Genomic DNA, 119,180 nt, shown 5'->3' on the forward strand with positions numbered 1-119,180 from the left:
TCGTGTTTACAAGGATCTGGTAGAGTTGGGTCAAAGGAAGACAGGTACCACTGGGCCCATAATTAGACCTCTCCGCCTCGGGTTTATTGCATATGGGTTAAAGGTCAACAAGCCTCATAAATACGTGTGGTTGTTTGGTATGGGTTTTGAGCGAGAGTTTTCGGGATAATAAGTAGAGAGTAACTTATTAGAAACTGTGCACAGGGTGAGGGGGAAAGGTACACGTTAATGTTCGACTTTGATGACAAACTCAATTAAGCAAAGTATACAAAAGATAAAAGACACAATCACATACTCCATAATACATTACCTGACCGGTTAACAGGGACCCAAGAATAGGTCATCACTAACCGGTTCACCACCTGAGTCAGTTCCATCGTTTTTCGTTAGAGCCTTTGTAGCCACCTCAGTATCTTTCAAGATAGTAGGCTTCTTGGATGCAAATTTGTCAATCAATAATGGTTTTCGTTCTTTCCTTTCACCACCTAAGTCAGTTCTATTATTTTTCGTCAGTCTTTGCAGCCTCTCCAATATCTTTCAAGATATCGAGAACTGTATGCACATGAATTATTTGATGAAATGTGTGAGTAGAACTTTGTTGTTCAAAGCTAGTGAATTTCACTAGTTTTTTTTTTTTGAAAACATACTGAATTTCAATAGTTGCTCATGGTTATATCTGAAAGAGCTTATTCTTGTTGGGCTGTATCCTAGAAATGCAAATATTCTGGAGAAGAGAAAAAAGACAAAGGGTGAATTACATCCTTGGTCCCCGTAGTTTTGAAAACATTTCCACTTGATCACAGTTTCAATTTCATTTATTTGAAATAAAGTGTAGTCATTCTCGCGTCAATGTTCGAACAGAAGGAAAAAAAAAAATTAACAATAAGGGGACATAGACTCATGAGTCGCACAAAATTACACTATTGGAGAAACCTATTGTTTTCCTTCTTAGGCTTCAATTGTCGAGTAGGAACAACACGATGAATGGTTATAAATGATGGCGTCAAATGACCTCATGAGCTTACATGTAACAAGGACAAAAAGATATATTAAGGGATGAATTTTGTTTGGTCATGACTCTTACTTTGTATATATTGGCGTCTATTGTCGGAGACGCTTGCTACACATCTAGAAAAAATCTAAGGGACGCGGTAGGGATATGACGAAGACATATTTGCGCTCAACGTGTATATGGCATTCAAATTGGTGAAAAAGCTCGTAATCACGTGTAAGCTTGTTCTACCTTGCCAAGTCAAAGAGTGGGGGCCTTAACATTGCTTTCAGGCTTACGTCATCGTGGGCCCATAAGCCGCGAAAAATCCAATTGAAGAGGCCCACGTAATCAATTGAAGAAGGCGAGAGCCCTAAAAATTCCTCGGCAAGTGGGCCCATGCTTCAACGCTGGCCCAAATAATTACTACTTACAAACAAAAGGACTTCGATGACACGAGAGGGTAGGGCTGTAAACGAGTCGAGTCGAGCCGAGTTTTAGAGTGTTCGAGTTCGGCTTGCCAAAAATTTGATTGGCTCGAGCTCGTGACGAGCTGCAGGACTCGAGCTCGAGCTCGGCTCGAAAAGTATTTACAGAGCTCGAGCTCGGCTCGCTCGGCTCGTTTATGAAACAAATATATATATATATATATATATAATATAGTTGGGCTCGCGAGCCAATTCGAGCCGAGTTTCGACGAGCTCGAGCTTGGCTCATTTATGAAACGAGCCCAACATTTTAGCTCGAGCTCGTTCGTTTGTGTCTCGAACCGAGCCGAGCAGAGCCGTTGTCGAGCCGAGCTTCGAGTGGCTCGCGAGCGGCTCGGATCGTTTGCACCCCTACAAGAGGGTGAGAGAATTAAAGAGAGTAAAGTACTTCAATAATTAATCTTATCAAGCCACCTCATTCTTCTAGCTAGCTTATTTTTGTATCAATAAGTTTTTTGTTTTCGAAATGGAATTATTGCAACAATTGTTGTATGGGAGTAAGGGACCCTTTTTATCCAACCACTTATCTTTTTCGATTTTCAATTAATGTGTTATTAGCCTACGATTAGATATATTTGTATATAGATGTGTATATGCATATGTATGGAGAGAGAGAGAGAGAGAGAGAGAGAGAGAGAGAGAGAGAGAGAGAGAGAGAGAGAGAGTTTCTATGAAAATTATAAAAAAAATCAATTATTGCAAATTTGCAATTATAATTTGGGGGATACATATCATTTTATCCATATGGGTGTTGTTTGGTTGGTGTAACCTCTATGAACATGTTAACCCAGTAAATGACAAGACAGAGAAGGTGTCTTTGGTTGTTTTTTCTCCCTTTCCATCTGGTACTTTGAGCACTCAAAACTGATTGAAGGTTGGCTCGGGTGTTAGACACTGATGTAATTTTTTTATTTTTGGGTTCGACAGTCAACAGTATTCGGACCAATTTACGCATAACTCAACTAATTTCCTCTCTGATTCGTCAAAGACATGCATGCCCTTCGAGACCAATGTTTATCTTCGAACATATATAATCTCCGGCCCGGTCATTTTCTACACCAACTAATTTGATGCTGTAACTATAGAAATTTTTAAAAGCATAGACAATGATAAAAGATGAAAGATACGTATTAGTAGATTTCTTGGGGTTAAACGCTTAGTAGAACTTTGACTTCAAATACCGTGCCTGGCGATTGATAGTGGCTGCGGCGGTATTAATACATCCACAAGCTAGGACCACAACTTCTTGCAAAAGATAACTGTATGTAGTTTAGATTTTTACTTTCACAATGTTTTTTTTTTCTTTTGGTCATGCAGGGTGCTCGCGGGCCAATTTGCGCACACTTTGAATTAGTTCCTACATCCTCTCCCATACCCGATACAAACAAAGGGTGATCGAGATGACGGCAAGAGTTGCTAACAAGAAAAATGGAACATACTCTACTCTTACCATGGCACATCTGTTTATATACGAAGGAGTACTATAAAATACGACCAATAGACAAATTCGGGATAATATAAATTAAGCGTAAACATATATAAGACTAATTCAACCCTATTAGCTTCATACAAATGTAAACAAATAACGTACACGTCAGCAACATGCCAGCATGCAATGTGAGTAAGAGATAGACATAAATCTGTTACAATCTTCTTTTGTATTAGAATTAATTATGTAGGGTACGAATTAAATATTAATTGCATGTTTAGCAGTGATCGATAAATTGATAGTAATACATATTGATGCTTGCATGCTTCTTCCAAAATCAAAAATATTGTAATCTTGTTTCTTCTTCTTTTTTAATGGATTGGCCAAGTTCCATAATTATATACCGGGAGTTTTAAAACTACATAAGTCCTTTGAAAATGGCTAATAGAAGTAGGCTACATGGTAATCTTAGGGTTAATGATGTCTTTCTTGGTCAGATCACGCAGCTAGGTAATATTTGTTTTTTAGTGAAGGTATAAAATTGCATCAGTAAATTTACTGAAATATTTTTAGGATCTCTAGCCAACCCGATCGAATCGAAAGAAGAAAATATAATATATATCCCGATGTTGTTGCAAAATATTTGAAAAGATACATTAGATATATATATATATATTTCCATAGGCAAATCAAGATACAATTTGAGGTTCTCTTTTCCTCCTTTACAAATAATGCTTTGGATTTCCTCTCCTCCTTTATTGACGTCCAATTTTTTTTTCCTTAATTTCCTTTAGAAATGATCTTTGATTAAGCCACAGATTACAACGCTGTTACCATATTTGTCTTGTTTATATATATAATCATAGAGCTTGAATTTAGCAGAGGGGCGAGAGGCAACCACGAGATAACTAAGCTCAATAATTCAAACTCTATAAATCCAACCCAACTACAAGTTCCCATTAGGAGGACAAATAATTCCAACAGAAGAATACCCACAAGCAGGTGAAAAGATTTGAACTTTTGACTTCTTAATGAGATGCAGAAGTCCTGGGCCTGGCCAACTGAATTAACCCCGGTTGTTTAATTGAGAGGATTAGAGAAGTGCCGAATGCCGATGTAAAAATTTTTCTCAGAGTTTTTCGAAGTTTTTAGGAGTACTATAAAAAATAAAAAAAAAAGGGCGAAGGAACAATTACCCTTTTATTGTTAGCGTGGGGTGGGGTCACCCCATTGGACATACTCATTTTCCTTGTTAAAGAGGTTGTTCAACAAATCAAGGTCCAATTATTAATCTTGTCCCTAATTTATCCATCATTTGCCCAACTGCCCCTAACTAAAACTGAGGTATTTTAAGCCAATCACCTAATCACATTATTGACCCTCTCTCTCTCTCTCTCTCTCTCTCTCTCTCTCCATATATTGACATACACTCCAAAAACAAAACACAACAAAAGAAATGGAAAATTTTCATTCTCTCTCCAAAGGTCTCGTACCGCTCCTCTCTCTCCTCCTATCCCATCTTGTCTACGTTGCAACAGGAGCGTTTAACGTGACCACAATCCCGTTCAACAAAGGCTTCAGTCCTCTTTGGGGTGACGGCAACGTCGTCCGATCATCCGACGATCAAAGTGTTAGCCTTGTCCTCAACCAATACACAGGCCAGCACTTATCTTTCTTCTGATGCATGTAAACGCATATGAGACTACACAAACTGAGAATACATGCATTTTTTTTTTTTTCATGTATACGTATGCGATTGAGTTTCATGGTTGTACCGTTTTGTTTCAATATCTACAGGTTCTGGGTTCAAGTCTTCTGACCTATATAACCATGGCTTCTTCAGTGCTAGAATCAAGTTGCCATCGGAATACACCGCCGGCATAGTCGTCGCCTTCTACGTACGTACCCCCTCCCTCTCTTTCTCTCTCTCTCAAAAATGGTTGTTATCTCGATCATGGCCTATACTGGCTTTTCCATCTCTTCTCTTTGTTTGCAACCAGGGAAAAAAAATGGAAAAAAAATATTACGCGAAAAGTTATTATAAGGAAATTTTTTTTTGGGTGTTTTCCGGTAAGTATAAGGAAAGTTGACCTTTCTGAATAGGTATAGTTCATTTTTGGTTACTTTATTCTCTCTTTAAGAGGGGATGTTTAAAAAAAAATATTTTACCGTACTGTTATTATTTCTTTCTCGGGTCCAAATCCCTATGTACAGCGTCAAATTTCAAAGGAAATAATGTTTAGGAAAATGATATTGGCACTCCAAAAATTGATGCAGGCACTCCAAAATCAGTGTAACTCTAAGCCATTTTTCTTTGTTTTTTAGAATGCATGCATCAACTTTTGGAGTGCCAATATCATTTTCCAATGTTTATGGCTCCATTCTTGTAAAATTTTGTCTAAAACCCTTTTCGTTTTTTTTAAAAATTTTCGCAACTTTTTGTTGAGCTTTTTGTCGTAATTTTTAGAGTTAATCATTCGTCTCAATGAGAGAAAAAAAAAAATATAGACCGATGTTGAATAAGTTCATAAGACGAATTTTTAGACAAAAAATACAGCTATTTATTACTTTTTCTTCTTTAGTGAACTTTTTTTTTTGCATTAATTTGGTCATAATTTTTCTATGTTTAGACTCCTCTTGTTGAGATTGATAACTAATTCAAAAAATAAGATCAAATCTAATAAAAATTCAGAGAAGACGAACAAAACGCACAAAAGGACAAAAAAGTTTTGGAAAATAGGGCCTTAGTATTTGTTTCCAAAAACCTTGTTAAAGAAAGAGAAACTTCAACAAATATGTATGGACACATGGTAATTTATCTCTTGAAACTAGTATCCGTTTTGAATTATGTGTTGAAAATGCAAAGCCGGCTCTGACTTTTGGGGGCTTAAAGCGAAAATTAAAAATAGGATCTCATTTGTTGGACTATAATAAGGGATAAAGAAGTAGGAGGGCCCTTACAATTCAGATTTTTTTGAGGTCTAAAGCGACCGCAATACTTGTTTTACCTTAGGACCAGCTCTGTGAAAATGATAAGTCTGGGTCTATCAAAAATATGAGTTGACCAGATAAGTCTGGGTCTATCAAAAATAAATATGAGTTGACCAGATAAGACCAGGAGTGAGCATGGAATAATTTTTAGTATCGGCTTTTTTTTTTAATCGGTGAAATTCAGTATTGTTCAGATAATTTTGTTGATATCTTAGAAGAGGAGATGAATTCCTAACTTCCTCTCTCTCAAAACTTCGCTTGCATCCCGATGTCGTTGGGTCAAAGGCCTCTAGCGAGCATGGCATAAGTTGGAGATTAGCGGGCTAGACGTTCAATTTGCTTGAGAGGAGGTGGCCTAAGAATAAGATCCCGTATCTATATATATAATAAAACAACTTAGTATTTGAATCCTAATTTTTCTCTCTATCGCAACCCTATATATGGTAATCAAATTATGTATTTCATAGAGCCCCAGAACGAAAGGTTGCTTGGTATAGTACTCCTACCGTCCCGATTTATTAATTTCTGTCTTTTCATTGTTTGGGACTTCTTAAAAAGTTGTCTACAATTTGCAATTTATAATATGTAATATGGATCAAGTTTGATAGATATCAGTTTATTCTAATACACAATCCTTTAAATCATATAAAACATCGTATATTGCAAGGTACTGATAATTTTTTAAAGGACACATATGTTGAAATTTGACAAATAAATTAGGACGAAGAGAATATATTGCTTGAAAACACCTTCAGAAGTCGAACGAATGGACCAAATTACTCCAGCGCTTGGTCCGAGCAAGGCATCAAAAAATTAATCTTTCTGTTACTGAATCGAATTAGGACTCATTTATTTATTTGTCTACGTGGATTTGCAGACGACGAATGGAGACGTATTCAAGAAAACGCACGATGAATTGGACTTCGAATTTCTGGGAAATATCAGAGGAAAACGGTGGAGATTTCAGACTAACGTTTATGGAAATGGAAGCACAAGCAGAGGGAGAGAAGAGAGATACTACCTGTGGTTTGACCCCTCCAAAGAGTTCCACCGTTACAGCATCCTATGGACCAATAAAAACATCATGTACGTGAGTAATTTCAAACCCCGGCCACCTACTCCCTAGAAAAAAAAATTCAGCTGATTTTGTTGATTTCCAAATTTGACCAGTTGAATGAATTAATGGAACGTTCATTAATGATTATGGACTTTTACTTAAATATATACATGCTTACGAAAGTGTATATGTATACGTTCGTACACAACCCTAGTATATAAGCATGCAATAAAAGCCCATTTCTTGTGGTTTGTCCGAGTTGTGGACTTTTATGCATTCTGTCACATGGGGATCTTTGCTTTCCGATCGATGTTAGGCATTTTTTTTTTTTGGAAAATGATATTGGCACATCAAAAATTAATAGAGGTACTCCAAAAAATAAATGAGAGTGGCTTTGAAATTACACTGATTTTGGAGTGCTTGCATCAATTTTTAGAGTGTCAATATCATTTTCCTTTTTTTTCCTTCTGAATTAATAAATCTTCTCTCTTTTGTCCATATATATATATATATATTATGCATTAAAAGCAGACCCATGAATACTATAAAGGAGGGACATAGCATAAGATTATTTTGATTGAAAATAGGCTAAGATAAAGTTATTTAAATTTTGGAGAGGACCCTCGTTTCTTTTTTCAAAAGTTTGTATTTGCCATTCTTCGTCCACAAAAGTTTTGGATACGACATGTTTTCCTATTTCTTTGTTTCTTTTGAAAAGGTTTGTATTTGCCCTTCTTAATTAATTTGTCCCCCTAAAATTAACTTTTAGGACCTTATAGTTTTTTCCTTTATACCATTTGTCCTTTGTAGCTTCTATATAGATGAGGTTCCGATTCGTGAAATACAAAGTGATGCCATGGCCGGAGACTTCCCTTCTAAACCAATGTCATTGTATGCCACCATATGGGATGCTTCGAATTGGGCTACTTCTGGTGGCAAGTACAAGGTTAACTACAAGTACGCTCCGTTCGTGGCTGAATTCACCAACCTTGCCCTCCATGGATGCGCTGTTGATCCCATTCAAGAGGTTTTGGCCTCCGCTTGTTCTCAGAAAGACGATCAATTAGAAAACAACAATTACGCTAGTGTCACGCCTAAACAACGGGTGGCCATGAAGAAATTTAGAAAGAATTACATGTACTACTCGTACTGTTATGATACGATAAGGTATTCTACCCCACTACCGGAATGTGTGATTGATCCGGTAGAGAGGCGTCAGTTCAAGGATACGGGAAGGTTAAATTTCAATGAGAGGCGCCACCACCACTCCAAGAGAAGAAGCCAGGTTCCAAGCATGAGGAATTATGGAGACCAAGATGAGGATTGATGCGTATGTGCCGCATTTGGTAGAATTTCATTATTATAGTGCTTGAGATGATTTTTTTAGCTGGATTGTTGTTTTTTTACTGGAGATTAAAGGTGTGACTACCATTCGAATTCAAAGTGACCAATACTCGTAGTGTAAATAATATTCAATAAAATTGGTTTGGCTTCTTGAAGATTTAAGATATACACAGTATCAATGTGTCCACTACAATGCATTTCGTCACCAATTTAGTTTTGGCTATATGATTTTTTTGATCGAGAGTTTTGGCCGGTAAATCAAGGGATTTGCGTCTTTTTTGTTGAACTATTACAAAAAAGGTTACATGTAAAATGACATTTTTTTTGTTCATACCTTCATCGGGTTACAATTACATCAAGTTATTTATGGTATCTTGAGAGTCTCATAGAGATCCTGTGATTTTCGTTTGTTTTGCTACTTGCTATGTACCTATCTACTCTCGCATCAAGTGTGTGGAATGTTTGTGTTTTAATTTTGTAGGTGAAATGTGTACTGACACGTTGCTTTTAGATATCATCACTCAAAAGAAGAGAGTCAAGACAGGAAAATGGATATGTTGTTCAAAACTTGCTCTACTTTGTCAGCTGAATAAGAGTATTCACAATGGGTTTAGTATAATTGCATGTTAAAATAATTGTTAAAATGTGTATTAAGATAAAAATGGGCCTCATAAATGTTAATGTTTCCTCTAGAATATGCAAAAAACTAGAAGAAAAAAATACCCGTGCAATCCACGTGCTATGCCCGTGCAGTGCATGTGCTATGCATAGAACGAATTTGTGTATGTGCACCTAATATAAATTCATGAAGTGTGTATAGTCTTATCTAATCATCAAAACATTCTTACAAATTGGATTGCAAAAAATTCTTGAATTTTTGGGATTAGCGAAAGACAGTGTCAAAGAAGTATATTAATATGTTTGATTTTTTTTTTTTTTTTGATAAGCAAAACTATTCAGATGAATACATTGTTTTACAAACATGTTAAAGTCAAGAAATGAAAAAGGTAACTCAGATATATAGGTCATAACAAGGGTTATCATTCAGAACTAATTCAACAAAGAAGGAACACAAAGCCGCAATTTATTGAGCAGAAAACACAAAACCCCAATTTAGTGAACAAAAGGAGAGTTCCAAAACAACAGAGACAGCGTCATTGTGACCCTTAACTTGGAATTTTAAAGATATCAGATCATATTAGGGGGAAATAGAAATTTCACCAAGTACATGCTGTATTCATATCTTGGCACCTAATCTGTTCTTGACTATACACGAAATTAATGACTTCAACGGTGGAACTTTACACATTTTCACTATCGGTAGTGACATGGGAAATAATCACAATGGTATGCAGTTTCAATATGGTACAAATGAACATGATAATATTCCAGATTTCTTGGATTCAGCCCTGGCCGATAATTCTTATAAAAAATAAAATAATCAGAAGTTTGGACTGTTTTCAATACGTTTTGTTGAATTTTTCTTTAGTAGGCAAAAAATGGAGAGTTTAAAGAAATGTATGATGAAGATTAGGTTTTGGGTAATGGTCCTGTTTGGTTTTTGAGAAAAGTTGTGGGAAAATGGTGGAAATGTCATTGAGGTTGGTAACTGTGGAGTGTGGAGTCGTGGGTTTCCTGATTAAGTGATTATTGGTTTAGATCCACTGTCCCTGGTAGTTATTTGAAGATCTAGATGTGACCAAATAGGTCATGAGGCAGAATATTTTGGTTTAGTAATGTTATGATGATATATATATGATTGCTGGGAAAAATTTGAAAAACAGAAAGGAATATTTAGAGATTACTTAGGGTTGTATTTCCCCGGGTTCCGGTAGCAGCTTTGAGGTGTCTACTATTGGCAGCTGATTAGTTGATAGAACCGTATGGCAGTTTAGGCCAGTGGCCGGGATGGGGCTTTTGGGTACAAAGATCTTTATTAGGGTTTTTTGGGTCATTGGCCAACGTTTAGGTCTCAGGTATTCTTAGAGATAGTAATTTTAATTTTCAAATTGCCCTTGTCTTTTTAATCTTTGTATTTGCACGGAAATTAATGAAATTATCTTTTGCCGATAAAAAAAGTTTTCTAAGCAACCAAACAAATAGATCTATCTATGGTATCTACCAAAGGAACAAAAGGGAATTGTCATATCTCGTCTCCATATCCCTGTCTACATTTGTGTTCAATTCACCAAAGTATTTCTTCTAATTTTTTTTTAATTCTCTTCCCATGGCCCTTAACCAAATTCCCCATGGCCTAAACTTGGGAGGAATTCGCATCTCTCGAGCCCATCAATCGAACCCACCACATATTGGAGCGGATTCCAAACACATACACCTCCCTCACAACCTAGCGCATCGACACCCCGACATAAGTCGTTTGGCTATTTGTCCGCCGCTTCACAATCCCTAGAGGTACAAGCCCTTCATCAAGAGTTGTACCATGACATCTGGAAACGGAGGCGTTGGCAGCTGATTTTTTATTTGGATGTCATATACATATACAAAGGCTTCATTGTAGCGTCATATACATACAAAAAAAACATCTCATATTTGTTCCGTCCTTAGACCTTAGTGATGCTTTTGGTTGTTATTTCTAGTTTTTAGATTTTATCCTGTTGAGACACACTATTAATTTAAAAAAAAAATTTTGAAAGCAAAAATCCAACAAAAATTTAAGAAAATGAAAAAAAAAAACAAACGAAAACAAGAATTTAGGCCCAATTGGAAAACCATAACAGAGATGTACTGTACTAGTAATACTTAAAAAGCATCATAAACAAAAAACAGAAATCCTAGCCGTACCGACCAATTTCAAACCGAAACCGTACCGACGGCCGCTCCGGGCTGTCTCCGGCCACCGGACGGCCGATCCGAGCCGTTCAAAAATTCTAAAAAAAAAAACCGAGTGGCCCGACGTGGGAATAAACGGCATCCGATGTGTGTAGGGTGGTTAGATCGAGTATCCTATTTTTCGTGTATACTCGTTTATATATGTATACGCGAAAAATAGGGTACTCGATCTAACCACCCTACATACATCGGATGCCGTTTATTCTCGCGTAAGGCCCCTCGGTTTTTTTTTTTAGAATTGTTGAACGGGTCGGATCGGTTGTCCGGTGGCCGGAGACAGCCCGGAGCGGCCGTCGGTACGGTTTCGGTTTGAAATTGGTCGGTACGGCTAGCACTTCAACAAAAAAATGGGGGAAAAAAAAACCCCTGCAAACTAAACTGAAAAAAGCTTCAACACCAGCTCACTTCATCAAGATACCCCACTGGTTTGGTAACTGGAAACTCCTCTCTCTCTCTCTCTCTCTCCCCTCCCCCAAACCATGACAGAATTCCTCGACCTCGAGACCCAAGACGGCGTTCGGATGCCCTGGAACGTCATCCCGGGCACGAAACACGACTCCTCCAACGCCATCATCCCCGTCTCCGCCCTCTACACCCCTCTCAAGCCCCTCCCTTCCACTACCCCAACCCTCCCCTACGCTCCCCTCCGCTGCCGCAACTGCCGCTCCGTCCTCAACCCCTTCTCCATCGTCGACTTCGCATCCAAGATCTGGATCTGCCCCTTCTGCCTCGCCCGCAACCACTTCCCCCCCCACTACCACTCCATCTCCGACGACAACCTCCCCGCCGAGCTCTACCCCCAGTGCACCACGATCGAGTACGAGTCATCGCCCGCGGAGAGGTCGTCGGTGCCGCCCGTGTTTCTGTTTGTGGTGGATACGTGCGTGATCGAGGAGGAGGTGGGGTTTCTGAAGTCGTCGGTCTCGCAGGCTGTCGGGCTGTTGCCGGAGAATTCGATGGTCGGGTTGATCACGTTCGGGACTTATGTTTGCGTGCATGAATTAGGGTTTGGGCAGGTACCGCCCTACCCACGTTTCACAATTATTTTTAATAGAATTATAGTGGTGTTTTTGTTTTAAAAAGAACTTTGAATTGTGTAATTTCGCCGAATATTGTTTTTGCACAATACAAGACTCGCCCAAACGGGAAAGGGGCGCCTAGGTGAGGACTGGGCGCTGACTAGTCGGCTGCTTGATCAGGTGAGGACTGGGCGCCGACTAGTCGGCTGCTTGATCGGACCACCGCCTAGCGCCTGGATGTGGACTAGGCTCCGACTAGTTGGTATCTAGGCGTCAGATCGCTGCCTAGCGCCTAGGTAGAACACTAAGAATCAGTAAAAAAGTAATGTTGTTATATTATGATCTTTGTTATGCTATTTTGATTATCTAGGCATTGCATCACCTCCAAGCGCCTAGGCAAGTTGGCCGCTCTTAGAGCACTAAGAATTTTTAAAAAAGTAATTCTTTACTACGATCTTTCGTTATGCTATTTTCATTTTGCTTTTCAAATGGACAGGGATGCAATTATAACTATAGATGACATTTATGAGTGATTGTGGTCAGGTGCCTAAGGTGTATGTGTTTAAGGGGTCCAAGGAGGTGACGAAGGATCAGATTATGGAGCAGATGGGTTTTTTTGTGAAGAGGGCGAGGCCTGCGACCGGGGTGGTTGCGGGGGTGAAGGATGGGCTGTCGCAGGAGAGCATTTCGCGGTTCTTGTTGCCTGCGTCAGAGTGTGAGTTTGCGATGAACTCGGTACAGTTCCCTCTTTCCTGATTTCATTGCATATGCATTGTTTTTTTTGGTTTATTGGTGATGTGAAATTTTGTCTAGAGCACAAACAAAACACGAAGAACTATTATGAGCTGAAAATAAGCTACATAAGTAGAAACAATAGAAACAAAACTTTATTTTCTGCTTGACCAGAAAAAAAAAAAAAAAATAGAAACAAAACTTGGATTGAGCTGCCAAGAGTTGCATAGAGCAATATTAAGAGGGGAGCGGTTAAACTTTACGAGTGGGAGCCCTTTAGTCTAATGTCAAACTTGTTTTCTGGATATGCATATGGATTATGGTAACTGTAGTAATTGCAACCACAAGCATGGCATTTAGGTACTGTTTGGTCGGCTATAAAATGACAGGATGTATAGTGCAAGGAGAATCATCATTCTATGCCATTTGGAAAAGAAAATGATCATTCATCTGTTCCAAAATCCTTTGGAATGACCTTCCAATTCCAGCTTCATTCCAGTAAACCAAACAATGCCCTGGAATTTTTCTGGGATTTGGTATAGTTTCAATTTTATTTGATGCAATTTATTGAAAAAGTTGGTGACAGTAATATCGATATGTGACAATCATGTGGCTTTTAGTGTTAGTTTTCACGTGCATTGCTATTATTGGTCAATGGTATGATCATAGTGATGGGATTTGTACAGTTTTGCATTTCATTGCATCAGAATTTGAAAGAATAGGACGTAAAACTGCAAACGTGGTTCTATTATGTTTCTTTTGCTTTGATTGGCATCACTCAAGGTGTTCTTTTATCTTCTTTGTTCTTTTTCTCTTTTCCAATTCATTAGATATTGGAAGAGCTTCAGAAAGATCCTTGGCCTGTCCCAACAGATCAAAGGGCAACAAGGTGTACTGGCACGGCATTGAGTGTCGCTGCACATTTGTTGGGAGCATGTGTTCCAGGTTCTGGGGCTAGAATCATGGCTTTTACAGGTGGGCCCACAACAGAAGGGCCGGGTGCAGTAAGTATTTCTCCAATCTTGGGTTCTTTTCTCCGTTAAGTGAAGCACATAAACCAGCTGCTCAGTTAACATATTTCTCTTTACTGTTTTTTGATACCACTGGGAAAAAATTTTTTGATACCACTGAAGCAAGAAAAATATCGCACTTAATCACATAATTGAAGAGATTTATTCACACCTAGATTGGATTTAATTATTCTCCTGAGTCCTGACTTACTATTGATATGCCAATGGTGGGTTTATTAGTTCCAGCAGCACTTGTTATGTTTTTGACAACATTTACCCCCTGGTCCCCCTCATTGCTGGCTGGACAATGCTACTCATACAACAATCTAAACACAACAACTCATACAATCTCTCACATACATGTGGGCTCCATGCACACTACTGTGTGTGGAGCCCACATGTATGTGGAGCCCACATGTATGTGAGAAGTTGTGTTTGGTGTTGTGTTTGGATTGTTGTGTGAATAGCATTTTTGTTGCTGGAAACTTGACCTCGAGTTTCACTGGCACATGCTTCTTTGGGTAATTCACATCTTTTTTCTAGGGTTTCGAGGCCTTAGGCTTTGTTTTAGGCTTCCAATGTGGATATGATTGTCCACTCAATAGAACAGCATCCCCTTGGAAGGCGGTGGGTTCATTGTCCATTTGCCAAGGAGCTTTGGAATGCGATTCTTATTTTGTGGCGCATGTCGTGGATTTTTTATGGGACGGTGGTGGAGAATGGTATGGAGCTAGAGTGGGTAGAAGAAGACGGAAGCTATGGATTACGATCCCACTGTGCTTGATGTGGTCAATTAGAGGGAGTAGAAGTGTAGATATTTTGACGGGGAGGATAGGCCATTGTTCAAAATTAAGAGTTTTTTGATTTCTACTTGTTTAGTTGGGAGTTTAGGGAGTGCAACCCTACTTTGAGTCAATTCTTTGACCTGTTAGATATTTTTGGAGTAAGGGGGGGGGGGTTGTATAGGTCCTTTTATAGTTTGACCTTTTCTTTTTATTTCTTGCTTTTTTTTGTACTAACAAATGATGAAATTATGGAATACCACCCTCAGGGGTCCATGGCCACACTATGAGTCGAGCTAGAACCTCTCTTCCCAATTAACGGCCTTGAAGGATTTTTTTCAAATTTTTCCCATGTCCTCTTGGCTGATTATGCCTTTTGATGTTATAGGAAAATAAAGCCTGAGAGAGGATAACAACATTATTGCATGCATGATGGATCTAGATGCTATGATCACATTATTTCTTTTTATGTTTTTTTTTTGGTTGAATATTACACGGCTTATGGAAAGTCATTATGTAATGCTGAATGATTTGTTTGGCATCCAAAACTTTCAGATTATAGGGAAAAATTTGTCTGAACCTGTACGATCTCACAAGGACCTTGATAAAGATTCTGCTCCCTATTATCATAAAGCGGTAAAGTTCTACGAGGGACTTGCGAAACAGCTTGTACATCAAGGGCATGTACTTGATCTCTTTGCTTGTGCTCTTGATCAGGTATATATTCCTTCCTAATCTTTCCCTCGATTTTCAGCTCAGTAACTTGATTGTGTACTTTCACTTGTGCGCGATTTCCATTCCATTTCTTTGGTTTACTTGAGTAAGTTTTGCTTGGCAGAGATAGTAATAGTTTTTGTTATGTGCTTTTAAGTTTGTCATTCTAGTGTGCAATGTTGATTATCTAAACTACTTGTATTTAAGATCTCATGCAGATATAGTGAGGACTGTATGTCTTGTGTTATTCTCTATCACAAAATATGCATTTATTGAATGTAGAAAACACTGCACAACAGGTTTTTTGACGAGCATGAGTAAATTAAAGATTACTTAACATATACAGGGGAGTATCTTTCCTGCAAAAGACATGTAATTCGTCTCTCCCCATTAGGCGTGAGGGATCATCAAACAGAAAGGAAATTTTGATGATGGCATTGCAAGCTTTGTTAACCTGAAAGAGAAGGTGCGCAACACCCAAACCAAGAGAGCTCTAACATTCAATAATCCCTTTCCACATGACAATGAATGAGATCACTCACAACATCTTCTTTGCAGATGCAAAACCAGTTCCTGGTTGTCAAAAACACATCAGCGTATAAACTCATGCCTCTCTGAATAGGATGATCTGATTTATTTGAAATGGGGATTTTACAATGTGACTCAACCAAACAAAGACTGCTACTTTGAAGGTCCCTTTATTACCAGTGTTGGCTCTTCAAGACATAGAAGTATCAAACTAACCAATCACAGCATTGTATAACGACTTGGAAGCGCCTTAACCTCATCAATCTTCTCCCATAACAACATGTCCTCGATTATTTGTGGGCCTCCTCTATACAAATGATCGTCTCTCTGGTTGTTGCAACGATAAGCCAATGTGAAAGCATATGCAAACCTCTCTTTTCCATTCCAATGATGAAGCCAAAATGTCACTCTCGTCCCATCCAGAAACATCCTGCTAGAGTATTGCTCAAACTAATCTCAGTGCTTTATTCCCACAATTAATGTCTCCTCTACTCCACTCCTTCCATTTGCATATTTGCATCCATACTTCAGGACATCATCTCTCTCCACCACCTATCCCTCTTACCAGTGAACCTTTTTCAGCACTTCCCTAAGAAGACCTGATCGAAAATATCGCACCCAAGACGCGAAAACATTCTTTTATTATTGTGGGCCTATTTTCTTTTGAAAGGAATTGCCTCTTCGACCTCGCCAGTATCCTTAATATTATCTCCACTGTTAGATCCCAAACTGAAGCAAACCAAAGGCATGTCCATGTAAATGGCAGTTGATGCTGGAGATCCCCCTTTGTTCCAAAGGATAGATGCCAGTAGCTCAAAGTCACTTCTCCTATCAGAATAAACTCTGACTTCCCCAAGACCCAGGTTATGTTTAAGATCTGAGATCGGTTAGAAACATGAGAATTCATATCACATTACCAATCTGTGCTGCATTCACCTCGTTAAACATAATCTTGGTGCCGACGAACAAGACATTAGATGTTGCTATCCAAATGACCTACCTCAAAACCCTCCATATAACCTCCCTTGATTGCTCTATACACCATACAACACATGCTAAAATCTTACAGGAAAACTAGAGAACTCACAAAGGTGGATGCTTTAGAGTCTTTTGATTTTGTTAAATGAAACATCTTTTGACTGAAAGGTTTCTTAAGAGAGAACGCTGAAGCCTTGTTCAGGTTGGACCACAAACTAAAAAAGAATTGAAGATTGATGGTTTAGTTGATAAAGAAAATCTATAATTTGGCAAACTTAACCAAAAGTGATCATCCTTAGCTATTGAGGGTGTAGAGATTTCTTTATTTCTCCCCTATCCAGTGAACCTGATACTAAGGCCTGGCCTTAAAGTGAACTTAGTCAAGCCAAAGGTTGACTAAGGCGTGACCAATCAATCCCCACCCACCCACACACACACAAAGTCACTGAAGAACGGGCAAGTAAATGGCCTATCGATTGCATGAATCATTTGCGGACTTCGATTTCTTTTGATGGTGGAAACATGATTCGGGTTTAGGCATCATTAATTTAAGCATGTTCTCAGACATTTGCACTACAGTGTACTAACACAACTCTTTCTCAACTTGGTAGCCTGGATTCAAATTTATTCCTTGGTTTTTGGGTAATGTGGTCCATTTTGATAGGGTGCGTGTTATCGTTTTTTTTTTTTTTTTGTTGTGTGCGCCTATGTTTGATGATTGGGCTTGTGCTGGTCCTTAATCCGACTAACAATGTCTCTTCTTGTTACAATATCTTGTTATGTATTCGTCTGACCTTTATTTTTGGTAGGTTCTCATGATTTTGAGCTTGCTCTTATAAAACTGAGGAATGAACAGGTGTTTCTTTTCCATGACTTTATGCTACTTGCTAGGTTGGGGTTGCCGAACTTAAAGTAGCGGTTGAAAGAACTGGGGGGCTTGTTGTGCTTGCAGAAAGTTTTGGCCATTCAGTTTTCAAGGATTCTTTTAAACGTGTTTTCCAATCTGGTGACTACGATCTTGGTCTCTCATCAAAGTAAGGTTTGGTTGAAGACTTCCTGTCTTTCAACTATGTCTTGTAAGATAATTTAGCAGTCATGTTTATCATCAATGACCTCTCAACATTATGTGAAACTTCACCTTTCGGTTTGGTGATTCCAAAAGTTCTCGTTTGTCGTTCGAGTTAACACTTTGCATCAACTCTACTTTGAAAGTTTGTTGACTTTTTTGGAAATTTAAACTCGGACTGTAAGCACCAGACAGGATCATATGCATTGTCAAGTGTCAACCATGGAGAAAGAGTGGCGCAGATGTTTTATTCCTTTTTCGTTCTTTCTCATTTTTCTTTCCTTATCAAGCATATATAGTGATGGTTAATACCAGTTTTATTCAAATGCACTTAAGTTTGTACTCAGTGCTCTCTCGAACTTGATTTGTTTCTGTTGATTTGCTTGCATGTCATGGAGCAAATCTGAGTTGTTTGCACGTTCCTTAAACCAGTTGGTTATTGGTGTAATCCGAGCTAGAGATTACATGAAAATGATTTTTACTTATAAACTTTTTGCAGTGGTATATTTGAGGTTAATTGCTCAAAGGATATCAGAGTTCAGGGTATTATTGGTCCTTGTGCATCTCTTGAAAAGGTATAGCCAAGCCTAGGTTATTACATGGTTTTTTTCTGGCTTTAGTTAGGATTCTTACTGGTTGGAGTGTGCCGTGTGGTTTTGTGCAGAAAGGCCCTTTGTCCTCTGAAACTGTTATTGGTCAGGGAAATACCACTGCATGGAAAATGTGTGGCCTGGACAAAGCCACATCCTTATGCCTTGTATTCGAAATGGTGAAGAAGGACAGCCCAGAAGCCATTGATCAATCAGCCAACAGTCAATTCTACTTCCAATTTTTGACTTAGTACGAGACTGGAACTAATGGTTTATTGAGAAATAAGTCGTCAACCTCTTATTTAACTTATGCTTATCCATAGTATGGAAGTTTTTTACTGATTTTTTTTCTCTCCAGTTATCAGCATAGTAGCGGACAAATGAGACTTCGTACGACTACGCTTTCCAGGAGATGGGTTGCTGGACCTGGAAGCATACAGGCAAGGAATTTTGTTAATTTTTATTTCTGTTCTGACGTTATTGTTTCTGAGAAAGGTAGGAAGCTTTGTTTTATCTTCCTTCATTAGATTATATGCTGGCTTATTCATTCGCTCAGTGCTTGTGAATCGCAACTATTTGCTTTCTGCATAGAAACCATGAAAGGTAGCGTCTTTAGATGGACTAGCTCCATGCTTCTTTGTTTTGGTATAAGCCTAAAGGAGGAATACAGTCATGGTCGGCCAGTGATCACAATCAGACAATCACCCAAGGCCATGTTCCTTCTACAACCATCATATTTTGTTCATTCGTATTCTTTCTTCAACTATTCTTTTTAGTTTATTAACTGTATTGGCATGAGAAACTGAGTCCTGTGAGTTGATGGGACTTCAAAGCATAAACCTATTATCCACATGTATTAACAAATGCGTTAAGCAGAAATACATTCAAGATACAAATATATCCATTACTTATAAGTTATACCAACATGGTGGATGTTATCTTTGAGTAGACGAAATCTAAGAAATTCATAGAGTTGACAACAGTGAACTTCACACTGCCTTCAATTAGGACTATAAGCTCTACATCCATCTTTTGGGATCTGAAGTAGTTTTATCTAGAAACGTAAGCATAACAAAACCAAAAGTCACTATTGCTACTAGTATTCACTTTCCCTAAAAGAGTCAACAAAAGAGGATAAAGAAAAAGGTGCAGTACGTGGAGACGAGTACTATGCCAGTGTGCCTTGCAAACACAAAAATTGGTTCCCCAATCCTTCCAAAGTGGTTTTGTTTTCTCTTCACAAAATCATATGTAACAAAGCAGGGTTATAAATGATGTTTTTAACATAATGTTTTAAAGTCCCTTGTTCCTTTGTCATTGCTATTCCTTGTTGGCATATAATGTGCTATAATACTATGGTAGAATACTATTTCTCTATTGTGGGCTTCAAGAAGTTGTTTCTTTAGTTTATTGTCAATTATAATTGTAATAATGTTGAATTTGTTTGATACATCATAGGACTTAATTTCTGGATTTGACCAAGAAGCTGCTGCTGCAGTGATGGCACGCCTAGTTTCTTTCAAAATGGAAACGGAGGTATTGGCCTTCAATTTCCCCACCATTTCTATTATTACTATACGTGTTTGCCTTTTGTTCTTCTTTTTACCTTTCTTTTAGTTCAATGGATATAGCTTAATGCCGCACTCCGTTCTTTACTCTACAAAACAGATGGACATTTGTCACATGCTTCCCTGTTAAATACTTTCTATTCCCTTTGTGGAAGTTGGAATCTCTCTTTTCTTTCTTTTCTTTTTTGTGGTTGCTAAGGTAGTCACTTATGGAGGTCCTTTTCTTCTCAATTTTGGGGCATCGCTTGTTGTTTTAGTAAAAAGCTTGGGATTCCTTGCGTCGGAATCAATGATTAGACTCTGCATCTAAGCAATGCAAAGGGTGGATCTGTAACTAATCTTACCCCTTCCAGCATCCTTTGCTTTGTGATTAATAATTGGTACTCCAAAAGCATACCGGCAGTCCTTAACAAAGAAAATGGCAAGGATGCCAGTCTTCGGCTGGGGACTTCTAATGCAATGAAAATCATCACAAGCATCAGCTCACTCAAAACCATATGCCAACTACTGTATCTCTGCGTTTCTGTGCACACTGGGGAAAGTTACCTTCATTGTAGTGTTCCTGCAACATGATTGATGATTGGATTTACAGCATGTTTATTTGGTGTTCTCGTGTGGGGCTATCCTCTAACATGTTATATTTCCTTTTTCACGACTCCTCTGCCTATTCTTAATCAAAAAATGAAATTGCTATGCAGGCTGAATTTGACCCTATTAGATGGCTGGATAAGTCCTTAATACATCTATGTTCTCGGTTTGGAGAGTACCAAAAGGAAAGCCCTTCTTCTTTCAGCTTATCTCCACGGTTCTCAATATTTCCTCAGTTTATTTTCCATTTACGACGTTCTCAGTTTGTTCAGGTATATGATCTTTTATTTGTTAATGCTACAGTTTTTGCATCTTTTATATTTTGCTTGTACAACTATACCTGATCCACTGTAAAATTTTCTTCTTTTCTCATCTGTGGCATGTTCTTTGTTTGGTTCAGGTTTTTAACAACAGCCCGGATGAGACAGCATATTTTAGAATGATCCTTAACCGGGAAAATGTTGCCAACTCTGTTGTGATGATTCAACCTTCATTGATTTCCTACTCTTTCCATTCCACTCCAGAACCAGCTCTCCTTGATGTGGCTGCCATTTCTGCTGATAGGATACTACTTTTGGATTCTTATTTTACCGTCGTCGTATTTCATGGATCTACTATTGCTCAGTGGCGGAAGGCTGGATATCACAATCAGCCTGAACACGTGGTAATCTATACCGGAATGTTGACTCAATGAATCAAGTTAATTTTAGATAATCAGCTTTACAAGGCAGACCTATGTTACAAGGACTCGGGTGCGGGTGCAAGTCCAAGCGTCGGACCTTCCTAAACTTAAATCTTAGGATACGTGGATATGTGTCCCCAACTTGGGTATGGGTACGGGTACGGGGACACGTCTTGAACTCATGTTTGTATTATATATTGCATAATTTTCTCAGATTATGTACTATGTACTGTAAACTATGTTTACAAATGTATTTAAACAAGAAAGGGTTACGAAAATTATGTTTTTGCTATTTCCCTATTTCTTGAATACTCGAAATATCGCTTTTCTATCTAATTTGATATTCCTTTTCTATAAGTATCTTAACGATTAGAGGATCCGAGTGTCCAAAAGGATACGGGTGTCGGACACATCTGCACGGGTACTTGAGCCAAAATGAAAGATCCATGTAACAAAGAGGTGGACATGTTTATAGCAACGGCTACCTCATGACTTTTATATATATATATATATATATATACAGTCAGGATCAAGTCAGGAGGTGTGGACCGGAGCTCCGGTCCGCACCTCCCCATTTCTCACATTTCCTGATTGAATTTCGATGATCCGAGCCGCTCAATGTGATCAGAACGTGATTTTAAGGGTACTTGCGTGAAATCAGCAAAAAAAATGACCGGGAAGGGCTTGATCTGAGTAGTTTTTTTTTGAACGGTTCAAAAAAAAACTGCTCAGACCAAGCCCTTCCCGGTTATTTTTTTTGCTGATTTCTCGCGAGTACCCTTAAAATCACGTTCTGAACACATTGAGCGGTTCGGATCATCGAAATTCAATCGGAAAATGGGAGGTGCGGACCGTAAGGGTGTGGACTTGATCCGGACTGTGTCTGTGTGTGTGTGTGTGTATATATATATATATATATATATATATATATATATATATATATATATATTTGCATTTAATTATCAATTGTCCTCTCTAATTCATCTTTCGCCTCTTTCATCTGTTTTCATGTCATGAGTTATGTTGTTCTGTAATTAAGGCTTTTTTGGGTCACTGGTTGCTTTATATATATATATTTGCATTTAATTATCAATTGTCCTCTCTAATTCATCTTTCGCCTCTTTCATCTGTTTTCATGTCATGAGTTGTGTTGTTCTGTAAGTAAGGCTATTTTGGGTCACTGGTTGCTTTCTTGTTCACATCCCTTTCAAGAATGGTACAAGGGGACCCCCGTTTAGTACTTTTGCTAAGTTGTAGAAGAAAGTTTACTGTACACTTGGATCCTTGGACATGCTGAATTTACTTGGTCTATTTCTGCTTCGTTTCTTTTCCATTCATTATGACTAGCTTGCTTATGGAAGCTCGACAATCCTTGCAGGTGTTTGCCCAGTTGCTACAAGCGCCTCACGACGATGCAAATGCAATACTTAAAGAGAGATTCCCGGTGCCCCGTATGGTTATTTGTGATCAACATGGTTCCCAGGTCAGTAATCTTATAGTATGTGAATAAAAGTGTTGAGCAACAACTGATATTCTACTGTGGGTAGCAATACTTGGTGGTTACTTTCTTCAGTTATTAAATCATGGCCTGATCTATAACATATTCGTATCCTTGATTTCAGCCTTTCCCCGCGAGAGCTTCGAATCTCTCTGGGGACGACATTTCTTTGTTATCAAAATAAAAGGGAGCCGATTGGAAACCAAGGAGCCTGGTCAGCTGTGTCTGGCCCAGAATTTTTTCTTATTTATTTGGTTCAGCCCTGCTGTAGAAAATAAAGGAAAGAAAGTTTTTTCTGTCAAACAAATCTAAAGCTCATTTTTAGGCCTATTAGTTTCTTTGGTTCTCAAGCCAAGCCCCCAACCCTTTACTATTAGTTTATAGAAATAGGCTGTTAACTATATGATCTTCCAAGCAAAAACCCTAAAAATACATGTCACCGTTATTGAGCATCAGTCCTTGTTTTGTTCTTTCATGGGTTAATATGACATGGCTAGATTTACCTGTGATGTTAATTATAAATAACAGTGAGGACGCCTAACTTTGATTTATGTTTTGTTTCATGCGCTTTTGCAGGCCCGTTTTCTGCTGGCGAAATTGAATCCTTCTGCTACATACAACTCCGATGTGCCTGCTCCTGAAAGGGAAATCCTTTTCACAGATGATGTTAGCTTTGAGACGTTTCTGGATCATCTGCAGCGGTTAGCAGTTCAATAAAATTCTTTACCGATCACATTAAAGGTTTAGCGGTTAGATATAATAGTTCTCCAATTTTGTAGAATCTGTAATTTGAATTGATTGTACAGTAATGCATTTCGGCCTTCGAGTTAAAACTTGTTAATTTGTAATGTTTTCCTTGCGGTTTGATTCGTTTGAATAATACGGAGTCATGGGTTCTTTCAATTTGAATTTCTTTTGCATCTTTCTATATATGTTTGATCCCTATGCAAACCCTTTTTCTGCGGGCAACTCTCCTTTCCATTTCGACAGAAAAATGAGCCTTTGAGTAATCTGCAATCATTTTACGGATCCCGGGATGCGTAACTGAGAGTAAAAAGGATACATACTGGACCAAGCCTTGTGTTCAGCTATTTCGGAAACCCAAGATGATGAACTACTTGAACGAACTTGAATGAATCTCAACCGATCCTATTTGAATCCTCTCTTTTCCCCTTTCTCTTTTTGTCTTTGCTGTTTGGACATCATCCTCTGCGTTCTCCATTCCAGAACCAAGCAATGTATCACATCACGCCATTGCAGGGTCTTGATTAACAACTTGAGCGTCAAGGTCAACTACTTACTACTCTTTCCTAAGTGCTTTGAATTCTTCTGAAAAGAAGGGGAACGGACGCCATCAGCAACCGGAGAACGACGGCTGGAAATTAGAGAAGAGCTGCAGTTCTCCATGTCGGCTCTCAGCCAAACGCCGATGGGTTCAACTCCATTGTCCGGCTAAGGTGGTGTTTCACTTTCGCCAAAAAGAACTTTATGGAAAAAGAAGGTAATTTCAAACTCAAATATAATGAAAATGAAAAATATTTTTTCAATTTTTTTTGCACCGTTTAAAAGATCTTTTTTTTGATTGGCAAAAGATGAATTTTTATTAAAAAATAAAAAAAGGGGAAGGGAATCCAACAAAGAGTTGGATGAACATCACAAGGTCAAAGCCCAAAACACCTGAGGGTCGACAGGATCCTTAGCAAGGAGAAACAATAAAGCCCAATCCATACCCAAAATAAACAAGGAAAGCCCAAACACCTAAACCCGGCCCAAGCCAGGGCCGGCCCACCCAAACCAGTCCCCAAACCCTAACCACTCCAGCCATCACTGCCGTACAAAACACCGGAGACCAGCCTCGCCGTTTAAAAAATCTTAATGAGATCTATCAAACAAGATTCATATTGGTAGAAAAATTATTTGGGTAAACACATGATTTTTGAGCTTAAAATTGCCTTTTTTTTCAAAAAGTTACTTTTCTTAAAAAGCGGAACACCTCCTAAACCCCTTTTCTAGGGTGTAGATGAAGCTCGCACTCTGTGTAACAAAATTTATGTTTTGATTTTGTGTTTCATTATTCGAGTAAAGATAACAGTGCCAGACAATGCTATATACTGAAAGATTAAAAATCCAATTTATTTTTTGGCGTGTTATCCTCCTTGTTGACTTCTTCTTGTGACCCCGTTGTTTGAGATGGAAAACTTTCAAATGGGAACGATAAAGAAGTATGAGTTCCGAGAGAAAATCAAAATAGTGAATGCAGATAATTAAGCTATTGGCATGAACCACATAACACTACAAGAGCGTACAGAATGTAGTGCCACGAAATTGTGTTAGGGCCATGACAATTACACTCAAGATCGATAACAAAATTTCGAGCAAAATCATATATGCGATCAATTAAGGGAATTAAGAAAATAAAAAAAGAAACACAAAGAATGAGGGAATTAACATTTGCAGTAACTTTGAGCGTGCGCACCCTCTAGGTTGTTGAAAATAGTAAATATGCATGAGCCATATTCAACCCGTCCAAGGACAGAGTCTCATCCCAAATCTTAGCACTTGAGATCCCCTGTCTGACTCTCTCTGTCCGAGCTCCCTGTCCCACTCTTCTCGGCAGTTGATCTTGCAAATTAATGGCTGAGATGGGCCGAACATGTTTTGCTCCAAAACGATATTGTTTTGTAAAAAAAAGTGCTCGACCCATCTCAGCCGTTGATTTACAAGATCAACGGTCGAGAAGGGTGGGACAGAGAGCTCGGACAGGAAGAATCAGACAGGGGATCCGGTCTCAAATCTTAGGGCAGGGAAGATAATTATTGGGACATAAGAAAGTAACTAGAAATTGCACTAAAAGACGAGATTTTGGCTCTACCTATAATTGACAGGGAGAAGATAACTAGGAGATAGTAGTATGAAGTTTTTTTTTTTTTGGTTAAACGGAAATCGATTAAACTATGAAAGCAAATACAAGGTTTGGGGATATGTAACACCCCTTTTGCGCTAAAAGATCTGCACACTTATTTTCTTTCTTTATGACATGCCGCAACGGTGGGTCACCCTACTGGTGCAAAAGGGATCTGCAATCAAGAATTAAATTGAAGTGATAATGCATGCTCGTAGTGTAAAGTTTGTAGCTAGTACTTACACTGCGAGGAAGTCCTCCAAGTACGAGCCACATACCGATCACATGTGACAAAGACAGAGGACGGGCCACCAAGTCAAAATCACCACCACCACCACCACCACCATGCTCTTGTTTCTTCTTGTCCTTGGACATCTCCAATGTGGAGCAATAAACATCAACTTTACCCTCGATGCTGTCACCGTACCAGAGCTTAGCCAACTTCCCACTTCCTAGTGAGACTAAACGCGTGGTCGGAAGCCACAAGTCTGAATCTGGGGGAGGCCGTTGGGGTATCCATTGCCAAACCCAATCTTTTCTTCTAAACCCCCATGATAAGCTCACCCTCTTTGGCTCCTCTGCGGCGGCAGCGTCATGATCCTGAGGCCTAGAGACGTTGATCCCAAACATGAACCCCGGCATATCTTGGTCTAGATAGTACAGAATCTCGTCTAGAAATGTAGATTCCCAGTGTAGCCAGTTTCGGAATGCAGGCGTCAGCTTCGACGTCATAACAATAGAGATGGGGCACTTCCCAAGATGTCACAACAATCCGTTTGCCACCATCGATAACTGCATGCCCATCTATTTCACCAGGCACATCTGTCAGAGTCCTGTAACTCTAGCCAACCCTCGTCCATGCGGCGGGTATCTAGCACCTCAGGCTGAGGAGATTGTTTATGACCACCTCCCATGACGTAGATCTTGCCGTTGAGGGGGAAAGCATAAGGCTTCCATTTCGGTACATTCATGGAATGGTCTAATTTCTTCCATCCAGCTGCTCCTCCGAGGGTGGTAGTGGTGTCGATATAAAACACATCGCAATGAGGTGAGCTCAGGGTGGCACTTTATATAACCAAAGGAGGAATCACATTCACGCGTAGTTTGTTTGGAATCCCTACCGCCGAGGACGTACAGGGTGCCGCCTGCGAAGACGCAGCCAGAATATCTCCGGAGGTTCTTGTTTGAACACTGGATTGGAAACTTTCTTCCGGTGAGCACCGGAGGAGAAGTCGTCGTCGACGCGGTCGGTCTTGGTCTTGATTACGCACCAGTAGGACTCACGACCGCCTTCATGACCATCCTTCCTGCAAACGCGCAAGTATATGGATACATCATCATCTTCATCGCCTGAAACGGTGACTGGTGTCGTCCTGCTGCTGCTGCCACTTGAGGTCGTCATCTCAGAGAGATTTTCCGATAGAGATATAGATTTCCCGGTAGAGACATATACATAGCTGATAAGTATAATTTATTAATGCTTTGATCGAGAAATAGCAGGAGGAGGAGTAGTAGAAATTGTTCTAGGGTTTCCGGGTTTTGGGGGTAGGGTCGAGGGATCGGGGCTTTCAAAGTTGGAGACGGCGCAGTGATCTCTTGTGGGGTATGGAAAATTTTTCAGCGCTGGGGGTGGATACCACTGGATGTCCACCCAGCGCATCCGAGCAATTTATTGCATTATTTTGATGACGGCTCGGACTAAGAGAAAGAAAAAGGATGAGCTCGAACGTGAATTGGGCCAAAAGACGATGGCTGCCAGACCGGCTGTGATGCCGGACCATCGGCAGTAATGGAAGGCGATGGCGGTCTGATGAACGCCACATAATTCATCGGTGTCAGCGCCGGAATCTGGTCCGATTCAAGCTGGTCATCGCCACCATCGGACGGACCCCGGTGGCGGCGGCTGGAGAGCAAGGTCACCGCTAAGGCCATGAGCCCTACCCTGACGACGAAAGATAGGACGATTACCGCGATCAACATTAATTGCAAGCGCCATGGAGGAGCAGTGAATAAGTATTTACGAAGGTTAAATTTCACCGTTCGTCTCGATAATAAACGGTCTGGATTTTAAAAGAACTCAGTGAAGAGTTTTTTTTTTTTAATTCGGACCGTTCAAAATACTTTTGGACCGGTAGATTTTCATATTCTATTATTCTGTCCCAACAATGCCACATTCACTGGTTACTTCGAATCATGGTTGATCCAAAAGGGGGTATTCGGATTATGATGAAAACCTGTACAATCATTTTGACGATTTATGCAAAACAAAATTTCCAGGAAAAAAATACGAGTGCAAGTATGGTCGTAATTCAAAAGCTCGTTCAGGATGTGATTTTTTTGGATTCTGCATTATTTAGTTTCAATTTTCAAAATGCATTTTTTTTCAAGCACTCGAGATGCGAAACCTCGGGATGCAAAATACACTACTTGGGTGGCCAAACACACCCCAAAGGCTCGGTGACATGTCCTTGAGAATTCACCACCAAGTCGCGTGCCTTCATTTTTCACCATCGATGTATTGTAGAAGCTTGAACTTTGTTAGAGAAGGATGTGAATTAGCGCGTTAAGCTGTACAGTGCACACTCATATCTTACAGGCTCGAATAATGATGTGAATTGGCGCGTTAAGCTGCACAGTGCACACCTATATCTTACAGGCTCGGGCTTGTACTACACTACTACTTATAAATGGAACTTTTTTTTTTTTTGAAAATTAATGGAACTTATGTAGTTATGTGTACTACTTTTCATGTTCATCCCATTTATTTAACTTAACATCGTGCACTTCTCTCTCTCTCTCTCTCTCTCTCTCTCTCTCTCTCTCTCTATGATAAATATTATCCACAGGCCACAATTTCCCTTTCGTTGCATTTTTTTCCTTGTAATACCCAGTGCTTTTCCCACATTTGTGATGTAGAAAAAGTTTAGATGGAATATAATGAACCACCCATTAATACCAAATAAATGTGGCTTAAGCCTCTTTTTTTTTGTTGCTTTTGTTTTTGTTTTTTTTTGTTTTATTGCGTGTGTGTGCGTGGTGCTAATGGCTTAAGCATTTTATACTGTGTCATTAATTATCTAAACAAGTTATTGGGCGAGTTCAAGATGGACAGGTACATTCTAGTTTAACTAACTATTGTTCCCAGTATTTAGAATGAAGTAAATCAACCCCACTTCCCTATGCATTTTTCTGTACAATTAAGAGTAGTTAACGAGGAGTATTTAGAATGAAGAGCTAATATCCAATTTGACTCAATCAATGGTCTAAAATCCATTCAAAGATGTAAATGTAGAACAATACCGCTTAAAACATTCGATCGAATTGCAAATTAGCTTATGCAATTAATTCAGAGGGGTTTGGCCAAGCGAGAATGAAAAAAAGACTAAAAGACTGTTGTCCCTCAAGAGGTTGGAAGTTTAAATCCTGTCGGACCGCTTTAGTCTGTTTTTAGAACGGTCGCAGGGAGTGACATTGTGTAACTAAATTCATGGAGGCACTCCAGGCCCAACATATCCGACGGATGCCACATATTCCAAACTTTGGGTCCACTGGAGGTTTGTCCTGTCGTTAATTTCAAGGCTGTAGAATTAATGGAGGAGCGAAGAAACTGGCCTGAACATTTGGTTATAAAAATAAAATTCAGCATATGAAATTAGCATTATCAAGATATTACTCACTGGCATCACAACATTGAATCTTCAAAATATGGAAATTAAGTTGCTACACAAATCCATAGTTTTCCTTCCACCAAGTTTATTACTACTTCTTCTTCCCACATTAAGTACCTACTAGTAATATATTTCTGACTGAGAGTCAAAAGAGAGAGAGGTTAATCTCTTTGGCCCTAGCTAGTAGCTATGGGTTGGTGGAATTGCTGCATACTGTCTGTTCACAACATCAATGAGCTTGTTGGCTATTGCACTTGCATACACAGAAGACCCTTCACCTATCTGCAATACAATCAACAAAAACCACCCCATATTAGATACTGAAAAAAAAAAAAATTCCGTATTTTGCGAAGCATAAAATTTGATAGACAACAGATCTGCTAGGAAAAAGCTTGCTATGTAAATCATTTTTTGGATTGTATATACACTCAGAAATCCCTCTCCAAAAACCCTAGCCATATTCACGAGTGAAATACTATTGGATTGCCATAGCACAAAATGGCATTTTTATATGGCAGCTAGCTAAAAAATGGCTTTGACAATGAAAACTTGGCTACACTCACAACCAGTACTAGAGTTCTCTAACCCCCAAAAGTTCTGTAAACTATTACATATTGGCCAATATGATATGTAACTGTTTATATTTAAAACCTTATGCATAACGAAGCAATTTTCGTGTAAGCATGGGCAGAGGGAGGTGAGGTCAAGTGGGGTCAATTGACCTCACTCACTTTTTGAAATATGGAGTAATCGTTATTTTAGGTAGAATCTGTGTAAGAAATTCAACCCACTAAAATTAAGCTCTTGCACAAAACAGCCCATCAAAGACGTAAATTGCCCCTAAAACTTCCACCAAAGTCATGAAATGACCCTATTGCGTTGAAAATAGTTTTGCTTAGCGTGATTCACCACAATTTAATTCAGCATTTTTTGTCCAACAATATGATACATGGGGAGTTTTTTTTGTTTCGGAAACTCTGAAGAACCGATGTTGTGCGCTTTGAACGAAGATTCATTGGATGAATGATAAGTAGCTTGGGTGTGTTAAAAATTCATGAGTCTGATGCCTTTTAATTTGTGGATGAAATTCATGAGTACATCATTTTGGTTCATATATTTACTACCTAAAAATGTATCTTCTCTTTTTGTTTTTTTTTGGAACGGCAAAAAATATATCTTCTAGTTCATCATATGTTTGACTCTAGTTTAAATTTTGATCCATCGATAAACAATCTTGTAATAAGCACTAATAGAAAATGAAAAAAAGGACAACCGACCTTGCTGTTGAACAGAAAACTGTAGTAGTCACCTGCAAGTCCACCGGCGACATGCTGGATATCAAGCTGAAGCTCGTCGAGCACCTTCGACACGATCAGGAGGCAGTTGATTCTCTTCCTCTGAGCAAGTTTAATGGTAACTTCATCGTCGACGATTCGAACGTCAACCTCGGTGTCCTGGGATTTCCTCTGGAGCCATGAGCTTCTTAGCGTTGATGATCCGTTGCTGTAGGAATGGTCAGGATCAGGCTTGATTTTGTTGCAGCTGTCTTCTAGTACTTCTCCTGCAGTGGTAGTACTAGTTCCATCATCAGTTTTGTGCCTTTTGATCCTCTCCCTACCACATTGCTTCTTTTCCACCAGGATTTTCAGCTCATTCACTGTTCTGAGTAGCTCTTTGATGTAATCAATTGCATCCCCCACTATAGTTGCTCTATCAGGCTTGATTGTATATCCCCCCAAACAGGAAAAAAGGATTGGTGAACATTTCAAACAAGGATAATAAACTAAACACATGTTAACAAAGTTACATACAAGATACTATAATTTCGAAATGAAAAGCCCAGCTTCACATACCGATCTTGTATAAACCAAACCAAATCAAACCGAGACTTGTGTCTCAATTAATCGGGATCGGCAAACAAATAAAATGATATGGCCTTTTCTATAGTTTTTTCGATTTATATTGAAAAAGTTACTTTTGTTACTCAGAATTTCAAAAACTCCACTTCCATCATGCTGGTTGTGATTTGTATGGAAAATTAAATTGTGTTTTGAAATGAGAGCCTCAAAAGTGGATATTTTGGTTTGAAATGAGATGACCACACTAGGCTACTTGATGTTGTTCAAGTAAACCTGTGCCAAAAAGATCACCCCAAAAAATGTAAGCATTATATCAGGCTGCACTCACAAACAAGAGGATGTAAAATGAGAGATAGAGAGAGAGTACCTTGGTTGGGTTAGGAATCAAACTCCTCAAAGCAGTGAACTTACTATTCAAGTGCTCTCTTCTATCCCTCTCCGTAGCAAAGTGTTTTGTATTTTTCTTTCCATTCCCCACTTTAGCCATACCATTCATATCCCAATCCGTTTGGAACTCCAAGACCCCATTATCAAAATTCCTCCCCACCTCCCCTCCTCCACTCCCCTCTCTCTCCTCCACCCCACCAAACAAAGAACCACTCCTTGATCCTGGCAAGTTATACCCATGAGGTAGGGACTGAAACAAGTCCCTAAAATAGGGCGGCTGCGGTGGAAGATTCAAGTGAAATAGAGGGTCATAAGCGACATTCGACGCCGATCCGCTGCCGCCGTCGGTAGACGGAAAATGGTCTCCAAGAAACCCTAGAGAAAATGAGGAGTTGGGTAGGACAGAGGAAGGTGAGACCTTTGGTAAGCGAAGGAGATTGAGAAGGTGATGGGAATTTTGCATTTCATTGACATGATTCATCAGATGCTCCTCTTGGAAATCATGGGTATTCATGTTAGTATTATTGATATCCCAACTGGAGTTATGATCATAATTAGGGATTAAAACCTGGTTTGAGTCATGACCCACCACTTCTTGCATCAAATGGGAAGTATCCATCAGATTACTGTGATGATTGTTGGCGTAACAGTTTTCCGTATCCAGACCCAGTTGCTGTTGAAGCTCCATTTCCATGGCTGCGGCCGCGGCGGATCCTTCTTGGTAAGAGAGTTCTTCCATGGAGAAACTAGTGGTGGTGGTGGTGATATTGGGGAGAGTTTGGGAAAACCCATTTTCTGGCAGTCCTTTCTGCATAGTGTTGGGATCAAAACAAACACTGTCTTGATACATTTTTAGGGATCCAAATCGGCAGGCCTTTTGATGTTTGTTTGTCTCCTATATTTCAGGGTCTTCTGTCTGCAACATGCATTAAAGAGACAACAGAAATGACAAGAAAGACAATTTCAGTACAAGTTACATGGACCAAATAGGGACAAAATATGCCAAAGCAGAATTCAGACCCAGACAAAAAAGATGGGTTTTGAAAAAAAGTTACAAACCCTAACCTGTGAATGAAAATTATGCCTGGACTTTGTGTCAAAAAGATGAAACCTGTTCAAGCCCAGAAGTTCTTGCTTTATGTAAAGAAAATCCCAGAAGAAATTATCAGAGAAGATGCAGCTGCAAGGCCTTGTAAAAAATTAAGAATTCCAAGATGAGAGAGAGAGAGAGAGAGAGAGAGAGAGAGAGAGAGAGAGAGGTGTGAATGGGCAAAGGGTTGTGCATATATAAAAGGGTAGGTTGAGGGGGGTGACTGAAAGTGAAGGGTACTGCTACTGTATTATCTGATTTTTTTTTTTTGCCGGGTAGGGATGTCTGTTACTGAGATTCCCATAAGTGGGCCCCAATCATGATCTCCGTATACTGATACATGTTGCAGCTTTGTTTGAACGGATCCCAATCATTCTCCTCCCCATCATTTTTTGTTTCTACCCAAACAATGCCTTCAGCCCGAACAGCCTATAGCTCCGTGTTACAGCATCAGGACCCATCTCTATTTCTTCAAAGTGAATAAATGTGATATATATATTAAGAAAAAAAATTGTAATTTATTTCATATTTTGTTTATCTTTCGTATTTTTAGAGAAAACCGTGGAGGAATTTATTATTATTTTTTAGAGATTTAGTCTCAAAAAGAAAAATGTTGTCTCCATACTAAATAAAAAAGAGGATAAATTATAAAAATCTCTTCTTAATATGTCTCATTCATTCTCTATTTTGAAAAAATAAAGTTATGCTTGTAGAACAAAAATAACATCTGCACATATAATCTAAATCACATATTGTAATTCACTAGCGTGAGTGGGTGTAGGAGCACGGACGTAAAACTGTTTTTGATATACATCTCAACCTACTAAAATTCATGAGAGAGAAGATTAAGAGCGTGAGCGCAATGCAAAAATTAGAAACAAGAATGTAGAGCATTTTAAAAGATTATGTAACTAATTAGCGTATGGCTTAACCTTGTGCACAAATGATGGACATAAGGCTCTGTGAGCCGAGCCTTATTTCAAGATTCCAAACAAATGATCGATCTTGGTCTGATCCGTTTCTTAGTTCTAAACTATTTATTCTGGCAACCTTAACAAAAATTAGCTCAGTAAGTGTAAAAATAGTGCCCTAGCCATGGTATTAGACGGATAGGAAGGCAAGAATATTATCTAATGCAGTTAGCCAAAATTAGGAGAAGTTGGAACTCTCGACATAAATCAAGTTATTAGTAACACGCGATGTACCTTTTGAGCTAGACCTCATGTCCGTGTAGATTAGACAACTTTTGGTTGTAAAACAACGCATGTAGTGAAAGATTTAATCACCTCAAGTAACTATGCATTTTTTTTTTGGCAACGTAGGGTGTCTCGGGCCAGTTTGTGCACCTAGGACTAATTCATACAGTTCCTCCTATAGCCGTTTCACACGCTTACGCTTGAAGGTGAGATGGCCTCGAAAGTTATTGGCAAAAAAGTTTAAACCTGAGATCTTAGGATGAAGCAAACACAGAAATACTCCCATAAATTAAGTTATGAGTTTAATTTGGTAGGTTCGCAATTTTGACGCAAAATTGGACTACAGCTGCCATAAAGGTTGTATAGACATCCGAGCACTTTTCAGCACTGTGACATATGGTTGGACATCCAGTTGTTTTTAAACACGTGTCATTTGAATACTACAGTACTAACAGGAATTGTCTGTTCGTTTTGTGTCACCTTTTGCTCTTACTTTTTTCACTTGGTTTTGCCAACTTCATGCAAATTAACTGGAAATGTGAAATGGAGATTCACATATAAGGATGCATTTTACTTTACCACCGAGGATTGGAAATAACTTTGAATTAATGCATGTGTGGCCGGTTCCACAATTAAATGTGTGGACCGACGCTTATTTGAGAGAGGAGTGGTCGGGTAGCATTACTGATCTATTATAAATACATTGATGAAATGCTAGTCGCGTGAGCAATTGTGCTTGAAATAGTTAGTAACCAGTAATTGAATTGAATTTCTCGCGGAACAAATGTCAAAGTTAAACTCAGAACTCAAGTCAAATTATGTGTTTGGGTAAACTAGTGCCTAAAAGCATCTCCAATGGACGCTTTAAGGCACTCATTGATATGAGTGATTAAAATTTCAGCAAGTGTATGTAAATAAAAAACCAACTTCATTGGAATGGACAAAAGAATTCATAAACCTATCACTCCATAAGTTTAAAGTACCATCAATATAGCCATCCACAAATGTTTACATTTATTTTTTCCGTTGCAATTATTATTGTTGAAAAAGATGGGTTCAATTCAAACCCTGGAGCCTTACTACTCATTGTTTGCTTTCCTTTAAATGAACTCTTAGAATCTTTCACAACCATAAAAACCATTGGTCCACAGGTTAATCTCTTCCGAAATTAAGAAATTGAAGTAGAGCATTTTCCAATGCTGAAAGTTAGTGTCCCGGTCTAACTCACACAATGCGTGTAAGTGGACACTAGCAAAAGCATCAGAACGGGCGGGAAAATATCTTTCAAAGACATTCCAAACGATTAGATTTGCAAGAACAAAGATTAAGAGCACAAACACTTAACGAAAACTAAGAGCGAGAGTGAAGGGTCTTTCAGAAGAATTATGTGACTATAATGTCATGGTAACTAAACTGCGTAGTTGGAAGCTTGTATCTACATACACTGAACCCGGACCTTACCATGGGCCCTTTCGTTCCATTTCTAAAAAGGAGAGAGCGTAAAAATCATTTCCTTAATTAATAAAAATGTAGTATGAAATAAATTAAAGAAAAAGTCCAGTAATTAGTATAAAAGGTTAATAGAACTTTCGAACTCTTACGATGATAGAAAAGAAAAGAAAAAAAAAGAACTCTGGAAAACTTTTACGAGTCTATCGTAGGGCCCACGCCATCGAGTGGCACGGCCAGAATTCATTGGAACTTTTCACACAAACTTGTTGGCCAGCTGCGACCGCAAAAAGTTTGTTTGTTGAATGCTTCGTTCTGTTGTTTAACCCTTGCAACCCACAAAATTACAGAATACAGAGTGTTGTGGGGTCCACTACAAACGAGACGAGCCGAAGGAGCTAAAAACTTGAGTTTGAGCTCTACTCGTTGTACGTAAATGAGCCGAAATTCATTCACTTAACAAGCCTATATAAATAAGCCGAGTGTTAGACTCAGCTCATTTACTAAACAAGTCAAACCGAGCTAAGTTTCGAATTGCTCGCGAGCAGCTTGGCTCGTTTCCAAGTATTGCCAGAGTCGGTCCTGATTTTTCAGAAGTTTAAAGCGAAAATTAAAAATGAAGCCCTAATATTGTTGGACTATTATAAGAAGTGAAAACGAAGGAAGAGCCCCTAGCTAAAATTAAAAAAAAAAAAAAAAGAAGAAGAAGAGAGAAAATGAACCGAGTTTTGGATTGTTCGAGCTCGGCTCGTTTGCCAAGCGAACAAAAAATTCAAGCTTGAGCTCTACTCGTTTAAATGAGCCGAACTTAATTCATTCACTTAACAAGTCTATATAAACGAGCCGAGTGTTGGGCTCGGCTCATTTACTGAACAAGTCAATCCGAGCTGAGTCTCGAATTGCTCACGAGCAGCTTGGCTCGTTTTCAGGTATTGCCAGACCCGGCCCTGATTTTTCAGGAGCTTAAAGCAAAAATTAAAAATGAAGCCCTTTTGTTGGACTATTATAAGGGGTAAAAACATAGGAAAAGCACCTAGCTAAAATTCAAGAAAAATTTAAGGTCTAAAACGGCGACAACACAAGTTTTAGCTCAAAGCCGGTTCTAGGCATTGCAGCCTATTCCCATGCAAACCGGCCTCCCAAAACTAAGCTGTTCAGCCTTCAATTAGCAGATGGGAATAAAAAATGAAATTGCAAAAATGAAACTGCATATCTTGTTTTTTAATATTATTAATGATTCCATCTTTATAGGCTAAAAAATATGAGAAAAAGAAGCGGGTGGGATTCAGATAGAAAATGCGGTCATGCAAAGTTGATGTTCGGAATTTTCGAGGGCTAGCTTCCGGTAAAAGGAATATATGCTAACGATCTCATGTAATTAGGTGGAGTACTGGTTTATTTTTAGAATAAAATAGTATTGATTTTTCTGAATAGGGCTTCTTTTTTCTTTCTTTTTTTTCCGCTCTCGTAAACTATGCTCCGCTTGTTTACTTTGTCTTTGAATTACAAAAACTACCTATTTCGTCCCTCAACTTCCTAATTGGAACCAATTCGGTCTAATTGTTAACGGAATAGACAAACAGAGCATAGTTTAAGGACGAAGTAGACATACAGAGCTTAGTTTAAGGACAAAGTAGACAAATAAAACATAATTTAAGGATGAAATATTAGACCAAATTGGGAAATCAGTTAACTTTTCCGTCCAAAAAAAAAAGAAGAAATCCGTTAACGTTAGACCAAATTGCTTCCGATCATAAAGTTGAGGGATGAAATACTTGATTTTTGTAGTTTAAAAATAAAGTAGACAAATAGAGCATAATTTAGGAATAATAAAAACATAGTAGTAAAAAACTCTTTCATAAGGATATCCAAAAGAAGTCTTGGACTAGGCGTTGGCACGTTTTTTTAAAAATAAGGGCGTGGTTGGTTATGGTTACTTTTATTTGCTTATTTTGTGGAAGGATAACCAAACAGACCATAAATCTCTCTCTGGCTCATGCTCTTTTTACTGTTAATCTATTCATGAGTAACTCCTTTTGTGGAGGTTGGGAAATGCAAGACATGTTTCTCAACAATCATTAGGTACCCTTGCTTGAGATGAGATCTGCAATTCAATTACTGCCGGGAAGCATGTTGGCTCACCACCTAACATCATTTCATTTCTTGATATATATACACAAGACTGATTGATTAGCTACTTTAATTAAGACAAAACATGTACGTACATGTTCTTCATTGTTTTCAATAACTTTGCATTTTAGTCCAGATGGGACGATTAATCCGAGGGACTCATCTTCCCGTCCATTCTACTTGGGGGAGGCCCAATTAAAGTAGGGAAAAAGTCCGGTACCGAAAACCAACCATCATATATGCTGATAAGAAGTTATACTAATAGTAAGTGAAAAAGATAAATGAAAAATTATGAGTTAGATTTAATACGATATTGCGTGCAAGAAAACAAAAATCTGATTGCAAATCACCGCAACATCAAATAAAAGTTACTTTAACAGGAGGAATGAAGTGACGATACGTGAAAAATCCAAAGATTTTACCATTGGAAATATACAGATACATGGACACAAAGCAACATGGGTATTTATGGAGATGACTAGATAAGTGATTCCTGCCAAGACAACCTGTTTTCTTTATCTCAATTGTTTGCAAGATTCAAAATCTTGTCTAACTTCCATTAACAAGAACCGGAGTTTCCCATAAATCCGTTACACTTTCATCACAAGTCACGGAATTAATGAAAAGTAAAAGAAAAGCTAGCTATTTCAAAATGCTGAGGAAAAATAGGAACTCGGTGTAGAAATTGGAATTGAGAAAGTGAGAGGACCATTAAAATGGTTAGCAGTATCAATGCAATGCACTAAACGGCATTCCCATCAGTTGAGTTGAGATTCTGGTGATCAAGGAGCACCTGACTTCCATGTTTTACGGTTAGGTTGAACGAAAGGACACTCCTGTTGATTAGTTGAGCCGACAATATTTCAGAGTAGGCTTGGATAACAAGGCAAGAAATCCATGTTTTATGGAACAATCTCTCTCCCATACCCTCTATTAGTGATGCAGTTTGTTTGAAACTGACCGTGGAGCTAATACCTTGACGTGTTAATCAACCTCACAGATGTTTGTTGATCAAACTAATCTCTTCCTAATCTATTTGGTATCCGTTCGATCACCCTCTTATCTCTTAGATCTTGTTGATGTTTCTCTTGATGAAGTTCCCCAGAATTATAGGAATAACTAAATATCCGGAGGCATAGGAGTTACATGCTAGTACGTTTTTCTGTTTGGATAGGTATTGTGAATTTTAGGAAAAAGTAGTTGGTAATGCCCTAAAATCAGTGTTGTAGGCATAAAACTCGACAGCTTATAGGAGGCAAGGTAGTTGTGTGCTTCTTTCTTCTTCTTCTCTTGTCTTTGTTTAAGAAGAAAACTCTGGACGGGACAGGAAAAGAGGCAGCTATCTATATGGGATTGAATGGAAAACGCTTACGTAGAGCATACTGTCCTTAACATCCGTGGGGAAGCGTCTACTGCGAATTATTAGACTTTTACAATTAAAACCTACGGTTAATATGCTTGTACAGAAAGACAGAAGAACTACTTCTCAAAGGTTGGGAACATCGGAACCTGAGTTAATTAAATAGTCGAGGCAGGCAGTGAAGTTTGAACATTAGAATCTATAATCTACTCTAATACCATGCAGTGTTCTAAAACAAGGTATTCCTCACCGAGTACTCACTCCAAGGTGTCTGGCCAAGGAGACTAATCCCTACTCGGTGGGCATTACTCGCCGACTAACGCCGAGTACTAGCTCCAAGGTGCCTGGCCGAGTTACAACCGAGTAGCGAGTTTTAGAACACTGATTCCATGTCGAATTGTTGACGACAACTAATTTAATAACCTAAGCTGCTAGAGAAATGGCAACTTTAGTGTTTATAAACCCAAAATGAAAACCTATTGCAAACATTTACTTGGATGGGAGAAGAAATTGGTACACTCTACAACACGGTTTACTAACATCCGTGAGTAGTTCTCCACTATCTTCTGTACGCTTAGGGCATGTTTGCTTTCCCAGATAATTTTCAGAAGGATTGAAATGCAGATAAAACGGAGGACCCCTAACACTTCACAAGATATGAAGATACCAACTACTAGATGCTATAACTGCCCATATATATGTAAGCTTTTCAAACCAGACAAACCAGCTGACATGCCAATATGTCTTTCATCTTCATATTCAGCCTTCAAAACAATCACAACCATCATCTTCTTTTTCAGACATTCCTATACATGCTAATTGCTTATCCCTTCAATGTTCAACAAGAAATCAATGAAACCAGCTGACATGCCAATATGTCTTGCTTATACCCAGAGAAAAGCCTTTCTCAGTTTTATCAGTTCTATACCCCTAACAGACTGCCCTGAAAAAAACCATGTGCGCAAGCCCAGATTCTATCATTTTTCAACATAAGTGGCTGAAAATTGACCATATTCTCCAATCTTCAAATCAGGAAGTCACATCCGTATTATGCACCGGTCTGACATTCTCCAACATCCTAAACATATCATTCAGCCAACATTTCTCCAATTCAAACAAAATTCTTCTAGACTCCCATTTCTAGAATGCAGGATTCTCACCACCTGAAAGATAAGAACTCTACCACTGACATGGTAGTGTGATAGCATTCCCAATGCTTTTGTTTTGGAGAGGAATCAGGCGCACATATGTTCTACTAAGAAGCATGGATACCCCTCCATTCAACTAAGAAGTAAGAATAGACACTGGACATGGACACAACATGGACAACCACCGGCATGGCAGGGACACATCAATAACTGTAGATATCTTTACGCGTGACCAAAAGAATAAAACAACTTGAATAACAGAAGGCTTTTCCACTTAAGTTGGGTAAAATTCGACTTTTGGCCATGATTCCCAAATTCTTGCTAATCATGAATCAACAAGAATAACTTGCTAAAATAGGCCATTGATGATTGAGGTTTTCAAAACATCTTATTTACTTGAGTATCAGGCAAACATAAATATGTGTCAATCTGTGACAAACAGAGAATTAAAGTTTCTCATAAATATGAAGGTGAGGAAATGGGTAAAACATGATGTATATGGAACGAAAAGTTTCAAATACCGAAAGACAACCTTATAGAGATGATGCATTCTGAAGTAGCATAACAAACATATTACGCTAGTATTGAAAGGTTGTCGAAACTTGACAACATAGATTATCAATAGAGGTATCCTAAATTTTTTAGATTCATTGTTTTACATAGCTCTACAGAAAGAGTAGCCTCAGCTCATTTTACACAATGATCCAGATACATTAACTGATCAGAATTTTGTCAAAGTTAAGTCAACATTATTCATCCCTCCCTGCACTTGTGAACCACAAACTAATTTACAAAGCATCACCATGATCATCCCTCCATGCACACAGTTGCACAAAGAGAGACTACGAGATGATGAGGAACTTAACTCATTGGATGTATTTGGGGATTTCGCCTTTTCTTAATAGAGAGAGGGAGTAATCAGCAGCATCAAAGAGATCTTGGATGTTATGAAGGGATCGCTCCTCAGAAGCCACCATGAAGATGGCACGAACCTCTGCTTTTTTCGCCAGGCGTGCTGCCAAGTTTAGCGGCAAATCAGGGGAGTTAAGACTCCGCAATAGTTGGCGATAAAGAGAAAGAACCTGCCCTCTATTCCTTGCCAAATCCTCTGCTGTTGCCCATATCAAACCTTTTGCCATTTTGGTGCTGAGTCAGAAGGAAATTTATGCACTTTAGGACTTCATTTTACACCAACATAGCATTTTCAATTCTCAAAAAGAATTTCATATTACAAACAAATCCCTCTAAGAACCATCAAATCCCATTGCCATAAGATCATAGTTGGAGGTGGAAAACTGAAGGCAATTTACTCATCACTGACTTCATTCGGCAACTTATGGCCCAATTTAATTAGTCAATCAACAAACATTGTTCAAGTTCCCAGCTAATTGTAAGAGCAAGTACACCAATGATAGGTAAAATAACTAGTGAATAATATAACTTTTATACTTTACATAGTCCCTTTTTCTTGTACTAACGCAGCAGCGTAGCTATCCATTTTGTCTATCACATAAAAATATTGCTTTTTAAATGCATGCAACATTTGAAAAGTCAAGGGAGAGACAGAATAACGTGGGGAGAGATGAGTGATAAGATGGGTCCAGGGATTAAAAGTATTTGTTTACTCTTTGACTTGTGAACAGAGGTTCGCCACAAGTACCGAAGGAGGGAAGCGAAATGTATAATAGATACCCAAGTACCTAATCTGCTGCAAAAGATTTTCTACGATTTGCTTAGTTACTTTACCGAAATTCTCATTTTACCTATGCTGATGTTGTTGCTCTAAGACAACATACTTTGGCTCCAAGCATAGGAGACGAAAATGGGGAAAACAAGACATAAAACCCACTTGACCAGAGGCCAGGTCTTATATAGGAAGCCTGAGGACCTAACTAGTTAGGCTTTTAGAAGCAGTATTCTTGCCCTTCAATGCCAAACACCAAAAAAATATGACTCGGTAGCCCAAAACAGAACTGGCAAAGCAATATAAGTTATATAGCAATATAAAATTTATAAATTCAGTTGGGCCCACATAAGAAGTTAGAAACAAGGACGTTTGGGCTTTTCCCTCACCCTTTTCAAATTATCTTTTTTTCTATTGGTTTTTCTGTTGAAGGCAAATATTTAGACCTAGGTCTCTGGTACAACTACCCAAAACATTATAGTAGCCAAGGCAGCAGTCATCTGCCAGAGGCCCCTCTTCATTAGTGGTTTCTATTAATATCTTTTTTGCTTCTTAGTTATCCTAAGCACATATTCTTCCACCAGAGGTAATGAAATTTGATTCCAGAATGCAAACCAGATACATATCCATAAGTTCATTATGCTACTAATTACAAATATCCAATACTCTGACAAAGCCAACCTCAGCAGTTCTAAATATTGGGAAGTGAATCATAAAAAAAAAGAAAGAAACCCAGTTGATATAGAAACTTTGGCTGGGAAAGAACAATGACCCATATATTCGGCAAGTTTTCCTTCACTATTCAATCTGAAGGAAACTTCACCCATAAGCTAGGCAATAATTTTTCTTTTCAGTGATAAGTATCAACTAATAAACACACTCCTCCACGGAGCTCAATTTGAACTGGCAATGGAGCACACATTTCAAAAACTACTCTTTCGACTGCACTCAATCTTATGAAAAAGCGAAAGGTTACACCTAGAGGTTCTCTATTCTAATTTCTAGGCCAATCCTTTTTTTATCCAATAACTCATCTATCCACAAAGTTGATCCATGAGTCCAACGAGAGAAAATAGTGAGGAGTCTATGGGCATGAGATAAGGATTGGAAGAGATGGGTTTAAGGGTGAGGATTGATGGAACAAGTGGTGTTGATGAAGTAATAGGTGAAACTATGAATATTGGGATTAGTTGTGCTGCGCTTGGTTAGAGTGGGACAAAGATGATGACGATTATTTTTCCGTTGGATGAAGAAGGAGATAATCCGCCGGAAAATCATAACTACACTATATTTGAGGATCCATGGCACAAAAGACACTCCTAAGGAAAAAGCAAGTGTTCTACCCTATTTTTGTTTACCTCTCTCTTTCTCTCTCTTCCACCACAATGATTTTTTTACCCACAAAAATTATGTAAATAATCCACTTAAACAAATTTTATCTGGATTCGGTGACTTTTTTACAATCGACAAACTCAATATTTTAGAATAGTTAGATTAACACCTTGGAAGAGGAGTTGAACTCCTGACCTCCATTCTCCTATTAATGTTTGAATGCGTGGTTAAAACATTACCGTAGAAAATATTGGAGACGAAATTCTAGGCATGTCACAGAAGTATGTTTTTTCCATTTATCATCTACTTAAAGGCGGAGCTTTTGCATCCTAAATAGTCTGTTGACAATCCAAGTAAATATACCTCATCTAAAGCAAATACAAGAGGGATAAGGAGTTCATTTCAACATGAGCTAGTTACAATATCAACAAAATCTAATTTTTCAGTATTTCCTGTTTGTTAACCTAGATAGCATCACTCTTACAAATTTGATGCATCGTATAAAATCAGAGAGATACGAATCATTGGAAAATTAGAAAAGATAACTCAAAATAAGAGAAAATTGGTCCGAAACCCTAACCTTATGCGGTTTCCCAGTCGTTGAGCACCGGGGGGTGCAAACGTTATGGCGGTTGCCAACGGCTGAGCAGAGAGAGAGAGAGAGAGAGAGAGAGAGAGGAGAAAAGAGGGGGGTTCTAATGATTTTTGAAGATGGGCTTTGAAAAGTTCTTTTAGGTTTGATTTGGCCCAAAAATGGAAAACGGGCTCACAGATCGGCCCAACCAAAGCATGTCTGTTGACAATTTTTTTTAGGTTTGGTTCGGGCCCAAAAATGCAATGCGGGCTCACAGGTCGGCCCAAAAAGATAATGTCTGTCACATAATCCTTCAAAATGACTTTTTGCTCGCTCTTGATCCTCTTTCCTCACTTTGCGCTCGAGCTCTCAATTCTCGCACTCACAGATTTTAGTTGTTTGGCAAGTTTTTGAAGGAGACTTTCACGTTTGCACACCCATAACACCCTGTGCATTATGTGCACAACTTAGTGTCTCCCCATGGCCACTTCGCAAAGTTGATCTATAAGTCCGAGGAGAGAATACGGGAGGATCCCATGGTTTTTTAGAAGGGAAAAAAAGAAACCTTCGTAGAAGACAAATGTTTTTGCAAAATTCCTAAAAAAGAAAAGACGTTTCTATAAATCATGGAGAAATTTACTAAAAATGCATTTAACATGATTCAGTGACTTTACGATTTATGTGGAATATCGTTTCCCTCTTTTTCGCCGCGTAGACGTGAGCGAACAATCAATGACGTGTGCGGTATAAGCGCGGGTGTGCCAAGACTTATCGTGTCCAACGATTATAGGATTGAGTGATGTAATATGACTTCTAACGAGAGCGGCCGTCTGTGATCCAAAGGGCGAGATCACAAAGTGATTCCTGATTTGCCACAATGAAGTTGACTTTAATATTTCTTAACCGTGTGAAAAAGAAGAGAATTAAAAGTAAAAAAGAAATAAACTTTATTATATCGAAATAATAAAATTGGGGTAGATAAAAGGTAAATGGATTGGAAAGATAAGTACTTCGCTTAGAAAGTAAATTGATAGTTGGAGCACTGGGCTTTTGATTGATGCAGATTGCAGGCCCGGAAAACTCCTTTCAACGTGGTATTTATAGACGAGATTCCACTCCGCAAAGCCATGGAAATCAAGTGCTTCCTCCAAAATTGGCGAAGTGTCCCATGCACGTTGCGCGCACACCCACGGCAGTTTGTGTCGGTTAATCGAGATCATGGGTAGCAGTTGTTGGAAAACCAATCGGATGTGATCTAAGAATTACTATAAAAATGCGCTCACGATTTTTATTTTGGGCCACCAAACATGCCCAAGCCATCGACTGTCGTATACTCTTGGGCCACTAAACATGTCCAAGTCATCGATTGTCTTATGTTTTCTCGTTTACAATAGTTAGATGATTAATTTGATTTTGTTTTGTAATGAACTCCGTTCTGTAAGTGTCGCTGAGCTAATATAATCGTCTCAATTTTTGAAAAAAAAAAAACATGCCCAAGCCAATCTCTAGAATTTCCATGTGTGCACATCTCCGAATAAATCAACCTCAAAGGAAAATTACTTGGTGTGTCTCGCTCCATTTCGATTTTGATTAATCAGTTCTTGGTCCAAATTATAAAATTAATGTGACCCATTAATTTTTAGCCCGAAAACTCATAAATAGCGGCCCAATTTAATTAATATCTAATTAAATGGTTCTCCATCTCAAGATTTGATGTAAAAAATGGGTGTATACAAGAAAGAAAAAAAAAACTTGGGCAATGACCAATTCCCAAAATTAACTTGATGACACATGAAACACATAAGACTTGTTTTATTTTTTCAAATTCATGGATTCGGAGTTGGGTTTGAACACTATGATTCGACTACTTTTTTTTTTTCACGGCGATATATATCAGCGGGGGTTAGTGGGGGTGTTAGAGTTAGCACGGTGAGACCAGAAGCTATCCATAGCCCTGGTCCCCTAAAGGACCTGCTCTCTGTGGGGCACGAACCCAAGACCTTCCACAAAGGGGAGGCAATGACTGACCAACTGCACTAAGCAGTGGTTGTCGACTACTTTTTTTTTTTTTTGATCCGCGACTACTTAATTGGTTACATTTCATAAAATATTAACTAAACACCACAAATTACTATTAGCGCTTCAACGGTGAAGTGCAAAAATCAATTCTTCGCTCCAATTGCAAAAATCACTGTTTTCTTTTTCGTGATCTTCTTTTTGGAGGGAACTTCGCAGATTAAGTATTGAGTGGATGATTTAAAAAGATTGAGCATCTTTCATTATCCAATAAGGCATAGGAAGACTTTTGACCAGACACTTTTCTATCTACTAAATAAAGAAAAAGCCCAAGACCAAAAGTGTTATAAATCCATCATGCATCCGTTACTAACACTTGGGAATAACATATTTTGAAGAGCGGAATGTGATATTATCGTGGTAAATACAATTTAGAAAAAATATATCACTTCAATTCCGGCAATATTGAAAAGAAGCTTTATAATTATTTCACGTGTTTTTATTCGAAATTACTCCTTCCGTCCCGATTTATTTGTCCAATCTCGGATTTCTAACTTACTCCCTCCATCCGGATTTAATAGTCATTTTTTGGAGTTCGTGTCATTTTTCAATCGATTATATCTTGTAATTTATAATATTTTATGTAATTTAGAAAATATTATCTTATAGAACTAATTGAGATCTATCAAACAAAATTCATATTGGATATAAAATTCATTACCAATTTAAATATATAACTCAGGACGGAGGGAGTATTAAGGAAACTAAATCTAATCCATTGATCTGAAAATTTACATAATCTCATCCATTGATTTTGAAATTGAATAGTCGATTTGGAACATGTATAAGTCAAAAAGGAGACAAATAAATTGAGACGAAAAAAATATAGTTTAAGGAGCTTATAATAAATTATAACAGAGGAATGTGAGGAGCGCTACATTTTCATTCCTTTTCTACTCCATAATTTTCAAAGATAATGCTTTTATAGTTTACTCTTGTTTTTTATAACTCCTGTGCCCGGGTCAATTTACGTATACCATAGTTAATTTTGGTGGACGAATCACACCATCTACTAAATGCAGTTTTAATCTAACAAAAACATGCCTTGTGTGTTGTCATACAGAATCATAGAGGACTCTTGATCGATATAGTAGCTAGGATGTGAATGTTTGCCGTTCTAATTTTTCTCGGTGAAGAAAATATGGGGGAAATTATTTGCTGGAGCTAGACTGTAAAATGACCTCCGCCGCAACTGCCATACCTTTCTCTCCCCCACATTATAGAAATCCTATGGAAACCGAACGAGAGGAGCCCGATTTTGCACCGACCGCCGTGCATATATACCCCTCAAAATCTGACAGAGGACTGCAACAATTCTCAAGAACTGTCGCCATCAAGCTTGCCATCATCCTCTATTCTGTTCCACAAACAGGTATGCCAAAGAAAGATTATTCCTCATTGCACTGGTACAGCGTTTCCCACACACACTGTGTGCAGTGTGTGGGGGGCCTTGTGTTTTATGAGAAGGTGCATACTGTGTATTTAGGAGTGATTATAGCATGTCTCTTTTCCTTGCAAAAATTTTACAACCACATTCAAATACACAATCTCACAAAACACAAGAGTCCCACGCACACTGTGTTTTGGGTGTGCCCCAATACACCATCTCACAAAACACAAGAATCTCACACATACTGTGTTTTGAGTGTGTAATTTTGGGTGTGGTTGTAGCATATCTCATTTCCTTGTTCTCTGTATACATAACTGCATTGTTATTGGGTGCAAATGTGGCTTCTTTTCTTAGGCGTCTTTTTTCCCCATTAATTCAAATTTATCAGCAATGAGATGTAGGGTATTAATCAAAAACTGATAGGAGTATGTAATTGAGCACAATTTTGTATAGCCCGTCTTTATTAGTACTTGAGTTGTACTACTATAGAAAGTGGATATATTCTGATCATAGCATAAGGACTTCAAAATTGCAGCAAACCTTCTGAGTACAGTTTCGAGCACAATTTTGGGAACTGATGTTTCATCTCTTACGGCATCTTAGATTCCTCACTTGTCATTTATTCCCTCACTAGAACCAGGGGCACACGGGATGTGTGCGCAAGTTCAATTTTGCATATTTTGTCAAAACTCAAACTAACACTAGGCGGAAAGCTATTGTGTGCATATTTCATCGAACATTAAACAAACAATAAGCGGAAAGCTAGATTGCATGCAAAATTGGACTTGCACGCGCATCACATGTGCCCCAGACCTCTAGTGATTATTAACCTACTAGAATTAGATCAGCTGATTGCCCTTGTTCACTTTCGTATAAGCGAGGTCATGGGGTCAATATATCTCTTTCAAAAGTAGAGATTGATTGTTTCTTCCTCTGAACGAAGGTTATTTGGGCGCAGGTTTTCGATAAATAACTTGGGACAACACTGATAGCAAAAAAAAAAAAAAACTATATGAAACATTATCCTGACTAAAACCCAAAATATGTGAGAAATGAAATTAAGAGAACACATGCAATAATTCAAAAAGAAAAAGGAAATCATTCTTTTACAAAGCTTAGGAATATAAGGACCGACTCCGGCCTTGACCTTGGTCTTTATTTTGTTGGAGCAGTATTCTTTAGCTAATCATACATGCATGGAAGGTGACATCATTGTGGGCCTCATATTGATGACCTCAATGACGTCATTTTCATAGGTATAACCAGCATCACAAAATATAAGTATATACTAACAATGGGTCTAAAAGAAGAGAATTCACTGGGCTCCGTACAATCTCATGCCATCCAAAAATGTTTTAGACGATTCGGATTAAAAACAATCTATTATCGTCTAAAATACTTTTAAACGGCCGAGATTGAGCGCCGTAAAACTTATTCACGGCTTCTCCGTAAATAAGTTTTTTCTCCTGAAAGAATTCTTTACTTGATGCTCCGTGCAGTGGCTTTGGAATGGTTCTCAGAGTATTGCCAGAGATATGAAACCCAATTTGTGTTCTGCTAGACAAAGAATTGGCTATAAATGCTGTTAGAAAAAAATAACCATAGTGCGGAAGCGGGTGATTCGGGTTACCTTACGAACTTTAACCGAATCGAACTTTAGTGTGGATGAATTACGAACTCTCGATTACGTACCAAATCAGCTACAAATTCCTGCGATGGAGTGATACTACGAGGATCGAGTATCACCCTCTATTTCACAGTGCAAAAGCTCGGATTGCTCTTTAATGGCAGAGAGAACTATCGAAGAGAGAGAGAGAGTTTCTCAAAACTCTACTCTATTTTTGTATACCCCTAGTGTATATTATTTTCTATATTCTTGTGTATGTTCTTTATAAACATCCTGCAGGGAAATAAATAGAGAGAAAGCATCCTAGATGCTTTAGAAGTCTTCTAATCCTAATTAAGAGATTAGAATTACTTCAACTTCTCCTATCTTATCTCCAAGATGAAATAGAACTCTCTATTATATGGGTTACCGGATCATGCCCACATGGACGACCCGATTTGGTCTCAGACCGGCCCCAAATTCCAGCATCTCTCACTCGTCCATGCATGGGCATGACAAGTTGTATCAATCTCTCTTCCATCTACCGAACTAAGAAGCAAACTCATACGCGCTAATAAACTGTGCGATCGCTGGGGCACCTGCAAGTGGGAGCTCTACACTAGAAACTCTTTAAGAGCTAGCATTGAGACATCAACCCATAAGAGTGTCTTATGTACCCTGAATCCATTTAGTTACACCGGACCAAACATCTTTAATCCTTCCAAAAAGCATGCTTGACCCCCCAACATCATGCACTCTATATTCACACCCGATCCGCGTCCCAATAAAGCGACCTGAGTTGTCGACAGTGAATATATTGCAAGGGTATACTACTAAATGATCTTCTTTTCGCCCTCATGTCATTTCATTTTAACCTTACTGCTTTCCCAGACATGCTCCATGGGACCCTGACATTTCGTAGTCTTAAATAGTCAAGCTAGAGTAGCAACACAAAGCCTTTACTACATGACATAGTCAAAAATCAAAGAGCACATTTAATATATATGCAGTCACCTTATCTAAATGACTGCTTAGACTCACACAGTGAGGAAACAAGGATTCATTCACTCACCTCTAAAATAAATGATCGCCAAGCACATGTAGTATGAATACATGCTACAGTAGAGTTACTTTTTCAAAAAAAAAAAAAGCGACGTCATACTCCCAAACACCGTACAGACTTTAGTCTAGTCGCTACCTAGCGCCCAACCCGAGTTCTCAGATAGCTTGCCGTCATGGCGCTATACGAGTCCTCACATCTGGTTAACAAAGACAAGTTAATCTCAAGATAGGGGAAACTATACAAAATTAGTCTCTTGCTAATAGACCTCATCTTGGTTCCAACCAAGGCAACATATGGTGGGTATATCTGATTCTTCTTATCAGACTATATCACAGGTCCAACCTGTATATCTTACTACCCATCCGTCTCATCTTCGCTCACTATCTCAAATGCCGAAGGCGATTGCTCGTGTGAGTGAGTCAATCTTACCTACTGACATCAATCTTTAAATTCTATATGTGTTATTTAATAAACAATTGACCAAATTGCAACAAATGCATTAAAAAAAAAGGCTAGAATTTGAAAGAGCATTTATAGTGTTTTTACAGACTTCAAAACGAACAAATTTATTAACCATATGTACTGTCCAAATTAATCAAAAATTCTAGCAATCTAACCAGGATAGCACTACAGATAATGTGGAGACGCAGATGTTTGTCCTTCCAACAATACGTACATTATTGAGGGTCAAATGAACTACAGTCATGCAAAATCATCACATTGGGTAAGGTATCAATCTTTTTATTTTAAGTTGCAAGTTGCAACCTCTTTCAGGTCATCTCGGCGGCAAAGGGTCAAAAATCTATAAATTTACTCTCTTAAAGTTGATTCGGTCATTGCTGTTGCTCGGAAAAGGTTGCAGGACACGGTTTTGGGTGGGACAAAATCAAGATTTTATTCTAACAGTGATGAAATGTATACTAAGAAATAAAATAGATGCATTATAATATTAATAGTCATCGACTCTACCAAAAAATTAAAATAACATAATAGAAAATATAGTAAATGATATTTGTCATTTGCACAAAGAGTATGAAAAAAAGACTAACTTTAATTTTTAGATTAAGTTATTTTAGGGTTAAAGCGTGGTGGATATTTTTCCCTTAAAATTACACCTCATCCTTTATATTATTACATTCTGACCCATTGAATTTAGTTTTGAATTACTTTTTTGGATCTCTTTTTTAAAAAAAATAATAGAAGAGTTAGGACTAGTATATAACAAAAAAAAAAAAAAAAAAACCTTGCGATAAGGGACTATATATAAATTGGAGATAATTTTTTTATACATACAATAATTACAATTACAATTTAAAAAATCCTTATAGTGGTGGCCGGCGGTACTGCAGCCCTTTCCATCCTCACTCATTTCTGAAGGACAATGTACCTCGTGTGCTTTCCCAAGGTTTTATGGTGGATTCATGAAATGCGAGGGCATTACTTTAAAGCAGACTATGGTAACCACCTCCCTTTTGTTGCAGGTGTCATGATTGACTCTCACACATTCTATTGTAAATTTGAATCATCCATCTCGATAATTTATGATTAAAATTTGTCGAAACATTCTTATCGGTTAAAATTAACTTTTATTGATAAAAATTAACAAATATATCTCAACTATAGATTGCCAAAATGTACGGTTCGAATCTGTCCTACAAAACGCACTATGAGAAATTAAGAGCCCTTTCCGCAACGCAAAAAAAAAAGTCCTTATTTTTTAAGAAGGCAATTTCAAGTTCAAAGATTATGGGTTTATTGAAATCTAAAAATATGTAATATGAATCTTGTTTGAAAGATCTCATCTAGATCTTTTATACAATACAAAAAAAATTGAAAATTTATTTTTTATTTACATTATTTTTAAATTTAAAAATATAAAATAAACTGCTTATTTTTTTAAAATTTTTTTGAAACGGAGCCTAAGTGCCCTACAACATCCCCATTCCACCCCAACTTCCTTTGGATTCCTGAACTTTGACAGGCTTTATTTGGGGCCACATTCGACCCATTTGAGAGATGCCATTATTGACTTCTTTCTTCTCTAGACCAATGCTATCTGTATCCAATTAATAAGTTTAGAAACATTCTTGCCGATCATTTTTTTTTTTCACATATTCTACAATTAAATGTATAGAACCGACATATATTTATGAGAAAAAAGTAATGAAAGAGTGGTTGGTAGAAGTGTACGTGAGAACCCACCACCACCTTATCATTGCTACTCTGCTTTTATTTCTTGTTTGGAAATCTGCTAGTGTATATTAAAGAGACTAATAAGAGAAAAAGATCATAGCAAGGTTATCAATCCAGTACCGTACCGTACCGGCCAGTATCAGTATTGTCTAAATTCAATATTCTACACCTCTAATTTCATTCTGACTCAAATACCGACCAATACCAGACGGTACTGTACTGGGCTACTTTGTTTTTCAAGTACCCGATAATATCGGTCGGTACCAGTCAATGATAGACTACTCTTTATTTTTTAGTTTAATAAATGTGTATATTATACTATAAATTCTTTTATGTTGAAAAGTAACACTAATAGCGGCAAAACCAAAATGATACCTAGTATCTCACAGGTATTGATACGTTGAAAAACCAATTTGATTGCTAACACTAATAGAGTTTTTTTTTTCTCTTCAAAATCATCAATTTGACTACAAAGACAGTACTAATTAATACTCCATATGGCTAGCTCTCCAACCAAACTAGCTTGTAATGTTATTAAAATCAAAACTTGTCAATCATTTTATTAGCTAGAAATATGTTGCTCTCTATATACACACGTTGTCCTTTATTCCGTACCACTCCACATTCCACAACTACTGTATAAATATTCGACTCCAGATGGAGACTTGGTTGTGCTCTCTCTCTCTCTCTCTCTCTCTCTCTCTCTCTCTCTATATATATATATATATATACAGTCAGGTTCCGGTGAGGGATCCCTTATTTTTTTAAAATGCGGGACTTTCCTTCCCGATTGAATTTCGATGATCCGAGCCGCTCAAAGTGATTAGAACGTGATTTTAAGGGTCCCCGCGAGAAATCAGCAAAAAAAATGACCGGGAAGGGCTTCATCCGAGCAGTTTTCATTGAACGGTTCAAAAAAAACTGCTCGGATGAAGCCCTTTCCGGTCATTTTTTTTGCTGATTTCTCGCGGGGACCCTTAAAATCACGTTCTGCACACATTGAACGGTTCGGATTTTCAAAATTTGATCGGGAAATGAAAGTCCCGCATTTTAAAAAAGTGAGGGATCCCTCACTTGATAATTTGTGATATACAGTTATATATATATATATATATATATATATATATATATATATATATATATATATATACATATATATATATATATATCTCGTGGTACTGCTTAACTTTTGATTTGAGCTTCACATTCAATCAGTTTTCTAGTAGTTCAACCAACCTCAGACTTCCTCTAAACAAAAAAGAAAACCACCCTCACACGGTTTAATAGTCCTGTTGTATTTCGATCGGTATGCACTCTCTCTCTCTCTCTCTCTCTCTCTCTCTCTCTCTCTCTCTCTCTCTCTCTCTCCATTCTGCTGCACTTGTCCAGAATTGAATTTTATTACTCCAACTTGGTCATATTGTGAGAAGTGAATTTTTATTATTCTAACTTGGTCATATGGTTAGTTCTATGCGCCGAGGAATTTTTTAAAATAATTATACAATAATCTCTGATGGAGTGAGAGGACTATCAAACAATTAAACTAAAAAAACGTCTCTTAATTTATCTTGAAATTTTGTACACAAACACAGTACTCCAGTACTACTCTATGCCGCACTGAGTGGGGTGGAGGTGGAACTCGTTTGGGATTTCTTTGTCCTATCTCACTCGTCCCACACGCCCTTACACACTTCCGATCAAGTTTAAACCAACACCGTACAACTATTTCACCCATCTTTTGTACACCTCCATAATTCTTTTTCTTGTATAATTTGGTGATTTAAATCAATGTTCAATTATTTTATTGAATTCACTTACATGAGTTTATGGCTATTTTCATTCAATTTAATCTCATTATTGGTATTGATTTTGTTAGATAGGGTGGTAAGTTACAAATGTTTGTAACTCCTATACCCTCATCTTTTATATATATATATATATATATATATATCTTCTTCTTTTTTTTGGATCGGTATAGTTTATATATATCAAGTTGAGACTTAAATCTTATTCTTACTACTACTATATATTCAGAAAGTATAGAGTCACCGCATCCCATGCGGTAGGGTGTGGCATGCGGTAGGCGTAGCGTGATTGGCTATATATTTCTATGTATAACACATAGTAACACATATGGATGATGGTGTATATATATATATACACACACACACAAGCATATTTCTATCCTTTGATTCAGAGTAAGAGTTTGTCGAGTAAACCTATTTCAACATTTGAGCATGCAGACAAATCTTGGTTTGTGAGAAAGCTGTAGTTTCAATCATTGTAACTTTGGAGTGGAGTATCATTTAACCTGGTACAACAGGTGACGCTTCTTCTTTACGAAAAGTAAAATTTCCATTTAAATAATTATCTCAAGATATCGTTGTTATTATAGTTGTCTCCTATTATTTGAGTTTACGAAAATTCTAACACGTACTTTCAACAATCTTATCTATTTTTTTCCACTTTTTTCTATTCCAAGGAAAAGATTCAAATTCAACAATCTCTTAACCAAAATCAAGGAACTGTTCATACGTTGTTGAATAGAAATAAGGAATGCCAATCTTTTAGGGAAGAAATCATTTGAATTATTTCCATATAATACAAAGAAAAATTTTTCACAAACCACTGCAGGGCAAAATTTTACAGTTAAGAGTTTAGAAATTACTATGCTTCTGCATTATTACAAGTGCTGGGAATATTCTTTGATTGTCTAAGGTCATTGTCGATTGGCTAAGGTCATTGTCGAATTAGGATTTGGATTTAGAAATTAATATATATGCTTTCCCACAGCTGAAGCAAATGTTAAGTTGAAGAATAATTACATTGACTGCTTTGTATTTCAATTCCATGTAAGCTTGATCAACAGAAAAGATAAAAGGGACTGACGATTCCCATACCATGGATTTTTACACATTTCCATTTATATATGTAAAGAAAATTTCCGTTGATATTTTAGAATTATCCGAAATAGATGGATTTACACAATACATGACTGAGGCACATATATCCCACTTTCTAGTTTCTGATGAGATTCAAGCCCTTTGCAGTTGATAATAGAACTCTATATGGCTTGTCCCTTCTAGAATGCAATAGTCCGATTTTAATTCATGTTGGCTCAAATTAACCACTCTACACAAGTAGAGTAGAACCCAAAGCTCCACCCCTTGCGGATATAATACAAACATGGAGCTATAGAGGAAAACCTTCATCGATCAGTGCCTCACGCCTAAGTGCCAGCGTCTAAGTGTGTGTGCAAATCTAGAACCACAAACACTTTTTTTTTTTTTATCAGTAACACATACACAAACACACGCACACTCACAATTTGTCACAAGAGAGATTGTTAGAGGTGGGGATCGATTATTGTTTAGACCCAGATGAATCTGCCACAAGGAAGCGGAAGAATTTGCTGCCCCGAATTAGCGATTCCACCCCCAGACTCTTCCGACGATTGTTACCAAGTTATCTATGGCCCTCACGGTACGTACATTCCCCTAGAGGAGACATAATAGTGACACCCTCCTCCCTATCTATATAATATCCTCCCTTCCACTATATGCATCCAAAATTTTATCCCGCAAAAAAAAAAGCCGTTACAGTAAACAAGTTGGAAGTCCTCCCTGAGCTAACTAATTAAACGAACTCGAATAAGCTCTAATCGAGTCAAAATTCACTTGGGCTATTTGCCCCTTGTTAGACGCAGTTAGAGATACCCAAAGGTTATGTATCTAATATGAGAACCGTATCATTATCAGTGTTCTAAAAGTCCATCACTGGACGCTAGTTGGATGGGACAGGGACGTGCTTGGCGCCTAGAGGCCGACCAGTCTGCTCATAGACCGATTTTTATCGAGGCGTTGGATCCATACCTAGCGCCTAGGCGGCCCACCTAGAACGATTTTTAGAACAGAGATCCTTACAGAAATTGTATTTTTGCCGTTCTGTTTTTTTGGAAGTCATCTTGGCGGGTGCTATGTTCTAAAGTCCACTTTGCAGCATAGAACAGAGATCCTTACAGAAATTCTTCCCTCGTTGCAGCATAGAAGAGAGAATCATGCCGTGCTACAGGATCTGCAAGCATACGAAAGATTACAACAATATGAGAGCACTGAGGAAATGGTGGGAAGATTGGGATCTGAGGATTCTAATTCTCTACATCCTCATTGCTCAGTTATACCTTCTTTTTTTTGGACGGAACCGCAGAAAGAAAATGTCACCATTGACGATGATTGTGAACGTTTCGTTACTCTACTTATTTGCGGATTTGCTGGCAACAATTGCTCTAGGAAAGCTCTCTAAGATCAAAGTTGACGATAACGATGGTATGTATGCGCTTAGGGTGTTGTGGGCACCTCTGATCTTGTTCTATCTCGGGGGTCCGGAAACCGTTACCGTCGTACGCCTGGAGGAAAATCAGTTGTGGGTGAAACACCTAGTAGGACTCCTTATGCAAGGCCTAAGAACAGCTTATGCCCTGCTAATAACCTGGTCTGGGCATGTGCTCTCTCTTCTGGCCGTGTTGATGTTTATTCCCGGGATTATCAAGTATGGAGAAAGAGTGTGGGTAGTCAGGTCAAGATCCAAGGACTACAGGGGTTTGGTTCATTCAAGTTTACCCACAATCGACCAAAACAGTGCTTTGGGACCGAATGCAAAGCTAGTGCTCCTAGCCGATTCCTGGTTACGGACCTTAATGCCTCATAAACCAGGTTACAAGTGTAACGCGAGCATAGTGAGAATTATGGTAACGAGTTTCCGTGACTCGGTTAGAACGGGTAGCGTCGATGCTTTCAAACTGATAGAAATTGAGTTGGGTTTGATGTATGACATACTCTTCAGTAAGGTAGGCACGATTTTTACTGTACGGGGAAGCATACTTAGATTTCTTAGCTTCTCTTTCCTTGTTTCTGTGCTTGTGGTATACTTAAAGTGTGAGAAGCCTCAAGGGCATTTGGAAGTGGATCATATTATTACCATCATTCTGTTAGCTGGAGCCATTTTTCTAGAGATAGCTGGTATTGTTGTGCAACTTGTTTCGGATTGGGCCTTGGTTTGGGCGTGTAAGAATCGGGCTACTTCGGTTCTCTTTCTTCACGAATTTCTAATCTCTAAAAGCCAGAGTTGGTTCTTAACCTCCCACCAAAAAAGAAGCCAGAGGTGGTCGGGGGTTATCGGGCAATTCAGCTTCCGGGTCTTCTGCACAAAATATAAGCCTACCGTGTGCAATAATTTGATGTGGAGACTTTTTGGCAGGGAAAGAATGTTGAATAGATTCAGCTCACAGGAGAGTCCAGTTCCACATTTGAAAGATCTAATCATCGGTCAACTTCTTGACAAATCAGAGAATGCTGCAGTTGCTGGTACTTTGCAGACTTCAAGAGAGAGAGTTGCGGATATTGATACTTCCCAGACTTCAACTCCAGAAATTGCAAATGTTGACAATTTGCAGACTTCAACTGATCAGGAAATTGTTGAAGGTTATCCTGTGCTGCAGACTGAAAATGTTGACAATTTGCAGACTTCGATTGAGGAAATTGTTGAAGGTGATATTGTGCTGCAGACTGCAAATGAAAATGTTGCAAATGTTGACAATTTGCAGACTTCAACTGAGGAAATTGTTGAAGGTGATACTGTGCTGCAGACTGCAAATGAAAATGTTGCAAATGTTGATAGGTTGCCGACTTTAGGTGTGAGGTCAGGTGAGTGGACCCTTGTAAGGTACAATCTTGTGCAGCAGTTCAAGTGGACTATGGAACAAGAGTTTGGTCAAAGTATTGTCATTTGGCATGTTGCTACCGAAGTTTGCTACGAGCTGGATCATCCTAAAATCGGTAAGGATAAGGAGAAACTGCAAGCGGTCAAAATACTTTCCGACTACATGATGTATTTGCTTGTTGCATGTCCTTCAAGATTCCCCTTCTGCAACGAATATGACAAGATTATGAAGGATTATGCAGATATGCAGGAACTCTTTGATGGAGGAGCATTCGGATCGTCCAGACCGGAAGGGGTTGGGAATGAGGGCAACACCACCAATATCCGCCCACTCGTGAACAAGGCACGAAGACTTGTGCTAGATATGAAGGGGAATCCGAAGAGGTGGGATATCATGGGCAGCATGTGGGTGGAGATGTTGTGCTATGCTGCCATGAAATGCCCATGGAACAACCATATTCAAGGGCTTCGAAATGGGGGAGAGTTTCTCACACACGTCTGGCTTCTGCTTATGCACTTTGGCGTAACGAGAAAGCTAGTGGGAAGTGACTCTAGCTTGAACACTGAAGAGGACGGCGGCATAAGAAACACCCGTGAGAACATAGAAGAAAAAGACAACGATGATGGGGAAAAAGATACTTCCAATGATCTTTCGTGTGAGGGTTGCTTCTTCTGGTCATGAAGAATATAAGCAGAATGCGGTCGAGGGTTGCACCGTTGGTTTGATTTGATATTCCAGAGATGAAACTCTTTCTACTTGTAACATTTCTAGTTATGGATTGCTTCTGAAGTGTGTTTGTTTGTTTGTTTTTAGAAAACACTTCCTGATCTGCTGCTGCAAAATTTCAGGACCGGTTGGCATTATTATGTCTGAATATGTGTGTGTGTGTAATATTAATGCTGTGCAATTGCTCAACTAGTGCAATGATGTTTCAGTACTCTTTTATCACTACGGAGTACCACAAACCATATAAGGGTCGTATGGATGATTGAATGAAGAGAATTGTACGTAAGGTGAAATCCACACACTTACCGGCCAGTTATATTATTTATGTTGTAAGACTAGAAGAGAGAAATTCTATTATTTGTGTTATAAGAGGCCATTACATCATTATTTAGGAAAAACAACATAGAAACCCCTAAGTAAACCCTATTACATGAAAGGATAATACTACCCTTGCAACTAAACATTAATAACACCATAACACCACTATTCTAACACTCCCCTCAAATACATGATGTGTTCATGGAGAACATCGTGAGTTTGCCAAAATGAAAATGAAATGCTTGGACTATATCTTCGACTAAAGCAATCCAAAAAGCAAAGCCAAAAAATCCACGCGGTAATGCAACTTCGATCCCATCCAAAATGAAGAATCACTAGTACTTCGGTACCCGAACAAATGCAGTGGAACAACGAACAAAATTGCAAATGGAGAAATATGGGAGAAGTTCCAACACTACTCTCCGTCACATGTGAACCCCAAATTGCACGGGAGAGATAAACAAAGGATCACAACAAGACAAAGTGCATGTAGTTTTAATTTTTCTCGGCGAAGAAAATATGTAAATAGAACAGGGTACATCATAGAGGATAAGGCCAACAACGGCATCAGTACCCAAAAAAATTATAGATATGTGTTGCAACTGAATTTCTGTGTTAATGAAATGATTATTAATCTATTGGAATTAGATCAGTTGATCACCCTTATTCACTTTCATAGGAGAGATCGTGGGGTCAATCTCTTTCGAAAGTAGAGGTTGATAGTTTCTTCCGATCTAAACAGAAGTTATTTGGGTGCAGGTAAGACGTACGATAAATAACTTGGGACAGTATTGATAGCAAAAAGCTACTATATGAAACATTATCCTGCAAAATGCCATTTTGCAGGCTACTCATCCTGCATCCAAGATGCCAGGGGTGAATGAGAAAGGAGGAGAACGACCCCGTTTGGTCCTCGTCTTTCATTTGTACTGTGCATTATTTTTGTCCTTGCGATATGGATAGTTAAAAGTCCCCTACTGAATGGAAGGAATAATAAAAGAAGCAGATATTTTCAATTGCTAAAAGATCACTTTTTTCCTCTGAGGTAAAAATGGAGGATGAAGGGGTGACCGACTGTAACAACTTTTTATAGGTGTACATCTTAAGAACTTCAAACCTGTGATGAGTGCCGTGAAGGAACTATGACCCATAGATGTCTACCGCCTCACCAACGGCTGGATGCATGTCTAGATAATCACATGCAGCTGGGCTTTACAGAAGGCAAGGTTTGAGGGTTGTCGTACTCGAATTTTGGAATTCTTGACCACCCAAGTCTCTTGGGAGTAAGCAATTTATCGCTATATATATGCTATGACACCTAGTGGAGCTAAAAGCATCACTTGACAGTCACCTTTTGAGCTTCTGGCATCCACCCTCGTATCTTTCTAACTTTCCTGTCAGAAAAAAGTTTTAAAAATTAACCTCTTAAAACTAGTTTACTATAATGATGAATCATGAATTAACTTTGGAGTTAAAGAAAATTGGTTACAAATATTTGTAATTCCTATCCATTTTATTTTCTATTTAATTTCATAATAACTTTTTCTTTATTCACCAAAAAAAGCTTTTTTTTTCTTTTTTTTTTTTGCGATTAGAAAAAAAAATTGTTTCATAACAAGATTAACAAAATGTATTATAACAACTTAACTTCTCATTTTTTCTAATCGCTTAAAAAAGAATTACATGCTGCAAACTTTTACTCATGACTGCAAACTATTACTCATAGCCACAAACTTTGTCATTTGGCACGTTGCTACCGAGTTCTGCTACGGATTGGATCGTGGTAAGGATTACATGAAACTGAAAGCGGTCAAAATGCTTTCCGATTACCTGATGTATTTGCTTGTTGTATGTCCTTCTAGAATCCCCTTCTGCTACGAATATGACGAGATTATGCAGGATTATGCTCCTATGAATTGAAGGAACTTTCCAATGGAGGAGGAGTGGTATCGTCTAGACAGAAAGAGGTTGAGGATGACAGCAACACCACCGATATCACACTGGTGAACAAGGCACAAAGACTTGTGCAATATATGATGGCGAATCGATCCGAAGAGGTTAAAGAGTGATCACAAGAAGTAGGGGAACAACGTACAGAAGGCAAACGAGTGATCACAAGAATAACAAACGAGGTCTATTGTGATATAGCCTATGAACACAACTAGAACTAGTTAAAGCTCAATAGAAGTTTCACCTCCAAACTGCAAGGTTGTCCCTGACATTTAGAGGGCCCGAGACGAACTTTAAGGTTGGGGCTCCTTACGTACTTTTACAAGCAAACAAAATAAACAATAAATCAATTTAAAAATAAGAGAAAAATGTATAATTTGGTAGATTGAAATTTCGAAAGTATTGATCATTACAAGAATGCGAAAGTATCACTTAAATATTAATTTTCTTGTATTTTTCCAACAAAAGTAGTGATCCAATAAAATTTGGGGCCCCTAGTTTTAATAAAATTTGGGGGCCCGAGGTGCTTGCCTTCCCTAAGGGATCGCGGATGACCTTAGCCTGCCTCCAAATATAAATGAACTGTTCAAGGTTATGGACTAAATGACCGTCACTAGTTCTGGACACAGAGAAAACATATCTTCGTTGAGAAAAATTGTTTATGTCCTTATTTTGGTTGGCATCTTGCCTTCCAGTTTTGGGTGGCCCTTGGTCCGTTTAATCTTTATATTATTTTTTCAAAAATTAATAATTTTTTTTTTTGTTGAGATTGAAAAAATTTGTTGATATCTTGTATCAGTTACAAGCCCATAATTTTTACAATAAGGGCACATCCATTTATGTTCTATGATTGACTTAATAATTATGACGTGTTCACTACAAGAAATTTGAACTACACCAGCGCTTTTTCTACCGGCGCTTGCAAAAAGCGCGCTACAACTGGAGGTCTATAGCAGCGCTTTTTCTAACCGCTGCTAGAATGGGGATTTCCCAGCGCCCAAAGCAAAAGCGCTGGAATAGGCCAACCATTTTTCAACGCCCATGCAAAAGCGCTAGAATAGGCCCCCCATTTACCGACGCTCATAAAAAGCGCTGGAATAGGCCCCCATTTCCTAGCGGCCTAGGAAAAGCGCTGTAATAGATCAAAAAAAAAAACCACTAATGGAATAATTTCTAATTATATTATATGTTATACATTTGCTAATAATCTTCAGTATGATTATTTAGCGCATCTCAATAAAACAACTATTTTAACAGTCGAGGTCGTTGATTTTGTTGTGCATATTGGTTAAATCATTATCGTAAAAATTTGACCTGATCAGGTTTAGAAAGCTCCTTGATTGGGAAACAATTTATTTTTTAGATGATAGTTATCGTCCGATCAAATATGTAGCAATACTCGATCAACTTCATTCTTGTTTCTATTGATGAACTCCGTAATATGTAAAAGATGGACAGTTTAGATCAAAAAATAAAGACTCTGGTGGGGGTTGAATCTTGTGATCTCATACTTTAATGCCTCGAGATGCATCAAATGTTGTCCGATCAGGCGATCATCGATATCCGATGATCTCTGATTTCAGTGACAACGATGGTATCAGTGAGATGTGAAATCCTAATGGTTCAGATCGACCATTGTAAAAATTGAGTTGGTAATGACCTTTTAATTCTATATGTTCAATGTAATTGTTAACAAACTAAGTCTTGTGCCATACTTGAACATACGGTAGTCATTCGACCGCGATACAATTACAACGATCTAGACCGTTGATTTTGTTTTTCTTGTTGATTATATCATTCTCGTAAAAAAAATATCTAGAACAGGTTTAGAAAACTTCTTTATCGAGACACAATTTCATTTACAAAATGGATTTTTTTTTTGTTCAATCAAGTATATAGTGATACTCGATTAACTTCATTCTTGATAGAAATGATGAACTCCATAATATGTAAAAAAAATGTGAAAGATAGACGGTTCAGATAAAAAAATAAAGATTCTAGTGGGGGTTGGGATGCATCTAAATTTTGCCTCAGTCGAAATAAGTAATATTCCCATTAGATGCATTCTTCGGGGTTGTGGTGATGGTGCTTGGTGTGATGATAATGCTTGGAGAAGATCCTGTAAAATATAAATATAAAACTATGAAAATAAAGCTTTTGACATGTTACTGGAACAAGAATAAAGAATAAAATATAAAAAAAAATCTCATGGGAGCAGTGTTTCACCTTTTATGATAATCTATCAAATATTTTACAAAAAATAGATCTTAAACATATGTTATATATTAAACATTCTCACATATGAAATGAAAATGATACTTGGTTCAGTGGTTGACGTAGGTGTGCGTGAGTGCTTTGATGAGCCGAAGGTTAAGAGATCGAAACACGGCATTGGTAGAAAATGGCACCCTTGTGGGTTGATTTTTTGTAAAGAAAGTTTACACTAGCGCTTGCAACCAAAGCGCTGGTAAAAACTATGCTATACCAGCGATTGCAAACGCTGGGAAAAAAAGCGCTGGTACATATCAATCTATACCAGCGCCCATAAAAAGCGTTGGTGTAGACCTATAGTAGCGCGTCTACTATAGCGCATTGCCTAAGCGTTGGTATAGACCAAGCAGGTCTATAGCATCATTTCCGTGAACCTTTACCAACACTTTTGAGCGCTGATGTATCCCGACTTTTTTGTAGTGGTTGAACGAGAGCACGATGACCATCGTAGCTTCCACTAGATCTCAAATCAAATTGGTCTACAGAAATATATGTACACTAACAATAAATTTTGGCTGCTAATTTTGCCACTTCCTTTTTTGTTAACGCCAAAATACACTTGTAAGGGAGTGACGTTAACAAAAAAGAGAGTGACAAAATCATTTCCCTAAATTTATTGTATTTACATACACTTTCACGGTTCCAGTTGAATCATCCTCTCTGTAGTGAGCCTAGTATGGGAAGACCCGATGGGCAGACCCGATGGGCCTAGCTCCATGGGTAACCTATCCTATTGTGGCTCAGCCGGGCCGGACGATAGTGTAATGCTCGGCCCAATCATCTCCCGATGCCCATATGGTGAGCCTAGTATGGGGAGCCAGAGACTGGTCCGGATGATCCTTGACCGGCCCAGATGGAAGACACTATGATCAGTTGGAGTCCACATGACATCTCGGTGTCATGTTCCGGACACGTGTGTGCGGTCACATGCACACCAAGAGTCATCCATGAAATCTACCAAAAACCATTACAGGTGACGTCAAGGGACTCGTGCTAGGCACGAGCTTACTTCTTCTTTTTTATCAGCAAAGAAAGGTTTCCATATCATGAAAGTATATATATGTAAGCCGAAAGATAAACCTTAAGGGAGGTAGGCCATTTCTAGATCTGAGATCTAAATATACTTTATCTCTTCTCTTCTTCTCTCCCAGTTTCTAAATTAGGCATCGGAGTGCCCTCCGGCTAACTATGCTGAAAGGCACTAACTGGCCGTTCCTGACTTTGGAGCTAGGCAAGTCCTAGAGCATGCACTAAGAGCAGGAGGAGATCTGAAGGAGGTCAAATCCAACCCGTTTAGCACAAACGAATGACCATCCACATTCTGACATCTTGCAGTCTTGGACAACAACCCATGCCTGACTTTTGATTTTTATAATTAATGAAATTTTCAAGAAAAAATCAATCCATGCATGACATATTGGAATTTGTCAACAAGTGATTTTGAAGCACCCTGAAATAGTAGTAGCATAGTACGGTAACATTTGTTAATTATCAACATTAGGCTTTCAATACTTCAGGAAAGTTAGAGAATGGAGACATGCCATTTCTTTTCTATATGTAGGCAGAGATTTTACATACTAGCTTGAAGTCTGTTGACCTTCAAGGCAAATATAGCTCATGTAAAGAAAATGCAAGAGAGGGATCGATATAGAGTTCAACATGAGCTACAAAATCAACAAAATCTCATTTTTAAGTATGTCCTATTTGCATGTTAGCTTGTATAGCACCACTCTTACAAATTTGATGTATGTAAGCAGATCAACTTGATATATACTTATGTAATTGCATTGCTTGGAAGGAAGTTGAACCAAATGACCATTTGATCGGGAAATGTGAAGTCCGTACTTAAGTACAATATGGAATCTCCGACCAAAATTTTTTATTTTTTATTTCCACGCGCGCCTTAAAGATCAAAGCTTGGTATGTGTGTATATAAGGCATTCTGAAGTAGCAAAACAAATACATTTCGCTAGACAGGCCTGACCCTGACCCTCAGATTTCTAGGACCCAAGGCGAGCATAAAATTTGGGGCCCTATATATTTATTTTCCACGAATTGAGAAAAATAAAGTTAACTTCAAAATAAAAAACCAGCCTACCGACTACAAATCATGAAACATGTTGCACAATTTTGGAAACTTTGTTAAAGTAGAGAGTAGTATATTCTACCATCAGCCCACAAGGCTGACTATAGTAAAATCTTCCACATGCTATTATCTTGCCAACCCTTTACGTCTTTCTATGCACTGTCAACTAACTCTAAGTTGATTGGATGTTTTCAACGGCAAATGACCAAATTAACCCGGAGCTCTTTTGGTTTTCCCTACATGTAGTCGTGCACCCACTGGAAAGCGAATTAAGGCTTCAAATCCCGTGTTATAACTCAGACCTCGTTTTGCTAAGATTTTTATTTTTTAAGTACTTACTTTTTGTTTTGCGAGATATATTATTTTCTTATAATACATCACTTTTATTTAGTAAGGGCGGATGAGGCTCTCTTCATCCCCCCTCCCCCATTATTTAGACCACGAAATAACATTATTCATCATCCAAATCAAGTACTATTATTTTATTCTCCTTTTTAGGAGTTTACACTAGTGATTATCTTGTGTAGCATAATTTTTTCGTTATGTCTTTATTATTATTATTATTTGCATTTGTTAGTTTTACAGCTAATTTTTATGTGATATAAGTTCGTCTCAACGAGAGAAATCGGAAAAGTAAAAAATTATGACTTTTACACAAGTGGAATTATCAACTCAAAAAGTCAGTTTTTGGATTATTATTTTTTGGATATTTTCCAAAATACTTGTGTAAAAGTCATAGTTTTTTATTTTTTTGGTTCCTCTCGTCACAACAAACTCATATCAAATAAAAGTTTAGCGTAAAACTAAAAAATGCAAAAAAAAATTGAAAAGTTGTGGTGCATAACTTAATTACTAACGTGAACGGGGTAGCCAAAACAATTACGGAGTATTTTTTTAGCTACCTTTCATAAAAATCGCACAAATGTAGGTGCATTATTTATAAATAATATCTTATACTATCTTATTCTCCATCCATAAATAATACCCAAAATTCGTCCCCTATCCAATCGGACCCTATTAACGTTGACTCTCTAGCTCTCTTTCTAATTTCTCCCTAACTAAAACAAAATAAAATACCATTCCACATCTCCCAATTAAGAAACTGAGCTTCATGTTTTCCATTGCGATCTAAAAATGTGGTTGTTTTAGATTATTTTTGTTCACATTTAAATTTTTTAAAGTTTTGATCATAAGATTTTACATTTATGATCCTCTCGTCGACATCTACAATTTTTAAAATTGGTATTTGGTGTGCCATGCTCTTTCATGCTCTTCTAGAACCGTGTCATGCCCGTCTAAGACTATGTCATGTCCATCTAAAATCGTGCTCATACCACATTTAAACGTGACGTACCTGTCTATAACCGTACCCGTGCCCGCCCATCCCGGCCCATTTGACATATCTATGCAAAACTAACAAATGCAAAAAATAATAATAATGACAAAAAATCACCCAAAAAGCCAGGGATTTTTTGTTAGAGAAACTAATCACATGGATGTTTTGTGTGGCCGACACGGTGATGTGGCACGACAAATTTGTCAGGACAACAAATACCCAAGAGTCACCAGGTAAAGTAGACGGTACAAAAGTCTTCATGAGGTAAAAGTTGAAACGAAAATACTACTCACACAACGTACGGAACACAACCAAGAACACAACATGCTGACGTCATCATGAAATCAGTGTGAAAACGTCGTCATTTTGCCAAGAAGAAGAAGATAAAATGAAAAGAACAGCACGAGAAACAGGTCATCTCCACTTTCATGATTAAAATACAGAGAAGAGATAGAGGGAGAGAGGGGCCTCCCACCCGCCACCACTGGCGAATCACAGAGAACTCTGAAGAGTTTTGGTAGCAAACTCAACTCCGACGGTGGATTTGGACTCCAAGCAAAACTCATTACGGGTAAACCTCGAGAGAATGTTGGATTTCCCAACCCCTATCCCCGATCAGCACTATCTTGAACAGAAAATCGTAGTCATGATCTACCTTATGCGTCATCGTTTTAACTCCCTCTCTCTCTAATCCTTTGTTCCTGCCATAAAACCCACAAATTCAGATCCAAACCACACAGATCTTACTCAAATCAAAACAAACCCACAAAAATCACACACACTCACACATACCTTTCGTACAGATGAGGAAGGCAAAAGGGATATTGGTGTAAATCTGGAGATGAATCGGTGGGAAATGGAGGGACCTGGGTGATTTTAGTCTTGACTGATGGGAAAGAGAAAAAATTGGAGGAAACAAGGAAAAAGGTTGGGTCTTTTTTTCTGAGAAACGGCTCGCGGTGGGTTTCATAGTGAAACGACGTCGTTTCCGATGACATCGTGATGACATCAGCACGTTGTGTTTTTGGTTGTGTCGTGTACATTGTGTGAGTAGCATTTTCAATTATCGGCTTAGATTTATCAACAACAAAAAAAAAAAAAAAGTATTGATTGAAAGATGGAAAACAACAGAGGTTAGCTAAATATAGTAAAAACAAAAAGATGAGGAGAAAAGGTCCAGGAAGTGACATGACAAGTGCATCCAAGTTAGACATTTTTTCATCTCACTTTCTAATTCTTGTTTGATTGAATCGAGTTTTTGAAAAGAAAACATAATAAATACAGAAATTAATACTTATGACGGAAGGAAAAAATAATTGTTTAGTCCCTGTTCTCTTGAACTTAATTTAAATATATGCGTTTTGTCTTTATTTAAACTTTTTTCGCAAAAAATAAAATTTTAGCACTTTTATCTAAATATTTTTGCACTAAAAATTAATATTTTAGCACTTTTATCTAAAATTTTGATATTTTTGCGCTAAAAAATGGTTATTTCTCAAAATACTTGGGTAAAAATAAAAAAAAATTGCTTTCCCAATTCCTCTCGTAGAGACGATTCAATAGACCACAAAAATTTTATGCAAAACTAATAAATATGAAAAAAAATTCAAATGAGGACAATTTTCAGATTTAAATTAAGTTCAAAAGAACAATGATACCTATACTTGCTTTAGCTGTATATAACATTAAATGGTTTCACATATCTTGGGGTCCACTATTGGGCCAAAAATTGGAGACTTTAGGCGGTGGCTTGGTGAGCCTATACCAGGGACGAGCCTGTCACTAGTATTGAAATTAAGGTCGTCGAAACTTAGACAAAGTAGATTTGTAGTAATAAAGATTTCATAAATTCCTTTTCGATGCATTGCTTCACATAGCTCTACTAAAAACAATAGACTCAGCTAGCTAATTCTACACAATGATCCACAAATACAAAACGAACAAAATTTTGTCCAAAAGTTATATGTCAACATTTAGGCCTTGTTCGTTTAGCATATTTACTTTGTTTTAACTTTGTTTTCCAATCATTACCCTATATTTTTCTTCAATCATTACCCTATTTCTTCAATTATTAATTTTATTTCTCTCTCTATCTCTCTCCACTCATTACCCCTCCACTCATTACCCCTCTCTTCAATCATTATCCTATTTCTCTCTCCACCCACTACCAAAACAAAAATACCCAAATGTGCTAAACGAACAAGACCTTAATTGTTCGTCCCTCCGTGCACTTGTGAACAACAAACTAAATTACAAAGCATCACCATGATGATCATGCACACAGTTGCACAAAGAGAGAGACTACGAGACGATGAGGAACGATGTATGACGATGAGGAACGATGTATATTTGGGAGCATCCATTAAGCAGATCAATAACCTTGAGAGCATCGATCCGATTCGATATTATTTGAAGGGAGCATCCAGACCCTAGCCATGTAACAAGCTACCCGAATAGCTCAAGCTTTTGCGGTTGAAGCCACTTCCAAGCAATGCGCGACCCTATTTCCTTAAGTTCCCCCTCATGTGCAGCCTCATTTGAGGTCTATCACGTGTAGGTCACTTTTAGGTCTTATTATCGTGCAGTCTTCTTGCTGGTCTATCATCACGGGATGTGGATTGTGAATTTTTAAAATATAGGGTGGAAAGGACTCCGCTCTGATACCATGTGAAATTTTTATATCCAACTCAAAATCAATCGACAAGGAATGGAGAGGTCTCAAATATTATCAAGTGATCTGTCATTCCACTCTCAAGCAATATGAGACTTTATTTCTTTTTTAACACTTTCTCTATACCATTTTCTTGGGAGAAAAATGCAAAGATCTAACATGGTTCCATCTAGGGGTGGCAAATGGGCGGGTTTGGGCCAAGTTGTAAGAGGGTTGAGTCTTTAATGGGTCATTGACTCATTTAGACCCATTAACTATGAGGCTAATTACCTATACTCAACCTGACCCATTTATTAAAAAGCAAACCTGACTTGCCCGTTAGCCCAATTAAATACTATATACTAAAATTTAAAATGAATAAAATACCAATGTACACTAAAATTACCATACTATCCCTCTACTAGTAAAATGACCAAATTACCCCTGTACACTTAATTACATATTATCATCACTTTTATTTGTTCTGTACTTCCTTAGCAAAACTATAATAATTTCTTTGCAGAAGGGTAAATACATAGACTAAAGCTTAATAACAAAGAATGTACTATTGAACCAAGCACCAGATGCCTAAAGGAAGGATTGACAGACAGTAACGTCATACTCAAAGTTGTTAATTTTGTACCGTACCTACCAGAAAACAGAACACTAAGTTAGGTGTTCCGTTCCGGCTAAAATACCGCTCTGTTTCGGGTGTTTCGGCCGTTTTTCGAATTCCGTCTGCTATAGAAAACACATAGGTTCAAAGGTTCTATGCAGTCACTCCATGACCTCCGGTGGATTTCTGTACACTCCGGCAACAAATTTTGTGCAGTACACGAGACAGAAAATCAGAGAATTGAAGCACTATGCATTGCAAATATGAACATGCCAAGGATTTTGGGGGGACATCAAAATTAGTCCCTTCTCTCTTTTGTTTTCTGCATTTAGGTAAAATAGTATATCCAATTATTTTATTGTTAGTTCAGTTTTACAAAAAGTCTTGCTAATTAGTCTTTAACTGTATTTTTATTACTTGCAATCACTTCACCAATTAAAGGTTAGGGTTTATGAATTCTAAACAAAACACAGATGAGAGAGAGAGAGAGGGGGGGGTTGCATGTGTTGTAACAACCGGTCGTCTTCTTTTCATTATTAAAGAGAGTATCAAATAAAAAATAATACTACGTAATAATTGAGTGGAGGATGATATCACATTCCACATGTATGGCGGCATGAGGGGAATGCTAACCACACTTTTGGTCTTGGTCTTTTGTTTCAGGCTCTTTTGCTTTTGCTCGATAGACGGACGACTATAACCACACTTTTTGGTCTTGGTCCTTTTTTTGCAATAAATAAATGCATAAAATCTACTGCCACCAGGAAAGATCTTCATTTATTTATTTTTATCTCCGGAACATTAATTATCGAGATGGATAAGGAGATGTCGAGTAGTGAATGTTGAGCAGTAAAACAGACGGGTGAGCATCGTACCGCTGAAAAAAGTGTGCTCAAAAGTCTTTCTATGTCATCTTTTGATAATGAAAAGAACAAATAATTTAGTATAAATTAAAACCACAACTTAGTATAAACAAGTAACAAATAATTTAAAACTAGTAATTAGTACAAAGTCCAAACAAATAACTCCTCCGGTAATGAAAAGAACTTGTCCAAATTAACGACGTGTTTTCATTTGAGATTATAGTTTATTATTATGGAGTTGAAAAAAATATAAAAACAAAAGAATGTGAGGAGAGCTATTTCTTGCTTTTTACGATATGTTGTTGATTAATAGGTTCTAAAATATGCATCTTAACAAACTCTTGCTTCGGCCTTCCGTCTTCTCATTCCAAATCACAGAGCTAGGAGTTCAACTAATTAATTAATATGATGGTAGCTAGCTAGATTGTGAGAGGTTGTTTTTTTTTTTTTGATGAAATTGTGAGAGGTTGTTAATGTTGCCCAAAAACATTGTATGTAGTGTTTGGCTTCAGGTGAGGCAGTGCGCACCTTCGGGTTTCGATCCTCTGCCAGAGATTCTATGCAGGTTTCGAGGCTATAAGGTCATGTCTAGTGGTAAGTTGTCACACTTGATTGCCTCTCTATTAATTTCCGTTGTCCGTAGCAGAATTAAAAATAAAAAAAATAAACAAGAAAGTGTTTATGTATAACTAAATTGATCACTAAGTTATAAGCACTAAAAAGTACTACTATCATAGTAGAGCTAATTCTCAAAAAGTGCTATATAATTCTTTTTGCAAAAAGAAACCATATTTTTCTAACTCCTGAAATTTTTTTGGCCTATTAAGCAAAAGCAGAAGTTAGGGAAAATGACGGTCAATGACGTGTTTTGATAATTAATACTCGTCAATGACATTTTCAGCATCAACAAATGTTCTTAGTTTGTCCTTGGCGGGTATTAATTATCAAAACACGTCATGGACTGTCATTTTCTCCGGAAGTTATGCCAATCAAATTGGCATATACAGCTTGACCCCAGATTTTAGTCTCTTGAGGTTAAGGTCAAGGGTTTAAGTTGATGGAGCAACGTTATACTCTAGTAATTTAACTAATTACAATACACGTATTCACATCTTATTGTCTCCACGTGAAAAGGTTGGAGTAATATAAATTGTGATACTGACCCACGAAGAATATGAAAGCTGTATCCTGATCAAAAGCGAAAAGATGTGTGAAAGGAAAGGAATCTCTTAACAATCATATTGTTTTGAATAACAACTAAAGCTATGAAACAAAAGGACTGACTTTGGCCTTCATCTGCTATTCCTCAATTTTATTAATAATTCATGCGTTCGAGTTAATTTATACTGCGCGAGCGAACTATTCCTTGCCAAATTATGGAAGGTGACATTATGGCCGGGCTCAAATTATAGAAAAATTATACAATGTCCGAGGGGCATTGTCACGTGGTGCCCCAATCATCCTCTCCGACCACCACGCATTTGTGCGGTTCCTTTTACAAAGTGTGTGGACCCTGCACAAATGTGCGATATAGTAGAAATTATTGGGAACCACTTGATAATGGCAGCCCCAAGGGCACTGAGTAATTATGACCTCAGGTTCTCAATGATACTTACGTGGATTATGCGCAAATATCATTTCAACATAGGGTCTCTCATGATTCATGATCGATCCATGCACAAGTGTTGGTATGATTCTCGATAATTCATGCCAAATATATTTAAAACTGTTTGTGTACTACACAACAAATAATTTGTTACAGATGAATTACAAAAGGCTAGAATAGAAAGAGCGTTCAGTGTTTTTTCAAACATCAAACTTAAATTTATTTATTTTTTAAAAACTTAAATTTATTAACCACATAGGTCTCTAGCCCTATAGATGAAGTTTGGGTGCACTTACAAAATTTTGGGGACAATTATTTAAAATTCATCGCACATGCATGTAACAACAATGTACGGAATAACTCCAAGTCGTTGGTCTGATTGGTTAAGGCTTAAGACTTTTTTCCATGTATAGGAAGTGGTAATCTTTATTAAAAAGAGAGAGACCATTTCAGGAGCACATGAAGAGCTACAATTAAGCAAGGCTTACGACTTAGAATTTGCACCCTCTTTACATCTCATATTTGAAACTTAAAAGTAGGTGCTATTAACTCATGCCATATAGGGTTTTTGTCTTGACTTTAATTCAGACCCCCACTGGCAAGCAATGGGATTGGTTATTCAGAAGTTAGTTGATGTGCGCATAAGCTGGCCTCCAAACTCTCTGAATTTTCAAATAAAATTACGATCGATGTGGAAAAACACAGCTCCAAATTTAGAGATGGATAATGGTAGGCAAGAATCGATAGAGAAACAGCTTAAAAACGTACAACTTTAATACTCCAGAAACTGTCATCAGGGCGGACTTTAAGACCACCCAATGAAAAAACATTCATTAAAACAGGAAAACATGAGTGCAAATAAAAGTTCTTCTCATTTGTTTATAGAATTGATAGAGAAAGATGAGTGGGAAAAAAATAATACTCTCTCCATCTCAAAATCTTTGAATTTTTTCGATATTCGTGTCATTTTTTAAACTCTTATATCTCTCAATTTATGTTATATTTTTCATAATTTTAAAAACTTTGTATTATAGATTTAATCGAGAACTATCAAACAAGATCCATATTGTATATTTTTGGAGTTCGTATTGAAAGATATAATAATTTAAAGAACGACACCAATATCGAAAAAGTCTAAAGATTTTGAAACGGAAGGAATAATGATAAAGTAGAGAAAAGAAGACACAGAATATTATAAAGTTAGGGATCCCTCCCTCCCCTTTTTGGTAAAGACGATATGACTCTCATGTTTTGGAGGGCAATCATATCCAAGTTTTTATATATGGATATGCATGAGTGTGAGTGGACGACTCCTATTCCCCATTTGGTCCTTGTCTATTATTAGTACTTTTATTATTGTCTATCATTTTCGGATGACATGTATATCTGGTAAAATAGTTGCCTACGTAAATTGTCAAAAAAAAAAAAAACTCAATTGCTTGAATTGTCTCGGTGGATCGAATCTAAGAGCAATTCAATACACACAACTTAAAATGTTGATATTTTGCAATCTTCCTCCAATTAGAAACAGTTTATTTTTTTCCCGTGTTTTATTACTAAATCTCCAAATTTGAATTGCATTGTAAGTTCTATCGGTAGAGATCGAGGAAAAAACAAGACTATTGTAAAAACTGCAAATAGATGCTAAAGTATAATGCACATAACCCATGATATAACCAAGTTTTCTCATCTTTGGGATTATGCATTAGAGGGTTTTAGTAATAAGTGCATGGTAGCTATATTTTGCATCAGACATCTTATTTTGCTAGTGCAACAGAACTGTTCTAATGTTAGAATTAAATAAAATATTGAGGATGAGGCAATATACAAAATGCATGAGCCCGATGACGGAGAAATTATTGGGTGCCGCCGTGCTGGATGGTTCCACGTCACTGAGCCGACGTGATGCTAGAGCAACACATTTGGACCGTCTAAAAGTATATTAGACGGCTTAGATTGAAATATTCTATCTCCTCTCATTTTAACACTCTCTCTCCTCTTTCTCTCTCATTTTTCTCTCTCCAAATTTGAATTGTCCAAAAATCAAAATAAACAGCCCAAATAATTCCGAGCGGATACCATGTGGTATCCGCCCGGCACTTAAAATCTTCCCCGACGAAGGGGGACCCTAGAGTGAGTTGAAAACGCTACTGGGTGCACTGCGGGGGAAACGGACCGTGTTAATTGGTGCCTTTTTGGAAAAGTCTCTTTGGACAGTTGGACCATTTCTCAACAGCCAATCAAATCCTAACTTTCTCTTGTGCGGTTGGCGGGGGGTAATTCGGGAAACGGGTGTGGGGTCCGGGGGTCGGCGTGTCAGGGGTGGGAAAGCAATCTGCCTTTCTCTTCTCGCTCTGTTGCCATCTAGTCAATCAAATTTTATTTTCTCTTTTTAAAAATTAAGGCGGCTAATTTTGTCATTTTTTTTAATATCATTCTTCTGTAAGTGAATTTTTGGTGCAAAAATATATTTACAGGGAAGTCACGTTAACAGAAAAGAAAGTGGCAAAATTATTTTTCAAAATCAAACATAATTATTACGAAATAATAAAAATATACCAAGTGCAAAAATACATTTGCAGGGAAGTAACGTTGACAGAAAAGAAAGTGGCAAAATTATTTTTCAAAATCAAACATAATTATTACGAAATAATAAAAACTACCAAGATACGGAGTATATGTTAGTTTGCGCCATACATTTGACGTACACCAAATAGTAAAAAAACGGTGTATTTTCCCATGCATAGTTTCTGAAATTAAATTCTTTCTGCCTTGGGTGGAAAACCAACGATTTCCACCACATATTGTGGGTTTCATTGTGCGTTCGTTGTTAAGATCTGAATCATTCATCTTGTTAAACCCGCAGAGTAGTATATCCATGCAAAAAATTAGCTTGTCTGAAAATTGATGGGTGTATCAAAAATTAAATTTTGGTTTATAAAATAGCCGATCATGTACAATTTAACTTTAAAGATTCATACCGTTCATTTTATAAATAAATATTTAACTTTTGATATACCTATTGATGTCCGATGAAACTAATTTTTTGAATGGATATATTACTTTGCAAGTTCTACAAGATGAACGGTTCAGATTAATGTAATAAATCCACAATGAGGCCCACAAATTGCGGTGGTGGAAAATCCAACCAAAGGCTCTGTTCAGTTGTCGGGAAAGTTATATGAAAAATTGGATCCCGGGAAAAGTGAAGTGAGGTGAAGAAAAATAAAAATATTTTCTTATGTGTATTCTGTTGACAAAATTTTTTGTAGGAAAACAAATAATTCATTCCTTTTGGCAAGATCTATCTTACAACTTCTCTACTAACTGAACACACAGAAAATTACGTAAAAATTAATTTTTTCTATCATTTCACATCCTTTCCGTGCTACTGAACGAGGCATAAGATGGAAAAAAATTAATCTCATAATTTTATTGAAAATGTATTATTAAAGTGACCAAAAAGAGAGACATTGTAGTACCCCAGTAACCCCACGTTATCTTCTCGTACGTTTGCAAAGAAATAGCCTGGGGTTATCCGACGACCAAAGTTGACTGACTCAATAGCTAAAAGAGTAACAAAAAGATAACGAATGACATTCATGAAGTACCTAACTACTAGTAGAAATTTGGTCTCGGTAGTGATGACCTGTACCTTTGGTCCCTTCATTAATCTTTCAAAAAAAAAAAAAATTCATAATCCCTATTCGAATATTAATAAACTCCTTTTTCCGAGGGAAAAAAATATTTTTTTTAGGAAGCGTAAAAACTTCATTAATAAAACAGATTACAATTTACCGTGTACATTGAATATGGACAAGTAAATTGAAAACAATATGTCAAGACATTAAACTCAAGACCTTAATAGCTTTCTGTGTTTTTGTTTTAAATTGTTATTGAAACGTTACTTGATCGTCATCAAGAGCAACAGTAGAAGTTCATGTATGTATTAAATATTTGCATGGTTTTTGATTTTTTTTAAAGTCATCAATCTCACTGCTATTTTATTTCAGAAAACTTATGAGATAATTAAGGTATTTTTTTAACATATTATTTAAATAAACAAACTCATTTGTAACTATGGCCTTGTTCGTTTGGGGAACCAAAACCCCTGGATACTCTATTCAATAAATTTTCTCTATCTATCTCTTTTTATTCATTATTCTTATGAACCTTCCTCAAAACCCAAAACAAACAAGGTCTATATGTTTTTTATACTTGTCGGATTTGTCACACATAAATCCGTTCAATCTTTTTATTAGAAATTTTTTTTTTTATTCCTCTAAAAGACTGGCTCCGTTCCGGAACAAAAAAAAAAATTCTTATTTTTTAATAAGACAATTTCAAGCTCAAAAATTATGGGCTTACTGAAATATAAAAATAGGCAATATGAATCTTGTTTGAAAGATCTCGATGAGATCTTTTATACGATGCAAAAAAAATTGAAAATTTATTTTTTATTTATTTTATTTTTAAATTTAAAAATATAAAATAAACTGTTTATTTTTTTAAGAAAGTTTCTCGAACGGAGCCTAAACACGTGCCCTTCTTCCATACACTTCACAATCCTCGACTATAAATAACATACTCCCCTAGTCCCCTATAGCTAGACACTTCGTTGCTCTCTCTCTCTCTCTCTCTCTCTCTCTCTCTCTCTCTCTCTCTCTCTCTCTCTCTCCTGCATTACAGTTTACAAGCTCTCTCTCTCTCTCTCTCTCTCTCTCTCTCTCCTGCATTACAGTTTACAAGCTCTCTCTCTCTCTCTCTCTCTCTCTCTCTCTCTCTCTCCTGCATTACAGTTTACAAGCTAGTGAATTTCGAAGTCCCACAGATTTCTAGTTTCGAGAAGTTCAATTCAACCACGTACCCGCGGACGGTCTAACAGTTTGTATTCCGGTGTATGTACTCTCTCTCTCTCTCTCTCTCATATGCTACCGCTTTGGAAGTGAATTTAGTACTCCAACTTGCTGATATTTTTGTTCTGTGTTACCTTTAGATCGTAGTTAAGGAAGTTTTTTTGATGTTTTCCAAACAAAGCCCCGGTGTCCAAGTGATTTCACTATTGATTGATGAAAAAATCTTACAAGTTTTTCCTCTCAAGAGTTATATCGCAGTTTTTCTCTCATTTTTTCGAAGTCTTTTGGGCGTTGTCTTTACCCTAAAAACGATTTAGGAACGTAATTATAAGCGAATAAACAGACCTTAGGTCATGAGCCGGCCCACCCATCGACACAGCCAGCCTGGCCTTGAGCCGAATACCGGCCGCCACTAACCCAAAGCCGGTCTGGCTCTAGCCTATATCAGGCTTCACTCCTAGCAGTTTCGGGTGAATACTTTTGCTTGTTGTAGGGCCTTCTTAGGAATAAAAATTGTAATTGGCTTTTTGTATGATGAAATTTTCTCTCTCTTAGGAGTAGTTCATAACTTCATATTATTATGGTGGAACTTAAATACTAAAAAAGTATTTATGGTATTAACAAATATATTTAAAAAGCCCAGGAAAAATAAAAAATACTCCTAAGTGTTTCTTCTTCTTCTTCTTCCTTTTTTTTTTTTTTTTTTTATGTGTACCAGTTTTAGCCACTCGATAGTGAAGTCAAGATTAAAGAGAAAATGAAGAAATGACTAACATAGTATGAGATATTTTTATAGAAACAAAAAAAGGAGAGCAATTATTTAAACCAAAATAGTGACACATAAAAGGCCTATAAGCTTTTTTTAGGGACCCCATGAAAAACAAAAAGTATAATATGACATGTTTAATGATTATTAGATGTCTACATCATAAATTTGAAGGATAATGCTATGGTGTTTTTTTTTATTGTGTCTCCGTTATGTCTCTTGTTATGTTATGTTTTTTGTGGTTTTTGATTATGTCATGTGTGGTTTCATGTTACATAACACACGGACTCAAGCATGGCATAACATGAAATGACACATAACATAGCAAAAAACCACAAGAAGCATAACCAAAATCATAACAGGCATAACCGAAAATAACAAAAGGGATAACAGAGACACCGCAAAGATAGACACCCTAACATTTGCCTACATATACATATGGAAAAAGCCAGCCTGGAAACTCATCTTAAACGAATTTAAGACTTGGAAACCAAATGACAAAAATAACCCCTGCCTTTACCAAATTTTTTTGTCCACTGGGTCAACTTGGACCCACAAATTAAAAAAAAAACGGTATTTTTTTTTGTATTTAGTCAAAAAATATTCACTACTGTATTTAAGATAACTCATTTCTCTTACCTAAATGTACTAACAGCAATTTTGGCATTAATAATTCACTTAGCTTATTTATTTATTTTTATTCAAATACTTTTGGCATTTATTAGTTTTGCATCAAATTTGTTAGGTGTTTTCGGTTGTGAATAAATTGTTGAGAAATGTCATGTTATTATCGGTAGTGAAAAAGTTTATGCTGGATTTGTGAATGAAAAAGTTGTTGAGTTAGTAAAAACTTTTTTGCTAGTGAAAACTAGTTGGTAAAATGCGTTAAAATTTTAGTGTTTTTTATTGGTGGAAATGAAATGGTAAAAAATGCGTTAAGTTTTTAATGTTTTGTTGTTAATGAAAACGGGGCTTGATTCGTCTCCTCGAGAAAAATTAGAAAAATAAAAATTTTGATCGGAAGTGATAATTTCTTTAATAAAGACAAAAAAAGAAAAGAGATCCAAACACAATTTTTTTGACATCATATTTTTTACTTCTTGATTCTTAACGTCGAAACAAATCAATATAGCGTGAATTCACCATTATCAATTAGAGAAATTAAATTTTCTTAGAAGACTACGAATAGGATTTACAAGTGCAAATGCATTAAACTGAAGGAGAAATTTGCTTTTCAAAAAAAAAAGAGGAGAATTTTGAATTTTGAAGGGATGAAAGTGGGTTATTCACACGTGCCATACAAAATTTGGTCGTTGTACAATTTTTGTTATTAGGTTAGGTTTCCACGTCTTAAATTCGTTTCAGAGCTAGAGGAGTACCCCAACCACCCACCTGACATAGAAGCCAAAGTCTGTCAGTATCAACTCATAATTGCTATATGTACGCATAATTCTTGTAAACTTTCATTAATTTGTTTGTTTTGTTTGTTTTTTAAAATTTTTGTTAGATTTGAATGATATTTTTTAGATTAATCATCCGTTTCGACGAAAGAAATTTAAAAAACTACATACAAAATTATGATCGAAAGCAAAAAAGTTCATTAAAGACGAAAAAAGTACTCATATCAAACAGTTGTCTTATTTGTCTAAAGTGTCATCTTATTTGAATTTTTTTAACATCGATTCATACTTTTATACTTTAACAAGATGAACCTCCCAAAATTAGGGTGAAAAAATAAATAAAAAATTACAAAAAATAAAAAATAAAAAATACAGAAATAAGTTTCAAACTTATAAGTTTAAAAAAACACAGCCTACGTTAAAAAAGCTAGAGGTTCAAAGTATGTACTACTATAATATCAATGCAGTTTTCCGACTGTATATACACATTTTAGATATATTAATTCACTTCTTGCATGTGGATCTGTTGTTTGCTTGCAAGTTTTGTTGAAGTTTTTGTTTACTACGTATTTTTTTGTTGGTTTTCATTCCCTGCGTGGAACATTTTTTAACTCTTTGTGGGTGTTTTTATGGTGGGTTTTCTATGTCGTCTTGATGACTTTTCGTGGTCGGAGACAAGTTTGTCTGTGTGAGGACCTGAATGTTCGTTTGTGAGTTTAGGCCTTGTTTGTGGTTGCTTTTCTCCCTCCTTGAAGGTGGCTACCCATCTTTGATGTATGATTTTCATATCAATGAAAGTATTTCTAAGCTTTGACAAAAAAAAAAAAAAAAAATTACTAGTTCACTTTTTGCATATTATTGTTGTTCATTTGGCTGAGGTTATCATTTTTCTGGTTATAATTGTAGGCGTTCTGCTAATTACTTTTTGAACTTAGTCCTCGTTCAAATTATTTTCACGTTTGTTAATTAATTTTGCCCCATTTTTTTTGATTTTTTGGATTCGTCTCGTCAAGACTAATCGGAAAAGTAAAAAATTATGACTTTTACCCAAATATTTTAAAAATATACAAGATGAAGCTCAAAAAGCCTAAAAGGCCGGTTTTATCTTGAATATTTTTGAAAGTATTTGGATAAAAATCATAATTTTTATTTTTTCAATTCGTCTTAACCGAAAAAGGTTAAAATTATTCAATTGTTTGGAAGCATCGTCACCTAGTGTTCTAGACAACTCCACAACCACACGTTCCTATGTGGTTTATGACAAGTCTATTAACTCGATCCACATAAATATTATGTGATTTTTAAATGATCCGAAACACCGTGTGAGAAGTCTCAGACTACTCAATAATCACCCCGGGAAAAGGTTGTTGGGTGCGGTGGGTGCCATGGTCCTACTTTAATCTGGGGAAGACTACTTTAGGTAAATTGCGCAAATGAAAAACACACAAGCCAAAAATTGTCCCTTCCAATCACCCAACCAAACAACAAACACCATCAATGAGACCGATGTCAAGATTTCCTAGGGGGACCATTGATACTCCAACACAATATATACTATATAGTATGTTAATGACTTAGGATAAACTTAGGGCTGCAAATGAGTCGAATTTTAGAATATTTAAGTTCATTTTTTACGTTCCTTTGTGAGCTCGAGCTCGATAAAAAATTTGACGACGGATCCGAGCCAAGCTTGTTTAAGTTTGAGTCGAACTTAGGGACAAATGCCAAGTATTTATGCTCTTATACAGATCTAGAGTTGCGAATAAAGTTTTTGTTATGTTCATAAATAAGTCAATTCATATATAACAATATAAGTATATAAGTTTATAGTACTTGTACGTTATCTTTTTGTTGCTGTTAAAAAAAAAAAGGTTTATAGTACCTGTAAAAGTTTATAATTGTGCCATAAGTTATTAGATTCCAATATGTACATACATAAGTTTATACGTATCCAAGTTAATTGAGCCGAATACAGTCAGATTTAGGTTCGAATCATTTATTAAACGAGTCTAAAATTGAGACTTAGGTTTGGTTCGTCCAGTAGACGAACTGAACTCGAACAAGTTCTTACCGAGTCAAGTCTCGAACGATTCACGACGACTCGGTTTATTTGTAGTCCTAGAAAAAAGTTAAGGATTTGTGTGAAGGGGATGTTGATTGTTCTTATTTGAGTTTCCTTTGAAACCCACAACAAAACTTTAGAAACAGGACAATGAGTAATCCTTAGAAACTTTGCCCAGACCAAAAATAAAGCCTGTCACAAGAGAGCCCTTAGGGAATTATCCATGGTCCTAGATTAATCTGCCACAAGGAAATCTCTGGGGCCGTTTGTTAGTGGTCAAAGGAAGAGCAATTATTTATGGCTCTAGATTAGTGTTTTTGCCACAGCCTTGTCCGATGTTTAAGGGGGTTATCTATGGCTCTAGGGGAGCATAAGAGTCGAGCCGAATTTTGCAGCCTTCGAGCTCAACTCGTTTGTGAACGCGCCAATCCTATACTAACAAGCCAAGTTAAACAAATTGGGAGTCCTACCTGAGCTAACTAATTAAACGAACTCGAACAAGCTTTGATAGTCACAATACACTTGGGCTCATGCTACTCGAAAGTCATTGGCCCTTGTTAGACATAGTTAGAAAGTGCTCCAAGTAAGTATTCTCACAGAAATTCGTTGTTGGAATTCTCTACCTGCATGATAAGGGTTTGCAGTCTTCTTATTCTCTTGTATAGCATTGCTATATCTAAAATGAGGTGAGAAACATATTCACGGAGGAGCCGTGAATAAGTTTTTCACGGCTCTGCACAATCTCGTCCGTCCATTGGCGCAATCAATGATTGAGATTGCTTTCAATTTTGACCGGTGACAATAAATTCTGACCGGTCAAAATTGGTTTTCAATCCAGACCGTCCAAAAACATTTTGAGCACGCGTGATCGGGCCTATGTAAACTCAATTTACGAAAGCTCCGTAAAGAAGTTATTCTGCTGAAATTGAAATGAGAGCCATACAAACTAAACTGACCTTGTCCTGTATACGTTTTATGCAAACGCTCTTGGCTTGAACAAGGTTAACCCCTATCGCAGTTGCGGACCAGGACCGATCGACCTATATATATATCCTGTCAAGATCAAGAACATGCTCGTCACTTTGTCCGTGATGTGGTTACTACGTACTTACTAGTGCTAGGCAACTCAGTTCGGTTTCAAGTCGATCGATACTGCGCTAGCGCTGCTGCTTAAATTTTTACTTTAGTTTTCGCGTTTTTCTTCCCTCATTGCAGGCAGAATATATAGAAGAGAAGAGAGAACCATGCCGTGCTACAGGGTCTGCCAGCACCGTTCCCCTCCGGGAGATTACAACAATATGGCGAATATGAGGGCATTTTGGGAGACATGGGATATGAGGATTCTAATTCTCTACATCCTCTTCACCCAGTTGTACCTCCATGTTTGCGGACGGATCCGCGGAAAGAGCGCGTCCGCGTTCATAATCGTCAACATTTGGTTACTCTACCTGTTTTCTGATTTGTTTGCAATAATTGCTCTTGGAAAGCTCTCCAAGCTCAAGATCAACAACGACGCCATTCAGTACCTCAAACAGTTACCAAAGAGTTTGAACAAGACTTATCAGTTGCCATCGATCTATTCTAACGTCACACTGGGCAAAGACGCGCTTCAGGTGATGTGGGCACCTCTCATCTTGTTCTATCTCGGAGGTCCGGATACCATTACCGTCTTACGCTTTGAGGAAAATAAGTTGTGGACGAAACACCTTTTAGGACTCGTAATGCAAGGCCTAAGGACTGCTTATGCCCTGGTAGCAACCTTGTTCTTCCCGGGGTCGCTCGCTAGTCTGGCACTGTTGCTATGTATTCCTGGAATTATCAAGTACGGAGAGAGAGTGTGGGTAGTCATGTTAAACTCCAACGACGATTACACGGGTTTGGTTCAGTTAGATCCCGACAAAATCGACCAATATTCCAGGGCTTCGGGATCCAAGGCAAAGCTAGCGCTCCTAGCCCATTCCTGGTTGCATACTTTGAGGCCACATGCTGAAGATTACGAATGTAATGCGGACAAAGTGCAGGCTTTGGTAACACAATTCCGTGAAAAAATTACAACGGGTGAGGAAGCTTTCAGATTGATTGCGATTGAGTTGGGTTTGATATATGAGATGCTCTTCAGCAAGGTAGGCACGATTCTCACCTTATGGGGAAGCATTCTTAGATTCCTTAGCTTCTCTTTCCTAATTTCTCTGCTCGTGGTGTTCTTAATGCGTCGTGACGAGTTTCCCGAACATTTCAAAGGTGATGATGTGATTACCGTCGTTCTGTTAGCTGGAGCTATTTTTCTAGACCTAGCTGGTATTGTTGTGCAACTTTCTTCGAATTGGGCCTTGGTTTGGGCGTGTTATAATATTGATCAAATTAAATGGGGGGCTACTCCGATTCTCTTTCTTCACAAAAAACTAATCTCGGACCGCCCGTGGTGGTCTGGGGGCATCGGGCAACTCAGTCTCCGGAAGTTCTGCAAAAAGTATAAGTCTACCTGGTGCGATGAGACGTGGGGGAATCTTTTTGGCAAGGAAAAAATGTTGAAGAGATACAGATCACGGAAGGAGCCAGTAGTCCGAGAGGATTTGAAAGATCTAATCTTCGATCGCCTTTGCGAGATGTCAGAGAAACGTGCAGGTCCAGGTGTGAGAAGTGCTGATCAGTGGACCCTCTTAAGGGATGATTTTGCGCAGCAGTTCAAGTACTGGAGAAATGAACTAGAATTTAGTCGAAGTATTGTCGTCTGGCACGTTGCTACTGAGGTTTGCTACTTGTCGGATCATGATAAAGACAACAAGAAAGCGCGGTTGGTCAAAATGCTTTCCGATTACATGATGTACTTGCTCGTTGCATATCCTTCTAGATTTCCCTTCTGCAACATATGCGGCGAGATTATGCAGAATCGGGAACCTATGAAGAAACTTTTCGATTCGTGTAAAAGGGGTAAGGATAAAGGCAACACCACCGATACCACACTTGTGAACAGGGAAGCGGTTGAGAATAAAGGCAACCCCACACTTGTGAACAGGGAAGCGGTTGAGAATAAAGGCAACCCCACACTTGTGAACAGGGAAACGGTTGAGCATAAAGACAACCGCACACTTGTGGACGAGGCAGAAAGGCTTGTGCAAGGTATGAAGGAGAATCATGAGAACAGCTGGGATATCATGGGCAGGGTGTGGGTGGAGATGATGCGCTATGCAGCAAGGGAAATCCCAGTGAAGAAGCACATTGAAGAGCTTCGACGTGGGGGAGAGTTTTCCACCCATGTTTGGCTTCTGCTTATGCACTTAGGCGATTCGGAGAAGCTGGAAAAAAGTCATTCTAGCCTGGCGGATGAAGATGAAGATCACAAGGATGGGCGGAAAGATGACGACAATTGGGATCTTACAAGGTTTTGGTGGTAACCCTGCAGCAAAATATCGTCGGCTTGAAAAATTTCTACGTATGGATTGCTTTTAAAGTGTGTTTGTTCGTTTGTTTTTAGGAAACACTTCCTGCCATTCTGCTGTAAAATTTCAGGACAGGTTGGTACTATTATGTGTGACTGTGAATGCCTGTGTGTGATATTCGTGTTGTGTAATTGGGAGATTGGATGAAGAGACTGATATCCCACCCCACACTTAAGAATTTAGTTTCCTGTGAGTGTTCTGAACACCAAAAAATCTAGCAGAAAAATTCTTTTCTTACATTTAAACAGGATATGCGGTAAAGTGTTTCCTACTGAGAAAAGCTGAAGTTGTAGATTCTACATTTTTCTTGGTAATTGAACACAAAGAACGTTGTAGGAAAGTTGATTTTTCTCATTCTTGCAACCAAACAGGGGCCTAGTGTTTTGAAGATGATCCTCAACTATAATTTCCAATCTTTTCCCACCCAGAACTAAGAACACAAAGTAAAGGGAACAACGCAAGGCAAAAGAGCGAACACAACAACAGCAAAAAGAGGACTATTAATTGTGATGTCACCTGTGAAAACAACTAATTAAAGATCAGTAAGAAATTTCACCATCCAAAAATAAATGAACAGTTGAGGTTAAGACAAACACCAAGGGCTAAGTTATGGCTACCACTAGATCTTGACACCGATAACATATTCTTTTCTGCGAGAAGAAACCTCATGAGTATTAAATATTAGATTCGGTTCACGTCTTTCTCATAAGCAGAAACAGCCTCTAATGAGGCTTAAATTTGCCCATACAAATGGGTTCCCCTTCAGCATCAGTTGAAGTCCCAAAAGAAATGTGTTCAATCCTGAAGCCAAGAAAAAATTAAGAGAGAGAGAGAGAGAGAGAGATGCTACTTCCATTATTTGTTATATAGTTGCAGGAAACATTGGTGACAGTGTTGACCCCGACATTTGGGTTGTCCAAGCCCTACTTCAAGTTTGGTTGCCCACTTAATTTTAAGTCATAAAAAAATAAAACAAAAATCAAAAGTAATCTTTTCTTTCTATTCACTTCGCAAGGGAAAAGAGGTCTCTCGAGCCTTATTTATCTATCTTGAGCCCTCTGTCAAGAACTAAGAGTGGAAAGAGCATAAGCAGCAATGCATAGGATAATCCAACGTTCCGGTTGCGTTTTGCGCTAGCACGCATTATATTGTGCTTTTAGCTTGAATTACATCAAAAATTCAAAGTATAAATTTTTTTTTTCTTGCATTATATATATAGGTTAGAAATCGAACCCACTAGTGATTTTGCCATTGAATATTTTCGTTGCTTGACTTTCTATATATTAAAAGATCCAGAATTTATTTTTGAAACCTTACTCGGTTCTTGTCATTACAGTGCTTTATGATTAGTACGATCCGATTTAAAAAAAAGAAGAAGAAAGAAACATCTTCTTATCGCACTACTAGAAAATTGACCTATATTGACATGCAAAAATTGTTACAAACTATATTAGTGACAGAAAATTATAGCAATTGATTTCCAAATATTGATAATCACACTCTAATATTTGAACACTAAAAGATAAATATTAGAGTGGTTATCAAAAAATGGAGTGCCAAAATCAATTACCAAAATTATTATCACAAAAATATCATTACAAAAGTGTAGCTAAAGAAATTTAGTGACAAACATAAAGGTCCCGTTTGATAAACGGATTGGAAGTTGGGATTAGATTGCTAAGATGATGGTATTAGTAATTCTTTGTTTAGTTTTCAAAATTGGTCCGGATTGGTAGTCCCATGAGATGAACAATCCGGCCTATAGGAGGTATTAGCAATACCCCGTGGGACTTGGTATTCGTAGTCCAATCTCAACCCCTTCTCATTATCATTACCAATTTCTTCTATCAATCCAATCCCATCATCTAATTCCATCTCAAACAAACAAGATATTAATAATTCCATCACCTAATCTCATCTCAAACGAACATACTCATTATCAATCTATTCTCATTAACAATCCCTTCTCATTATCAATCTCAATCCTAATCCCATCTCCTTACGAATCCCATCCATCTATCACTTTTATCAAACAGGGTCAAAGTTGTTACTCTAGTCTTAGGCTCTGTGAAAACTTTATATCCATCTCAAAGCCAATTGGCAATGAGTGGAGAGGTCCCAGATGTTATTAAGTGATCACTCATTCTACTCCCAAGCAATGTGGGATTCTATTTCCTTAACATCCCCCCTCACGTGCAGCCGCATTTGAGGTCTGTCACGTGTGGCCACTTTTGAGTCCTATCATCGTGCAGCATTTTTGCTGGTTTGTCATCGTGGGGTGTGAATTGTTAATTTTTAAAATATGGAGTGGAACGGGCCCCGATCTGATACCATGTGAAAATTTTATATTCATCTTAAAGCCAATTAGCAATAAGTGGAAAGGTCGCAGATGTTATTAAGTGATCACTCATTCCACTCCCAAGCAATGTGGGATTCTATTTCCTTAACATCTCCCCTCACGTGCAGCCGCATTTGAGGTCTGTCACGTGTGGCCACTTTTGGGTCTTATCATCGTGGCTGCACGTGAGGTCTGTCACGTGTGGCCACTTTTGGGTCTTATCATCGTGCAACATTTTTGCTGATCTGTTATCGTGGGGTGTGGATTGTTAATTTTTAAAATGTGGGGTGGAACGGGCCCTGATTTGATACCATGTGGAAACTTTATATCCATCTCAAAGCCAATTGGCAATGAGTGGAGAGGTCTCAGATATTATTAAGTGATCACCCATTCCACTCCCAAGCAATGTGGGATTCTATTTCCTTAACAGGCTCGGTGTGGACTCGTAGAAAGAAGTTACTCCCTCCCGTCCCTTTTTAAGTATCCTGCTTCGTAACTCCAACTTATTAAAAAGACATCATCATTACACCTTTCACAATAATTTTTTTCTCCACTTTCCCTACTTACCCATCATCATTACACTTTTACTCACTAACTTTTCAAAATAAAATCTACTTTTAGGGACAAAATAGACAATATGTCAACTTTTACCCCCAAAACTTTATAAAATAGACATTTATTAAGGGACAGCCCAAAATAGAATACTAGACACAAAAAAGGGACTGAGGGAGTAAAAAAAAAAAAGAGAAAATTTTAAAATTTTCCTTCCCTTGTTTGGTTCTTAAAAAAAAGTTGAGAAAATTTCCAATCTTTATTTAACTTTCTTCCAAGTTTTCTCTAATTTCCTTCTCAATTATTTATATTCTTTCTCTAGGTTCCAAATAGAGTTAATATTGTGGTGGAAAAGGGAGGGGAATCAGCACACCTACACTAGCATATGAGAAGGCTTGTTTAAAATGGCCTTCTAGAGTACGTACCTTGATAAAGCTGGAGGAAATGAACCTCCATTGTCCATTCGATTCTCAAGGCAAGTGACTCAACAAATGACTCCAGTCGATCAGTTTTTTGAGTCAGAGATTGCACCTCTTCACTCAACTCGGCAACCCGCTTCTCAGTTGCGTTTGCCCTCTTTGAAGTTTCCTCTAGTTGTCTGAAGGTAGCTAGCCTTTCTTACTTGGGTCGATGAGTTGGGCTTGAACGCATGCCCAAGACCAGGCACATATCCAATTACTGGACCAAGAACATCGTCACAAATTTCATCCTCTGTTGGTGGTGTATCTCCCTCTTCCACAGGTTGTGCCTTCCGTTCAAGCATTTCCTTCTAGGAAAGATCAAATTGATGTTGGTTGTCATTTTATACAAGAATAAATCGCAAGAAATGACTTGGTAAAGTGAGACTTAAGGTGTTTTTTCTCAGCACCTTCTGAAGTCCAAACTTCTTTCTTGCTGTGAGTAATCTTAAAAAAGGCAATCCTACCGACCTCTTTATCTCGCTACACATCACAAAAAAGTATCACATTAAACCAAACATTATCAAAATGCATTGACCAAAGCAGAATAGTATTACCAGCTCTTCTCGACGTTGTAAAAAAGACTTCGATCCTGAGCAATGGAGAACTGTCACTGAAGGGCGGTTTTTTATACCGGCTGTGCTTTTATTCTGTATACAGAATCAAGAGTAAAAAGTAAATGCGAATAAGGGACTATTAAAGATGAAGTATCTGAATAAAAAAAGGATAAAGAGCTGAATTTTTTCGAAAACTTCTATTCTTCTCACTTCCATAATAGTTCCCACTATTATCCAAAGAACATCTTACTATGAATTTAGTAGAATGCATATGATCAAGGGAAATGATTTTGCTCCACCATTTTTTGATAATGTCACTCCCTGCAAGTGTATTTTTGCAGCAAAAAATACACTTGCAGGATGTGGCATTATCAAGAAAGGGTGTGGCAAAATCACTACTCATGATCAATTATGAGATTCCAATCATTGGGATCTATGCCAGCTCTGGGGTGTGCGCGTGCTTCATCTATCGGGTCATATGCTCTGACGTAATTATAAAGCCGATGTCGGTAATTAGAGTACATCCCACAAAGCATGTAGTCTGTGACCTCCTTGACATGTTCATTGTTGAAATCTAAATCAAACTCATCCTAATTACAAAAACAAAGAAAATACAAATTCAGTGGCAGATGTAAACTCATTAACTAATGTTAGTCTTGAAAACCAGGCATGATAACTAAACCGTTCAATCAACTTAGATAAAATAAAGACAAGCTGCTAACATGAAAGATAGAACAATTAGTGACGGAAGGACACTCCTGATGGCTTTCCATGTCGCCGCAAAATTTGTATCTTTTCAAAGAACAGGTATATTGTACGATATCATTCCTAGAACAATAAGTGGTATAATTTCTTCCCAAATTTTACGATGTCGTCCTAGAACAGGTATATTGTACGATGTCATTCCTAGAACAATAAGATTACGGGTTTGAAAGCTTTAGGTGGTATCAACTTATTTTAACTTTTAAGCCAGTTCATCAGGGATATTGATCCAAATTAATCGGGCCTACGCTAGTGAAATGTTAAATTGATGTCCAAAGATTCGTCGAGATGCAAACCAACCAGCCGCAATATTATGAGTTATAAAAACCATATTGCTCTTTAAAATTAAGTAATTCCATGCACCTTGCTCTTTACTTTAACTCCACTTTCCCACTTGCAGCTTTCATTAAACAAGGAAATATAGGGTCATGTCCATTGCCAAACAAGTTCAGTAGATACCATGCATAAAAGTGGATACAAACTTAAAGCCTATGTCTAAACTTACTCCCAAAGAAACGAATAGAGAAAAAGGAGAAAAAATTACACGGATAGTACTCCCCCCTGAGCGGACTAAAAGGTACTCCTATAATACTGATCTGAGTTGCTTCGAACTAGTGCTAGCTATCTAAGCTAAGAACATACTCTGTCTACTACAACAAGGAGATAGAAAACAGGGACACCAAAAAGAGAGAACTAACTAGCTAGAACTTGGGTGCTGGGAGCCAGGAAGTTCAAGGAGTCCTGGGCTTCTTTGGGCTGCCCCCATGATGGTGCAATGGGTCCGGACCAGCTGGAACCCCCCTCAATTCCCAGGTGTCTGATCCTCCACCTTACCCATAGGTCATTTTTAGAACATGTGTATTTCACTTTCAAATGCAGCAACATAGCAACACGAGCTATGTGTCAAACTCAAAGGGTCTTTTAGTACTTAGACTAACAATTCAACAACTAAGAATATGGTAAGAAATTATGACATTTGAAAAAAAAAGAAAAAGACTACTTACAGCAAGGCGTGCGAACATTGGAGCTTTTTAGATGTCCGTGATTTCATTCCAGTATGGCTCGCTCAACGGAGCAAATAGGCGACATACAATGCCTACCTCAGTCTTGAACAAAGTAGCATCTTTTGAACTGTAATGCCTCGTGATAGGCCCCTTTTTCTTTTTGACCTACCAGAAGTTGGAATGGAACAAAAAAGACCTTCCTAATTATTACAAATATCTTAATAAAAACTCTAACAAGAAATAAGGTATATTGAACAAACACATTCATCTATAAACAATTAGGAGTAGTGGGTACACTAGCATGCTGATCATTGGTAGCTGCCACGGCCATTACTTGACCATGATCGGCTAAAGTTTGTCCTGGTAGAGTTGAGGTCGCTCCATTGGAGCTGCCACCCTCTTCTTGATTTCCTCAAAACTTGAGTAGTAGAAGTGCCTCTCTTTTTTCCTAGACCCATAATTTTTGCCTGAAATCTAGAAACAAATGAATTAAAAAGATTGCAACTATAATACAACATGTGCATTCCCAAAACAATTAAAAAGACTGCAACAATAAGACTAATCATGTGCAAATATCACCTTTTTAGCTTGCGATCTAGAAAACTCATCATCGTCACTGTAGACACTGAGGTTTTCTTCACCTTCGGGTGGTAGAAACTCCTCATCACCAGCATCATGGCTCACCTTGTTCTTCCCCACTTTCGTGGTTTTACCATTAGCTCTCTATTTTGGACCAGATAATGACATTGCCTTTGCCTTCATCACAGTAATATCTATCCCAGCAGCCTCTAATTCTCTTAAGTTTTGTTTAATCCTTTCTTGCCTTTCCTTTTCATTTCCTGTCATCTCTTTGTTCAAATACCCCATCTGGATAAACATTTTCCTAAAAAAAAAAAATTAACCCGGCATTATTTATTCACAGCGACGGCATTGAGAGAATAAAATAAAAAGAAATAACCCCAATATGCAGCCATAAACATATAAGCAAAAGCAAAACTCCATAAGTAAATTCCTTCGTCCTTTTCCCTTATCCAACAAGTTGCACTATTTAGGACCATTTATTAACATAGTAAAAGCTAATTTACTAAAAACCAAACAACAAATGGTTGCTCTAATGAAAGAAGGGGAATGGATTTTGTTATTTAGATTAGTTAGATGGCTTGAAAGCTAATGCAAAAAGATTTTAAATTAGATGCCTCAGAAATTATAATTTGTTATGCGAGCCAAGTTTTTGTCCCTTGTTCCTTTTCTTTTTGGTTCTTTCACTTATTAATCACCGCATGTGATTAAGTCTATAGTTCACGACTAAAATTTTGAGCCTCTCCACGTGATCAAACGAAAGGAACAAATTAGATTAAAAACCTTGCAAGCCCCACACCCTATCCCTGCCTTCATATGATTTTATAATAGCAAGTCATCACCCAAAAGGAACAAATTAGATTAAACTAATCCCTGATATGGGAAATCTATGTAGAAAACATAGAATGAGTTTCCTCATTCTCCATTGTTTATTTTTAAGTTCACCTGAATGAGAGAGAGAGAGAGAGAGAGAGAGAGAGAGAGAGAGAGAGAGAGAGAGCTCACCTTAATCGGAAAGTTCCTAGTATCAAAAAACCCTAAAAGAGAACAACAAGACAAAGTTATATTTCCTTAGCTTTGTTTTAGCAAAACAGAGTTAGGGTTTCCTCATTCTCCATTGTCTATTTTTAAGTTTCCATGGAAAATATTTTGAATTTCTCAGCTTTGTTTCAGTAAAACAAAACGGCTTGAGATGAAGGGGATCCATGGAGGAGAAGAGAGAGAAGTAGAAAACCATACCGAGAGAGAGAGAGAGAGAGAGAGAGAGAGAGAGAGAGAGTTGCAGTGATGGAGGAGGAGTAGTGTGAGAGAGATGCAGGGGGAACGGTAATGTAAGAGGGGGGGGATAAGCTTTGGGATGAACGCCACACCCAAATTTTCCCGGCCCGCCAAAATTTTCCCCCTTTACAAATGGAAACGGCGCCGTTTCTATTTATTTTCATCCCTTTTTTTAAAAAAAAATTCACCCCTTTTTTCCGATGTCGTCCTTTAGTATGCCTACCAAAACATTTGCATAAGGATAGATGCTCTACACTCGAATACTGCAACGCGTATTTTGATACATCCCGCTCTTTACTCAATTATCTGAATCATTCATCTTGTAAAACTCGTCAAATTGAATGTTCTTGCAAAAGTTCAAATTGATCTAACACCTGCGACTACCTCATCAAAACACTTTTTTACATTAAAAATAGGTGAGTCTAATCATTTTTTGCATGACTAAACTATTCCGATGAGATGATTATGGGTTTTTCGATAAACTTTATGCTAGTTATGAATGATCTACTCTATTAAATTTAAAAAATAGATAGTTTCGATTGCAAAAAAAAAATACCTCAAGCAGTGTTCAAGTAGTGCATTATTAGACTTTAATTCCTCCAGACACATTAAATGTCTTTCATGGTCGCCAATATTCGATAATTACTTACTTTGGTGACAAATGATGGAATCAATAAGATGTGAAATCCTAATGGTTCCGATCAATCTTTATAATAGTATACTCGTTAATGACCTTTGAAATCTATACGTTCGACTTACTTAGTAGCTAACTTACTCTTATGCTGTAGTGGAATGTATGGTAACCACACAACCAGAACACAATCACGATGATTGATACTGTTGATTTCGTTGTGCTTGTTGATCAAATCATTCATGTAGTCACCGAAGAACAACAAGACGACACCGTTTTATTTTTGTTTATCTTGCTTGACCAGTTTTTTTGGTCGACAAAAGTATCACATTTTGGGACTACCAACAAAGACATAAATTACATGACCAAGTATTTTCTGCTCGCAAAAGGCCACGTACAAACCTGATCGCTGAAAGAGTTTTCCCGTGGCGGGAAAGTTTGGCGCCAACTCCAGCCGCGCGCCTAGAGGGTGGGGGGAACTTCATGTTTTTTGATTTTGTGACCAAAGTAGTTTTTGGTCACAAAATGTACATATCTAGAGACAAGTTTTTGCTGGTTGCAAATAAGTTGGTCCGAAAATCCCAAATTTGTTGTAGTGAATTAAGAAATCAGATTTCTAAAACTACACAACTACATTCGAAAAAATTGTAAGTTCGATCTGTAGGAGATCAAACTGGGTTAATTGAGTTCGAACTTCGATTCGGAGAGAGAGAGAGAACCATTGGTTTTGTTTGCTTTTAGTCCAACTCCCAGCCATTTAATCCCCGTTTGGCAGGAATGAAAAGCTTTTTTGTTTTGCTGTCTAAACCATTGGTTTTGTTTATGAGTAGCATGTTAACATTTTCTATTAGCAACTGAACTACCATTTGAAATTTAGGCCCTGTTTGTTAACCTCTTTTTTTTTTTTGGTGAATAGTTTGTTGACCTTTTTTTTTTGGTAAATAGTTTGTTAACCTCTTTTTTTTTTAATTTTGGGGTAAATACTAAATAGTTTGTTAACCTCTTTCAGCCTTGGGATTAATGGACTAACAATCCCTAGGGCCTTCTAATCCCTTGTTTGGTAGCCCAAAACTATTCCGGACTAAGAAAACCATGGGATGAGCAAGACCCCTAGCTAAATGGGTGAATTGGTAATTCTCCAATGCACTTGATATTCATAATCCAATCATAGGTCTGATGAAGTACAAAGACGAAACTACCGATGGTTAAACAAGTTAATGGTCATTTGTGCTTTGGTCATTTATATTGGCTAATTCGGTTTTTTAGTTGGGGGTTTCTGTGTTCATTTTGAAATAACTAGTTCCTCCATCATGTTTTATTCTCCACTAATCTACTTTTACCATTTTAATCCTCGCGAAAAATTATATATATGTACGGTTATTATTTGATAGATTTCAATTAGTTTTACGGCATAAAATTGTCAAAATCATAAAAAATTTACAAAATGAAAAATCTAAATAATTTTCGGAGACACGAATGTTGAGTTAAATTAAAACTTATATGTATTGTATTATTGGGTTTTGTTTAAATTTGGAGTTCTGGGTTTTTGCTGCGTTAGTTTCGAAGTAAATTATTTAACATCAAAAAATATGTTTTTGGTTGATCGTTAAAAAACTACTCCCGAGAAAAGTTTCTCAAAAAATAGTGAATCGGGCTCGACTTGTACAACCGAACCGAGCTTAAGTTTTTGACTCATTTAGTAAACGAGCTGATCTCGAACAAATTAAATAAAACTCGGCTCGACTCGTATGCTGTCATAATTTTATGGCTAAAACCATGCCGTTTTATGGCACATCACTCCCTACTGCCCCTTGGGGACAACAAAATCCCCGAGCCGATGTTGCTCTATTTTAAGGTTTTGTTTTTTTTTGACAGTTGGTTGTGGTGTCTGGAGTACTAATTTGCGTGCATCTCAACTATCCCGCTCCCTGATCCGATCAAAAGTAGGCCACTCACGCTGGAATTAGGGGATTCACAAGAAAGAAGAAATTACTTTCTTGTGACCGGACCCCAAGAATCGAATCATGCGTGCATGATCTATTGTGTGGGAAGTAAATTCACCAAGCAAACAGATCCATCGACTTAACCCTTATGGCAGTATTTTGAGGTTATTTCTCCAAAAATTGTATGCATAAATTATTCCGAGCACTTTGGATTATCAAAAAAAAAAAAAAAAAATTTAACAATACCCTCATGAACACTCTCCGATCGAAGTGGAGTATACATCCAAGATTGAAAGAGACTTAAAAGCTAGCTGAGCATCTCCTTTTTGGTAAAGGCATGCACATGAATGTCATCTTTTGTTGGCCACTCATCCATCCAAGATTCCATTCCAATCCCACGTGCATGGGAAAGGGTAGTGGACGACTCCCCTGGTGGTCGTCTTTCATTTGTGCTTGCATGTAGTATACCACGGGGGAGGACCGATAATGAACTGACCATGTGTGAGGCTCATTTTTGGGTGCCACGCGAATAATTTAAACCGTTTGTTAATTTTGAAGTAATTTTTTAAGTATTCTAGCAAAAATCAACTCAATTGGATACGTATAAAAGGTTGATTGAATCTTATAAATTGGTTCAATTACTTACATATATCCAATTGAGCTAATTTTTGGCAGGACTGCTCGAAATATTATTTTGAAATTAATAAATGGTTCAAATTATCTATGCGGGAGCAAAAAATGGACCCACACGCCGGTGGTACATTGTATATACCCTCCGGTCGGTACCCTTAGCGTGTCCTTATTTCCTCTGCCATATGGATAGGTACAAGTCCCCCAGTTGTAATTAGGCATAATAGAATGCTCAATCCCTTCAAAACTAGTACTCCCTCTGTCCTAAATTTTTTGGTTCGGTCCGGAAAATAGAGTGTTAAAAATATAATTTTTGCAAGAAAAAATCAAAAGTTTTTCAACAATTTACTAGATATCAATGAGTATTTTTAATTTGTGAAAAAAATTTGAATTTTTTTTTGAAAAAATTATATTATTTTTAATACTTTATTTTACGAACCAAAAAAAGAATTTAGAAGGGAAGAAGTAATTCGTATGAACAAATAACAAGTTGCCCAATTCACGTGTTTTCATTCGAGAGGGGTTTCGAAGAGCCAAGTACGGATGCTAAGACCCAATTGCCCTTGGGGCATCGAATAATTTCTCCAATCGATAGAACGGGAATAGCCAAGGAAAATAATAGTACTACTTTATAGTAGTATTATATATTACAACTGATGTGATGTTGAAAGATGAGTAAAAAAGGCAGAGCAAGGAGACAAAAACCATTGGGTATCTCCTTTTTTTTTTAAGTAAAGACGATATAAAAGGGTGAGTGGACGACCCCTCTTTGGAAGTCAATTTCACTCTCTTTCCTTTTTTATTACGACACATCAAAATAAGAAGTACTAGTAGGGACGCGGGGGCTCTGCTGCCCAGGGGTGGGCAGCAGCCCCTGCCCACACTCACACACACCCACACACGGCACCGTTTCGTTAAAGAAAAAAAAAAAACTCTTCCGCTTGCAATCTTAAAGAGCAGAAACGTGATTATGAGAGCCTTAGAGTTAAAATTTAATTATGTCTCTTTAAAATAATATGATCAAAATAATAAGATCTTCACGTCAATTCAAACGGATTGAAAATTGGAGCACTTAATTTTTTAATCATATTTTTTAATATATAAACGGTCTAAAAAAATTAAATGTGTCACTTTTTAATTCGTTTGAACAAGTACGAATATCTTATTATTCTAATCATATTATTTTAAAGAGATATAATTAATTTTTATCTCTAGGACTCTCATAATTAAATATCTGCTCTTTATTTAGGATCCTGAAGATCAGAAACGTGATTATGAGAGTCCTATAGACAAAAGTTAATTATATCTCTTTAAAATAATATGATTAGAATAATAAGATATTCGTACTTGTTCAAACGAATTAAAAAGTGGCACACTTAATTTTTTAAAATTAAAAAATGGCACACTTAATTTTTTAGACCGTTTATATATTAAAAAATATGATTAAAAAATTAAGTGCTCCAATTTTCAATCCGTTTGAATTGACGTGAAGATCTTATTATTCTGATCATATTATTCTAAAGAGACATAATTAAATTTTAACTCTAAGGCTCTCATAATCACGTTTCTGCTCCTTAGGATTGCAAGCGGAAGAGTTTTTTTTTTTTCTTTAACGAAACGGTGCCGTGTGTGAGTGTGTGTGAGTGTGGGCAGGGGCTGCTGCCCACCCCTGGGCAGCAGAGCCCCCGCGTCCGTACTAGTAGAGCATATAATATTATTCCCTTCGTTCCTTTTTAAGTATTCTGCTTCGTAACTCCAACTTATTAAAAAGACATCATCATTATACATTTCACATCAACTTTTTCCTTCACTTTTCCTACTTACCCATCATCATTACACTTTTACTTACTAACTTTTCAAAATAAAATATACTTTTAAGGACAAAATAGACAATACACTAATTTTTACCCCCATAATTTTACAAAATGGACACTTATTAAGGAACAGCCCAAAATGAAATACTGGACACAAAAAAAAGAACGGAGGGAGCACTATATATTTCTATTACTTTTCTTTCTTTCTTTTTTTTTCCTCCAAAGCCAAGTGGTTTGGCTAGCGGTTCTTGTTTGTTTTTTGTTTTTATTTTTCATCATACGATAAAAGGCTTGCTAACCCCAATCTCAGCCCAAGAGAAGAGAAAGGTCTGAGAGGCATCAACCTGGGGCTCCAAATTTTGACCCAAAAAGAGAAACTCCCGTTAAAACTAGTCATATATACTAGTAATAGTTTGTGACAGAAACTATCCAAACTCTTGATTTAGTGGCATGACGAGCATCAATCCACACGTTGTGATTGGGTTCATTTTCCACTCTAACTTCTTGTAAGTTTTTATTCGTCAAAAAAAAAAAACAACCTTTTCGGAATCTATCGCCGTTGAGTTTCGAACTTGCGTCAAAGACTACACATGGAAACACCCGGACCACTGAATCAAAGCATGTTCTAAGTATAAAATTTTCATATATAGAAATTCTCTTATTATTGTTTAATTGTGAAAAAATTTAAGAGCCCACTTAACGACTTGACCTAGAACCCTCAAATACTTTGGATCGCAATGTCCAACCCAATTGATGATTTTAACCCGGCCGCAGCCTTACGTCACTATAAGTACTGCTAAAAATGTAAGCAATACGTCAACTGCCCTAGTAGTGCGCTGGTTGTTGGCGGAGTTACGAGCTTCACAAAGTTACTGTCAATAGACACGTACAATTTCAAAATACATCTCTTGTGCTACTTGGAAACTATTAAAGTTGTTAGAACGCACAAATAACCAAAGAAGTACTGCAAAATAAATGCAGAACAACTTGATTGGTTGTTGTTTGTTTTTTTTTTTTTTATCATTAATGCTAGAGGCACATCGGTGTGATATAACTTAGTCACACCCCTCTCACATACAGGTGGGCGCGTGTCACACAGCCACACCCCTCTCACGTACAAGTGGGGCCCACTGAACGGGTTCCACCTGTATGTGAGAAGGGTGTGACTGAGTTGTGTCACACCTGATGTGCCCCTAGCACCTCTCTTTTTTTAACGGCAAAAGAAATTTATCAATCTTTTAAAATGATTAGAAAGATTAAAAGTACCAAGAGCACAATGATAAAGCGCCACCCAAGATCCAAAAAAAAAAAATTCAAAAACCGGAAGACAATATGCCTTCCAAGGACATCTAGGATCAAAGATCTGACCACCAAAACCGCAAAACCACATACGGAAAGAGCCAAACAAGCACCAAAGATGGACAAATGTGTTGAATAGAAACACACAAGATATACGAATACGAAAACAGTAAAGAAATCAACATATAAAATTATGAATTTTAAATAAGTATTTTAGAAAATATCCAAAAAAAAAATTGAATAAAAGCAAAACCAAAAAATTATTCTGCTTAATCACTAGCGTGAACACTTTACAACACTTTGTTCCAATGTCCTTATTTACAACACTTTGTCCTTATATTCCGTACACTTCCCTAATCCACGACTATAAATAATGCGCCCCCTATGTTGAAGAGGCTTGGTTACTCTCTCTCTCTCTCTCTCTCTCACTCTCTCTTGCTCTAATGCATTGCAAGCTATAGTGAATTTCTGAAGTCTCAGTTTCTAGTTTCTCGCAGTTGAACCACCCTCAGACGGTCAAATAGTTTGTGTTGTGGTATGTACTCTCTCTCTCTTCATTCTGCTGCTTAAAAGTGAATTTTTATTACTCCAACTTGCTGATATTTTTGTTCCTTAAAATTTGTACACAAACAAACACACACTCCACACCCCACTGGGTACGTGTGGAATCCCCTTGGATTCCTCCCTCTCCTCTCACTCTTTCGCACCTACTTAAACACACACTTTCTTTTTTATTGGCAAACTCATTCCACTCACAAAAAAGTTAACATAAATTTTGATACAAAATTAATCGGAGTTCCACGCAAATGATCGGAACTGGTCAATTCGTTTAAAATAGGTTTTTAAGAATTCCTACAAAAAATCAACTCATTCCGATATCGGTAAGGGCTTGATCTGTTCATTCAATTTTAGGGTAAAATTTGACTAGAACTAACCGGATGAATCGATTAAGCACTTACCGATATTCGAATGAGTTAATTTTTTACGAAAACCCTTAAAAATACGTTTTAAATAAATTGAACTACTCCAATCTTTTGCATGAGACTCCAGAATAGGTCCCCAAAAAACTTGCATCAAACTGTGTGAGAGGAACTAGCCCCTGTATGTATATCCATATACGTACATATATAATTATAAAACTTGACAAAGGATTTACCGAAAGAGGAAGAGAGGTACAAACACAAGCTACATCACATAAACCATGAGGCAAATGTTGTGCTTTGCCTCTTTTTTGCGGAGTTTTGGGTGGTGTCATATGCTGGTTTTGGTTTGGATGCTGCTGTTTCATTTGTTCCTTTGGGGTTGCTGGTTGTGTTGATTCTGCTACTTGTTTGTGGTTTGCTTTTGCTCCTGTGGAGGGCCTTCTTAAGTTTGGGGTGATTGATCTATTCAGAGCTTGGTTGTTGCTTGGTTTTGAGGTTTGCTGCTGAGTTGTTGTCTGTGTTTTCGGAGTGCCTTTTTGCTAGAAATTTTTCAGCGATCGGTGGGTCCCACGTGGTGCCCGCTCGGCACATCCGAGCTGTCCGATGGAATTTTGGACAGCTCGGATTTGGAGAAAGAAAGAGGAGGGATGAGAGGAGAGAGAATGTTACAATTTAAGTAGTCCAAAAGTGCATTGGACGGCTCAAAAGTGCTGAGCGGGCACCACATGAAATATACCCACCCGGCATTGAAAAATTTCTCGGGTTGTGGGGTTAGCTGCTGAGTTGTTGTCCACGATTATCAGAGTAGTTTAGGAGGTTTTTTGCGGGTCGTTTGGCTTGTTTCATGTTTCTTTTTGACCATCCAACCATTAGTGGATCTCGCCGGAAAGTCGCCCGGATAGAAAACGCAGTGGCCAAAAAAAAGCCCACATAGCTTCATAGTGTTCGGACAGCCCTATACCTCCGGTGGATAGGCTCCTCAACGTTACGTCTTTCTTACCAAAATTTGGTCAAACTTTTTCTCCGTCTTGTCTTCTTTGAGCCCAGTGGGCTTCTTCTCAGCAATATCTCGACATTATCTTGGCATGTCTCGTCTATTCGGAGATTTTTGCCCAAAATTCGCGTCAATCTCGTTCATCTTCTTCACATCTCGTTAATTTCTCATTGAATTTTGTCATCGATGGCCAAATTAATCTTGGCATCATTTTCATTTATTGCTGTAAAATCACGTCCGATTGTGCTTCGTCTTGCTTCATGCGTCGATTTCTCATTAATTTCAGCCATGGGTAGGCAAAATATTGCTCAGAAGTCGTTTGCTCGTCCTCATCAAAATATCACATGGATATAGTCTATTCTGAAAACCAATATCTCATTTGTTAAGGCTGATATTGTCAATGTATTGGCTTCATATCATCTGATCCGTCCATATTTCTCCAATATATAGCATTTCTACCGTATAGATTTCGACCATCCGTATGTCTAATTGTTATTAGTAGTATATTTTTTTCCTGATGGTTGAAGGAATTAATTTTTTATTAATTACTGTCGAATTAGGTGCATTCTAGTATCCCTTAATGGTGTTGTGAATGTAATGATCTTGATTATGTGAGTGTGGGCCACTATTTTGGAGAGTTGAGAGACGAGAGGATGGGAGATTGAGGAGAGAGGACGTGGGCCATACCATGTGGTGAGTGTCTGGTACGTGCTTTGAATTGGGCGGAGGAAGTTAGCTGTTGAATTTGCATTTGCAAAAGAGTAGATAAACAATTAGTAAGAGCAAGAGAGAAAAAATATATTGCAAGAGTTAGGGAATAGGGACGTAGAAAAAAAATATTAGTGAGCGTGGGCTAATATTAGTGAGTGCAATTTTGTTCACCCTCCTTACAAGAGGGTTATTTAATCTATTTCATCGTAGTCAATCAATATAGTAGAAGAACTCTCTTTCGTTTGTGAAGTAGGCTAGGTATTGAAACCGAACCACGTTAAATTCTGTGTTCTCCATCTTTTTTTTGTGCTTGTTTGATTTCGTGACGTGCTTCCGTTGTGGTGAGAGACTAAAAAACCCAACAGGTTAGTGGAAAAAGAAGGTGTTGCTTTTGTTGGGATATCATGGCGAGGGAAAAGGGGGATGGGTGCAGTGGGTGCCATGGTCCTACTTGACCAGGGAAAGACATCGTATGTAAAATGCAATAGGGTTTCACAAATGAAAAACAAAGCCAGGAAAAATTTATCCTTCCAATGAACCAACCAAGTTCTGGAAAAACCAAAATTATTTGCAATGGCAGCAAACTTTAGTATGTTAGCTTAATCCTGTGGAAAAAGAATAGGAATAATTAACTTCAGGATTCATGTGCCGGACCCTATGCCGACGTCTTGTGTTGGCCTCCTTTTGCAATGGCTTGTGCTCATGTCTTAGAGCTTGATAGTATTGGTTCATTCCAGTATTTTGTGATCTTGATCTTTGTTTCTAGGACATGAGAAGCGGGTTATCTATGCCACCCATGGCACATTTTTCAGTGGTGGGTGGGCACGGTCACGTGGTGTCCGTACGCGCATCTCAGCTGTCCAAATGTATTTTGGGCGGTCCAGATTTTTTTGGATAATTTTTTAGTGCAGAGTTACGTACCAAAACACCCATCGAACCCAAACAAATCTGGCCCGTCAAAAACACGTTTGGACAGTCAAGATGCGTGCACGGACACCACTTGGCCATGCCCACCCGACACTCAAAATTTTCTCGTAATAGTGATACCGTCCCCCCCTATCCTTGTTATTTCCCCTTTTCATCCCCTTCTTTACTTATAAACTGTCATTTTCCTCTTTAAAATTCGGCATCGAACCATCACCCAAATCCATCCATATCAACCACATAACCAACCAAATGTCCGTGAGCTAGCGAGCCGAAGTTGAAGTCCATATCCCCTCGTCATTTTCCTCTCTGCTTATAATTTGGATTCAGCTTCTCTACAGTCAATTGCAGAAAAGAGCGTGCGGTTCAATCTGAACTGTTTATCTTGATAATCAATAATTTCTTCACTTCTACAGTTCTACTATATCCCTCCAAAATTTATCCCGCTAACCAATGGCTATTAAGTTAGACAAATTGAAGTCGAAACTTTAATACAAGAGAAAAACTTATTTACGGAGGCTCTATAAGTACATGTTTACAGCGCTCAATCTTGCGCATCCAAAAGTGTTTTGGACGATCCTAATTAAAAACAAACTATTACCTGTCAAAATTTAAAAACACATCTCATCCATTGATTATCGAGTCAGACAAGTAAGATTGTGCACCTCCATTCCTCTTTATACAAAAACGACCCGTGCAAACTTTCATCCCGGCAGGCTCAGTACAAAGGTTGAAAAAATGGCTTGGTACGTAGATGTCGAGGAATATTGCGGACGACTACTTCAAGGCCCAAAATCTTTGTCATTGAGACGTTATTTGTCACACCACGCTACAACAAATTTTGTCTTTGACGACAAATAAAATTTGTCACCGAAAGTGAAAAATTCGTCATTAAAGCTTTTGGCAATGAGAATTCTCGTCGCCCCATTTGTCGTCTTTTGTTTCACGCCAAAGGGGTACCACCAAACGGTGACGAAAAATGTACATTTTGGGGACGAATTTTTTTTCTGCCTCCGAATAGAAAAATTATTTTCACTTCATTTTTGTTCGAACTCAAACTTGGAATCTATGGTTTCTGAACTATCATTCACATCACTACACCACTTATCATTTCATTGATAATATTGCAAAATTTAACGTATATTATTATTTTTTCAATAAATTTTAAATTATCGATATGTATTCATGTGAAATATATTGAAATTTTCAGAAGTTTAGAAAGTAATTAGTCTCATATTTGGTGATGAGTTCTTTTATCACAAAAAATGTACCATTGACAATGAAAGTCAAATTTCGTCTTCAAATAGTACCTTTTGGCGGTTGACACGAAATATGTGTTTTCTTGCTAAAAGGTGATGAAATCCCATTTCCTCACCTAATAAGTCCAATTTGGCAACTAAATACCATTTCAATGCTAAAGATACCATTTGGCGACGAAAATCAGATTTCGTCGCGATAGAACATTTTTATTGCAGTGGCCAATTTGGTATGCAATAGGTTACCTGCAAATTGTCTATCAAGAATAGATACAAAGGAATCCAATCTTAGATTTTTAATCTAAACAAGTTTTGGAGTTCTATTCCTAGAGGCCAGAAAGAAATATAAGAAACTGTATGCACTTTTTTTTATTTTATCCAAAGAACATTTCATTAAAGCCGTAAAGGCAAATTACAGCGATTCCTTCAAAATACAATGAAATGGAGACTAAAACTAACCCAACTCGGAGGATATTCACTCAAACAAGGAGATAGAGACGATGGAGTCTAGGTCCTAAGCCGAGCCGCAGCTCACTACTCACCGCTTCTAAGGGTCGTTCACGAGAGCTAGCAACCTATCCATCCACCTGCCTCGGGCTGGCTCAAACAACCAAATCAAAGACAAACAAATGCTAAATCGAAGGAAACAGGAACGAACACAACATAACAGAAAATACAGCAAACATGGACTAATTCACAAGCATGCCGGCCGAGGGGATCCGTCAGTCGCTGCCTTCAGAAGCGCCACAGGGTCTCGGCCAAAGCGGAGGAGATAAACATCTCCGGCGAGCCCCTACTGGCACGAACAGGCTCCGGACACGGGAACCGAGTAGAAAACCTCTCAGGAAGCTCAGCTGGCCCCTACAAGAGAAGAACACTTGGGAAAGGAAGCTCAGCTGGCCCCTCTATGTTGCCGATGTTTAGATTGTCAAGAACACAATAGTCAGTGATGTTGGCACTATAGTTTTTTTTTTTTTTTTTAATTCTCGGCGAATGGCAATGTAGGCCTAGTGCTACGCTAGTCAATCGCTTTCAAGTCGCTTCATTCGTATTTATTTATTTCTTTTTTCTTCCATCGTTACAGCAGAGAAGAAAGAACCATGCCGTGCTACAGGACCTGCAAGGGCGATAAACCAAAACAGAATACTGGTGAAGTAATGAGCAAACAGTGGGAAATATGGGATTTGAGGATTCTAGCTCTCTATATCCTTGTTTCTCAGATATACCTTCATTTCTTTGGACGACGCCGCACAAAGACTAAGTCGGCGGCGATAATGATTGGGAGCATCTCGTTACTCTACTTACTCTCTGATTTGTTGGCAACAACTGCTCTTGGAAAGCTCTCCAAGCTCGCTGTCAACAAGAAGTACCCCACCAATGAAAAAGACCCTGACACCGTGAAAACGATCAATACCCTCAAGAACACGCTGGGCAAACCCACCATCGGCAAAGAGATGCTTAGGGTGATGTGGGCACCTCTGATCTTGTTCTATCTCGGAGGTCCAGATACCATTACCGTCTTAAACCTTCAGGAAAATCAGATGTGGATGAAACACCTTATAGGACTCTTTACCCAAGGCTTTAGAGCAGTTTATGCCCTGATAGCAACCTGGTCGTTTTCCAAAGAGAAACCCTGGGCCATACAGGGGCTGATCTCTCTTCTGGCACTGTTGATATTGATTCCTGGAATTATCAAGTACGGAGAGAGAGTGTGGATAATCAAGTCAAAAAACAAGCACGACGGGGGTTTCATTCAATTACGTCCAAACCAAGTTAGAGTCAAAGATTCGCGTCCGAATGCAAAGCGAGTGCTCCTAGCTTATTTCTGTATCCAGGCCTTAGTGCCTCATCGTCGAGATTACGTGTGTGATAAGGGAAGAGTGAGACACGTGACAACAAACTTCCTCAAGTCGGCTAGAAAAGATAGTTATGAAGCTTTCAAATTGATGGAGATTGAGTTGGGTTTGATATATGACATGTTCTTCAGCAAGGTAGGCACGATTTTCACCATATGGGGAAGCATTCTTCGATTTCTCAGCTTGTCTTTGATTGTTTCTGGGCTTGTGCTATTCTTAAAGAGTGATAGGCGTCCCGGGCTTTTTTGGGAAGGCGATGATGTGATCACCGTCATTCTGATAGCTGGAGCCATTTTTCTGGAGATAGCTGGTATTGTCGTGCAACTTTTTTCGGATTGGGCCGTGGTTTGGGCGTCTAGTGATCGAATTAAATGGGCTACTCCGCTTCTCTTTCTTCACGAAGTTCTATTCTATAAAACGCAGAGATGGCCTGAGGTAATGGGGCAACTCAGTCTCCAGGATTTCTTCACAAAGTATAACCCTAACGTGTGCACCCGCTGCTTAAAAACCTGCTTAAAAACTTGCTTAGAAAAGGTGAAGTGCTTGGGGGCGTGGGAGTATCTTTTTGGCATGGATAAAGAGTTGAAGGGATACAAGACACAGAAGGAACTAGTCCCAAATGTGAAAGATGTAATCATCAGTTACCTTTGCGAGAAATACGATCCTTCCCAAAGTGAAAAGGTTGCAGATGATGGTAAGTTGCCGGAAGTGACTAGAGGTGAGTGGACCCTTAAAAGATATGGTCTTGAGCAGCAACTACAGGGGATTATTACACTACAATTTGAAAAAAAAATTGTCATCTGGCACGTTGCTACCGAGGTTTTCTACAGGTTGGATGATGGTAGGGATACCACGTATCGGAAAGCGGTCAAAATGCTTTCCGATTACATGATGTATTTGCTTGTTGAATGTTCTTCTAAGTTTCCCTTTTGCAATAAATACGACAAGATTGAGAAGGATTATCGTCGTTTGAAGGAACTTTTCATAGGAAAAGAATTGGTACCGTCTGGACAGAAACGGGATGAGGTTGCGGATAAGGCACACCAAATTGTGCAACACATGAAGACACATGCGCCTCAGAATAGGTGGGATATTTTGGCAAGTATTTGGGCAGAGATGTTGTGCTACGCGGCTTGGAGATGCCAAGTGAAGTACCACATTGAAGAGCTTCGACACGGGGGGGAGTTTCTCACTCGTGTCTGGCTTCTGCAGATGCACTGTGACAGGACGCTGAGGAGAAGTAGCTCTAGCTCGAGCAATGAAATGGATGACATAGCAAGAACAACCGGTGGCACCTGCTTTTCCTGTTCGGATGCTGGAACTATTTAAGCAGAACGCGGCCTAGGGTTGCCCTGTTGGTTTGATTTGATATTCCTGCGGCGAGATTCTATCTGCATGTAATATACCTAGTTACGGATTGCTTGTGAAGTGTGTTTGTTTGTTTTCAGGAAACGCTTGTTGATCTTCTGCTGCAAAATTTCAGGACCAGTTTGCACTATTATGCTGAACGCGTGTGTAATATTAATGCTGTGTAATTGCTCAACGATTGTCGTAGTAATATTTCACTTTTTACTGTTTATCACTATGGAGTACAACATAGGCCATATGTGGGTGGTATGGATGATTGAAATTTGAATGAAGAGAATCGTACGTATGTAAGGTGAAATCTGCACTTACCTACCAGCCACTATATTATTCACACCGGCATTGCATTTTAATGCCGATTTTGAATCTTTCATTGTAATTGTTTTGAACACAAAGTAAGGGAACAACATAGGGCAACAGAGCGTTCGCAACCACAGCAACAGAGGTCTATTGTGATGTCGTCCCGTGAAAAGAACTTGTTCGGGTGCAGTAGAAAGTTTCACCATCAGAAAAAATATTTGAGCAGTTGAAGGTTAACGCAAACACTGATAAGAGCTTTATATGATTTGATCATCGACTATGACAGGTAGAACAAGAGCACAACCATGATCACTATCGGAGCTTTCACACTCAAATAGGTCTGCATAACTTTGTTTTACACAATGAAGGGAGAAAAAGGCTTCCTGTAATATACAAGCATTAAAGGATCGAATTGCCTCGATCAGGAATATAAAGCTAGTCCAAAATTTTAAGTTGGAGCTTATGCCATTCTAAACTTCTACCCGAACGCATTGAATAAATTCAGAGAGGTACGAATCATTGGGAAATTAATTAGCAAAGTGGTTCGAAACCTTTAACCTTGTGTGGTACCCGTCTTTGACAACCGGTGGTTGCAGACCTTACCGCGGTTGCGACGGCCGAGTAGAGGAAGCGAAAAGTTGTTTCAACTCATGATTGTGTGTAATTATTGAGTAATCCAGAAGCACAGCTATGTAATGCGTCGGACCAGTCTGAAACGGACCCGGTGTCCCTGCAGTGAGGGAAAAGAGTTGCAAATTGCAGCCTCCTAAAAACGACACCGTTTTGAGGTGTATTGAGAATTTCACGGGAATCTCTTCTCTCTCCCTTTGGCCCCTCAGTCTTCTTTTGTCGTGTTCTTAATTCGTTTTCTTCTCTTCACCATAAGAGCAGCTTAACGCTGCACACAGGAAATAATTGGTTCTCTCTCTCTCTCTCTCCCCATTGAACTGTACTGTAAGTGTTTGGGTCCTCCTCTCCTGGTTATTTGGGTCCTCAACCAACACAATCCTCTGTTGGTCCTGTAATCCCAAAATTACCCAAAAAACTTTCAAATCCCTCTCACTATTTTTGAAGAGCAGCTTTTGATTTTGGTGGTGTAATTCCATTTGGCCCCGAAGTTTGGACAAATCCAGACATAGCGGTGGGTTTAGAGGTAGAAATTAGAATTGAACAAGTTGTTAAATAGTCAACTGAAAAAAAGGTATTAATGGAATTTGTTTGTAAAGAGGCGTCAGGAGAGATCGAAGCACCAAGGGAGGAACGGAGAGAGGGAGCATGGGGATGGAAGTTTTGCGTGGGGTTGGGGGACGGGCATTAAGATTAGAAAACGAAGAAAGAAGAAAGAAGAACAAAGACTGAAGAAGACAGAGAGATCAAAGGGAGAGGAAGAGAGATTCACGTGACTATTCCCTATACACCCCAAAACGACGTCGTTTTGGGGGCTGCAATTTGCAGCACTTCCTCCTCACTGCAGGAACTCCGGGTCCGTCTGAAACCACACATTTATTTGTGGATTCCATGAAAATTTGTGATCATGGAGTGGTCCGGAGAATATTTTGGAGGACCCCATGGCTTTTAGGGAGGGGAAAAAAGAGTACTGCTATGGGTACCGACGGTACCCATAGGGAAAATGCACCGACGGCCACCGGACGGCCGTCTCCGGTTACCGGACGGCCGATCCGAGCCGTCCAAAAATTTTAAAAAATAAAACCGAGTGGCCTTACGCGAGAATCAATGGCATCCGAGGTGTGTAGGGTACTTGATCCGAGCACCCATTTTTCGTGTATATTTGTATATACGTGTATATACACGAAAAAGGGGTACTCGGATCAAGTACCCTACACACCTCGGATGCCATTGATTCTCGCGTAAGGCCACTCGGTTTTATTTTTTAAAATTTTTGGACGGCTCGGATCGGCCGTCCGGTGACCGGAGACGGCCGTCCGGTGGCCGTCGGTGCATTTTCCCTATGGGTACCGTCGGTACCAATAGGATTTCTGGGGAAAAAAACAGTTCTAGAAGACAAATGCTTTTGAAAGATCCCTAAAAATGAAATGACGTTTGTCACGTTTCTATAAATCATGGAAAAATCTACCAAAATGCATTTTAATAGGATTCGGTGAGTTTATGATTTAGGTGCCGATCAAATCAGGCTGTTTGTCTAATTGTCTCTGGTTGTGATACTTTGTATTCTGGCCTCTTGTTCCCTTTGTTCTTGTATTTGTTTTTTGGTAATTCGGCTCATTATATTAATGATACTTTTTTTGCCTTTAAAAAAATGATTTTTGTGGAATATATTAGGGAAAGTAAAATGTAACACCCCATTCCATATTGGAAGTCTATATGGATGATTTTGGGCATATAACAAACCTTGTGGGCTACTATTAGTACCTTGTGTTTAAGCTTTTGGGTCATGTGGTGTAGCTTGTGGATCAAAATCAAGGTACTGGGCCAGTGGTTTGCTCGGAGCGTTACAAGTGGTATCAAAGCCATCCATGTGCACGACCATGTAGGCCTTGGAGTTTGGTTTGATTTGGTTGTTGGTTTGATTTGTATTGGTGATTATAATGCTCACCCCTCGCAAGGGCGCGAGGCTATAAAGTTGGAGAGATTGTAACACCCCATCCCACATTGGAAGTCTACATGGATAATCTTGGGCATATAACAAACCTTGTGGGCTATTATTAGTACCTTGTGCTTAAGCTTTTGGGCCATATGGTGTGGCTTGTGGATCAAAATCAAGGTGTTGGGCCAGTGGTCTGCTTGGGGCATTACCTAAAAACTTGGTCAATGTCCAATCCCCAAAATGAACTTGATAACACACAAAACGCATAATCCTTGTTTTATTTTTTCAAAGAGAAAAACTTATTCACGGAGAAATCGTGAATAAGTTTTACGGCGATCAATCTCGACCGTCCAAAAATGTTTTGGATGATCCGAATTAAAAACAATCTATTATTTTTAAGCTTCTCTTTTTCAAATTCCTGGCTTCGGAGCCAGGTTTGAGTACAATGTTTTGCCTGATCTCCCACTTATACGTCCCATTATTTCTGGTAGAAGTTACAAAAATATTTATAGTATTAATAGCTTTCTCCATTCTCACAAGTCACAACACATTCTTAAGTAAGTATCATAAGTTTTCTTCAGAAATTTTTAATTTTCGCACTCCACGAATTTCTAATTCTATTTCCACTCCAAATGAGAAGTACAAAAATCAATCCCTCACTCCACATTTGATATGGAGATACTAGCTAATTTATAGAGTGTGAGAATCATATATAGTTCTTTTCTTTTTTCGTGATTAACTGGATGTCCAGGCCAACTTGCACGCACCTCGAAACTAATTCCGGGGTTCTGAATGTAACGACCAGACATAACTTCTAGTGGCACTAAAGTTTGAAATGTTTGGCCCCTGTGAAAATGGAACCTGTGATCTCATAGAGGAGCACTTACTGTTTTTTCACAACCACTTTGGCAAAAACCCGTGGGATCTTTATTGGGGGAATTTCTCAGATCAAGTTGAGTGGATGATGATAATGCATCCCACTCCTCTCTCAATGTGTAATAGATGCATGAGGGAATTTTATAACCACACTTTTGGTATTTTTCTACTACTACTTTATTTTAGATAGAAAGTACTCATTTTCTTTTTTTTAAAAGTGTGGTCAAAAGTCTTTTCTATGTCATATTGGATAATGAAAGATGCTCTGAATCTTTTGAAATCCAATTAGAAAACTATCTCACTTTCGGCTAGGGGCCGGGTTTACAAAAAATCTGGTGAACCATGAAATCGGTCCAGACCCAATTGAGCCATACATTTTGGATTTTGTCTATGGATTAATGGTTCGGATACGGATTCAAAAATTAAAAAACCGTGAGATACGGATTAGGATTTGATTTTCATTTGAAAACCGTGGACTATCCGAACTAATCCGTGAGATATTTAAAAATATAAAAATGTATAATATATATGTAATATATAGTAAATAATTATAATTTTACACCTATTTCTATAAATTATTGGTAACTATTTGACAATATGGTATATCAATATAAACTATCAAAACTAAAGAGGGTAAAGTGCAATTTTTATAGAGGGGGAAAGCCAAAGCCGTATACTCAGTCGTTTGCTAGAACTGTTTGTTGTGTAATTCAGGTCCATGGCTGGAATTGTCTGTGTTTTTTTTTTTTTAAATTATTGAATGAAGTAGTTTGCTGAAAACACATGCTAGTTGACTGGAAAGTAGGAACAATTGAAATACACGAAATTTTTTTTTTGAATCGGGTCACTAACTAAATCGGGTTAGTGAGGTTGTTGGTTGATGCAATCCGTTGATAAAATCGGGACCGAACCGTGAGACTTTTGATTCGAACACAGATTTCATTTTCAAAAAACCGTGACTCGTGGATTAGGATTGAATTTATAGGAATCCGATTTGAACCGTGCACAGCCCTACTTCCGGCAATGAAAAGAAGCTTTCTAATTTCACTTGTTTTTATTCAAAATTATAGTTTAAGAAGTTTAAATTAAATTAAATTAAAACAGAAGAATGTGAGGAACGGTACTTTTCTATATGCCTTTTCTACTTCATGATTTTCAAAGATAATTTTGAATGTAGTTTTAATCATGTGCCCAGATCAATTTAGACACACCTTTACTAATTTTAGAGGATATACACCGTCTACTAAATATCATTTTAATTTAATAAACGCATGCTTTGTGCTGTTATACAGAACCACATAGGACTTTTTACTAATTGATATAGTAGGATGTGAATGTCTATAGTTCTATTTTTTTTTTTATCGGCAAATAACTTGTGACAGTACTAGTAGCAAAAAAGTATCAGAAAGTCAAGGCTTATCGCTCATTTCTACTGCACGCGTGTGGGGTTCACTTGGAATTCTACAAAAATACAGGAAAAAAAATCCATAAATTTTAAAATAATCATTGTTGGGCACCGTAAAAAATCATCTCTAATAGATATCGATAAGTATTTTTCCTAAATTTTGGGATGCGAAATTTTGAAATAGTACTGTATGAAACTTTATCCTGACTAAAACCCATAAGATGTGAGAAAGAAAATTAAAAGTGAACACAATCATTAAAAAAGCGGATCAAAAAAAAAAACACAATCATTAAAAAAGAAACAAGAAATCATTTTTTTATACAAAGCTAAGGACGGACCGACTCTGGCCTTTACTCCATTACTTTGGAGAAATTATTCGTTGCCCTTGGGCAACACATCATTTTTGTCAGGTGGAACATCTTATCAATTAAACTCTGTCCAATTGACATACTCTCAGTCTCTCAGTGCTTTTGGAGAAATTATTCATTGCCCTTGGGGCAACACATCATTTTTGTCAGATGGGGCCTCTCACCTATTAAAATATGCCCCATTAACATACTATCAGTACTTTTGCCACATAAATAACCCTCCACGTGACGGATAAACAAAGTAAAACTGAGTGCAACGGCGTTAAAGTGTAACCAACTCTTGTCTTTTCAACTTTAACCCAACCCTTGGAGAAATTACGAAAAATTATTGGTTCCGTTGCACTCAATTTTGCTTTGTTTATCCGTCAAGTGGAGGGTTATTTATGTGACAAAAGTACTGACAGTATGTTAATGGAGCATAGTTTAATTGGTGAGAGGTAGACAAAAATGATGTATTGCCTCAAGGGCAACGAATAATTTTTCATTATTTTGCTAATCATAGTACTAACATGGAAGGTGACATCATGGTGGGGCTAATATTGATGATGTCAACGAAATATGAAAGGTGACATCACGGTGGGGCTAATATTGATGACATCTTTGGGTTTGGATTGAAGGTTGGATTAAAAAGTAGGGTGACTTATTTTTTTATTTTTATTCGAATTTTTTTGCATTCATTTGTTTTATGTCAAAATTTTATGACTTATTGATTCGTCTCGATTAAAAAAATCGAAAAGTAAAAAATTTTGATCGAAATTAATAATTTTTTAAATAAAGACAAAAATAAGTCAATAAGACAACTTTTTTTTTTTACTTATTCTTGTTTTTTTTTTTTTTAAATTATGAGACTCGATCAAATTTTTTTAATTTTCCGATTCCTCTCGTCGAGAAGAATCAATAAATTACAAAAATTTGACGCAAAATTAACAAATGCGAAAAAAATTTGAACAGAGACAAAAAAGAGAGAGTTAGCATTTGACTTTTGAAGCCAAGTGAGCATCAGCATCACAAAACATTTTTTTCTGGGTCAATAATCAGTGTCACAAAATAGCTCCTTGTAGTACACACTCTACAGGACAGATTCAGACTGTCCATTTTAACAATCCACAGTTGAGTTTCGTCGAAGCACTCTTACCGGTCAAAATTAATAAACATATCTGAATTACATATATTACCAAGATGGACAGTTTTAAATCTTCCCAACAGGAGTGCACTTACAAGGAAGCAGCCTACAACATCTCCGATTCCACCCCAAATCCCTTTGGATTCCTAAACTTTGGACAGGCTGTATTTGGGGCCGGCCACATTCGAGCCATTCTGAGAGATGCCATTTATATCGATCGAACTTTCTTCTCTACCGTGAGAAATTTCAAGCATAGGGCCCCAATGCTGTCTGTCTATGTCTTGGTATCTCTTTCTTTAAAGCAGCTGTCATTGTGCGCGTGACCCGTGAGAGCCCACCACCAGCACCCACCTTCATCATTGCTACCAAACTACTGTATTAAAAAAGAGAAAAAGATCGTACAGTACCAACCCCCCTCCTCCCCTCCTTAAATGTCTTTCTGTACCGTACGCTTATGTTAATTGTATTTTTGGTTCGTTCGGCGTTATCCGACGACCAAAGTGGACACCATCCATAACTAAGAGTTGATTTGGCTTGAAAAATTAAAAAAGTGATTTATTGTTGTCTTTATTTATTTTATTTATTTATATTTGTTTATTTTGTGTCAAACTTTTGTAACTTATTAATTCGTGTCGACGAAAGAAATTGGAAAAATAAAAAATTCTGATCGAAATTCATAATTTTTTGAATAAAAAAAAAAAAAAAGTTAAAACGACATAGTGTACCTCTTTTTACTTGTTTTTTTGCAAAAAATTACGGGTTTAGATCATAATTTTTTACGTGGGGTACATTTAAAGTTAGACCGAAAGACTATCTACCAAGGATAGGCTACGAAATTGGGGTATGATGAGTGAGGATTTAGAATGTATAGAAGATCTGTATCTTGGGAAGCATACCTAAGTTGGGCTTTATGAATTGCAGGAGTATTTCGTGTAGACTAGCTTTTGGCCGCCGGAGTTTATCATATTTGGATAGAAATAAATGTCAGGATTTTTGGTGGGAAAGCTAAAAGTGCGGCTACAGTTTACTACAAGAAAAAAATTGGTTTTGCCAACGCTTCTTTTAGCGGCATTTAAAAAACGCCAACGTAGGTGACCTTTCCCGGCGTTTTTGCAAAAACGTTGCCAAATATGTGATTTTTACTCATGAATCAATCCTGACGTTTTTTGAAAAACGTTGCCATAGATCTTTCGTGGCATTTTTTAAACGCCGGAAGCCTAAGCCGACATCGGCGTCCCCGGCGTTTGCAAAAATGCCGCTAAAACTTTTTCCAGCATTTTTTGGGTCTTTCCAGGCATTGTTCAAAAGCTGGTATAGGCTGGTTTTTTTTTTTTTTTTGTAGTGGTTCTTTTTAATCTTAAAGATAAAGATATAATATCAACAAAATCTAATTATTTGAAGTATTTCCTTTTTGTTAGCTTGGATACCATCACTCTTACAAAATTTGATGCATGTAAACTTCTAAACTTTTCCCCGAATGCATCGAATAAATTCAGAGATACGAATCATTGGGAAATCAGCAAAAATAACTCAAAACAAGAGAGAAGCGGTTCAAAACCCTAACCTTATGTGGTGCCCCGTCGTTGACCACTGGAGGTTGCCAACGGCCGAGGCCTGAGCGGAGGAGGGGAGAGAGAGACTAGACAAAGGTGTTCTAATGATTTTGGGAAGAAGGGCTTTGAAAAGTTCTTTTAGGTTTGTTTTGGCCCACAACAATGCATTTTGATTTGGCCCAAAAATGAAAAAGGGGCTCACAGACCGGCCCAACAAGAGCATGTCTGTTGAAAAATTCTTTTACGTTTGATTCGGGCCGAAAAATGCAATATGGGCTCACAGGTCGGCTCAACAAGATAAATATCTATTTTTGGTCACACAGAGAGTCTTTCAAAATGGCATTTTGCTAGCTCTCGATCTTCACTCTGCGCTCGTGCTCTCAATCTTTGCACTCACGAATTTTACTTGTTTGGTAGATTTTTGAAGGACGCTTTCATGTTCGCGCACCTGTAACCCCCGTGCATTATGTGCACAACTTAGTGTCTCCCCATGGTCCCTTCACAAAGTTGATCCGTAAGTCCAAGGAGTGAAAATACTGGAGGATCCCATGGTTTTTTAGAAGGGAAAAAGAGAAAAAGAAGCCAGTCCTTGAAGACAAATGCTTTTTAAAAATTCCTGAAAATGAAAGACGTGTCTACTAATTAAAATGCATTTTAATTGGAGTACTCAGCGACTTCACGATTTATGTGGAATGTACATTAGGGAAAGTAAAAAACCTGGGCAGTGTCCAATCCCCAAAATTAACTTGATGACACATGAAACACATACTCATAAAGTACATATTTTTTGAATTAAAGATAATGTATTGTGAGAGAATGACCCGTCTCGTAAAATGAAAAAATAAGTACTTAAAAACTAAGAACCTTAACGGAACGGGGCCTAATTGGTTACATTTCGTAAAATATGTTTTGTCTTTTGACGAGAGTATTCAAGATTTCACTGTAATAATTAAATAAACCCCACAAGTAGATGCATGCCTACGTACCAATATCTTTGGTAGAAAATACAAAATTTTATGGAGTAGTTTGAATTTCGTACTCTACAAATTACTATTTGCACTCCAAATGTGAAGTGCAAAAATCAATCCCTCACTCCACTTTTGATATGGCTATAGTAATTTGTAAATGATTGTGATTTTGGTACTTCAAAAATTGATGGAGAGGCTCAAAAACTGCATTGAGTTGAAACACAAAACGACGTCGTTTTGGAGCCTCTCCATCAATTTTTGGAATGTTAAAAATCAATTTCCATTTGTAAAATGCAAAAATCACTGTTCTTTTCTTTATCGTGATCTTTGTTTTTGGGAGAGAGAGAGAGAGAGGTGTTGTACTGATTTTTGAAGATGGGCTTAGAAAATTTTAGTTCAGGTTTGTTCAGCCCCAAAAGTGCGATACAGGCTCACAGTTTGGCCCAACAAGACAATGTCTCCCCTAGGCTATCCGCAAAATTTGATCCATGAGTCCAAAGAGAGAAAATAGTGCAGGAGTCCAAAGAGAGAAAATAGTAAGGATTGGAAAAGAATTTAAAAATTTATAGTTTGTATATCTATACCTAAATTTGAGACCTTTATTCTCCAAGCACTCAGGTGCATTCCTGATGTCGTTGGGCTAAAGGCACTTTTGAACTTATGTGGAATATTTCAAAAAAGATAAGTCCATGAACAATTAAAAATTTCCAAAAATTGATGACAAACAAAACACAAAAAAAAAAAAAAACACAAAATTGTTTTTCTTCTTAAAATTATGAGCGGCATTTTTTTTTTGGCGACGAAGGAACCACCCAATAGTTGGGCCACTAACTGGACCCACCTATCGGGCATAAACCTTCGGGCACTTGAAGCAAACACCGCCCTGACTGCTAGCTACGTCACTGTACTGCCCTGGAGGGGAGTCGAACCTTGACCAATACTAGGCAAAGGCCTTCCCCTTCCGACGGGGCAACCCCAAGGGTGGTTAATTATGAGCGACAATTCACATGTTTTTTTTATATGCCAATTTACATGTCCGATCTCTGAATTACCAAAGGTGCATGGTAAGGTACGGGGAATAATTTCCCGATAATGCGACAAGGAAGTGGACAAAATTTTTTCAATAGAGAAAATAGTACGCTAGCCAGTATGAAATTGATAACTTTTAAAAGGCTTTTTTTCAATAGAGAAAATAGTACGCTAGCCAGTATAAAATTGATAACTTTTAAAAGGCCCTCCTCAGCTTTACAAGCTACCCAATTGGCATTTCAGTTGCACCATGGCACAAGAATTACAATTCTCCAGGAAGACTTCAATATCTTCAAGCACAATCTGTTCCTTGTTCTTCCCAACCCATTTTCCATTAATTGAGGAGATCAACAACCTTGACTTGAGAGCTAGCATCAATCCGATTCGATATGAATTGAAGGGAGCATCCAGACCCTAGCCATGGAACGAGCTACCCGAATAGCCCAAGCTTCTGCGGCCGGAGCCGGCTGAAGACAGGATCAATCAATTATCGATCCAATACGTTGGGAGCCGGTGCAAGTTTCAGCGCTATGAATTGACTAGTACACTTAGTTACATGATCTCTTATAAATGTGCTTTGTCGATCTTATGGGATTGACTAGGTTATTTAGGATTTCACTCTAACTAATAAAATGGCACACCATTCTTGGGAGAAATTAAAATGCAAAAATCTACTACTCCAACATGGTTAATTCCATCTATTTTTAGTCTGTGTCGAATTAATTGTCGTGGTCCCCCTTCTTTGGGGAATTCCCGAGATGATGAATTGAGTGGATAATGTATTAGTAATGGACGTACGCATATATGACGGCATGAGGGAATTCTAACCACACTTTTGGTCTTGGTCTTTTGTTTCACGATCTTTTGCATTTGCTGAAAATAACTCACACTTAAGCTTTTTGGTCTTGTTCTTTTGCAATAAAAAAGTGCAGCAAGTCTACGTATACGGTTACCGATTTCACCGTCCAAAAGTATTTTGGACGTTTGGTCTAGATTTTAAAAAACCTCTTTCAGGGAGGAGAGTTTTTAAAATTCAGAACATTAATTGCCGAGACACAGACGGTGAGATGTTGAGGCGGTAAAACATAGCGATGGGTGTAGCACCAATGAAAAATACTACCTCCGTCCCATGATATTTGTCCGGTCCGCAAAACAAGGACTAAAAAATAACGCGTTTCTTTCAAGAAAAATTTTAAACTTTTTTCATAAATTAATTAAAAGAACTCATCGATATCTAGTAAATTGTTGAATTTTTTTTGATTTCCTTACAAAACTTGTACTATTATTTTTACTTGTCCGTTTTGCGGACATGACAAATATTATGAGACAGAGGGAGTAATGAAAAGAACAAAAAACAAATAATTTAGTTTAAAACCACAACTTAGTATAAACAAATACTAACAAATAATCGCTTTAAAACTACGTAGTAATTAGTACAAACAAATAACAACTCCGGTAATGAAAAGAACATGTCCAAATGACGCGTGTTTTCATTCGAGACTAGTACAGTTTAAGGAGTTGAAGAAATATAAAAACAAAAGAATGTGAGGAGAGATATTTTTTGCATTTTACAATATGTTGTTGATTAATAGGTTTTAAAATATGCATCTTAACAGACACTTGCTTCGGCCTTCCGTCTTATCATTCCAAATCACAGAGCTAGGAGTTCAACTAATTAAAATTGTGAGTGGCTGTTATAGTTGCCCAAAAACATTATGGTGTCTGGCCTCCAGGTGGGACAGTGCACACCTTTGGATTTCGGTTCTCTGTCAGAGATTCTCGATCTGCAGGTTTCAAGGCTATAAGATCACGTCTAGAGGTAGGTTGCAACGCCTGATCGCCTCCTCTATTAATTCCCTTTGTCCTTAGCAAAAAAAAAAAAGTGAGATGGTGCGATATCTTTACTTGGTGGAATATTTTTTGGATTTGTCCTTCATACTGGTCTGATCGATTTTTGGTTCTTCAATTCTTTTCATAACTTGGAGAAAATTTGTTGGAACACCACACTTTATGCCGGTTTTTGGTCTATTTGGAAAGCAATTAGGAACAACCTTGTCTTCAACAATTCAATTCCTACTGTTGAGGAAGTGGTTGACCTTATCAAACTAAAAGTGTCTTTTTGGGTTAAAGGGAGATGCAATCTTTCAATCCATTTTGTTGAAGACTTCAGAAGCCATTTGGAAGTATATCATAGTAGAGCTAATTCTCAAAAAGTGCGACACAAATTAATCTTTTGCAAAAAGAAACCATATTTTTCTAACTTCTGAAAATTTTTGGCCTGTTCCGCAAAAGCAGTAGTTATGCCATTCAATTCTACCTAATAAAATACAAAGGTGTGGAGATCACACAAACACAAGTTGAAAAGAGGGTTGAGATTCATTTGATCTAAGGGTTGATATGTGTTCTTCAACTCTCTTAAGAAAACACCTACACTTTAACAA

The 119,180-nt window shown here is 37.8% G+C and overlaps 7 protein-coding genes and 1 long non-coding RNA gene across 12 annotated transcripts; 6 read left to right on the forward strand and 2 right to left on the reverse strand.

Moving 5' to 3' along the window:
• Nucleotides 1-4,289: 4,289 nt before the first annotated feature.
• Nucleotides 4,290-8,468, forward strand: LOC131334184 (probable xyloglucan endotransglucosylase/hydrolase protein 30). Its single transcript, XM_058369093.1, has 4 exons — nucleotides 4,290-4,566; nucleotides 4,706-4,806; nucleotides 6,777-6,985; nucleotides 7,767-8,468. Exons 1-4 carry the CDS (start codon nucleotides 4,365-4,367, stop codon nucleotides 8,281-8,283), a joined length of 1,029 nt encoding a protein of 342 aa, XP_058225076.1. The 5' UTR covers nucleotides 4,290-4,364; the 3' UTR covers nucleotides 8,284-8,468.
• Nucleotides 5,280-6,281, forward strand: LOC131334185 (uncharacterized). The gene is made up of 2 exons (XR_009202080.1): nucleotides 5,280-5,986; nucleotides 6,027-6,281. It is a non-coding gene; the product is annotated as an uncharacterized LOC131334185 (long non-coding RNA).
• Nucleotides 8,469-11,505: 3,037 nt separating the features above from the next.
• Nucleotides 11,506-23,808, forward strand: LOC131334186 (protein transport protein SEC23 C). Its single transcript, XM_058369095.1, has 13 exons — nucleotides 11,506-12,166; nucleotides 12,713-12,904; nucleotides 13,732-13,905; nucleotides 15,249-15,410; nucleotides 17,805-17,947; nucleotides 18,479-18,554; nucleotides 18,644-18,819; nucleotides 18,928-19,009; nucleotides 20,028-20,105; nucleotides 20,836-20,997; nucleotides 21,126-21,389; nucleotides 22,786-22,890; nucleotides 23,482-23,808. The coding sequence occupies exons 1-13, from the start codon at nucleotides 11,630-11,632 to the stop codon at nucleotides 23,620-23,622; spliced, it is 2,292 nt and encodes a 763-aa protein (XP_058225078.1). The 5' UTR covers nucleotides 11,506-11,629; the 3' UTR covers nucleotides 23,623-23,808.
• A 5,676-nt stretch (nucleotides 23,809-29,484) lies between these two features.
• LOC131334187 (transcription factor bHLH91-like) lies at nucleotides 29,485-32,974 on the reverse strand. 2 transcript variants are annotated; one of them, XM_058369096.1, is made up of 4 exons: nucleotides 32,787-32,974; nucleotides 31,702-32,637; nucleotides 30,753-31,193; nucleotides 29,485-29,757 (listed from the first exon to the last, which is right to left on the reverse strand). In XM_058369096.1, the coding sequence occupies exons 2-4, from the start codon at nucleotides 32,569-32,571 to the stop codon at nucleotides 29,656-29,658; spliced, it is 1,413 nt and encodes a 470-aa protein (XP_058225079.1). In that variant the 5' UTR covers nucleotides 32,572-32,637; nucleotides 32,787-32,974; the 3' UTR covers nucleotides 29,485-29,655. The 2 variants fall into 2 exon arrangements, with proteins under 2 accessions (XP_058225079.1, XP_058225080.1); XM_058369097.1 differs by having other exon boundaries at nucleotides 32,833-32,945.
• A 7,704-nt stretch (nucleotides 32,975-40,678) lies between these two features.
• Nucleotides 40,679-114,789, reverse strand: LOC131334192 (uncharacterized). Of its 3 annotated transcripts, none has more exons than XM_058369104.1 (2): nucleotides 114,754-114,789; nucleotides 40,679-41,240 (listed from the first exon to the last, which is right to left on the reverse strand). In XM_058369104.1, the coding sequence occupies exon 2, from the start codon at nucleotides 41,231-41,233 to the stop codon at nucleotides 40,961-40,963; it is 273 nt and encodes a 90-aa protein (XP_058225087.1). In that variant the 5' UTR covers nucleotides 41,234-41,240; nucleotides 114,754-114,789; the 3' UTR covers nucleotides 40,679-40,960. The 3 variants fall into 3 exon arrangements, with proteins under 3 accessions (XP_058225087.1, XP_058225086.1, XP_058225085.1); XM_058369103.1 differs by lacking the exon at nucleotides 114,754-114,789 and adding an exon at nucleotides 43,691-43,830; XM_058369102.1 differs by lacking the exon at nucleotides 114,754-114,789 and adding an exon at nucleotides 41,284-41,439.
• On the forward strand, nucleotides 53,153-58,649 carry LOC131334188 (uncharacterized). 2 transcript variants are annotated; one of them, XM_058369098.1, is made up of 3 exons: nucleotides 53,184-53,318; nucleotides 54,256-54,335; nucleotides 56,054-58,649. In XM_058369098.1, the coding sequence occupies exon 3, from the start codon at nucleotides 56,070-56,072 to the stop codon at nucleotides 58,410-58,412; it is 2,343 nt and encodes a 780-aa protein (XP_058225081.1). In that variant the 5' UTR covers nucleotides 53,184-53,318; nucleotides 54,256-54,335; nucleotides 56,054-56,069; the 3' UTR covers nucleotides 58,413-58,649. The 2 variants fall into 2 exon arrangements, with proteins under 2 accessions (XP_058225082.1, XP_058225081.1); XM_058369099.1 differs by lacking the exon at nucleotides 54,256-54,335 and having other exon boundaries at nucleotides 53,153-53,318.
• Nucleotides 76,758-84,922, forward strand: LOC131334189 (uncharacterized). The gene is made up of 2 exons (XM_058369100.1): nucleotides 76,758-77,051; nucleotides 82,453-84,922. The coding sequence occupies exon 2, from the start codon at nucleotides 82,482-82,484 to the stop codon at nucleotides 84,630-84,632; it is 2,151 nt and encodes a 716-aa protein (XP_058225083.1). The 5' UTR covers nucleotides 76,758-77,051; nucleotides 82,453-82,481; the 3' UTR covers nucleotides 84,633-84,922.
• Nucleotides 104,002-106,768, forward strand: LOC131334190 (uncharacterized). The gene is made up of 2 exons (XM_058369101.1): nucleotides 104,002-104,272; nucleotides 104,415-106,768. The coding sequence occupies exons 1-2, from the start codon at nucleotides 104,238-104,240 to the stop codon at nucleotides 106,513-106,515; spliced, it is 2,136 nt and encodes a 711-aa protein (XP_058225084.1). The 5' UTR covers nucleotides 104,002-104,237; the 3' UTR covers nucleotides 106,516-106,768.
• Nucleotides 114,790-119,180: the final 4,391 nt, after the last annotated feature.

The sequence above is a fragment of the Rhododendron vialii genome, chromosome 7a (assembly GCF_030253575.1).
Source record: "Rhododendron vialii isolate Sample 1 chromosome 7a, ASM3025357v1".
Taxonomy (NCBI): domain Eukaryota; kingdom Viridiplantae; phylum Streptophyta; class Magnoliopsida; order Ericales; family Ericaceae; genus Rhododendron; species Rhododendron vialii.

What these genes read in the sequence shown, in the direction of transcription:
- LOC131334184 (XM_058369093.1), top strand. Translation starts at nt 4,365, where the DNA reads ATGGAAAATTTTCATTCTCTCTCCAAAGGTCTCGTACCGCTCCTCTCT. An exon ending in TGTCCTCAACCAATACACAG is followed by an intron (nt 4,567 to 4,705) that starts GCCAGCACTTAT and finishes CAATATCTACAG; the next exon opens with GTTCTGGGTTCAAGTCTTCT. An exon ending in TGGACCAATAAAAACATCAT is followed by an intron (nt 6,986 to 7,766) that starts GTACGTGAGTAA and finishes TGTCCTTTGTAG; the next exon opens with CTTCTATATAGATGAGGTTC.
- LOC131334186 (XM_058369095.1), top strand. Translation starts at nt 11,630, where the DNA reads ATGACAGAATTCCTCGACCTCGAGACCCAAGACGGCGTTCGGATGCCC. An exon ending in GTGAGTTTGCGATGAACTCG is followed by an intron (nt 12,905 to 13,731) that starts GTACAGTTCCCT and finishes CCAATTCATTAG; the next exon opens with ATATTGGAAGAGCTTCAGAA. An exon ending in GTGATCAACATGGTTCCCAG is followed by an intron (nt 22,891 to 23,481) that starts GTCAGTAATCTT and finishes GCGCTTTTGCAG; the next exon opens with GCCCGTTTTCTGCTGGCGAA.
- LOC131334187 (XM_058369096.1), bottom strand. Translation starts at nt 32,571, where the DNA reads ATGTATCAAGACAGTGTTTGTTTTGATCCCAACACTATGCAGAAAGGA. An exon ending in TGATTCCTAACCCAACCAAG is followed by an intron (nt 31,194 to 31,701) that starts GTACTCTCTCTC and finishes TATACAATCAAG; the next exon opens with CCTGATAGAGCAACTATAGT. An exon ending in GTTTTCTGTTCAACAGCAAG is followed by an intron (nt 29,758 to 30,752) that starts GTCGGTTGTCCT and finishes ATTGTATTGCAG; the next exon opens with ATAGGTGAAGGGTCTTCTGT.
- LOC131334192 (XM_058369102.1), bottom strand. Translation starts at nt 41,321, where the DNA reads ATGAAATTCTTTTTGAGAATTGAAAATGCTATGTTGGT. An exon ending in ATTGAAAATGCTATGTTGGT is followed by an intron (nt 41,241 to 41,283) that starts GTAAAATGAAGT and finishes CTTCTGACTCAG; the next exon opens with CACCAAAATGGCAAAAGGTT.
- LOC131334188 (XM_058369099.1), top strand. Translation starts at nt 56,070, where the DNA reads ATGCCGTGCTACAGGATCTGCAAGCATACGAAAGATTACAACAATATG.
- LOC131334189 (XM_058369100.1), top strand. Translation starts at nt 82,482, where the DNA reads ATGCCGTGCTACAGGGTCTGCCAGCACCGTTCCCCTCCGGGAGATTAC.
- LOC131334190 (XM_058369101.1), top strand. Translation starts at nt 104,238, where the DNA reads ATGTTGCCGATGTTTAGATTGTCAAGAACACAATA. An exon ending in AGATTGTCAAGAACACAATA is followed by an intron (nt 104,273 to 104,414) that starts GTCAGTGATGTT and finishes CCATCGTTACAG; the next exon opens with CAGAGAAGAAAGAACCATGC.